Genomic DNA, 143,796 nt, shown 5'->3' on the forward strand with positions numbered 1-143,796 from the left:
ACTCAGATTGATTATATTCTTTGCAGCCAAAGATGGAGAAGCTCTATTCAGTCAGCATAAACAAGACCGGGAGCTGACTGTGGCTCAGATCATGAACTCCTTATTGCCAAATTCAGACTTAAATTGAAGAAAGTAGGGAAAACCACTAGACCATTCAGCTATGACCTAAATCAAATCCCTTACAAAGTGGGGAATAGTGAAAGAGAAAACCATAGGCTCAAAATGGTGTCACTTTTGCTAAAGCCCATGATAGCAAACCCAGGTTAACATCAGACCTAACAATAGCTTTGATCTTCCCCAGGAATGTAGGCTTAATCAGCCAGTCTAGAAATTCTGACCAGCACCCTGGAGGAAACCTGTATCCTGGGCCCTCTCCATATTCAGGAGGAAGAAGCAATCTGCCTGACCTTTTTTTCCCCTAGATGGTGGTGAAATGCACATGACATAAAACTGACCATCTAAGTATGTTTAACTGTGCAGTTTAATGGTACAGAGTCAACTCCCATAGCTGTGGAACCAACACCACCACCAGGCAGCTCCAGAACTCTTTCATCTTGCAAACTGCTCCTGACCTCCTGACCTTTTTGAATTGTAGATATTCAACAATTTGAAAACACTGGGAGGGTCAGATAGACTCAGGTGGGGCCCAGAGAGGCTATTCTGTGCCTCCTGACATGTATCACCTCACTGAACTCACACAAAGACCCATGGGACAGCAGAGACCATGCTCCTTCCACAGGTAAGGAAACTGAGGCTGGGAGAGGTGAAGTCACCTGTCTAAGATCCCCCGAGCTGGTAAGAATGGCAGAGCTGGGGATTTGAGCTGGATTCAGTTTGATTCCCAAGCCCAGGTTCTTTCTACAACCACACGGCCTCCTAAGCAGAGTGGGGATAGAAAGAGAGACGCGTGGTCAAGGAGTCCAGGAGACTGAGCGGGTGTCCCAGATAGAGATAGCGACACAAGGACAGGACAGGGGAGCTAGAGGCGTATACCCGAGTCACCTGGATAGGAGACTGGTTGACATCTCTGGGTTCATGCAGCAGACCCTGGGCACAAAGAATGGGACCCCAAACACAGCCCCAGGGACAGGTATCGGGTGGGCAGACTGACTGGAAAACTTCTGCAGACATGGCACCTGTGATGTAGATGGTGTTGACTTCATTGAAGGGCACGTGGTGTTTGTACTGGGTTAAGAGGTCCCCATACAGCATCACCTATCGAGATGTGAGCACATGCCAGGAAGGATCCCCAGCCAGGTGAGAGGACACCTGAGTCTCTGAGATAACTGCTACAAGAACTTTAAACCTGAGTCTAGTTTTCATGTTTATTCCCTGTAGGTTCAGGCATCAGCCTTCAGAGCTGTGCCAGTTACAGGAACATGCTTGGGACCCAAAGGGCATCCAAACACAATCTCTATGTGGATTTAGTTCTTGACTTTTTAATTCTTCTGGTTGTTGGTTTATCACAGTAGGTTTATCTTTCTAGTCCTGGCTAACTTGGGGTATTACTGAAATACACATACTGAAATATACCAAGAAACATTGGTGGGGAGCAGAGGAGAGGTGAGATCACATTGCATGATGAGGGGGTGGGGACATTCGTGTTCACACAGAGAAGCACAGACACAGATAGACACTCTCCCCTGCATCTCCCCAAGCCTAGAAACAGTGTTCTGCTTGCAAAAGCAATGTGCATTGTCCTGTAAGGCTAAGCCATTAATAACACCAGCATAAAGGCAGCAACAAGGTAACAAAAAGTAATGTTCCCAGGGACCTGGAGGGGAAGAAGGGCTACACAGAGGAATGGAAATAACTTGAGCTCTGAACACCCAGGAGGCCAAAAGGCACCACAGTGACTTATCTAGTGCTTATTTCTGGGGTAAAAGTAATAGGTGTGCCTGTAGATGCAGGTGAAGGTGTGTCAGGAGACTGCAGTCTTATAAGGAAACAGTTCTCTGTACAAAGATGTTTCTCACCTGACTAGTTAAAGGCTGCTCACTGGGTCTGATTGGACTGAGGAACAGGTAGTTGAAGCGATGAGAGGACAGTTCCAACTCACCTTGAACTCCAAGCTCTCAGACTGGAAGCAGAGCTCAAACTTACTCCCTCCTCTGGAAGGGCATCTCACAAATCCTCTCCTCATTACCCTATTTTCCTTCCTGCCTCGTGTTGCAGATCACATAGCTGCTGCTGTAATTTTCAAACCGAGGGTTGAAGTAGAAGGCAATGTCATCCCCAGAGTTGGTTTTAAGGTCCACAGCAAACTTATGGGAGAGGGAAGTCAGAGAGGACATCACCCAAGAGTGGCACTTCATAGACATTCTACCTGTAGATCCTGTTTTTTGTTTCTGTTTTTTTTGTGGATTGACTTGCCAGATTTTAGTTTCTCTACCAGAGATCGAATACTTGCACTCTGCAGTGCAAGTGTGGAATCCTGACCACTGGGCTTCAGGGAAGCTTCGAGAGCCTTTTGCTTTCTCGCCTAAGAGGGTGAGGCTTCCTTCATAGCTCAGCTGGTAAAGAATCTGTCTGCAATGCAGGACACCTGTATTTGATCCCTGAGTTGGGAAGATGCCCTGGAGAAGGGAAAGGCTACCCATTCCAGTATTCTGGCCTGGAGAATTCCATGGACTATACAGTTCACGGGGTCACAAAGAGTCGGACATGACTGAGCAACTTTCACTTTTCACTTTTTCACTCAGGGGGTGATTTATGGATGCATCCTGAACACCAGGGAGCTATGTGAGCTCTTGGCCAGCAGGGCCCTCAGGAACTGGTGTAAATTTGAGCCTAACTGCTCCCTCTGGGAATACAGAAAGGAAAGGACACTCCAAGTGACTCTAGAGTGAGAAAATCGAAGTCACTGTTCTTCTTAAAGTGAAGAATAGTGTTTCTGAAATATCTGAGAGTAATTTTCCCTTTGCCACCCTCCAGCTTCATGGCTGTGTTCCTTTGAAAATTCCACCCGCGGGAAGGAGAGAACAGCATCTCCCATCAGAAGGGGGACCCTCGGAGGTAGAGACAGGCTCTATTAGACAGAGTGGGAGTAGAAAGTGCTCCTGTGCTGGGAGGAAGGGTCAGCAGAAGGAGAGGGAGAGAGAGGGATGGAAGTTCAGAGTCAAGGAGCAGATTCCCCTGCTGGGAGGGTTTCTGGGGAACTGGGTGCCTCACTTCCCTCCGAGTCCCCTGGGGGCACTCAGGGCTCTCAGAATCCCATGGTCAGTGTGGCTGGGTCACCGGGCAGGGGAGGCAGTGACAGAGGAAGTCATCTAGAATGGACACGTGAAGGCAGGGTTGTGGGGCAAGGGGCCTGGAAAGATCCAGAAGGTCCCAGGCCACATGCAAAGTGATGAGAGGACCAGCGGGAAGAGAAGTCAGCTGGAATTGGACAGAGAGGCTTCAGGAGAGACTATGTGTCCAGAGGGGCCTCAGTGGACAGTGTGGACCTCAGGGTGCAGCCCACGTGGACCCCACTCATACGGGGCACAGGTCCCAGGTCTCCCCACCACCCAGAGCTCAGCAGAGTTCAGCCAGGGCTGCATGAACATATGAGTACCCTCCTGACTCTGAGAATATGTGCAAGCCTTCCTCTGTTCCCAGATAGGCCCCTCAGGAAGGTGGGGGATGGGAAACAGAGCTGAAATATTTATATTTTTGAATTGATTTTAAGGTCTTCCCAGCAAACACCTTAAAACTGAAAGAGATCAAATTACAACTTTGATGACAAGTTTAATTATGTCCAGGTCACCTCAAATGAGGTTTCTGAAGTAGATGAGGGTGGGTGTAGTAAACAGAACAAATTGATGTTTCTGTAACTCTGGGTCATCTTGTACGAAGTTCAGCCCCAGAACTCCGCCTCTGGGCTGGCCTGCTTCCCTCCCTAACCGTGAGCCTCCATCCAACCGTGAGCTGTCTCTGGAGAGTCTGGTTAATGGTGCCCTGGATGCTGTTGCAGGTCGCAGGGGTCTTGTTGGCATGGCCAGCCCTTCCCATCCCGTGAGCCATGTGCGGGTACTCAGAGGATGCTGGGTGGACCATCCTGAGCTGACAGCATTGTGGTTCACTCAGGGGTGAGGCTGAGAGACAACAATTTCCAGTGCCTATTTCTGCCTGAGGGAAGAACAGTCCTAGCGATGATGACCCTGTGTCCATCCTGGAGAACCTCTACTATCATCCCTGTGAAGGACAGAGGCTGCGGGGAGAAGACGGTGGTCTGTGGGTGTTTTGCTGAACGTTTTCAGTTTCATCTCAGGTTCAAAGGATTTGTTCACAAAATAAGCCACTCATTATATACAAATAAATAATACCAATATTTTTAGAGAAGTATCTAGCTTAGTTTCAATTTACTAACATTAAAAGAAAAGAGAAATAGAAACAGCAGAAGATATATCACCCAATTAGGTTTTGACATCCAGACTCAAAGAGCGCTGGCAAGTCCTGTGATACAACACATCTGGTGTCCCAGTTGGGAAAAGGTCCAGGCAGCGTGTCTGTACCATGGGTGAGAGTTCAAAGGTTGCAGTTTGGCGTTCTCACTTACAATCCCAGGACACAAACTGATATCATCATCAATCTGTGAGCAAACTGCAGCTCTGGTTTCATGTTAATACCATTGCTTTATCTTATGAAACTTAGAATATTGTTAATTAAGCCTGGGGCTTGGTTGACCTGGGCTCCTGTCCAAGGGCTCAACAGTTTCAAGACTTGCCCACTGTCTTATCTATGGTGCCACAGGTCTTGCCCTCAGAGCAAGCAGTCAGGGCTCTCACGGTCAGGGCAGTGTCCAGACAGCTTAGCAGCAAGGTCAGAGGCCTGTTCTGCTTTGTCTCTGAAGCCTGAACAAGACTACTTATATAATTTGCCTAATTGTGGGCCTGCCTCCTTCTCTCCATCCCCTTCAGCGTGGGCCTGGGTATGGGGTACCAGGGGGGCCAAGTGCAGCTGTGACAGAAGGAGGCTCAGCTCCACGGACCTTCCAGGCCTGGGGTGAGGAAGTTACACAGATATGCTGAGGTTGAGAGAAGGAGCCCCTCAGGCTCTGAGAGGATGTGACAGGGTCAGATTGGTGTGGGGAATAGGCTATGCACAGGCCTGTACTGTAATTAACAAACAGGGCTTCTTTGAAAAATAAGAATGACTTTCTCATGGCCCATAGGTGAAGGGCTGGGAGCAGTAAAAGTACAGCGTGGAAAGGCATCTGGAAAACAAGGTGTTGAAGTACTGATGTGACTGATGGGACACCATTAATGACTGTTCCCTTAACCAGAGCCTTGAGGGAGTTGCTGAGAAAGGGCGTCATTAGCCAAAGGGCTAAACAAAGTCATGAAAGGCCTGAAGGTTTGACATTGAGGACTGTGCATTGTGTATCTTTATCCCCGATCTGAGATTGTAAAGAACAGATATCTCTAGAGCACAAACAAGGAAGTAGATGTTAACAATAAAAGGCATGCTAGGAGTAGGATCTGGGCTTTTGCCTGCAAATGGCACCAGCCCCCTGACCCCCACTTTATTTCTGAGTCTTTTTCCTTATTCTTCTGTGACTCTGCTCCCTCAGGTCAGTTCATTGTTGGGCTGGTCCTGACTTTTGGCTCCTGAACAGGGTCCCGAGGGAGCAAGTAGCTTTTGAGGCTTTTTTTTGACAGTGCCAGAAGACGCGGGGAATTCCAGCCTAGAGATCAGAGGACAGTGGAAGCACTTGGTGAGTACACTCCCATGGATTTGTCAATCAGGGACACAATGGGGCAATCACCTTCTAAGCATGCTGACTATATTGTGCTTCTAAAAACCTTTACTACCGTAGCTCTGGAGTGAAAGTGAAAGAAGAGAACTTCTCGGAAATTATTTCAGGCAATTCATAAGCACTGTTACTGGTTGGATCCAGAAAAAGGGACTCTGTGTCTTAATGAGTGGAAAGAAGTAATGCGTTGTTTGCGTAGAGCCTATCAGTCTGAGGAACGCATTCCTATAAGTGTGTGGTCTCTGTGTAACCTTATTTATATTCCTTTGGCTCCTTTACAGTCTGAACGGACTGACTCTTCTGATTCAGAATCTGACACTCCTGCTCCTCCTGTATCTCAGGAGTCACCTGTCTGGCTGCCTCATATTTATGAAAATCTGGATAAAGGGAAATATAATCCTTTGGAAGGGGAGAGAGGCTCCATTTTTGAGTCCTAAATCTCATGTTAAACTGGACACCATCCTGAAGCTTTCCCTTTATCAACAGTCTCACAGCCTCAGCTCCTTGGTCAGAGCCCCTATAGTTCAGGAACCTCCTTCACTAGATCCCAATACACCATTGGGTGATGGGACATTTAGAGCTGTGGTCACAACACCAAAGACATCTGCACCTACTCTCTCATTTTTTCAGCAAGCTGTACAAGCAGTGAGGCGGGAAGGTGACCTTGATGCTTTTGCCTGTCATTGTGACTGAGGTGTCCCTTAATGCTCAACTTCCACAAGGCGGAGTACAATTTGAACATACTCCTCTCTCTCTTTCAAAACTATTAAGGAGATTAAACAGGCATGCACACAATATGGAACTACATCTCCTTACACCACAGGTCTTATTCAGGAGTTGGCTCGGTCTGAATGACTCATTCCATATGATTGGAAAATGATTGCTAGAACCTGCATATCCACTTCAGAATTTTTACAATTCTGAACATGGTGGCAGGATGAAGCCTCTCAACAGGCTCAAAGAAATGCAGCTGCTAATCCTCCCCTTAATATTACTGTGGAGCAATTAATGGGGTCAGGGGCGTATCAAGGGAGTCAGAGACAACTACAGTTTGATGACCAATTTATAAGTCAAATTAGATTTATTTGTCTTAGGGCATGGGAAAAGGTTAGCTACCAGGGACAGTCTCATCCTTCTTTTGTTAATGTAAAACAATCTAATGGAGAAATTTATACTGATTTTATCACCCGATTAAAACAAAATCTGGTGAGAACTATTGCTCAAACTGAATTAAGGGATATGTTATTACTGATGCTTGCCTATGATAATGCGAATTCAGAATGTCAAAAGTTTATACAGCCTCTCAAAGCACAAGGAAAGCCTCTAGAAGATTATATTAAGGTTTGTCATGATATTGGATCAGAACCACATAAGATGCAATTGTTGGCTCAAGCCATTATGGACTTGAAACAACAAGTGAATCAGCAGGTTATATGTTTCAGTTGTGGTAATAGAGGACATGTGCAGAAAAATTGCAAGACTAATAAAAATACACCTAATAAGCCTACTCCCTTGGAAAGAAAATTATGACCAACCTAGACAGCATATTAAAAAGCAGAGACATTACTTCGTCAACAAAGGTCTGTCCAGTCAAGGCTTTGGTTTTTCCAGTGGTCGTGTGTGGATGTGAGAGTTGGACTATAAAGAAAGCTGAGTGCTGAAGAATTGATGCTTTTGAAATGTGGTATTGGAGAAGACTCTTGAGAGTCCCTTGGACTGCAAGGAGATCCGACCGGTCCATCCTAAAGGAAATCAGTCCTGGGGGTTCATTGGAAGGACTGATGCTGTAGCTGAAACTCCAGTACTTTGGCCACCTGATGCGAAGAGCTGACTCATTTGAAAAGACCCTGATGCTGAAGATTGAAGGTGGGAGGAGAAGGGGATGACAGAGGATGAGATGGTTGGTGGCATCACCAACTCAATGCACATGGGTTTGAGTAAACTCCGGGAGTTGGTGATGGACAGGGAGGCCTGGTGTGCTGTGGGTCATGGGGTCACAAAGAGTCGGACATGACTGAGTGGCTGAACTGAACTGAACTGAACTGAACTGAAGCCTACTCCAACAAATGAAAAGACACCTGGATTATGCCCTCGCTGTAATAAAGGCAATCATTGGGTTAATCGGTGTAGATCTAAATTTCATAAAAATGGATCCCCTTTGTCGGGAAACTGGAAGAAGGGCCCCACTCAGGGCCCGTCAGACAATATGAGCTCTCAACAAACCTGGAATGCTACTCCTTTTGTGTACCCAGCCAGCAAACAGCAACCACATCCAGCCCTTCCAAACCATAAACCTGGGTTGCCAACCTCCTTCCTGCAACATCCGGGAGTGCAGCATTAGATATCCCCACCATTGATAATTTACTTCTTATGCCAGCTATGGGAATTTATAAAATCCCTACTGAAATTAAAGGTCCAATACCTAAAGGAAGTGTGGGATTATTATTAGGATGCAGTAGTTTAACAAGTAAGAGAGTTCTAGTCTTAATGGGGATTATAGACGAAGATTATGAGGGCAAAATTTCTATTATCATGAAAACAGAGTATCCTTATCAAATAATAAAAGGAGATCGTACTGCTCAATTGTTATTATTAACTTATATCACTACTAGTAAATCTCATGTTAAAAGAACTGGAGAATTTGGAAGTACAGGAAAACAGATATATTGGCAAACTTTTGTATCTGATTCTAGACCCACATTGTCTGTATATATTAATAATAAGCAATTTTCAGGACTTGTAGATACTGGAGCTGATGTTTCTAAAATATCTAAAAAGCATTGGCCGATTTCTTGGCCTTTAACAGATGTTCCTATTATGTTAACTGGAATTGTAACTATGCAAAATATTCAAAAAAGTACTAATATTTTGACCTGTTCAGGTCCTGAACAACAACCTGCAACTTTACAACCTTTAATTGCAGATATCCTATTAATTTATGGGGACAAGACCTACTGATGCAATAGGGAGCTTATATAACAATTCCTACTATATCTTCTCAAGCTAAACAAATTAAGACAAATATGGGATACAATCCTGTTCAAAATACACAGGCTTGAGGGAGGGAACTAAGATGGTGGAGGAATAGGACGGGGAGACCACTTTCTCCCCCACAAATTCATCGAAAGATCATTTGAACGCTGAGCAAACTACACAAAACAACTTCTGATCACTAGCAGAGGACATCAGACACCCAGAAAAGCAGCCCATTGTCTTCGAAAGGAGGTAGGACAAAATATAAAAGGTAAAAACAGAGACAATAGAGTTAGGGACAGAGATCCGTCCCGGGAAGGGAGTCTTAATAGAGGAAGTTTCCAAACACCAGGAAACCCTCTCACTGGCGGGTCTGGGGGAAGTTTTCGAATCTTGGAGGGCAACCTAACTGGGAGGGCAAATAAATAAAACCCACAGATCACATGCCTAAAAACAACTCCCAGCAGAAAAGTACCCCAGATGCTCGCATCCGCCACCAGCAAGTGGGGCTGAACAGAGAGGAGCGGGCGGCATTGCTTAGGGTAAGGACAGAGCCTGAAAGCCCTGAGGGCAATCGGAGGGAGCTAACGTGAGATAGCAACTTAAACTGTGGGATAGCAAGAAAGAGAGAATTAACCTGGGAAAAGCCCTAAACTTAGGCACTACCTGCCTGTTCCCAGAACGAAGGACTGAGTGAATACCAGAGAAGAGCTAGCTGGCGGCGGACTGGCCCAGCCGCCCCCGGGGGCAGGAGGCAGGCAGGAGGAGAAAGGGGCAAACTCGGCCCCAGAGACGGCATCCCCTACCAAACAGCAAATAGGCTTCCAGTCTCTAACCAAAGACTTCCTGAGATTCTGGATGGTCGACATCTGCCGAGAGGGTCGCAGCCAGAAATCAGCTTTCCAGAAGGGACACAAGGTGCACCCGGCCGGGCGCTCCCGGAAACTGAGGCTGGAACTGAGGAGGGGATAAGGTGCACTGCACCCAGGGACAGTGCACTCCTCAAGCTCCTGGCTTCCTGAGCTGCTCGGGAGGGGAAGGCACAAAACGCAGGCCCAACCGAGGCTGCGTCTTTGTGGAGTACCCAAAAACCTGAATCTGAGGGGCTTAGGCCTGGAAAGTGCACGCAACTCAGGGCCTGCTCCCCGGAGAGCAGCCTGGAGCCTGAGCAGTGTAGACGGGGAAAGCACACACACCCGCCCAGAGCGGGGGCAAACCCAGTGTGGCCAGAACACCGTGAGTGCTCCCCACACACGCCAGGGACATTTGTCTGCAGCGCCCCTCCCTCCCCGCAGCAGGACTGAACAAGCGAACCTAAACAAGAGACCACCTCCGCCCGCCTGTGTCAGGGTGGAAATTAGACACTGTAGAGACCTGCAAACAGAAGCCAAATAAACAAAAGGGAACCGCTTTAGAAGTGACAGGTGCAACAGATTAAAATCCCTGTAGTTAACACCGAGTACACCAGAAGGGGCCTATAGATATCAAGAAGTGTAAGCTGGAACAAGGAGCTATCTGAAACTGAACTGAACCCACACTGCCCACAACAGCTACAGCTCCAGAGAAATTCCTAGATATATTTTTACAGTTATTATTTTTTTAATTAAAAATTTTTTTTCTCTTTCTTTTTTTTGAAAGTCCTCTATTACTCCTCTATTACTCCTTAATTTTCATTTTTATAACCCACTATAACCTGGCAAAAAAAAAAAAAAAAGGACCTTATTTTTAAAGCAAACTTCATATATATTTCTTAAATTTCTTGTGTTTTTGTGGTTTTTTTAATATTGTATTTTTAAGAGTCTAACCTCTACTCTAGATTTTTAATCTTTGTTTTTCAGTATTTGATATCAATTTTGGACATTTAAGAATCCAACCTTCAGTACCCATTTTTACTCAGGAGTGTGATTACTGGTTTGATCACTCTCTCCCCCTTTTGATTCTCCTTTTTCTTCCCCAGATCACCTCTATTTCCTCCCGCCCCCTTCTCTTCTCAACACAATTCTGTGAATCTCTGTGGGTGTTCTGGGCTGCGGAGAACACTTAGAGAACAGAGTACAACCTAGATCTGTCTCTTCTCTCTTGTATCCCCCTTTTTCTCCTCATGCTCACCTCTATCTCCTTCCTCCCTCTACTCTTCTTCATGTAACTCTGTGAACCTCTCTGGGTGTCCCTCACTGTGGAGAATCCTTTCACCATTAACCTAGAAGTTTTATTATCAGTGCTGTATGGATGGAGAAGTCTTGAGGCTACTGGAAGAATAAAACTGAAATCCAGAGGCAAGAGGCTTAAGCCCAAAACCTGAGAACACCAGAGAACTCCTGACTACAGGGAACATTAATTAATAAGAGATCATCCAAAAGCCTCCATACCTACACTGAAACCAATCACCACCCAAGAGCCAATAAGTTCCAGAGCACGACATACCACGCAAATTCTCTAGCAACGCAGGGACATAGCCCTGAGCGTCAATATACAGGCTGCCCAAGTCACACCAAACCCACAGACCCATCTCAAAACTCACTACTGGACATTCCATTGCACTCCAGAGAGAAGAAATCCAGCTTCACCCACCAGAACACCGACACAAGCTTCCCTAACCAGCAAACCTCGACAAGCCAAACACCCAGCCCCACCCACTGGGAGAAACCTCCACAATAAAAAGGAACCACAGACTACCAGAATACAGAAAGGCCACCCCAAACACAGCAATCTAAATAAGATGAAAAGGCAGAGAAATACCCAGCAAGTAAAGGAACATGAAAAATGCCCACCAAGCCAAACAAAAGAGGAGAAGATAGGGAATCTACCTGAAAAAGAATTTAGAATAATGATAATAAAAATGATCCAAAATCTTGAAAACAAAATAGAGTTACAGATAAATAACCTGGAGACAAGGATTGAGGGGATGCAAGAGATGTTTAACAAGGACTTAGAAGAAATAAAAAAGAATCAATTAAAAATTAATAATGTAATAAATGAGATAAAAAAACACTCTGGAGGGAACCAACAGTAGAATAACAGAGGCAGAAGATAGGATAAGTGAGGTAGAAGATAAAATGTTGGAAATAAATGAAGCAGAGAGGAAAAAAGAAAAAAGAATTAAAAGAAATGAGGACAACCTCAGGGACCTCTGGGACAATGGGAAACACCCCAACATTCAAATCATAGGAGTCCCAGAAGAAGAAGACAAAAAGAAAGGCCATGAGAAGATACTCGAGGAGATAATAGCTGAAAACTTCCCTAAAATGGGGAAGGAAATAGCCACCCAAGTCCAAGAAACCCAGAGAGTCCCAAACAGGATAAACCCAAGGCAAAACACCCCAAGACACATATTAGTCAAATTAAAAAGATCAAACACAAAGAACAAATATTAAAAGCAGCAAGGGAGAAAAAACAAATAACACACAAGGGGATTCCCATAAGGATAACAGCTGATCTTTCAATAGAAACTCTTCAGGCCAGAAGGGAATGGCAGGACATACTTAAAGTAATGAAAGAGAATAACCTACAACCTAGATTACTGTACCCAGCAAGGATCTCATTCAGATATGAAGGAGAATTCAAAAGCTTTACAGACAAGCAAAAGCTGAGAGAATTCAGCACCACCAAACCAGCTCTTCAACAAATGCTAAAGGATCTTCTCTAGACAGGAAACACAGAAAGCTTGTATGAACGTGAACCCAAAACAACAAAGCAAATGGCAACGGGACCATTCTTATCAATAATTAACTTAAATGTAAATGAATTGAATGCCCCAACCAAAAAACAAAGACTGGCTGAATGGATACAAAAGCAAGAGCACTATATATGCTGTCTACAAGAGACCCACCTCAAAGCAAGGGACACGTACAGACTGAAAGTGAAGGGCTGGAAAAAAATATTTCACACAAACGGAGACCAAAAGAAAGCAGGAGTCACAATACTTATATCAGATAAAATAGACTTCAAAATAAAGGCTGTGAAAAGAGACAAAGAAGGACACTACATAATGATCAAAGGACCAATCCAAGAAGAAGATATAACAATTATAAATATATGTGCACCCAACATAGGAGCACCGCAATATGTAAGGCAAATGTTAACAAGAATGAAGAGGGAAATTAACAATAACACAATAATAGTGGGAGACTTTAATACCCCACTCACACCTATGAACAGGTCAACTAAACAGAAAATTAACAAGGAAACACAAACTTTAAATGACACAATGGTCCAGCTAGGCCTAATTGATATCTATAGGACATTTCACCCCAAAACAATCAACTTCACCTTTTTCTCAAGTGCACACGGAACCTTCTCCAGAATAGATCACATCCTAGACCATAAATCTAGCCTTGATAAATTCAAAAAAATTGAAATCACTGCAGTCATCTTTTCTGACCACAATGCAGTAAGATTAGATCTCAATTACAGGAAAAAAAACTATTAAAAATTCCAACATATGAAGGCTAAATAACACGCTTCTGAATAACCAACAAATCATAGAAGAAATCAAAAAAGGAATCAAAATATGCATAGAAATGAATGAAAATGAAAACACAACAACTCAAAACTTATGGGACACTGTAAAAGCAGTGCTAAGGGGAAGGTTCATAGCAAGGTTTGAAGGTTCATAGAAGGTTTCTTGAGGCTTACCTCAAGAAACAATAAAAAAGTCAAATAAATAACCTAATTCTACACCTAAAGCAACTAGAGAAGGAAGAAATGAAGAACCCCAGGGTTAGTAGAAGGAAAGAAATCTTAAAAATTAGGGCAGAAATAAATGCAACAGAAACAAAAGGGACCATAGCAAAAATCAACAAAGCTAAAAGCTGGTTTTTTGAAAAGGTAAATAAAACTGACAAACCGTTAGCCAGACTCATCAAGAAACAAAGGGAGAAGAACCAAATCAACAAATTTAGAAATGAAAATGGAGAGATCACAACAGACAACTCTGAAATACAAAGGATCATAAAAGACTACTACCAGCAGCTATATGCCAATAAAATGGACAACTTGGAAGAAATGGACAAATTCCTAGAAAAGTATAACTTTCCAAAACTGAACCAGGAAGAAATAGAAGATCTTAACAGACCCATCACAGCATGGAAATTGAAACTGTAATCAGAAATCTTCCAGCAAACAAAAGCCCAGGACCAGATGGCTTCACAGCTGAATTCTACCAAAAATTTAGAGAAGAGCTAACACTTATCTTACTCAAACTCTTCCAGAAAATTGCAGAAGGCAAACTTCCAAACTCATTCTATGAGGCCACCATCACCCTAATACCAAAACCAGACAAAGATGCCACAAAAAAAGAAAACTACAGGCCAATATCACTGATGAACATAGATGCAAAAATCCTTAACAAAATTCTAGCAAACAGAATCCAACAACATATTAAAAAGATCATACATCATGACCAAGTGGGCTTTACCCAGGAATGCAAGGATTCTTTAATATCCGCAAATCAATCAATGTAATACACCACATTAACAAATTGAAAGATAAAAACCATATGATTATCTCAATAGATGCAGGAAAAGCCTTTGACAAAATTCAACACTCATTTATGATAAAAACTCTCCAGAAAGCAGGCATAGAAGGAACATACCTGAACATAATAAAAGCTATATATGACAAACCCACAGCAAGCATCACCCTCAATGGTGAACAATTGAAAGCATTTCCCTTAAACTCAGGAACAAGACAAGGGTGCCTACTCTCACCACTACTATTCAACATAGTTTTGGACGTGTTGGCTACAGCAATCAGAGTAGAAAAAGAAATAAAAGGAATCCAGATAGGAAAAGAAGAAGTAAAACTCTCACTGTTTGCAGACGACATGATCCTCTACATAGGAAACCCTAAAGACTCTACCAGAAAATTACTAGAGCTAATCAATGAATACAGTAATGTTGCAGGATATAAAATTAACACACAGAAATCCCTTGCATTCCTATACACTAACAATGAGAAAGCAGAAAGAGAAATTAAGGAAACAATACCATTCACCATTGCAACAAAAAGAATAAAATACTTAGGAGTATATCCACCTAAACAAACGAAAGACCTATATATAGAAAACTATACACCACAATAAGCTGTGGAAAATTCTGTAGGAGATGGGAATACCAGACCACCTGACCTGCCTCTTGAGAAACCTGTATGCAGGTCAGGAAGCAACAGTTAGAACTGGACATGGAACAACAGACTGGTTCCAAATAGGAAAGGAGTACGTCAAGGCTGTATATTGTCACCCCACTTATTTAACTTATATGCAGAGTACATCATGAGAAATGCTGGGCTGGAAGAAGCACAAGCTGGAATTAAGATTGCCGGGAGAAATATCAATAACCTCAGTTATGGCAGAAAGTGAAGAGGAACTAAAAAGTCTCTTGATGAAAGTGAAAGAAGAGAGTGAAAAGTTGGCTTAAAGCTCAACATTCAGAAAACTAAGATCATGGCACCTGGTCCCATCACTTCATGGGAAATAGATGAGGAGACAGTGGAAATGGTGTCAGACTTTATTTTTTTGGGCTCCAAGATCACTGCAGATGGTGACTGCAGCCATGAAATTAAAAGACGCTTACTCCTTGGAAGGAAAGTTATGACCAACCTAGATAGCATATTAAAAAGCAGAGAGATTACTTTGCCAACAAAGGTCTGTCTGGTCAAGGCTATGGTTTTTCCAGTGGTCATGTATGGATGTGAGAGTTGGACTGTGAAGAAAGCTGAGCACCGAAAAATTGATGCTTTTGAACTGTGGGGTTGGAGAAGACTCTTGAGAGTCCCTTGGACTGCAAGGAGATCCAACCAGTCCGTCCTGAAGGAGATAAGTCCTGGGTGTTCATGGGAAGGACTGATGCTGAAGCTGAAACTCCAATACTTTGGCTACCTGATGCGAAGAGTTGACTCATTGGAAAAGACTCTGATGCTGGGAGGAATTGGGGGCAGGAGGAGAAGGGGACGACAGAGGATGAGATGGCTGGATGGCATTACTGACTTGATGGGCATGAGTTTGAGTGGACTCCAGGAGTTTGTGATGGACAAGGAGGCCTGGCGTGCTGCGATTCATGGGGTCGCAGAGTCGGACACGACTGAGCGATTGAATTGAACTGATAAAACACTGATGAGAGAAATCAAAGAGGACACAAATAGATGGAAAAATATACCGTGTTCATGGATTGGAAGAATCAATATTGTGAAAATGACTATACTACCCAAAGCAATCTATAGATTCAACGCAATCCCTATTAAGCTACCAACAGTATTTTTCACAGAACTAGAACAAATGATTTCACAATTTGTATGGAAATACAAAAAAACCTCGAATAGCCAAAGCAATCTTGAGAAAGAAGAATGGAACTGGAGGAATCAACCTGCCTGACTTCAGACTCTACTACAAAGCCACACTCATCAAGACAGTATGGTACTGGCACAAAGACAGAAATATAGATCAATGGAACAGAATAGAAAGCCCAGAGATAAATCCACGAACCTATGGACACCTTATCTTTGACAAAGGAGGCAAGGATATACAATGGAAAAAAAACAACCTCTTTAACAAGTGGTGCTGGGAAAACTGGTCAACCACTTGTAAAAGAATGAAACTAGAACACTTTCTAACACCATACACAAAAATAAACTCAAAATGGATTAAAGATCTAAATGTAAGACCAGAAACTATAAAACTCCTAGGGGAGAACATAGGCAAAACACTCTCCGACATAAATCACAGCAGGATCCTCTATGACCCACCTCCCAAAATATTGGAAATAAAAGCAAAAATAAACAAATGGGACCTAATGAAACTTAAAAGCTTTTGCACTACAAAGGAAACTATAAGCAAGGTGAAAAGACAGCCCTCAGATTGGGAGAAAATAATAGCAAATGAAGAAACAGACAAAGGATTAATCTCAAAAATATACAACAACTCCTGCAGCTCAATTCCAGAAAAATAAAAAAAAAAAAAAAAAAATGGGCCAAAGAACTAAACAGACATTTCTCCAAAGAAGACATACAGATGGCTAACAAACACATGAAAAGATGCTCAACATCATTCATTATCAGAGAAATGCAAATCAAAACCACAATGAGGTACCATTACACGCCAGTCAGGATGGCTGCTATCCAAAATCTACAAGCAATAAATGCTGGAGAGGGTGTGGAGAAAAGGGAACCCTCTTACACTGTTGGTGGGAATGCAAACTAGTACAGCCACTATGGAGAACAGTGTGGAGATTCCTTAAAAACCTGGAAATAGAACTGCCATATGACCCAGCAATCCCACTCCTGGGCATACACACCAAGGAAACTAGATCTGAAAGAGACACGTGCACCCCAATGTTCATCACAGCACTGTTTCCAATTGCCAGGACATAGAAGCAACCTAGATGCCCATCAGCAGATGAATGGATAAGGAAGCTATGGTACATATACACAATGGAATATTACTCAGCCATTAAAAAGAATTCATTTGAATCAGTTCTAATGAGGTGGATGAAACTGGAGCCCATTATACAGAGTGAATTAAGCCAGAAAGATAAAGACCAATACAGTACACTAACATGTATATATGGAATTTTAAAAGATGGTAACGATAACCCTATATGCAAAACAGAAAAAGAGACACAGATGTACAGAACAGACTTTTAGACTCTGTGGGAGAAGGCGAGGGTGGGATGTTCTGAGAGAACAGTATTGAAACAAGTATACTATCAAGGGTGAAACAGATCACCAGCCCAGGTTGGATGCATGAGACAAGTGCTCAGGGCTGGTGCATTGGGAAGACCCAGAGGGATGGGATGGGGAGGGCGGTGGGAGGGGGGTTCGGAATGGGGAACACATGTAAATCCATGGCTGATTCATGTCAATGTATGGCAAAAACCACTACAATATTGTAAAGTAATTAGCCTCCAACTAATAAAAATAAATGAAAAATAATACACAGGCTTTTTAGTGGGGGCCACTGCCGAACAACAAAAAACAGCACTTAAATTGACATGGAAATCTGATGAGCCTATTTGGACAGAGCAGTGGCCCCTATCACATGAAAAGTTACAGGCTTTTGAACAGCCAGTAGAGGAACAATTATCTCTTAATCATATTGCCTCAACTACTAGTCCTTGGAATTCTCCCATCTCTGTTATTAAGAAGTCTGGGAAATGGAGAATGTTAACTGATTTAAGAAAATTAATGCTATAATCAAACCTATGGTTGCTTTACAACCAGGCATTCCATCACCTTCTATGATACCACAAAACTGGAAAATAAAAATCATTGATCTTAGAATTGTTTTTATACTATTCCTCTACAAGAATCTGATGCTCTCCATTTTGCTTTTACTGTACCATCAATTAATAATAAACAACCAATGTCTCGATATTGCTGGAAGTTACTGCCACATACTTACATTAGTCCTACATTAGCCACATACCTACAATAGTCCTATATTATGTCAGTTATATGTCTCCCATCCACTTGAATTTATTAGAAAACAATTCCCTCATGCTTATATTATCCGTTATATGGATGACATTCTTTTAGCTTCTCCTTCTGCTGAGGAATTTCAACATATTTTCTTAAATACAGAGATTAAATTAAAAGAATATAAGTTACATATTGCTGTTGATAAATTACAAGAGCAGGAACCATATACCTATTTAGGATATATATTGCAAAGAACTATTATTAAATCACAAAAAATACAAATTCGAACTGATTCCTTAAAAACTTTAAATGATGCTCAGAACTTATTAGGAGATATAAATTGGTTGTGACCATCTTTAGGAATTCCTAATCGTTCCTTGACCCACCTATTTCAAATCCTATAAGGAGACTCTGATTTAAATAGCCCCCAGTTACTAACAGAACAGGCTAAACAGGAATTGGATCTTGTAAATCAAGCTATATAGCAAAGACACATTAAATAAGTAGATTTGACTGTACCAATTTCTTTACTTATTCTTCCTACTCTAGATTCCCCTATAGGAATATTATGGCAACCACGGGGTATCCTTGAATGGAGATTTTTATTCCACACTCCTAAGAAAATAATGACTACTTACATAATGCTTATTTCCTTTCTTGTTTCAAAAATGAGATCCAGATGTATACAACTTTCTGGTTATGATCTGTATGAAGTTGTTCTTCCTTTCACTAGTGATCAAATCCATAGGTTATTTGTTACCAGAATGGATTGGCAAATTGCCAGTGCTGATTTCATAGGTGAGGTTCATAACCATTTTCCAAAATCACCTTTGATTACTATTATTGCTAAACACAAATGGATAATTCCTATTGTTACTAAAAAAATTTCCCTTGCTAATGCTCCTGTGTATTTTACTGACACAAATAAAACTCTCAAACCCGGTTATACTGGACCCACAACAAAGATTTGGCAATCTACCCTAGCCTCTGTTCAACAGAGGATATTGCTACCTTATTACAGAGTGTTTCTATAGCATTAAATATTGTATCAGATTCTCAATATGCTGTATGGATAACACAAATTATTGAAACCATATCCCTACCAAAGGCTTCTTCTAAATCATCTATTATTACACAATATTATCTTAATTACAAAATATAGCAAGGCTTCGTTCTGCCCCTTTTAACATCACATGTATCAGATCTCATTCTAATTTGCCTGGACCATTGGCAAAGGGCAATGATTCCATTGATTCTTTGTTAACTGCTTTTCTTACTCCTTATGCATTTCATCAACTCACACATACAAATACACATGGTTTGATGAATAAATTTCAGTTATCCAGGCAAGAAGCCCGAGATATTGTTTCTGCTTGCCCCACATGTACTCTTACTCACCACGTTCCTATAGCTACAGGGGTTAATCCCAGAGGCCTTTATCCCAGTGATATTTGGCAGACTGATGTTACTCATGTCCCTTCTTTTGGACGTCTGGGAGCTGTTCATGTTTCTGTGGATATTTATTCGTGCATGATTTATGCTTCTGCTCATTCTGGAGAAACATCTGCTCATGTTATCTCACATTTTTTGCAAGCCTTTTCTTACATGGGCATACAAAAACATGTTAAAACTGATAATGGCCCTGCATATGTGAGTCATGGTTTTGCAAAATTTTTATCTGATTGGAATATTTCTCATTCTACAGGTATTTCATATAATTTTCAAGGCCAGGCTATTACACACTCATTGTACTCTAAAGAATATGCTATTTAAACAGAAAGCGGGGAGAAAAGTATGGCATATTGATGACACCAAAAGAGAAATTAGCCCAAGCTTTATTTATTTTAAATTTTTTATATTTAAGATTGGCTCATACAACACCAGAGGGATGTAGACCCAGAGGGATGGGATGGAGAGGGAGGCAGGAGGGGGGATCGGGATGGGGAACACATGTAAATCCATGGCTGATTCATGTCAATGTATGGCAAAAACCACTACAATAAAAAAAAAAAAAAAAGATTGGCCCATACAACACCAGCAGCAACATTGCATTTTCGGAACACTCTTCTTAGTGAAAATTATACTCTTGGTCAAATGATTGCAGATAATGCTCCCGTATGGTGGGAAAAGGCTATGAACAATTGGTGTAAGGGACATAGACTTAAGAGGTTATGCTCTTGTCACTTCAGATGATGGACAACACCACCGGGTACCAGGAAGGCATGTCAAAGAAAGGAAAGAAGAGGACATGGTTTGACATCGACCCTCAGAGAGCCGCCAGTGATAGGGAAAACAGCAACTGCCCCAAACCGGTTCCCAGGACCAACAAAGCCAAACTGCCCACGTGGGGTCAATTGAAGAAATTGACCATTGAAGGGGAAAAACTGGTCAAAGAACAGGGACAGCCTTTGACCTCGGCTACCTTGTTCCTGGCTATGTTATCTGTGGTAACTACCACGTCTGGCGTCCAATCACCAAGAAAGTCGAGGGACAGGACATGGAAGCAACCTAGATGTCCATCGGCAGATGAATGGATAAGAAAGCTGTGGTACATATACACAATGCAATATTACTCAACTATTAAAAAGAATGCATTTGAATCAGTTCTAATGAGGTGGATGAAACTGGCGCCTATTAAACAGAGCGAAGTAAGTCAGAAAGAAAAACACCAAAATAGTATATTAATGCATACATATGGAATTTAGAAAGATGGTAATGATGACCCTATATGCCAGACAGCAAAAGAGACACAGATGTAAAGAACAGACTTTTAGACTCTGTGGGAGAAGGCGAGGGTGGGATGATTTGAGATAATAGTGTTGAAACATATATATTATCATATGTGGATTAGATCGCCAGTCCAGGTTGGATGCATGAGACAGGGTGCTCAGGGCTGGTGCACCGGGACGACCCTGAGGGATGGGATGGGGAGGGATGTGGGAGGAGGGTCAGGATGGGGAACACACGTACACCCATGGCTGATTCATGTGAATGTATAGCAAAAACCACCACAATATTGTAAAGAAATTAGCCTCCAATTAAAATTTTTTTAAAAAGTCGAGGGACAACAACAGCAATTAGCAGTTATCGCTTTGGCTTCTATGATCACCAATAATTGTCAGGAAGCATTTAACAGGAGGCTTCCTGTGTGCTGTTTTGGATCTGTCAGGAATCCTCTGGCCCTTATTAATTCCTGAATATTCAGGAATTAAGAAGAGAGGCACGCCTTTCCCGGGGCTGAGGAATCCAGTCATGTCCTTCATTAGTTTTTCAATACGGTGATAAGTACCCTCTTCCTTTTTATGAACCATCCAGTAAAAGTGATTGTTTACGACTTTCTCTGTTTGATAAGGATCGCCTTATGTTTTGTAAGTCTGGAATTTTAATCTTTATCTTTGTAAGACAGTATATATGCCCACACCATGTTGATTAAAACACCTTTGCTCCATCAGAGCTTGGGTCCCTGTGTCTTTCTCTCTCTCTCTCTCTCTCTATTTCTGGCTGATTCCCTCGAGCGTGAAAGCCAGCTGCATAACCCAGGGAATATTAGCCTCTTTCCTTTTTTCACTCTCTCATTGTCGAATCCAGACCACCAGGTTCCGGTCCAATAAAGAACCAACATGTGGCACCCAGAAACAGGAACTCTGGTACACGTGGCAGATTTGGACGGAGTGACCCCAGAGGGCCTATTGTGGCTGGTAAGTACTAAGACATGGGTCAATCGGCTGGAAAGCCCCCTCACTTTTCTACTTTACTTTATCACTTATTTAAAGTTCAGGGATTTTTGGTTTCACGTCAGCGAATAGAGGCTTGCCTTCAAGCAGTGGCTGAATGTAACCCTTGGTTCCCTGATGAAGGTAGTTTTGATTTAGAAATTTGGAATCGGGTCAAAGAGAATGTTGAACGAGCTGTCAGGCAGGGAAAAAATATTCTGATAGATTTCTGGCCCTTATGCGCTCTCATGGAAGCCATGATTCTGCCATTACAAGGTAATTCTAGCCCTCCTGATATTCGGCAACAGGCAGAACACTCATTACATGAATATGAATTAGACGATGAAGACTTACAAAAGGCCCAATTAGAACAACATAAGATACTTCAGAATTTTCCTACTAATCCTGCCCTAGTTGCTCCAAGCGCTCTTTCCCTGCCAGCGGGCACAAATCCCAAAGTCTCTAGAAACTGCTATTCCCATACTGTATTTGAAAAAAAGAAAAAGAAAAAAGCTAAAAGACAACTAAAAAAAATTACTTGCTTATGAAAATGCAAATCAAGTATGTCAAAAGGCTATAGCTCCAATTCGTGAGACAGGGACTATTTTTGATTATTTGAAGGCTTGTCGCCATATAAGATCAGAAACTCAAAAGATGTAAAGGCTAGCTGAAACAATGGTTGCTGCCTTAAGAAAAGAAAATGAAGGATGCTTTACATGTGGAGATAAAAACCATTTTAAAAGGGACTGTCCTAAGAAAGCTAATAAAAAAACCTCCAAAAATCTGCTCTCGCTGCCATAGAGAAATGCATTGGGCCAAAGAGTGTAAATCTAAATTTGATATTGAAGGGAAATCTATTCTGGGAAACTCCAATAGGAGACCACCCCCCACCAGGTCCCCTTCAACAAAAACCAGGGGCAAATTCCATCTTTTCCCTCAAACCCTCAACATCCGGCAGTGCTGCCAATGATATACCAGCCCTAAATGACTTTCTCCTTTACCCTCAAACAGTCCCCTCTAGAATACCTACGGGACTTTTTGGGCCCCTGCCCCCACAAACCTTCGGTCTTTTACTTGGCAGATCTAGTGTGACGTAACAGGCAGGAAGCCCAGGGGTCTCCAAATGGAGAAAATAGGCTGCAAGTGTCAGACATTTTTATCTCTCTTAAGTGGCAGGAGGAAACAAACTAGAGATATTTCTTTTTTTTCTTTCTCTATACAAATTTAAAAGGAGGTTTCTCTTAAAATACTGTGTTGCCATAATGACACCTGGTTTCACTTGAAGTTAATTATTCTCAAACCCTGAGTTAACCAATGTATTTTTCTTACGGAAATGTTTGTCTTAAGCTATCTTAATGTGCTATACATTTACCCAAGACTCTGTCTTCAAGTTGGTTCTGCCTAAGACTCAGAACCGACTTGACAAACCGGTATGTTTTACTCATGCAAATGTTCTCTTAATCTATGTTAATGAAACTGTATTTGTTTGGAAACCTGCCTTTCTTCAAGATTCATGTCAATCATTTTGTGGCCCGGGACAACTCACCTGGTGCCAAGGTTATCTCAAAATGCATGTTGTGGGTGAGGGGCCTGGTGCTATTCTCTTCAGTTTTGAGACATTTCCTTTCTCTAATTAGCAGATTGCTAGTAGTTATATGACACCTGGTTAAAGACTAGCAGGGGGGCACTCTTTCTGCCCCCTTCTGATGCCTATGTCAGAAGCTTTCTCTATCTCCTTTATACTTTAATAAAACTTTATTACAAATAAATCTCAATTTGAGAACACATTACAAACTTCTACCAATTTCCAATTAGCTTTTCTAAAATATTTTGGAGAAATTTCATTTCATTATCCTTTTGGTAAGCTGTGGAATTTCCTCAAAAACACTTAATTTATCATTTCTCACATTTCTTTTATATAGATAGGACTAAAAACGCCAAAGCTTCATTCTGGTCTCTTAAAATATAGAAAGTCTTTTATACTAAATTCCATTCTGCTCAACAAAATGAATTATATGCTCTTATTCAAGTTATTTGCCTACATCCTTACCCCATTAATATAGTCTCTGACTCTGTATATTCAGTTTTTGTATTAAAAAATATAGAAACCTCCACCACAAACTCTTGTTCTATTAAAACAGACAATGGCCCTGCCTATATTTCTAGACACTTTAAACAATTTTTACAATCTTTTTCTATTAAACATATTACAGGTATTCCTTATAATACACAGACACAAGACATAGTTGAAGGAGCACATCACACACTAAAGTTACAAATAAAAAATTATTTATCTCTCTATTTCTGTTTCTATTTATATCTCTATTTCTCTATCTCTCTATTTTTGGCTGATTCCCTGGAGCGTGAAAGCCAGCTGCATAACCCAGGGAATATTAGCCTCTTTCCTTCTTTCACTCTCTCATCATCGACTCCGGACCACCAGGTTCCAGTCCAATAAAGGACCAACAAATAATCACCAAAAATAAGCTTCAAAAAGTAAAAAAGGGAGATATGTAAGGAATATGTTATACACAGACCTGCATTATAATTAACTGGGCTTCTTTGAAAAATAAGAATGACTTTCTCATCACCCCCAGGTGAAGGGCTGGGAGCAGTAAAATGTACAGCGTGGAAAAACATCTTGAAAAGAAGATGTTGAAGTGCTGATGTGACTGATGGAAAACTATTAGTGACTGTTCCCTTAACCAGAGCCTTGAGGGAGTTGCTGAGAAAGGGCGTCACTAGCCAAAGTGCTCAACAAAGTCATGAAAGGCCTGAAAGTTTGACATTGAGGACTGTGCATTGTGTATCTTTATCCCCGATCTGAGATTGTAGAGAACAGATATCTCTAGAGCATGAACAAGGAAGTAATTGTTAACAATAAAAGGCATGCTAGGATTAGGATCTGGGCTTTTGCCTGTGAATGGCATCAGCCCCCTGACCCCCACTTTATTTCTGAGTCTTCTTTTTCCTTATTCTTCTGTGGCACCGCTCCTTCAGGTGGGTTTGTTGTTGGGTTGGTCCTGACAATTGGCAGCTTCTAAGAGGAAGAAGTTACAGGAACAGATTGGCAGCTGCTAAGAGGAAGAAGTGGTATGTGCCCAGTCCTGAGATGGGAAAGAAACAGGAGAGTGAAGGAGGATGGCTGGACTGCAGCCCAAGCTCCTACACAGTCCCCAAACCCTGGCTGGGGATTCAGGGGGCCCCAGGGATCAAAGGGAATCCCACCTGTTCTCGAGGATAAACCTTCTGCTCACCTGAGCAGGCCAAGCAGAAGGCCTCCACCTCCTGCCCACCACACGCAGAAAACAATGGTAACCTTGACCTTTGCCTCCCACAGCCTCAGAAAGTACCTCTTCCCAGGTGCTCTCTGCAGCCTCAGGGCAGCCCCCTTTTCTACTCCTGCTCCTGGGTTCCCATCCTTCCTCGAGGCCCTTGACAGCCTCCAAAGTCCTCATGTGGCATCTCCACTCCTCCTCGGCCCCATCACTTTGTCATGTTCTCTTTCCTGAGGCTCTTTGAAGGACCTCGGCTTATGGTGAAGATGCTTCATTTTAGAGCCAGAAAACCTCCAGGTTTGAATTCTAATCCTGCTGCTTGTTACATGAGTGGCTTTCTGAAGCTTGTTTAACTTCTCTTTGCCTCAGTTTCCTCATCTGTGAAACAGGGATAAGTCCCACCTACTGGGTGAATTTGTGATTGAGAAAAAGTCTGTGGATAAGAATGGCGTGTAGTATGCTGTCTCTACTACCTGCTGCTTCCACCCTGGTCCCTCTAAACAAAATTTTCAAATTGATTATGTCTCTACTTGTCAGGCTTCCTTTCAGAATGCCTTTTATCTAATGTGGTTTTGAAGGAGGAAACAGAAAGAACAGGCTCTGTCTTGAAAGCAGGACTCCATCTTGGGCTGGACTGTGGGCTTTGAGCTATATGCCCAGTATCTATGGAAATGACATACCAACTGCAAAACCGGACCCTCCTCCAGATGGGAGAGCCCCAGGGCTCGTACCTAGACTCTCCTTCACCTAAAAGAATACCCTAATTATCTGTGTAACTGAAAAGAATCATAAATTCTATTACGCTTATCGGGGTATGACCACAGGCCTATTGATAATTGTCCACTGTTAACTATCTAGGCTTAAGGCATATGAGTCATGGGTTAACTTTGTATCTTTCTTTTTTGTTCAGACTAGTTTCAGGGAATTTGGGGAGGTGGGTTTGGGCACATACACTTAAGGTATATAAGGTTTTCACAGAAACTGGTTGGGGTCCTTGGCTAAGAGGAGACTCTGCCTTGGGCCCGCTGGTGTAATAAACTGCACTCCACTATCTGCATTGTCCTTCTGATTGAGTTTGTTTCTTGGAACCCGTGGCTACAACAGTTTTACAAACTGCCTTCAACACAGTTCTATCTCATAGTCGATTTTCACATTTTTCAAGTTGTTGACGTCTTTCCTGCTGTCTCCTTTAAGTCAGTTTCGTACAAAAAATAAATGCTTAGATGAGCCAGGCAGGTGATATGTATAGGTGAGCTGGCCAGGCAGGGTACAGTCGGGAGTGGTGGGGACTGCAGCAAAGTAGGCATCATCGCCCTTATCTAAAGAGCAGTGTCCACTCAGCTGTAACCCATGATTACCTTTCAGTCCAATGTGGACAGAGTTTCCAAGTCTTTAGGAGGAGACAGAAATCTGGAATACTTTTTTTCTGTAAAACTTTCTAATTTGGGGGGCATAAGCCTTTATATAGGATTGTAGAAGAGTTTCTTTGTGATAGAGATATATGACTATTTGCAATGAGATAATATATCTAGATTTGCTTCAAAGTAATCCAGGGGTGGACAAGGAAGCACCTCTGCTTCCAGAGGTGAAGCAGAGAGGTCAAGAGTTGAAACTGAGGAATGGATGTGTGTTGTTTATGATGCTATTCTCTCTGCATTATACATTTTCCTGGGCAACATGTTAAAAGAAACACTGTGCTGGCCAAACAAAAAACACTCACCAGCCCAATTCAGTCCTACCCTGTGTCCTTGAGTCGTACAACCACTCAGAATCCAGGGAAACCCCTCCGAGCCTGGTGTGCACAGCTGGCCCTGGGAGATAACCAGTGATGCCAGGATCCCGTTCAGACAGACTGTGCTTTCCATGGACCTTGGGCAGAGGTGTCTTTTGTGGCCCCCAGGTCAGGTCTGAACTCTGCCATTAAATACTTTGGTGACATTAAGCAAATCACAACCTCTCTGCATCTCTGAGTTCTTTCTGCTGTCCCTGTCTATGATTTTGGAGTAGAATCAGCCTGATTCAGTTAGGCTGACCAGCAAGGTGCTCTTCCCTGAAAAAGAATCCCCTCATTTGTTGGAGCTTGAAATTCTCTTAAGAGCGTTTCACATTGTCTAGAGAGACAAGGCTTGAAATGCATCCTCCTGGCAGCATGGGCCCCTCCCTCAAGCATATTCACACTAAGGTATGAAGAACCAAAAGCACAGTGTGATGGGATGAGGTCCTCAGGGAACAGAGGAAGGCAGGATGGAGGAAGCCCTGTGTGGGTCATGGGGGTGAGCTGTAGAGGCTAATAAGGAGAGATTCCCCCTAAAAAGTTTTATGAGATTTTAATGTCTTAAAAGGTGCCCTCCAATTCTGAAGCACAAAATGATTTCAAATTGAGTATAATCCTAAAGACAAGATTATTCATTGGTCATTGTAATTGCAAAGAATTGGAAACAAATCCAAAGCTCACCAGGAAGAAATAGTGAAATTAATTATGATACCCGATCCAGTCAAAAATAAATAATTTTTTAAAAAAAGAAAGACAAGGAGGGAGCCACAAACCAAGGCAAACGGGCAGCCTCTGGAAACTGAAAATGGCAAGGAAACATTCTCCCCTGAAGCCTTCAGAAGGAAACAGCCTTGCTAACACTTGATTTTAGATTTCTGACCTCAGAACTGTAGCAGAGTAAATTTATATTGTTTTAAGCCTGAGTGGCCCAGGACCCCTCCATACATGTGTGTGTGTGTGTGATCTTAGCAAGAAACAGTAGCACCTACAGGTGCTTGGACTCAGCAATGGCCGTCTGAGGCCCCGTCCCGGAGCATAAATTGTAGCTGGACTTAACTGCATCTTGAGCATCCCCATAATGGTAGGCATGGGCATTGCAGTCAATGGTCACAGGACATAATCATTATTTCATGAATCAACCCTAAGATCTTTATTCCCCCCCCTCCATCAATTTTCCCCCTTATATAGTTATCACCATTTTTAACACACTTTCCCCTAGATATTATCTTAAATTTATCACATTTCCAATACTCAAATTAGCACTCCAGAGGGAGGTAAGTATATAAATGCCAATTTTTCCCTAATTATGCACAGTTAATGTAGCTTAAACAGTAAAGCAAGGCACTGAAAATGCCTAGATGAGTATATTAACTCCATAAACACACAGGTTTGGTCCCAGCCTTCCTATTAACCCTTAATAGACTTACACATGCAAGCATCCGCACCCCAGTGAAAATGCCCTCCAAGTTAATAAGACTAAGAGGAGCTGGTATCAAGCACACATCCGTAGCTCACGACACCTTGCACAGCCACACCCCCACGGGAGACAGCAGTGATAAAAATTAAGCCATAAACGAAAGTTTGACTAAGCCATATTAATTAGGGTTGGTAAATTTCGTGCCAGCCACCGCGGTCATACGACTCAGGAGGACAGAATTTTTTTCCTTTCAAACTTTGTATTTTGTATCAGGGTAATGTCCATTAACAATATTGTGATAGTTTCAGATGTCAGCCATACATATACATGTATCCATTCTCCCCCAAACCCTCCAAGAGGATGGGTTTTTATGTTGGAATTATGGCCCCACAACATGGACTCGCCTCCTAGCTCCCCAAGCTGGCAACTCCGATGTTGACCAAGTCACGTGAACTGTCTGCACCCTTGTTCCCTGCTTGGGACAGTGAGACACTGTATGAGGCCAGCCTGGCAGTGTCCTTAAGAGGGTTAGGTGAAAGGCTAAGTGGAAAGCCTGTGGCTGGAAGAACGTGACAATGGCAACTGTCTGCATCAGGATGACTTAATCCTTCTGCTGGGTCTGAACTTGGTCTCAGCTCCTGGCCATGCCTGAAGGCTGAGGATCTTTCCCTCCTCTTCATATCCTTCCAGAAAGAGGAGCCAGGCCCTACAGGCCAGGGGTGGGCAGCCCCCTTCTGGAGACCCAGTGTCTCAGAGGCCACCTAGCCACAGCTGGCCCAGGGCATCACCCACAGGGGGCGGCACTGCTACCCTTTCGGTGGCCTCCCTTCCGTGTTTGAGTTATCTCATTATCCTCCTAACGCTGCTGGTCATTATTACTACCACGTTTACAGATGAGGAAACAGAAATAAGAAGGTTGCATAACTTTCCCAAAGTCACACAGCTGGGCAGTGATAGAGACAGGTTTAAATCACAGCACCACGTTATTAGCCTCCACCCGGGCTGCTCCTCACAGTGAAGCCCAGGACGTCCCAACTCCCCTGGACCCAACAGCAAGTCCTGTCCTGACCGTGAGGCCAGCTGCCCTCCTAACCCTCTGGAGGCTGGGCTTGATGGGGCTGGCGGGGGTGGTTGAGGAATCAGGGGGTGGGTGCGGGTGCTCCCGAGGCACGTCCTAGAGGCATTGACTCAGCCGATCAGCTGAGCGGGTGACCTTCCTGACACACTTTGGAGGAGTGGGGCCCCAGGCACTGGTGGTCACTGGGTTCCTCAGGAGAATGTGACCAGGTGGGGTGGACAGTGCTCTGGGCGCCTATGGGGGCAGCACCAGCCTCTCTCTCGTCTAGACTCCAAGGCCCTGTTTTGACTCTCCGCTGCCCATGGAAGGAGTTCCCCCTCTGATTTCAAATCTTTGACTTTTGAATCCAAGGATTAGAAAGTCATGTCATCAGAATAACAAAATGTCAGGGCCTGGAAGGGGCTCTGGGCTCCCCCATCTGATGGAAAATAGGACCCAGGTGATGCATCGGAAGCTGAGGACACTGTGGAGGCACCCAGTGGGCAGCCCAGCTTCCTCCAGCCCCACCCGGGTGCCCCCACAGGGAGGGCTGAGGAGCACTAGCAACTGCCCAGAGCAAAGAGGCCAAGCCAAGGCCACTGGGGAGGTGGGCTCGGGTGTGAGCCTCAGCAGACCCCCAACATCTGCTGCCCGCCACCCCCCTCCTACCCCAGGTAAGTTTCCATCAGCCCACCTGCTCAGCCTTTCAGGAAGCAGTGCTGGGCCCAGGACATCGTGACCATAGAAACCTCAGGGGGTCCCAGACTGTTGCCTGTCAGCCTCCTCCTCCCCTAGGGCTCTCTCTATGGGCTCCTCCTTCCTCCAGGGTGGGGGAAACTTTTTTTTTAAATTTATTTATTTTTAATTGGAGGATAATTGCTTTACAACATTGATTTCTGCCATACATCAACATGAATTAGCCACAGGGGTACATATGTGCCCTCCTTGAACCTCCCTCCCACACCCCACCCTTTCCCACCCCTCTAGGTTGTTACAGAGCCCTGGTTTGAGTTCCCTGAGTCATAGAGCACATTTCCATTGACTATCTATTTCACATATGGTAATGTATATGCTTTCATGCCACTCTCTCCATTCATCTCACAGGGTAGGGGGCTTTAAGGAACCTCCCTCCTCAGCCACTTACCCTCTGGGGACCTTGGACAAGTGGCCTCCGCCTCTCTGAGTCTCAGTTTTACATATATGACATGGGGACGATAAGGATTTAAATCAGCTGGCCCCAAGTTTTTGACACTAGGAACAGCTTTTTGTGGAAGAAAATTTTTCCAAGGACTGATGAGGGGATGGGAGTGACGGGGTGTGGCTGTAAATACAGATGAAGCTTCGCTAACTCGCTCACCACTCACCTCCTGCTGTGTAGCCCAGCTCCTAGCAGGCCTTGGATCAATACCAGTCCGTGGCCTGAGGATTGGGGAGCCTGGTTTAAAGAAGACCCCCTATGACAGGGCCTCCATACTGGAGGCAAAAAACCACAGAAGGCCACCGTTTGCACCCCACAGTTCTGGAGCACCCCGTTCCCCTTTAACTCCCGAGATGGTCCTTCTCAATTACCCTTGACCAGCCCTGCCTTGCTCTGTCAGCCTTCAGATGTTGGACCCCTGCTCGGGAGGCCTCCCCAGTTGCCCCCAGACTCCTAACCATTTTAAACACTTTCGGAGCCCCCACAGTGGGCCAGACCCCATTCAAGCTCTCTTGCTGTGCTACCTCATTTAATCCTTCCCTCAGCCCTGGGTGGTGACTTGAGGATTATCCCCATTACACAGATAGAGAAACCAAGGGGCACCCGGAGAGAGCTCCGTAAATGTGTGTCAGATGCACAAAACCTGGGGATACTCACCTGCTCCAGGCCTGAGTGGTACCAGAGAGACGGGCGTGGAGCAGAAGTTGTGTCTGCTCTTCTGTGCTCTCTTTGGAATACCGCCACCCTCCCCACCCTCTGGCCACCAGCAGGAGCTGTTTCCTCAGAGTCCCAGAGATGCTTCCCACCCACTGAAGCCACCCCCAGCCCTGGAACTCATTGGATTCAGGAAGGGAGCCTGGGGGTCGACAAAGGCCATCTCTCCACCACCTCTGTGCCTGCTGCCGCTTTGCCCTCTGGCTAATGAGGGCCTGCACTGGAGAGGACTTAACAAGATAAAGAATCCAAAATAACTTGGCGGTTATTCAATGGGGAGGAGCCAGGAGCAAGATAATGTGGGTTTAGAGAAGAGGAGAAAGGTAGGGAGGAGGGCAGAGGGTGGAAGTGTGTGCTCCTCACCCAGGACCCTTTCTCTCTGCTCTCCTCCTGCTCTCTGATCTGAGACCAGATAGTTCATAGAGGTTCATGTATGTTCAGAAATCCTTACCACATGCACACCACAGCAAGCTTCTAGAAGACACTGCCCCTGAGCGTGTGGCTGTGTCATGAACGTCCAGGCAGCAATAGGGCTGCTTAGGAAAGGCTGTGTGGCAGGGCACTGCCTGTGAGTGGGGTTGTGGTGGTGCTGGGAATGCCCGGTTATACCCATTTTGCAGACAGGGAAACTGAGGCTCAGAGACTCTATGGGTCATGCCCAAGGCCACACAGCTCACTAGTGGCAGCCTGAGCCATACGAGGCTACTTTGGTTCTTAAAATGGTATTCATCCCCTTTAAAATTCCATTCCTCACATACAAACATAATCACGTAGAAAGAAATGTCTTGTAAATAGAAAACCTTGTAATGGAGGTTCCCTTATCCTTGTGTACAATGATGCCCTGGGAACTTCTGATCCCTCCTCTCTGTGAATTTCTCTCTCTCTCCTCTCTCTTGAATCTGGGTTATAGAATGGGGAGCAGAGTAGTCCCAAACATAATACAAAATTCCAAGTGACATGAAGGTGGGTGCAAGATACTGAATAAGCTGTTTTAACTGGCACCAGCACCTTGTTAAAGAAAATGATTGACTGAAAAGGAGATTAAGGATTGGCTGTGTGGGGAAGTGGGTTAGGGAGGAAAGATACAGTGACAGTAGAATTCCATGATGTCAAGCTGTTCCCACTGTGTGTTACTGACAGGACCCCTTCGGTCCAATCTGGCCAAAAAGCTGGGGGTTGTACAGACACTGAATGGGGAGCAGGTGCTCCAGGGCTGCACATGGGTCCACACCTCTCTCTCTTCTTGCACTTACCTGGATGCCCCAGAATTTGCAAAGACTGACTTCTTTGAGATGTTCCTGTAGACTGAGCCCATTTGCCTCCTTTGTCCATACTTCATCCCCACCAGATTCCTGGATCAACCAAAACTTGACTGGATTTAAGAGGCATAAGGCACAGCTATAGCAAAAAGGATGGTAATTCTTTGCAGTCCTCTTTGACACCAGGGACACAGGGACCATCTCCTCATTGGCTGGGATTCAGAGCAATAGGAACGCTCATTCACTGCAGGTTGGAGTGTAAAATACAACAGCATTGAAAACATGTTGGTGGATCCTAATAAAATCAAACCTCTACCACTCCTGTGTCCTGGCTCTTCGGCTCCTAGATATTTACCCAAGAGAGATGAGAACATATGCACATGTGCATAACAGCTTCACTCATCTAAATCCACACTGGAATTACACATCTATTCATGAGCAGAAGAAAGGAAAAGTGAATGGAATGATGATATGCCTACAGTGGACGAGCCCTCAGCAATAAAAAGGGACCAAAGATATAGACAAAGTCATCAGTGAACCTCACAGTTGAGCAGACACAGGCTGGGAGCATTCTGATAACATAAAATCCAACAATGGATCAGAAAGGTGAATACCTATGGGGAAGCCAACTAGGAGAGACCCTAAGGAGTCAGCTGGGTGCTGGAAATGTCCTGGAGCTTTATCTGGAAGTGGTCACACAATTGTTTACAACGTAAAAACTCATCCAGCAGACCAGGCTCTGTGTGTTTATGTGAACTGTATCTCAGCCAAGTACTGTTTTGTTTTTTTTTTTTTAAAAAAACCCAAATCTCCCAGAAGTCAAGGAGACACAAGCACAGCTAGAGTTCCAGCAAACATGCACTCTGGTATCGCCGGCCTCCTTGGGGCTGAGTCCCAGGGAGTTCAGTCCAAAAGGAGAGCACAGTGCCCCTTCCTCCCACCCTGCAGGGAGGGGCAACAGCCAAACCCAAAGGCCAATGGGCTTTGAGATGAATAGAGACAGTAGGGAGGCGTCTCCAAGACCCAGTGCCTGGCACAGTTGACCTCAGCAGCCTGGCATCACTGTGCAGTCACTGAGACCTGTTTCCAGGCCTGGCTTTGGTCTTAAGGAGGGTTCCCTACCACACCTCATCCCACCACACCTTGTCCGTGTTCTTCTGTAGATTTCACAGGTCATGGCTCTATTTCTGGAACAGGCCCTTTATCTACATTCTTTGCAGCACTTGAGGGGAAGTAACAAGAAAAACTTCAAGCCTTAAGTTTCTTAGAAAGAATCAGCCTAAATGAATCTAATGAATCAGCCTAACTGTGCCAAACTGACACATTTTGGGGTGGCAAACTTTGCTCTCCTACACTCTCTAAGTCTTTCCTCAACTGTGAGCATAGCTAATCATGGGCTTTATTTTATCTGGTTGTCAGGAACATTAAATGATTTAAGGCTTGTGTGTGTGTTAGTCACTCAGTCGTGTCCAACTCTTTGTGACCCCATGGTCTGTCCATGGAATTCTCTAGGCAAGAATACTGGAGTGGGTTGCCATTCCCTTCTCCAGATTTTAGGCTTAGAAGGCACTTAATCTGGTTACTACTCTCCAAACTGAGTTCTGATTGGAATCTCCACCGTCTGATTTGAAATCTCTAACAGCAAAGACTGCCCTTTAATCTCCTTAGAAGGGACTGTACCAAGTCATCCCAACTACCCAGATGTCAGCAAGTTCTAGGACTTGAACCTTGGATACACATCTCAGTACTGAAGAAGATCCCACCTGATACCTGGTCCTGATAAGTACTAGTGACCTTGAATCAAACTGAAGAGAAAGAACAGTAGCTGACAGTCAGGTAGACTGTTTTTGCCTGAGAAGATGGATCAAGACTTCATACTTTAAGTGAACATGAAGCCCCTCTCCTTTTCCTTTCCTTTCCTCCAGCATTGATCTGGAAAGATAAAGTTCTCATCAGTATTCCCCAAGCCATTGCTAAGAAAGGTGATCTCTCAATTGAATTTATTGTCAAAGTTTCCAACCCATCCACAACTATTTAAATCAGATTTGCCTCCACCCACTAAGAGCTCATCCACATCCAGTAAAGCCAAACTATTGCTAGTGTGTGGGAGGGAAGGAAAGTACAGAATTTGTGGCAGGCATCAAGCAAGGAGTCCAGGCAGCTAGTGCTTAAAAAACCCAACTCCCCAATGGCTTCCAGAAAAAGGGTTTTAAAGACAGGGTGAGGGAGAGAGTTTCAGAGTGTGTGATCAGCTCATGGATGTCTTCTGATTGGTTGGTGGTGAAGTAATCAGGAGTCAACATCATCAAGCTTCCAGGATCTATGTGGCCTGAAGGTAGGGGACCCCTGGTTTAAACAAGGCATCCTGTGATGGGGCCTCCACACAGGAGGTAAAAAGTCACGGAAGAGAGCCCCACAGTGCAGGGGAAACCAGCTCCCCCTTAACTCCTGAGATGGTCCTTCTCAGGCCCCTTGACCTGATCTGCCTTGCTCTCTCCACCCCTCAGCAGGCAGACACCTGCTCAGGAGGCCTTCCCTGCTGCCTCCTACTCCTAACAATTCTAAACACTTTCTGGTCCCTACAGTGGGCCAGGGGCTTCCCAGGTGGCAGAGTTGTAAAGAATCCGCCTGCCAATGCAAGAGACCCAAACGATGTGGGCTCAAGCCCTGGAATGAGAAGATCCCCTGGAGGAGAAAATGGCAACCCGCTCAAGTATTCTTGCCTGGGAAACCCCATGGACAGAGGAGCCTGGTGGATTGCAGTCCATGTGTTCGCAAAGAGTCAGACACGACTGAGCACACACACGTGCATAGTGGGCCAGATACCAGTCAAGCTCTTCTGATGTGCTACCTTGCTTAATCCTTCCTCCAGCCCTGGATAGTGACTCAAGGATTATACCCAATATACAGATTCAGAAACTGAGGGCCAGAGAGGTAAAGTCACTTGCTGGAGGTCACTCAGCTACTAAATGGCTGAGCACAGAGAGGCTATCTTCAAAGTAAATGGCCTTTGCTGCTATACTGGGTTGTTATCCTTCCCAGAAGCCCTGTTTACCTCTCCCTTCATGCAAAATAACTCATCACTTGTCTATTTATTACTTATGTGCTTCTTTCTCCCCATTGAGCATCTAGACCAGTATTTCAAGACTGACTTCTTTGAGATGTTCTCATAGATGGAGCCCACTTGCCTCCTCCATCCACCCTCCAGCCCCACTAGATTCCTGGGTCAATTAGAATTTGACTGGATTTAAGGGGCAGATGGTGCACTTGGAAAAGAAAGGAGGAAAAGAGGGGGAGATTCTTTGCAATCTTCTTGGACACTGGGGACATGGGGACCATTTCCTCATTGACTGGGATAGAGACAACTGGAATTCTCTTTCACTGCAGGTTGGAGTGTAAAATACAACAGTGCTGGAAACTTGTTGGTGGATTATAGTAAAGTTAATCCTATACATTTCCTATGTCCTGGCTCTTCTACTCCTAGATATTTACCCAAAAGAGATGACATCATATGCACATGTGCATAACAGCTTCACTCATCATAACCTCTCACTGGAAACAACACAACCGTTCACCAGCAGAAGAAAGGGAAAAGTGAATGCTCTTTACAAACCCTTGGACTATAGCCCACCAGGCTCCTCTGTCCATGGATTTATCCAGGAAAGGCAAGAATACTGGAGTGGGTTAACATTTCCTCCTCCAGTGGATCTTTCTAACTCAGAAATCCAACCCATGTCTACTGGGTCTCCTGCACAGGCAGATTTTTTTTTTTTTTTTTTTTTTGCCATTTTATTTATTTTTTTACTGAAGGATAATTGCTTTACAGAATTTTGTTGTTTTCTCTCAAACATCAACAAGAATCAGCCCTAGGTACACCCATGTCCCCTCCCTCCCATCTCCGTCCCCATCCCTCCCTTCTAGGTTGTCACAGAGCCCCTGTTTGAGTTCCCTGAGGCATACAGCAAATTCCCATTGGCTATCTATTTTACATATGGTATTGTAAGTTTCCATGCTACTCTCTCCACTCTATCCCTCCTCCCGTCCCCCCATGTCCATAGGTATGTTCTCTATGTCTGTTTCTCCACTGCTACCCTGCAAATAAATTCATCAATACCACCTTTCTAGGCTCCATATATATGTGTCAGTGTTTGATACTTATATTTCTCTTTCTGACTTACTTCACATTGTATAATAGGCTCTAGGTTCATCCACCTCACTAGAACTGACTCAAATGCATCCCTTTTTGTGGCTTAGTAATATTCCACTGTATATATATACCACAACTTCTTTATTCATTCATCTGTCGATGGACATCTGGTTGCTTCCATGTTCTAGCTATTGTAAATAATGCTGCAGTGAACATTGGGGTACATGTGTCTTTTTCAGTTTTGGTTTCCTCAGGGTATATGCCTAGGCGTGGGATTGCTGGGTCATACGGTGGTTTTATTTCTAGTTTTTTAAGGAATCTCCATACTCTCTTCCATAGTGACTGTACCAATTTACACTCCCACCAGCAATGCAAGAGGGTTCCCTTTTCTCCATGCCCTCTCCAGCATTTATTGTTTGTAGGCTTTTTGAGGATGGCCATTCTGACCGGTGTGAGGCAGTATCTCATTGTAGTTTTGATTTGCATTTCTCTAATAATGAGCAATATTGAGCATCTTTTCATGTGTTTGTTAGCCATCTGTATGTCTTCTTTGGAGAAATGTCTGTTTAGGTCTTTCCCCCACTTTTTGATTGGGAAATACCACTTTCTGGTATTGAGTAGTATGAGCTGCTTGTTTATTTTGCAAATTCTTTGTCAGTTGTTTCCTTTGCTATTATTTTCTCCCATTCTGAGGGCTGTCTTTTCACCTTGTTTGTAGTTTCCTTTGCTGTGTAAAAGCTTTTAAGTTTAATTAGGTCCCACTTATTTGTTTTTGTTTTTATTTCCATTACTCTAGGAGGTGGGTTGTAGAAGATCTTGCTTTGATTTATGTCATCAAGTGTTCTGCCTATGTTTTCCTCTAACAGTTCTGTAGTTTCTGGTCTTACATTTAGGTTTTTAATCCATTTTGAGTTTGTCTTTGTGTATGGTGTTAGGAAGTGTTGTAATTTCATTCTTTTGCACGTAGCTGTCCAGTTTTCCTGTAACCACTTAGTGAAGAGGCTGCCTTCCCCCACTGTATATTCTTGCCTCCTTTGTCAAAAATTAGGTACCCATGGGTGCATGGGTTTATTTCTAGTCTTTGTATCTTATTCCATTGGTCTATATTTCTGTTTTTCTGCCAGTACCATACTATCTTGATGACCGTAGCTTTGTAGTATAATCTGAAGTCAGGAAGGTTGATTCCTCCAGCTCCATTCTTCTTTCTCAAGACTGCTTTGGCTACTCAGGGTCTTTCATGTTTCCATATGAATTGTGAAATTTTTTGTTCTATTTCTGTGGAAGATGCCATTGGTAATTTGATAGCGATCATATTGAATCTTTAGATTGCATTTGGTGATATAGTCATTTTCACAATATTGATTCTTCTTACCCAGAAACATGGACTATCTCTCCATCTGTTTATGTTGTCTTTGATTTCTTTCATCAGTATCTTATAACTTTCCATATACTGTTCTTTTGTCTCCTTAGGTAGATTTATTCCTTGATATTTTATTCTTTTTGTTGCAATGGTGAATGGAATTGATTCCTTAATTTCGCTTTCTTATATTTCATTGTTAGTATATAGGAATGCAAGTGATTTCTATGTATTGACCTTGTATCCTGCAACTTTGCTGAATTCACTGATTAACCATAGTAATTTTCTGATAGTTTCTTTGGAGTGCAGGCAGATTCTTTACCAGTGAACCACAAGGGAAGCCCTGCAATGGACTAGCCCTTGGCAATAAAGAGAGACCGAAGATACAAGCAAGGTCTTCAATGAACCTCACAGTTGAGCACAGGAGCCAGACAAGTGAGCACAGGCTGGGAGCACTCTATTAGATAAAATCCAATAATAAGTCTGAAAAGCAATAACCCATGGCAGACACCAACTAGGAGGGACCCAAAGGAGTCATCTGGGTGCTAGAAATGTCCTGGAGCTTGACCTGGATGGTGGTCATGCAGCTGTTTACAACACACAAACTTGAACAGCCTACTAACATCTGTGTGTTTACATGAACATAAATAATATGTTCTCAATAAGCATATTGAGATATGTACCATATCTCAAGAAAGCACTGTTTAGAAAACACCACAAAACGTCCATGGTGGCACAGAGTATAAGAATCCCCCTGAGAATGTAGAGAACACAGGTTTGATCCTTGGTTCTGGAAGACTCCACATGTGATGGAGCAATTAAGCCCATGAGCCACAACTATTGAGCCCATGGTCTAGAGCTCCTGTGCTATAAACACTGAAGCCCACACCCCTAAAGCCTATGCTCAGCAACAAGAGAAGTCACAGCAATGAGAAGCCTGCACACTGCAATGAAGAGTAGCCCCACCCCCTTGCTGCAACTAGAGAAAGTCAGTGCAAAGCAATGAAGAACCAGTACAGCCAAATAAAATAAATAAATTAGTAAATTTTTTTTAAAAAAAAATTGAAAACCACCCCTAAACTCCCAGGGTCCAGGGAGACACTGGGAAAGCTAGAGTTCTAGCAAACATACCCCTTGGCATCACCAAGCTCCTTGGAGGTGAGTCACAGACAGTCCAGTCCAACAAGGAGAGCCCATGGTCTCTCCCCACCTGCCAGGTGGGACAACAGCTAAATCCAAAGGCCAATGGGTTTCTAGATGAATGGAGACAGTAGGGAGGCATCTTCAAGACCCAGTACCTGGCACAGTTGACCTCAGCAGCCTGGCATCACTGTGCAGTCACTGTGATCTGTTTCTAGGGCCTGACTCTGGTCTTAAACAGGTGAGAGGCAGCCCTCAAGTTTCATTATTCTATGTCCAGACACTTGTCTGAGGGTACCTATTCTCTGCACCATAGATCATAGGATCTGTTCTAAAAGTGCTGGCCACCTCACACTCTCAAAAAACCATTAACCAACAAGTGTTGATGAGGACATGGCAAAAGGAGGTCTTTTGTTTTGTTGATAGGAATGCTAATTGGTGAGGCTGCAGTGGGAAATGCAGTGTATGTGCCTGATCCTAAGGGCCTGGCATTAAGCTTCTAATTGCCAAGGCATCAATTTCAAACATCCATCTTGAATAAACACAACACCAACTGGACCACAGCTTATAGGAAAGCTCCCAGCTGGCCCTGCCCATGAAGTTTCCCTTTCTAGAAAGCCTTGGGGAACCTAGATAACCATGTGAATGACCTCACATGTCTCTTCCTACCTGTCTCACATGTCTCACATTCCTCACATGTCTCCTCCCTGATTCCTGCCTAACTACCCTTGAAGAGATATTTACTCAACAAGCGTTTAGTAACACATATACATGAGAGAGATCCAGGAGAACTAACTCACCAAAATGGTCAAAACCCTCACCTTAAATACTACCTTCAGTCAAAGACAGGAGAGGATGTTGAGGGTAACAGTTTGCAACTTCAAAGAGGAGGAAGGCAATTCACAGAAAAGCCAATATTTGGTAAATAAGAGCTTGATGCACAGAATGGATTCTGAGATCTAGGCTCTTTTGGGTTTCCCCACCACATCTCCCCAGGTTCTTCTGTAGAAGGCTCTATTTCTATAGGTCAAGGCTCTATTTCTATAAAGATGCTTTATCTATATTCCTTGCTGCAGTTGAGGAGGAGGTAACAAGAAAAACTTCCAGTCTTCAGTTTCTTAAAAAGAATCAGCCTAATTGAATCCTCATGCCAAAGCAACACATTGTGGGGTGGCAAATTTTGCTCCCCTACACTCTGTAAGTTTCAGTCTTTCCTCATCTGTGAGATGTAGCTAATCACAGGCCTTGTTTGATATGATTGTCATGAGCATTGAATGAGCTGAGGCTTGGAAGGCACTTAGTCTAGCTATGACTGAGCAAACTGAGTCCCAGTCGTCTTCTACCATATTTGAAATCATAAGAGCAAAGACTCCCATGTTATCTCCTTATAAGGAGATTACCACGTCCTCCCAATTACCCAAAAGGGAGTCGAGCTCCAGAGACTTGAACCTTGGATGCACATCTCATGACTGAAGAAGAACCCAACTGACACCTGGTCCTGTACAAGTGCTGGAGACCTTGAATCAAACAGATGAGGAACGGCAGGAGCTGACAGCCAGGTAGACTGCTTCTGCCTGAAAGGTGGCAGATGAAGTCTTCAACTTTAACTAAACATTAAACCCTTCTTCCTTCTTTTCCTTTCCTTTCCTCTGGCATTGACTTGGGAAGATATTGCCCCAATTGTGTCCCCCATTTCCTTGCTAAGCAAGACAATCAATCTTTTAACCATATTTATTATCGGAATTTCCAATCTATCCATAACTATCTAGATCAGATTTTTCTTCACTCATTAAGATTCATCCATGCACAGTAAAGCCAATCTACACAACTCACAGGTTGTGATGAAGGAAAGTGCAGTGTTTATTACATGTATTAAGCAAGGGTGACTCAGCCATAAAGAATCCACCTGCAATGCAGGAGATGCAGGTTTGATCCCTCGGGCAGGAAGATCCCCTGGAGAAGGAAATGGTAACCCACTCCAGTAATCTTGCCTGGGACGTTCCCATGGACTGAGGAACCTGGCAGGCTACAGTCCATGGGGTTGAAAAGAGTTGGACATGACTTAGCAACTGAAAATGAAACAAGCAAGGAGTTCAGACAGCTCATGCTTAATAAAACCCAAACTCTCTGATGGCTTTTAGGGAAAGGTTTTTAAAGACAGGGTGAGGGAGAGAATTGTGGGGTGGGTGATCAGCTCAAGGATATCTTCTGATTGGTTGGTGGTAAGGTAATCAGGAGTCAGCATCAGCAAGTTTCTGGGTTCTATGTCCTTGTGGGCAGCATACAGTTAACTTCTTCCACCTGGTGGGGGTTTTTGTTTCTGTAAAACAAGACCAAAGATTTGGCTTAGAATATTATCTGAGTCAGACACGGCTGAGTTGAGAGCATGTTTTCATTATCTATAGCTCTTCAGGAGGAGCTAAAGGTCTTTGCGTTTAATGGCTAACTATTATTATGTTGTGTTACTTGACCATTTTCCTTTGTTTCTGCATTTTCTCACTTTTCTGATTAAAGTTTTTCCTTGGAACTCGGGGAAGGCCTAGGAGGCTAAAGGTTTATTATAGATGTGGGGGTTAGGGCTCTCCCAGGAAGCTGCTATAGGGTGCCACTTGGTTATAAATGTGTCACAGGATTAACAAAAATGTAATGACTCTTAAAGGGCTTCCCAGGTGGCTCAGCAGTAAAGAATCCGCTTGCAATACAGGATACATGGGTTCAAACCCTGGGTTAGGAAGGTCTCCTGGAGAAGGAAATGGCAACCCACTCCAGTATTCTTGCCTGGGAAATCCCATGAACAGACGACCCTGGTGGGCTATAGTCCATGGGGTCACAAGAGTTGGACACGACTTAGCAACTAAACCACCATCAAGGACTTCTAAATAACACACCAAGGGTCAAAAAGCTGTGGGGACTAGAGATTGGTAGCACAGAATAATATCAAAGCCTTAAATCCTGATTGCATCTCTTGGTTAGGCTGACAGTGTGCTCAAGAGTAGCTGTGCTGTGCATATCTCTCAGTTGTGTCCGACTCCTTGCCACCCCAGGGACTGTAGCCCGCTAGGATCCTCTGTCCACGAGATTCTCCAGGCAAGAATACTGAAGTTTGTTACCATGCTCTCCTCCAGGGTATCTTCCCAACCCAGGGATCGAACCCAGGTCTCCTGCATTACAGGCAGATCTTTACCATCTGAGCCACCAGGGAAGCCCAAGAATACTGGAGTGGATAGCCTATCCTTCTCCAGCAGATCTTCCCAACCCAGGAATCAAACCGAGGTCTCCTGCATTGCAGGGGGATTCTTTACCAGCTGAGCTATCAGAGAAGCCCTCTCAAGAGTAGAGAGTAGTTAAAAGATAAAACCACAGGCTCAAAACGGCTTCCGTTTTGAGGAAGTCCATGAAACCAAACCTACATGTAACACCTGACTTAACTGTATCTCTGACCTTCCCCAGGAATGTAGTTTTAATCAGTCAGTCTAGAATTTTCTGGTCAGAACCATGGAGGTAATCTGTCTCCTAGGTCCTCTCCATCCTCAGGAGGAAGAAGCAATCTGCTTGACCTCTTCCTAAACAGTGATGAAAAACACATCATATAAAATTTACCGTCTTAAGTGTACATATAGTTCAGTGGCATTAAGTCCACTCTCATAATTGTGCCAACATCAGCACCATCCAGCCCCAGAAATTTTTTATCTTGCAAAACTACTCCTGACCTTTTAGATGCTGATTACACATTCAAAAAATTTAAAACACAAAGAGGGTCAAATAGACCCAGGATTGGCCCCAGCAGGCTATTTTGTGCCCTCTGACGTGTATGGCCTCACTGAACTCATACACAAAGACCTATGGAGCTGCAAGCTGTTCTCATTTCACTGCTGAGGAAACCAAGGCTGGGAGAGGTGAAGTCACTTGTCTAAGATCCCCCAGCCGGTGAGAATGGCAGAGCTGGGGATTTGAGCTGGATTCAGTTTGATTTCCAAGCCTGGGTTCTTTCTAGAACCACATGGCCTCCTAAGCAGAGTGGGGATAGGAAGTAACAGAGACGAGTGGCATAGGAATGAGGAGACTGAGCGGGGGTTCCAGGCAGAGACAGTGGCACAAGAAGGACAGGACGGGGGAGCCAGAGGTGTGTCCCCAGAGCCATCTGGAAAGGAGACTGGCTGACACCTTTGGGTCCACACAGCAGGTCCCACACAGAGGCTGGGGCCCTGAACCAGGGGCTGGGTTCGCTGGGGACAGTACGACCTGGAAGCTGATCGTAGACACATTCACAATGCCAGCGATTGTGATGGTGTCGACATTGTGGAAGGGCGTGCAGTAGGCATACTGCATGAAGAGGTTCCCGTTCACCATCACCTGTCAAGATGAATATACATGTCAAGAGAGTATGTGGGAGCACAGGTGGGAGCACCCCCAAGCTCCTGTGCCCCTGCCTCTGGACTTTAGACCTATGTCTAGTTTTCACATCAGTATTCTGTAGGTCTGGGCATCAGCCTTCAGAGCTGCGACAGTTATAGGAACATGCTTGGAACCCAAAATGCATGCAATCTCTAGATGGCTCTAGTTGCTGGATTTTTAGTTTTTCTCATCATTTGTTTATTGCAATAGGTTTGTCTTTCTAATCTTAACTCATGTGAGTATTACTGAAATATGCATATTGAAATATACATACAAATGTTGGTGGGGAGCAGAAGAGAGGTGACCTCAGGTTGCATGATGAGGGGGTAGGGACATCCATGTTCACACACAGAAGCACTGACACAGGTGGACTCATCCTCCTCCCCTCTCCCCAAGCTCAGAGACACTGCTCTGCTCACAAAAGCAATGTGCAATGTGCAGTAAAACTAAGCCATTAGTAACACCTGGATAAAGGCAGCAAGAAGATAACAGAACCAAAAATGTTCCCAGGGGCCTGGAGTGGAAGAAGGGCTACACCAGAGGAATGGAGATAACTTGGACTTTAAAGACCCAGGAGACCAAAAAGCACCATGGTGACTTATCTGGTGCTTATTTCCAGGAAAAGAAGCAACAGGTACACCTGTAGATGCAGATGAAGGTGTGAAAGGAGAATCCAGCCTTACAAGGAAATGGTCCTCTTCTCTGCACAAAGGTGTTGCTCATCTGACTAGTTAAAGGCTATTCAGGGCGCCTAACTGAGGTGAGGGACAGGCAGCTGAAGCAAACAGAGGAGAGCTCCTGCTCACCTTGAACCAGCTCTCTACCTGGAAGCAGAGCTCAAAGCGAATCCCCCTCTGGAAGGGCATCTGCATCTTCCTCTCCTCCGGCCCCCAGCTTCTGTTCTGCCTTGTGTTGCAAACCACATAGCCATTGTCCTCAAACCGAGGGCTGAAGTGGAAGGCAATGTTGTTGGTGTCACTGAAGCCCAATCTGAAAGTTCACTGCAAACCTAGGTCAAGGAAATTCAGACAGTATCCTGGCTTACTGCCAAGGGTGGCAACAGGAGGTGCTCACTCTGTGACTGACATCCGTATGGGAACCTGAATACAGCCTGAGTGGCTGGTCGGTACCCATCCCTAGTCTCTTCCCATCCCTTTGGTTCACCTCATTCACCTTAGTGTGGTTTTTTTTGCAGTTACCACATTTTGCCCTTACAGTGTGGTTTTCTAAAAATAAGGAGGAAACAGGTAAAGAAATTTGTGTCCAAGATGGAAGTGGAGAAACATGCCTAGAAGTGAGAGTCTTTGGGACCAAGTGGTGGCTCATTGGAGGTCAGCCCATGTCTACTCAGTTGGGAAAGAAGAGGACAAATGGAAAGAACAGGTGATACTGATGGGACACCTACAGAGATGGTGTCTAAAGGGGAGACAGAATAAGCACTAAGTCTCCAGGAGCGGGGACCTCACTGTGAGCCTCTGTCCCTCAGTGGAGGTTGGTGTGTATCTGTCTGTGGGGTCAGCAGGCCTGGATCCCAACCCCAGCTCTGAGGTTTTTGTCATTTGCAATGATCCAGGACTATGCTATCTTCAAGCTGCCCCACCCAGAAATAAGGTGACTGCCTTCCTAGGAAACCCCTAAGTAAGTAACTTTTTTGGAAGGACTATGAATGGATAGCTGGAATTAACTCTTTTAAAATTTTTTAAATTTATTGTTAATTGGAGGATAATTGTTTTACAATATTGTGTTGGTTTCTCCTGTGTATCAACATGAGTCAGCCATAGGTATACATATATCCCCTCCCTCTTGAACTTTCCTCCTGACTCCTCACCCCACCCCAGCCCTCTAGGTGTTCCAGACACCAGACTTGAGTTCCCTGTGTCACACAGTAAATTTCTGCTAGCTATCTAATTTTGCATATGGTAATGTGTATGTTACCCACTCAATTTGTCCCACCCTTTTCTTCCCCACTGTTTCCACAAGTCTGTTCTCTATCTCTGCATCTCCATTACTACCCTGCAAAGCGTTTCATCAGAACCATTGTTCTAGATTCCATATATATATGCGTTAATATATTAAATTTGTTTTCCTCTCTGTGACTTCATTCATCTACCTCATTTAACTGACTCAAATGTGTTTCTTTTTTTTCTTTTTTGAATGTGTTCCTTTTTAAAGTGAGTAATATTCTGTTCTATGTATGTACCACAACTTCTTTATCCAATCATCTGCTGACATCTAGGTTGCTTCCATGTCCTAGCTATTGAAAATAGTGCTGTGATGAACACTGTGGTACATGTGTCTTTTTCAATTATGGTTCTTCAGGGTATATGCCCAGGAGCCCTCTTATTCCCAGAGTTCATTTGCTTTCTCGGTGAAGGAGGCGACTTTTGGATGCTGTCCTCAACACTAGGGTGCTCTGTGAGGTTTAATCCAGCAGGGCCATGAGGAAATGGCATGGCCCTGAACCCAGCCGTCCTCCACCCAAGGGAAAGGAAACTCCAAGTGACTGAAATGGCAACATCTAAGTCCCTAATTCCTAAAGTGGAGAAACGTGTTTCTGAAACATCTCTGGAAGTAGTTTTCCTTTGGGGGTCCTCCAGATTCATTGCTGTGTTCCTTTGAAAATCTGCCCCAGGGAAGGAGAGAACAGCAGCTCCCATCGAAAAGGGACCCTTGGAGGTAGAGACAGGTCTATTAGACAGAGTGGAGTAGAAAGCCCTGCTGTGCTGGGAGGGTCAGCAGAGGGAGAGGGAGAGAGAGGGATGGGAGTTCAGAGTCAAGGTGCTGGATTCCCCTGCTGGCTGGGTTTCTGGGGAACTGGGTACCCCACTTCCCTCCGAGTCCCCTGGGTGCACTCAGGGCTCTCAGGGTCCCATGGTCAGTGTGGCCGGGTCACCTGGCAGGGGAGGCAGTGGCAGAGGAAGTCATCCAGAATCCAGATTCAGAGGTAGGGCTGTGGGGGAGGGGCCTGGAGGGATCCAGAATGTCTCGGACCCCATGCAAAGTGATGAGAGGACCAGCGAGGGCAGAAGCCAGCTGAGATTGGACAGAGAGGCTTCAGAGAGAGACCACGTGTCCTGAGGGGCCTCGGCGGACAGTGTGGACCTCAGGGTGCAGTCCACGGGGACCCTACCGTCACGGGCAGAGGTCCCAGGCCTCTGTACCACCTGGAGCTCCGGAGAGTTCCACCCAGGATTTGTGAACACCTGAGGACCCCTACTGCCTCTGAGAACACATGCAAGTTCTTCTCTGTTTCCCGATAGGCCCCCTTGAGAAGGAAGGGGATGGGAAACAGAACTGAGATATTTATATTTTGAACTGATTTGCATTTTCCAGAAAAGATCTTGAAACTGAAAGAGACCAAATTGCAACGTTAAAGGTGACTTTAAATATTTCCACATCCCCTCAAATGAGGGTTCTGAAGTAGATGGGGATGGCTATTAGAAATGGAGAAGGTTGACGCATCTGCAGCTCTGGGTCACTGTGCACGAAGTTCAGTCCTAGAACTTCTTCATCTGGGCTGGGCTGCTTCCCTCCCTAGACCGTGAGCCTCCATTCCCCCCTGTCTCTGGGGAGTCTGGTCAATGGTGCCCTGTCTGCTATAGGTAGGTGGCAGGGGGGCTGTGCATTGTTGGTAGGGGCGTGGGGCCCTTCCCATCCCCTGAGCCGGGTATGGGCTCTCAGAAGGTGCTCTGTGGACAATCCTGAGCTGACAGCACCGTGGTTTGCTCAGGGATGAGGCTGAGAGAGATGACCATTCCTAATACCTGTTCCCAACTAAGGAATGAACACTTCCCATGACGGTGATCTTGTGTCTGAATGGAGACCCCCTTCTATCCTCCTGGTGAAAGGGATGTGCTGCGGGAGGAAACAGTGGGTCACTGGGTCTGCCTCCTTCTCTCTGTCCTCTTCAGCACTGGGCAGGGGGCTGGCCTGGGTGTGGGGCAGCAGGCTAGGGGCCAAGTGCAGCCGTGAACAGGATAGAAGGAGGCTCAGCTCCACGGACCTTCCAGGCCTGGAGTGAGGAAGTTACACAGACAATCTGAGGCTGAGAGAAGGAGCCCCTCCCGCTCTGAGAGGATGTGATAGGGACAGATTGGCAGCCTGGCATCACCGTGTGTCACTGCATCCTGTCCCAGGGCCTGGCTCTGGTCTTGAGGAGGCAAGAGATGCCCCCAGAGCTCCGTTACTCAAAGACCCAGACACTCGTCTTAGACTCTCAGTTCTCTGCACCCTACACCATGGCATGTGTTCCAAATGTGTCAACCCCCTCACACTCTCAAAAACCAAAACCTGACAAATGTTGATGATGACATGGAGGAAGGAGGCCTTTTGCACCCTTGGTGGGAATGTTAAAAGGTGAGGCTGTGATGGGAAATGGAGTGAACATGTCTGATGCTAAGTACCTGGCATTAAGTTTCTGATCACTAAAGCATCCCTTTCAAACACCCATCTTGAATAAACACTTTGCCAGCTGTATGACAGCGTCTAGGTAAGCACCCAGGCCAGCCCCACCCCTGATGTTCTCCTTTCTAGAAAGCCTTGGGGAACCTAGATAAATGAGTGAGGGACCCCACATGTCTCTTCCTGCCCTCTGGTTCCTGCCTAACCACCCCAACTTGGACCTCAATAAATGTGGAACCCAGGTCTGCACTTTGAACCCCTCTTCCCAGCTGGATGATCTGGCTGTGTGGCATTCAGGACTTGAGAGGAATAATCCTTGTCTTTTCAAAGCTCTCTGATGGTCGTTGCTAAGCTGTGTCTTGAAGTCATAATAAGAACCACAAGGGCCGCACCAGCCACCTCATTGGTTCCAGCTGGGGAAATGTCTTTGGGGACTTCCACGAGTAACAAGGGCTCACGTGTGTCCCCAGGTGTTCCTAAACTGATAGCATCACCATACATAGGCTGAGAAGGACACCACAAAACAGTCTGGAGTTTCCTCTTCGAAGTAAATACAGAATTATCATATGATCCAGCAACTGCACTTCTCGGTATATACCCTAAAGAACTGAAAACAGGGTCTTTAGGAGCTATTTGTACTATGTATTCATGGTATTATTTATGATAGCCAAGAGATAGAAGCAACCCAAGTGTCCATCAGTGGATGACTAGATAAACAAGATGAGGTCTATACATACAAAGCAGTATCATTAGTCTTAAAAAGGATGGGAATTCTGACTCAGGCTACAACATGGATGAACTATGATGATGTTGACGAAGGAAGAAATTTTCCTACCCCTCTAGATTCTTCTGGCCAGTCCAATAATTAAATTGACAGGAGACAGTTTAACAGGAGAAAAACCTAACAAAATTTAATAGCATGTATACATGGGAGAGACACAGGAGAACTAACTCACCACAATGGTCAAAGCCCTCAGCTTAAATACCACCTTCAGCTAAGACAGAAGAGGATGTTGAGGGTAGCAGTTTGGGACTTCAGAGAGGAGGAAGGCGACTCACATGGGACCGAAAAGCAAACGTTTGGTAAATAAGTGCTTGCTGAGTACAGAGTAAACTCTGATCTCTGGGCCCTGCTGGGTCTTCCCACCACACCTCGCCCAGATTCCTCTGTACATATCACTGGTCATGGTTCTATTCCTGGAACAGGCCCCTTATCTACAGTCTTTGTAGCAGCTGATGGGGAGGTAACAAGAAAAATTGAAGTCTTTTTTTTTTCTTGAAAAGAGTCAGCCTAGAGCTTCCCTGGTGGTCTGGGGCTTAAGAATCTGCCTTTCAGTGCAGAGGACTCAGGTTTGATTCCTGATCTGGGAAGATCCCACATGCTGTGGAGCAACTAAGCCAACGTGCCACAGCTACTGGACCCATGCTCTAGAGCCTGCAAGGCGCACCTACTGAAGCTCACGTTCCTAGGGCCCATGGTCTGCAACAAGAGAAGCCACCACAATGAGAAGCCCGAGTGCTGCAACTAGAGAGCTGCCCCGGCTCACTGCAACCAGAGAAAGTACGTGTGCAGTAACAAAGACCCACCACAGCCAAAACAAACAGATTTAAAAAAAAAAATCAGTTTAAATAAATCCTCATGCCAGAGTGACACATTTTGGGGTGGCTAGTTTTGCTCCTCTGTATTCTCTAAGCCTCAGTCTTTCCTCATCTATGAGATGTATTAAATAGCTAATCATAGACCTTATTTTGCAAGTTTGTTGTGAGCACTGAATAAGCTAAGGCTTGTAAGACATTTAGTGGATGCCAGTCACGGAAAGACGTTTAGTGAATGCCAGGCACAGAGCGAGGACCCTGTAGATTCCATCTGTGTCCCTGTGTATCTGACCTGTGTATGCTGAGGCCCTGAGAGAGTTCAGAGAGGAGGTGCCTTGGGCTGCATCTTAAAGTGTCAGTGGTATCCCTTCCATGTATGGCAGGGGTAAGGATCAAGAAGTATTGGGTTGGCCAAAAGGTTCGTTCGGTTTTCTCTGTAAGATGGCTATAGCAGCGCTTTGTGGTCTTTAACTTTATTATAAGCAATTTTATTAGATTATATTGTGACAGCTAGCATATCAGCATGCATTAAAAAATACTTATCAAAATAGGTGAATTTTTCTGTAGCCATTTAATATTGAAGTAAAAAAAGCAACATTTTCAGCATATTATGCCTTATTATTAATATTTCAAGAACGGTAAAAACACAACTGAAATGCAAAAAAAGATTTGTGCAGTGTATGGAGAAGGTGCTGTGACTAATCAAGCATGTCAAGAGTGGTTTGCAAAGTTTTGTGCTGGGGATTTCTCTCTGGACAACGCTCCACTGTCAACTAGACCAGTTAAAGTTGATAGCAATCAAATCAGAACATTAATTGAGAAAAATCAACATTACACCACATGAGAGATAGCAGACATACTCAAAAAATCCATATCACTCATTGAAAATCATTAGCACCAGTTTGGTTATGTTAATTGCTTTGACGTTTGGGTTCCACATAAGTTCAGCAGGGAAAAAAAACCTTCTTGGCCATATTTTCACATGTGACTCTCTACTTAAAAGTAATGAAAATATTCCACTTTTAAAACAAATTGTGACAGTGATGACAAGTGGATATTGTAAAATCATGTAGAATGGAAAGGATTGTGGTCCAAGTGAAATGAACCACCACCACACATACCAAACACTGGTCTTCATTCAAAGAAGGTGATGTTGTGTATATGGTGGGATTGGAAGGGAACCCTCTATTATGAGCACCTTCCTGAAAACCAAGTGATTAATTCCAACAAGTACTGCTTCCAATTATCCCAACTGAACGCAGTACTTGAGAAGAAGCATCCAGAGTTAGTCAACAGAAAACACACAATCTTCCATTAGGATGACACAAGATCACATGTTTCTTTGATGACCAGGTAAAAAGCTTTTACAGCTTGGCTGTGAAGTTCTGATTCATCTGCCATTTTCACTAGACACTGTAACTTCGGATTTCCATTCATTTCAGTCTTTACAAAATTATCTTAATGGAAAAAAATTTGATTCCCTGGAAGACTGTAAAAGGCATCTGTAACAGTTCTTTGCTCCAAAAGATAAAAACTTTGGGGAAGATGGAATTATGAAGTTGCCTGAAACATGGCGGAGGGTAGTGGAACAAAATGGTGACTATGTTGTTCAATAAAGTTCTTGGGGAAAACGAAAACTGTGTCTCTCATTTTTACTTAAAAACTGAAGGATCTTTTGGGCAACCCAACACTTGTAGACACAGGATGCAGCACGCTCAGTCGCTGGTCACACTTCCTCGTTGGGGAAGCCACATGAGCAAACATTTAGTACTAGACATGCAAAGGATCAGTGTTGTATCAGCTGATAAATCAGACACACAGATGCTTCTGCCTTCAGTCTTTGTGTGACTTGCCTGGGACCAGCCTTACTTCCCAATTGTCTATAAACAAACTTATATGCATTTATTTAAAAAGTAAATGCTATGTCATGACCATAAATGAAAACCATTACCACATCCATATATAAAAACTGCTGATGGGGCTTCCCTAGGGATCCAGGGTTCAAGAATCCTCCTTGCAATGCAGGGGACACAGGTTCAATTCCTGGTCAGGAAACTAAGATTCCACATGCTGTGGAGCAAGTAAGCTCAAGGGCCACAACTACTGAGGCCTCATGCCACAGCTAGACTCCTATATGTGACAACAAAGATCTCATGTGACAGAACTAAGACCCCAGGCAGTCAAATAAATAATTAAATATTTTTTAAAATGAAGGACTTCCGTGGTAACTCAGCTTGTAAAGAATCCACTTGCAATGCAAGAGACCCCAATTTGATCCCTTGGAAAAGGGATAGGCTACCCACTCCAGTATTCTCAGGCTTCCCTGGTGGCTCAGCTGATAAAGAATCCACCTACAATGAGGGAGACCTGGGTTCGATCTTTGGGTCAGGATCCCTGGTTCAATCCCCCTGGAGAAGGGAATGGCTACCTACTCCAGAATTCCATAGACTATATAATCCATGGGGTCACAAAGATTTGGACACAACTGAGTGACTTTCACTCAAGGGCCACAACTACTGAGCCCTCACGCCACAATTAGACTCCTATATGCCACAACAAACATCCCACGTGCCAGAACTAAGACCCCAGGCAGCCAAATAAACAAATTTTTTTTTAAACGGAAATGAAAAATCACTGGTGGCTAAAATGGGTGACAGTGGTCATGTAAATTTGTGGGGGGATATACCACACTTGAACCATAGCAGTTAACAAATATCCCAAACATCACAAAACTAAGGAAAATAATACTTTTCTGCATCAATATCCTATAAATTTAATACTTTCCTGACTTTTGGCTGCTTGTTGGTCCTTTATTGGACCAGAAGCTGGTGGTCCAGAGTCGACGATGAGAAAGTGAAAGAAGGAAAGAGGCTAATACACAGCCAGGTTTCGTGCTCCAGGGAATCAGCCAGAAAGAGATAAAGAGAAAGAGAGGACGAGAAAGAAGGAAAGAAAGAAATGGGGACCCAAGCTCTGGTGGAGCAAAGGTGTTTTAATCAACATGGTGTGGGCATATATACTGTCTTACAAGGTAGTTATTCTCAGCAAAGATAAAGATTAAAATTCCAGACTTACAAAACATAAGGCGATCCATATTAAAGAGAGAGAGTTGTAAACAATCACTTTTTACCATATGGTTCATAAGAAGGAAGAGGGTACTTATCACCATTTTGAAAAATTAATGAGGACGTGCCTGGATTCCTCAGCCCTGGGAAAGGCGTGCCTCTCCTCTTAATTCCTGAATATTCAGGAATTAGTAAGGACCAGAGGATTCCTGACAGATCCAAAACAGCACACAGGAAGCCTCCTGTTAAATGCTTCCTGACAGCTGCTCTTTGATTCTTCATGCACTGAAGATTTGATATGTTCTCTACAGAGAAATTAGAAAGATCATCTGTCTTCTCTTCTGCACTGCTCACATACTTTGGGACCCAGGCATGGGACACATTCCTTCTTGACACACCTCATCAAGTTTCCAATCGATCCATAACTATCTAGATCAGATTTACCTCTACTCCTAAGACCTGGTTCACACTCAGTGAAGCCAATCTACTGACACCAGGTTGTGGTCAAGGAAAGTGCAGCATTTATTGTATGTACCAAGCAAGGAGTCCATACAGTTAGTGCTTAAAGCACAGAAACTCCCAATGGCTTTCAGGGAAAGGTTTTTAAACACAGGGTGAGGGAGAGGGTTGCAGGGTATGTGATCAGCTCATGGATATCTTCTGATTTGTGGGTTGTGAGGAATCAGGAATCAATATCATCAAGCTTCCAGGTTCTATGTCCTTGTGGGTAACACACAGTTAACTTCTTCTACCTGGTGGGGTTTTCTATTTCTGCAAAACAGCAGAAAGGATTTGGCTCAAAATATTTTCAATAGCTCTTGAGGAGGAAGTAAATGTCCTTGATTATGTTTAATGGTTATCGCTTTGTCTTGTTTGACTATTTTCCTTTGTTTCTGCATTTTCTCATTTCTCTAATTAATTTTTTTCCTTGGAATTTGGGGACGGCCTAGGAGGTTAAAGGTTTATTACAGACATGGAGGGTAGGGCTGTTCCAGGAAGCCCCCCATAGGGTCCTGCTTGGTTACAAAGGTCACAGGGATTAAGCCAAAAGTCATGACATCTGGATATCACATCAAGGGTCAACAAAGCTGTGGGTTCTATATTTTGGTAGCTGACAGTGATGCTAATGCCTTAAATTCTTATTGCATTTCTTGGTTAGGCTGAGAGTTTGCTCAAAAGTGGGGAATAGTTAAAGAGAAAACCACAGGCATCACTTTTGATGCCTCAAAATGGCATCACTTTTGCTGAAGCCCATGACACCAGACCTAGGTGTAACACCCAACCTAACTGTAGCTTCCACCTTCTCCAGGAAAGTAGTTTTAATTAGCCAGTTTAAAATTTTCTAGTCAGCACCTTGGAGGTAATGAATCTCCTGGGCCCTCTCCATCCCAGGAAGGAAGAAGCAATCTGCCTGACCTCTTTTCCTAAACAGTGGTGAAATATAGATCAGGTTAAATTGACCATATTAAGTATACATATAGTTCAGTGGTGTTAAGTTCACTCTCATAATTGTCCAACTGTCACCACCACCCAAGTCCAGAAATTTTTCACTTTCTAAAACTGCTCCTGACCTTTAGATGCTGTAGATTCAAGTGATTAGATCTGATAGACAAAGTGCTTGAAGAACTATGGATGGATGTTTGTGATATTGTACAGGAGGCAGGGACCAAGACCATTCCAAGAAAAAGAAATGCAAAAAGGCAAAATGGTTGTCTGAGGAGGCCTTACAAATAGCGGTGAAAAGAAGTGAAGTGAAAGGCAAAGGAGAAAAGGAAAGGTATACCCATTTGAACTCAGTGATCAGTGCAAAGAAATAGAGGAAAACAATAGAATGGGAAAGACTAGAGATCTCTTCAAGAAAATTAGAGATACCAAGGGAACATTTCATGCAAAGACAGGCACAATAAAGGACAGAATGGTATGGACCTAACAGAAGCAGAAGATATTAAGAAGAGGTGGCACGAATACGTAGAAGAACTAAATGTTTGACTGAAACAGAGACCCAGGATCAGGTTTTGTAGAGAAGAGGGGTGGGGAGTAAACACAGCAACAATAGGCTTAGCTGAAGTCATGTGGGTTCGTGCCATGTGCTAGAGACAGGGAGCCGAAGAAAATAAAGTCAGGAGCCCAAGAAAATAAAGTCTGTCACTGTTTCCATTGTTTCCCCATCTATTTGCCATGACGTGATGGGACCAGATGCCATGATCTTTGTTTTTTTAATGTTGAGTTTTAAGCCAACTTTTTCACTCTCCTCTTTCACTCTCATCAAGAGGCTCTTTAGTTTCTCTTCACTTTCTGCCATTAGAGTGGTGTCAAGTTCTAAGGTTATTGATATTTTTCCCAGCAATCTTGATTTCATTTTGTGCTTCATCCAGCCCTGAATTTCTCACAATGTACTTTGCATAGAAATTAAACAAGCAGGGTGGCAATATACAGCCTTGTATTACTCCTTTCCCAATTTTAGTGCTTTTGAGCTGTGGTGTCGGAGAAGACTCTTGAGAGTCTTTTGGACAGCAAAGAGGTCAAACCAGTCAGTCCTAAAGGAAATCAATCCTGAATATTCATGGAAGGACTGATGCTGAAGCTGAAGCTCCAGTACTTTGGCCATCTGATGTGAAGAGCCGACTCATTAGAAAAGACCCTGATACTGGGAAAGATGGAAACCAGGAGGAGAAGCAGATGACAGAAGACAAGATTGTTGGATGGCATCACCAAACAATGGACATGAGTTTTGCCAGCTCCGAGAGATGGTGAAGGACAGGGAAGCCTGGTGTGCTGTAGTCCATGGGGTCGAAACGAGTTGGACGCGACTGAGTGACTGAATAACAGCAACAACAATGTACAGCCCTGTCTTATTCCTTCCCAATTTTAGCCAGTCAGCTGTTTCATGTCCAGTTCTAACTGCTGCTTCTTGACTCTCATACAGGTTTCTCAGGAGACCAGTAAAGTGGGCTGGTAATCCCATCTCTTTAAGAATTTTCCAGTTTGTAGTGATCCACATAGTTAAAGGCCATAGTGTTGTCAATGAAGCAGAAGATATTTTTCTGGAATTTCTTTGTCTATGATCAACAAATGTTGGAAATTTGATCTCTGGTTCCTCTGCCTTTTCTAAACCTGCTTGTACATCTGGAAGTTGTCAGTTCACACACTGGTGAGGCCTAGCTTGAAGGATTTTGCTCATAGCCTTGCTAGCATGTGAAATGAGCACAGTTGAGTCACAGTGAATCCAACCCAAAAAGTAGAACCCACGGCCCTCTGCTCCCACCCTGCAGGGAGGAGCAACAGCCAAATATGAAGGCAAATGCATTTTCAGATGAATGGAGATAGCAGGGAGTCATCTTCAAGACCCAGGGCCTGGTACAGTTGACCTCAGCAGCCTGGCATCTCCATGCCGTCACCATGACCGTTTCCCAGGCCCCGGCTCTGGTATTAAAGAGGTGAGAGGTGGCCCTCAGAGCTGTGCTATTCAAATTCCAGACATTCGTCTGAGGGTCTCTGTTCTCTGCCCCGTAGACTATAGCATCTGTTCTAAATGTGTCGGCCTCCTAACACTCTACAAAAAATGGCAAGTGTTGATGAGGACGTGGAGAAAAGAGGCCTTTTGCACTTTGGTGGGAATATTAAATGGTGAGGCATGATGGGAAATGCCTGCTCCTAAGGGCCTGGCATTAAGCTTCTGATTGCCAAAGTATCCATTTTAAACACCCGTCTTGCATAAATACATCGCCATCTGTATGACAGCTTCTAGGGAAGCTCTTAGACCAGCCCTCCCCTGTGCCCTCTGCTGTTGGTCCTTTATTGGACCAGAACCTGGTTGTCTGGAGTCGTCAATGAGAGAGTGAAAGAAGGAAAGAGGCTAATATTCCCTGGGTTATGCAGCTGGCTTTCGCGCTCCAGGGAATCAGCCAGAAATAGAGAGACAGAAAGAAAGAAAGAGAGACAGACAGAGAGACACGAGGACCCAAGCTCTGATGGAGCAAAGGTGTTTTAATCAACATGGTGTGGGCATATATACTGTCTTACAAGGTAGTTATTCTCAGCAAAGATAAAGATTAAAATTCCAGACTTACAAAACATAAGGCGATCCCTTTTAAAAAGAGAGTTGTGAACAATCACTTTTTCCCATATGGTTCATAAGAAGGAAGAGGGTACTTATCACCGTATTGAAAAACTAACAAAGGAAATGCCTGGATTCCTCAGCCCTGGGAAAGGCGTGCCTCTCCTCTTAATTCCTGAATATTCAGGAGTTAAATAAGGACAAGAGGATTCCTGACAGATCCAAAACAGCACACAGGAAGCCTTCTGTTAAATGCTTCCAGACAATTCCCCCTACTTTATTATATTTGTATAAAAGGTCCTGACCAAATGAGTTTGGTTAGTATTAACCAACCATATAGAAAGGCGATGATAAACAACAAATACAATTATCAAGACAATCACCAAAATTACAGGTTCAGACCCGATGCTGTGGGTAATACTTTGAAACCATCCTCGTGGGTCTAGCCCAGATAATTTGTTCAGCTAAAGTTTCCAAATTAGTGGAAGAGAGCAGATGTTTAGAAAGTTTCAAAGATTTCCCTTTGAAGTAATTGTACATTCAATGTAGGGTATAGTTCGGGCCGAGGCAGAAAAGGAAAGACGACCTCAGCAGAAGTAGGTTACCTTTCTTCAGGCAAGGAGGGGTGACAGTCAGCCTAATGACCAGGCTGAGCGCCGAGAGGGATCAGGGGGCTCCATATTTATAGGGAGGTTTGTGGAAGCGATAAGGGAAACGTTAATCAGGAGGGATGTTTTGGGTATTCTTTAGTTGAGATGGCATTTGTAGTTGGGCAGGGGGTGATGAGTCTTCTGGGCAGGGGTAGGGGGTGGACGGTTTCTGGACAGGGGGTGGTAAGTCCCAGATAGATGCAACCAGCCTGGAGCATCAGGGTGGAACTAAAGTTCTGTTTTGTTTTCTCCAAAGTTAGATGATTCAGCAAGGGCCTTTGAGACTGTTGCTTTCTTTTCGAGGCCCAAAAGACTCCTTCATTCAGAGAGGCATTATCATGTAAATGAAATTTGATTTGGTCCCAGTTGTACGTACTATGAGTGAATTGAACAAGAGTAACACAAAATTGGCAATTAATACAAGTTACAGGACGTAAAGTCTTAATAAATTGTAAATTTCCTATGGCCATAACAAAAGGAAGTGGGACACAGGCCTGTATAAAATATGACTGATTATAGCGAATGAAATAGTTACTATGACCACAACTGGTCCCTGTGAAATGTCTAGTCCAGGTTTCAAGTTCTTCGGTGCTGGCAGCAAGTTTCCCTATGTCCCATTCTTTAGGCCCACTCTGTTTATCGAGGACAATTCCTGGAGGAGGGGATGCCATTCCACCATCAACTCAGCCAAGAAGTCCTTTGTCATGGTAATGATTCAACATAGTGTTAGTAACCTTTAAAGCCACTTAAGCAGCATAATATATAATTTTTTTTGTCCTATCCCTAACTCTTTCCCTAAAGTTTCAATAGTATAAACATGGTTCACAGACAGAGAAAGGGCAGCAATGTCCGAAAGTCTTCTTTTGGAGGCAGGACGAAAACCCAAGTTTGTCGGCCAATGTTTATGCATAATTTTCCTGGGCCCAGGCAATGGGAGGACCTCATAGCCTAAAGAAATGTTAATTCATTTTCCCTCTTCCCCAGGGTGTGAGGGTTCCAGGGAGGGGGCATATGGATGGAGTCATTGGTTGATACAGTCAGTCTTTTCTCCGTCCATTTTATGACCTGTAATAAAGGGGGGTTGGGTAAGTAAGCCCAGTTAAATCTGATTTGTTAATACAGCTCGAGTAGGGGTCCCGCAGGTCAGCACAGTGATAGGAAGGTTTTCAGGACTCTGAGGCATTTCCTGTTGAGAAACCAGATTTTTCAATCTTGATTAGTGAGGGTTTTTATTTGTCCCCAAGTGGGGAGATCATAGGGTTGGCGTTGCCAAGGGCAGTCCTTTCTGGAGATCTTTAGAGCTGCCATGGCCCGTATTGGAATTTCTTCCTCCTGGGGTTCTTGTTTCGTCTGCATTTTGAATACTGGAGGCCCCCTAGGGTTGAATTTTCCGAGGAAAAAGTTTGTTGGATCCATCTGAGGAATTAACAAGCATATCCCTTTCCCCACAAGAGTAAGCTCCCACATTTTTATTGTTTATTGCACTCGTCTTGGTACCAAATGGGCAGAGGAAGAGAAGTGTCCTTCAGTTCCTCAAAATGTCTTTCTGCTCTTGTCAAGACATCTCCTTGTGGCAAGTTTTAAAAATTTAAAACAAATAAAGCTGTATTAACAATAGTTATAGGTTTAGAAAATATCTTATGTTGGAATCTAGTAAAGTCTGCTTTAGATAAGGAAGACAGTAGTGTACCTGTGTATTCCCCCTTCTTTAATTGTTTTCTTTGTAACTTTAGTGTGTGATATATTTGTTTGACTATGTCATCTCTGTGGATGATAAGAAATACCTGTAATATGTTTAATAGAAAAAGATTATAAAAATTATTCAAAGTGTCTAGAAATATAGGCAGGGCCATTGTCTGTTTTAATAGAACTAGGAGTTTATGGTGGAGGTTTGTGTTATGCCCAATGTCCGAATCCCCGAGCGGGAAGAGAGAAGGCCTCCAAGACAATGCAACTCGCAAAAAGGGAAGTTTATTGCTGACTCGAGTCAGGGCTCCTGCCGCATCCAGCGCAGTGGTGTGGGGTCAGAGAGCCCCGAGCCCGAGCTGTTACACAAATTTATAGGGTGGGCATAAGCAGTTGGTAGCTGGCTTAAGCGGATTGGTTACATGTTTGCAAAGCAACTTTATTGGTCCAAACTTTCACGGGCCTTTTCTCAAACTTGGCCGTTCGCAGGCTTTTCAGCTTTTCAGCTTTCCCCTGATAGATTCCCTTTTTCTTACTGGGCGCATGTTGATTGGCTGGCTCCAGGCAGCCTCACATTTGTATATTTTTTAATACAAAAACTGAATATATAGAATCAGAGACTGTATTAATGGGGTAAGGATGTAGGCAGATAACTTGAATAAGAGCATATAATTCACTTTGTTGAGCAGAATGGAATTTAGTGTAAAGGACTTTATATTTTTTAAGAGACCAGAATGAAGCTTTGGCGTTTTTAGTCCCATCTATATAAAAGAAATGTGAGAAATGATAAATTAAGTGTTTTTGAAGAAAATCACAGCTTACCAGAAAGATAATGAAATGAAATTTCTCCAAAATATTTTAGAAAAGCTAATTGGAAATCAGTAGAAGTTTGTAATGTGTTCTCAAATTGATATTTACTTGTAATAAAGTTTTATTAAAGTATAAAGGAGATAGAGAAAGCTTCTGACATAGGCATCAGAAGGGGGCAGAAAGAGTGGCCCCCGGCTAGTCTTTAGCCAGATGTCATATAACTACCAGCAGTCTGCTTAATTAGAGAAAGGAAATGTCTCAAAACTGAAGAGAATAGCACCAGGCCCCTCACCCACAACATGCATTTTGAGATAACCTTGGCACCAGGTGAGTTGTCCCGGGCCACAAAATGATTGACATGAATCTTGAGGAAAGGCAGGTTTCCAAGCAAATACAGTTCATTAACATAGTTTAAGAGAACATTTGCATGAGTAAAACATACCGGTTTGTCAAGTTGGTTCTGAACAAATCTAGGGTAAATACATAGTTCATTAACATAGCTTAAGACAAACATTTCCATAAGAAAAATACAATGGTTAACTCAGGGTTTGAGAATAGTTAACTTCAAGTGAAACCAGGTGTCATTATGGCAATACAGTATTTTAAGAGAAACCTCCTTTTAAATTTGTATAGAGAAGGAAAAAAAAAAAAAGAAAGAAAGAAATATCGCTAGTTTCTTTCCTCCTCCCGCTTAAGAGAGATAAAAATGTCTGACACTTGCAGCTTATTTTCTCCATTTGGAGACCCCTGGCCTTCCTGCCTGTTAAGTCAAACTAGATTGGCCAAGTAAAAGACCAAAGGTTTGTGGGGGCAGGGGCCCAAAAATTCCAGTAGGTAACGTCATTTAGGGCTGGTATATCGACAGCAGCATTGCCGGATGTTGAGGGTTTGAGGGAAAAGGTGATATTTGCCCCTGGTTTTTGTTGAAGGGGACCTGGGGGTCTCCTGCTTGGAGTTTCCTGGAATAGGTTTCCCTTCAATATCAAATTTAGATTTACACTCTTTAGCCTAATGCATTTCTCTACGGCAGCGAAGGCAGATTTTGTTGTTGTTGTTGTTGGTTTGTTTGTTTTTTTAATTAGCTTTCTTAGGGCAGTCCCTTTTTAAATGGTACTAATCTCCACAGGTAAAACATCCTTTATTTTTCTCTTCTTAAGGCAGCAACCATTGTTTCAGCTAGCATTTGCATCTTTTGAGTTTCTGATCCTATACTGCGACAAGCCTTCAAATAATCAAAAATAGTCCCTGTCTCACGATTTGGGGCTATAGCCCTTTGATATTCCTGATTTGCATTATCATAAGCAAGTAATTTCTCTAGTTGCCTTTTAGCCTCTTTTCCAATTACTGTACAGGAAATAGCAGTTTCTAATCTAGCTAAGAAGTCAGCATACGTTTCATTCAGTTCAGTTCAGTTGCTCAGTCGTGTCCGACTCTTTGCGACCTCATGAATTGCAGCATGCCAGGCCTCCCTGTCCATCACCAACTCCCAGAGTTTACTCAAACTCATGTCCATCGAGTCAGGGATGCCATTCAGCCATCTCATCCTCTGTCGCCCCCTTCTCCTCCTGCCCCCAATCCCTCCGAGGCTCAGGGACATTTCCAATGAGTCAACTCTTTGCATCAGGTGGCCAAAGTATTGGAGTTTCAGCTTCAGCATCAGTCCTTCCCATGAACACCCAGGACTGACCTCCATTAGGATGGACTGGTTGGATCTTGCAGTCCAAGGGACTCTCAAGAGTCTTCTCCAACACCACATTTCAAAAGCATCAATTTTTCGGTGCTCAGCTTTCTTCACAGTCCAACTCTCACATCCATACATGACCACTGGAAAAACCATAGCCTTGACTAGACAGGCCTTTGTTGGCAAAGTAATGTCTCTGCTTTTTAATATGCTATCTAGTTTGGTCATAACTTTCCTTCCAAGGAGTAAGCGTCTTTTAATTTCATGGCTGCAATCACCATCTGCAGTGATTTTGGAGACCCCCAAAATAAAGTTTGACACTGTTTCCACTGTTTCCCCATCTATTTGCCATGAAGTGATGGGACCAGATGCCATGATCTTAGTTTTCTGAATGTTGACCTTTAAGCCAACTTTTTCACTCTCCTCTTTCACTTTCATCAAGAGGCATTTTAGTTCCTCTTCACTTTCTGCCATAAGGGTGGTGTCATCTGCATATCTGATGTTATTGATATTTCTCCTGGCAATCTTGATTTGAGCTTCTGCTTCTTCCAGCCCAGCATTTCTCTCTCTCTCTCTCTTTTTTTTTTTTTGGTATATATTTTTTTAATTTTTTAAAATTTTCATTTATTTTTATTAGTTGGAGGCTAATTATTTTACAATATTGTAGTGGTTTTTGCCATACATTGACATGAATCAGCCATGGATTTACATGTGTTCCCCATCCTGAACCCCCCTCCCATCTGCCTCCCCATCCTATCCCTCTGGGTCATCCCAGTGCACCAGCCCCGAGCACTTGTCTCATGCATCGAACCTGTACTGGCGATCTGTTTCAAACTTAATAATATACATGTTTCGATGCTGTTCTCTCAGATCATCCCACCCTCACCTTCTCCCATAGAGTTCAAATGTCTGTTCTATACATCTGTGTCTCTTTTTCTGTCTTGTATATAGGGTTATCTTTACCATCTTTTTAAATTCCATATATATGTGTTAGTATACTGTATTGGTGTTTATCTTTCTGGCTAACTTCACTCTGTATGATGGGCTCCAGTTTCATCCATCTCATTAGAACTGATTCAAATGTATTCTTTTTAATGGCTGAGTAATAGTCCATTGTGTATATGTACCCCAGCTTTCTTATCCATTCATCTGCTAATGGGCATCTAGGTTGCTTCCATGTCCTGGCGATTATAAACAGTGCTGCGATGAACATTGGGGTGCACGTGTCTCTTTCAGATCTAGTTTCCTCGGTGTGTATGCCCAGGAGTGGGATTGCTGGGTCATATGACAGTTCTATTTCCAGGTTTTTAAGGAATCTCCACACTGTTCTCCATAGTGACTGTACTAGTTTGCATTCCCACCAACAGTGTAAGAGGGCTCCCTTTTCTCCACACCCTCTCCAGCATTTATTGCTTGTAGACTTTTGGATAGCAGCCATCCTGACTGGCGTGTAATGGTACCTCATTGTGGTTTTGATTTGCATTTCTCTGATAATGAGTGATGTTGAGCATCTTTTCATGTGTTTGTTAGCCATCTGTATGTCTTCTTTGGAGAAATGTCTGTTTAGATCTTTGGCCCATTTTTTGATTGGGTCATTTACTTTTCTGGAATTGAGCTGTAGGAGTTGCTTGTATATTTTTGAGATTAATCCTTTGTTTCTTCATTTGCTATTATTTTCTCCCATTTTGAAGGCTGTCTTTTCACCTTGCCTATAGTTTGCTTTCTTGTGCAAAAGCTTGTAAGTTTCATTAGGTCCCATTTGTTTAGTTTTGCTTTTATTTCCAATATTCTGGGAGGTGGGTCATAGAGGATCTTGCTGTGATTTATGTCAGAGAGTGTTTTGCCTATGTTCTCCCCTAGGAGTTTTATAGTTTCTGGTCTTACATTTAGATCTTTAATCCATTTTGAGTTCATTTTTCTGTATGGTGTTAGAAAGTGTTCTAGTTTCATTCTTTTACAAGTGGTTGACCAGTTTTCCCAGCACCACTTGTTAAAGAGGTTGACTTCTTTCCATTGTATATTCTTGCCTCCTTTGTTGAAGATAAGGTGTCCATAGGTATGTGGATTTATCTCAGCCCAACGTTTCTCATGATGTGCTCTGCATATAAGTTAAATAAGCAGGTGACAATATACAGCCTTGATGTACATCTTTTCCTATTTGGAACCAGTCTCTTGGTCCATGTCCAGTTCTAACTGTTGCTTCCTGACCTGCATACAGGTTTCTCAAGAGGCAGGTCAGGTGGTCTGGTATTCCCATCTCTTTCAGAATTTTCCAGTTTATTGTGGTCAACACAGTCAAAGGCTTTGGCATAGTCAATAAAGCAGAAACAGATGTTCTTCTGGAACTCTCTTGCTTTTTCAATGATCCAGTGGATGTTGGCAATTTGATCTCTGGTTCCTCTGTCTTTTCTAAAACCAGCTTGAACATCTGGAAGTTCACGGTTTAAGTATTGCTGAAGCCTGGCTTAGAGAATTTTGAGCATTAATTTACTAGCATGTGAGATGAGTGCAATTGTGCGGTAGTTCGAGCATTCTTTGCAATTGCCTTTCTTAGGGATTAGAATGAAAACTGCCCTTTTCCAGTCCTGTGGCCGCTGCTGAGTTTTCCAAATTTGCTGGCATATTGAGTGGAGCACTTTCACAGCATCATCTTTCAGGATTTGAAATAGCTCAACTGGAATTCCATCACCTCCACTAGCTTTGTTTGTAGTGATGCTTTCTTTTTTTTTTTTTTCATAGTTTGCAGAAATTTATTTAATCCTCAATAGAGTTTAGTTATAGTGGCTGAAGTTTTCTCTTTTTATAATTGGAACAAGAGTCATAAAATCTATCTCAGAACCTGAGAAACATATCCTACCCTTCTTGCTAAAACCTTTTGAAAAATATTCTCTCTAGTCTTTCCAGTGTTCTTCAACAATTTGTTTTTTCCCCTAGAGAGGGAGTTTCATCTCTCTTTTTCCTTTGTTGATTCAGGAGTAAAATAACTTCTTTCTTGCTGAAAGAAGATACTTGTTTCTGTATGATAAAGTGATTAAGTTGGTTTATGTCATTTTAGCTCTTCTGATCCTTTTTTTTTTTTTTTTTTTTTGTTGAAGGCTAATTACTTTACAATATTGTAGTGGTTTTTGTCATACATTGATATGAATCAGTCATGGATTTACAAGTATTCCCCATCCAGATCCCCCCTCCCACCTCCCTCTCCACCCAATTCCTCTGGGTCTTCCCAGTGCACCAGGCCTGAGCACTTGTCTCATGCATCCAGCCTGGGCTGCTGATCTGTTTCAACCTAGATAATATACATGTAGTGTTGCTTTCTAAGGCCCACCTGACTTAATATCTTCTTAATATCTTCTGCTTCTGTTAGGTCCATACCATTTCTATCCTTTATCGAACCCATCTTTGCATGAGATGTTCCCTTGGTATCTCTAATTTACTTGAAGAGATCTCTAGTCTTTCCCATTCTGTTGTTTTCCTCCATTTCTTTGCATTGATTGCTGAGGAAGACTTTCTTATCTCTCCTTGCTATTCCTTGCAGCTCTGCATTCAAATGGTCATTAGGTCCCTGCAATATTTTAGTGTAGCTACCTGTAGGCTCCCCTTGAGGAGTAATTCAATCCCAAGCTTCAAGGGCCACTGTTTTTCATTGTTCATGCAACGAAGAGGGCACTGCATTTTAGCTTCTATAGCGTCAATTGTCCGGTGCCAGTTAGCATCTCAAAAGTAATTTGATTTCAGGGAGCGCCTGCTCAAGCATTTCTGTTAGCATGATCTCTAGCTATATCTTGAAACCACATTGTCCATTGAGGATACTCTCCTGGTTTAAGGAGGGCTTTTATTAAAATCCTCCAATCATAGGGCATAAAGGTTCCAACAGAAGACAGCATAGCATTTAGAATCTCTCTAGTAAAAGGCGAATGTGGGCCATACGTTGTTACAGCCTTTTTCATTTCTTGCATGTGAAAAAAGTTAGTACCTTCATATTGAGGTATTATCTGCTCTTGAGCGTCAGCATTTCTTAAAACTGGAAAGGTGGGAAAACCATCGGCTTTAGATACTTATGACTGCAAAGCCAGCAATTCGGAGAGCCTCTGTCGTGAAGAGGGTAGATTATTGTTATTCAGAAAGGTGTTGTCGCTTTTAATGTTAAAAGGTGTCTTAAGGGAGTCGTTGTCAGAATCATTAGGTTCTATCAAGGGAGAGACTTTGGGATATGTGTCCTCTGGCAGGGGAGGTGCGCTTGGAGCAACTGGGGCAGGGTTAGTAGGAAAATTCTGAAATATCTTATGTTGTTCTAATTGGCCTTTTGTAAGGCTTCATCGTCTAATTCATATTCATGTAATGAGTGTTCTGCCTGTTGCCGAATATCAGGAGGGCTAGAATTACCTTGTAATGGCAGAATCACAGCTTCAATGAGAGCCCATAGGGGCCAGAAATCTATCAGAATATTTTTTCCCTGCCTGACAGCTCATTCAACATTCTCTTTGACCTGATGCCAAATTTCTAAATCAAAACTCCGTTCATCAGGGAACCAAGGGTTACATTCAACCTCTGTCTGAAGGCAAGCCTCTATTTGCTGGCGTGAAACCGAAAATCCCTGGACTTTAAATAAGTGATAAAGTAAAGTAGAAAAGTGATGGGGCTTTCCAGACATTTCACCCATGTCTTAATACTTACTGGCCTCAATAGGCCCTCTGGGGTCACTCCGTCTGAATCTTGCCACGTGTACCAGAGTCCCTGTTTCTGGGCACCACTTGTTGGTCCTTTATTGGACTGGAACCTGGTGGTCCGGAGTCGATGATGAGAGAGTGAAAGAAGGAAAGAGGCTAACATTCCCTGGGTTACGCAGCCGGCTTTTGTGCTCCAGGGAATCAGCCAGAAATTGAGAGAGAGAGAGAGAAACAAAGAAAGAGAGAAAGAAAGAAAGACACGGGGACCCAAGCTCTGATGGAGCAAAGGTGTTTTAATCAACATGGTGTGGACATATATGCTGTCTTACAAGGTAGTTATTCTCAGCAAAGATAAAGATTAAGATTCCAGACTTACAAAACATAAGGCAACCCCTATTAAAGAGAGAGTTGTGAACAATCACTTTTTACCGGATGGTTCATAAGAAGGAAGAGGGTACTTATCACTGTATTGAAAAACTAACAAAGGAAATGCCTGGATTCCTCAGCCCTGGGAAAGGCATACCTCTCCTCTTAATTCTTGAATATTTAGGAATTAATAAGGACCAGAGGATTCCTGACAGATCCAAACCAGCACACAGGAAGCCTCCTGTTAAATGCTTCCTGACAGTGTGCCATGAAGTTCTCCTTTCTAGAAAGACTTAGGGAATCTAGATAACTACATTTCTCTTCCTGCCTCCTGATTCCTGCCTACCACAGCACCCTGGGACTCTAATAAAGGCAGAAACTCCAGGTCTGTGCACCCTCTCTCTCCTCGCCACTGGCCATTGTCGTGTTAGGCCACAGGATGTGAGTAATAATCCTTATTGTTTCAAAGCTCCCAGATGGTTTCTGCTTAGGTGCATTCTATAACAGTAATAAGAACCACAAGGGCCCATCCAACATTTGCACCAGCTGAGGAAATATTGGCAGGAGGGGTTGGTGGGGTGAGGGTCTCCCACGTGTAGTAATGTTTAAATTGTTATTACTTTGTCTTCCTTGAATGTTTTTCATTGTTTCTGCATTTTTTTTCACATCTCAGATTAAATTTATTCCTTGGAACTTTGGGAAGGCCTAGAAGGCTATGAGCTTCTTTGGTGGCTCAGATGGTAAAGAATTTGCCTACAGTGTAGGAGACTTGGGCTCAATCCTTGGGTCGGGAAGATCCCCTACAGAAGGAAATGGCAACACACTCCAGTATTCTTGCTTAGATAATCCATGGTCAGAGGAGCCTGGCAGACTACAGTCCATGAGGTCTCAAAGAGTCAAACATGACTGAGCAACTAACTCTTCACTTCGCTTAGGAGGTTCAAGTTTTACTACAGTCATGGAGATGGGGGTATGGATGTCCCAGGAAGCCCCTATACAGCCCTGCTTTCTTACAAATGTCACAGGGATTAAGCAAAAACACTATGATATTACCACGAGTCCATGCTCACTCTGCTCACCACATGACAGCCCAGTAAATCTGAGAGATGAGGTACTGAGGCAAGGAATATGACTATTCAGAAAGCCAGCCAACCAAGAAGATGGCAGACTAATGTCTCAAAATGACCATCTTGTTGGGTCTGGATGCCAGGTTCTTTTATAGAACCAAAGAGAGAAGCAAGGAGGAACCAAAGTCAAAAGGCAGAATAGAGAGAGAGAGGCAACGAGGAAGTAAAGTAAAAAAGGCCATAAGTCTTGCAAAATATCTCTGGGAAGGGCCAACCTTTGGAAGGAGTGTGTTAATCTCTTCTTTTCTTTGCAGACATTCACAGATGGGCAGGGACAGATTATCTCTCTATAAGCTGAACAAAGTCACTCTAGTTTAACAATTAGGCAGAGGGGCAGGGTCCTTTGAGGCAGGCCATTATGTATGATTATAATAACAACAGCGATGAAAAGCAGGTCAAAGAAACAGTTCCAACACAGTCAGAATTGGTTCTTCTCTGCAACAATTCCCCAATGTCAAAAAGTTCATTCCACAATCTTGCGGAAAAGGGGAGTAGTGAGCATTCTGTTTAATCAGATGGATCTTTCTGGGAGTGTCTGCCATTAGTGCCTCTGTTCCAAATGTTGATATTTATCTTCTTTTTGTTCCTCTTTGGAAAGTGCCTACTTGACACCTGTAGACTTAGAAATGCTGAACTTCAAACCCAGGAGGCAGCATTTCAAGTTAAGGAGTTTGGTGCTTTTCTATATGTGGGAAGATTTAAGAGTCAGGGCTCATTAAAATTTTGTCCTTGGTATGTGCCTCAGCTCTCTGTAATGCTATATTCTCAGAATGTCCTCAAGGTTCACCATAGGGAGTGGCTGCAGTCTGATGACTGCTAGATGGCAGGTATTCCCCTTCCTTGGGGCTCACTGTCTCACATTGAAGGGCTACACTCACTGATTCCATTTCTCAGGTCTTCTTCTCTTGGCCAGGAAGTTGACCAATATTTGGAACACATTTCATGATCACCTTTGTCCCATGGCAGTGGGAGGCTCATCCCAGATCTGGCAAAAATTCTTCATATTCACTCCAGATGCTAGATTTTTGAACAGGCCCCATCAATAGTTTCATTTTTCCTTGTTGCTTCTCCCCATATCTAGAGTCACACTATTGCAATTATTTTATGTTATAAATGAGATTTTCTCAAAATGTTTAGCCATAGAAGTTTAGTTGGAAGCCTGATTACACATTAGCTACTGTAATGTTATAAATTAGACAGGATATAAGCAATGCTGCTAGTAACATTGATAATGACATAGTGCAGCAGGGAGACAAAAAGCATGATTTGAAACTAAGAATAAATTTAAGCAATGGTTATTATAACTAACTATAACCCAGTTGCAATAATCAAGCAACCAAAGGAGCCATAACTGATTTTATGAGCTCTCTGTAGTTTCATTGTACCAGCCACTCACACTTTATGCACGGCTTAACCTTTGAAACAAGCATATATATTAGTGGCAGGATCAACCAGGTAGAATAAGACAAATTTATCCATAACTATCTATATTAGATTAGCCTCTACTTAATAATAGCTCATCCATGTGCAATAAAGCCAACCTAATACAGGAGTGGCAGTGAAGGAAAGTATGGGATTTATTGCAAGAGTCATACAGGATTTATTATGCCAAGCAAGGAGTCCAGGTAGCTAGTGCTTAAAAAACCCAAACTCCCTGATGGCTTTCAGGGAAAGGTTTTTAAAGACAGTGAAGGAGAGGGTTGCAGTGTGTGTGATCAGCTCATGGATGTCTTCTGATTGGTTGGTGGTGAGGTAATCAGGAGTCAACATCATCAAGCTTCCAGGTTCTATGTCCTTGTGGGGAGCATACAGTTAACTCCTTCTACCTGGAGGGGGCTTCTGTACCTGCAAACAGCACAAAGGATTTGGCTCAGAATATTTTCTATAGTCCTTGAGTATTGAATGGATAAGCTAGTATTATTTTCTCTTGCTTGACTGTTTTCCTTTGTTTCTGCATTTTCTCAATTTGCTGATTAAATTTTTTCCTTGGAACAGGGGAGAGCCTAGGAGGCTAAAGGTTTATTACAGACATGGGGTGTAAGGATGTCTTAGGAAGCCCCCAAGGGTCCTAATCAGTTACAAACATCACAGGGATTAAGGTAAAAAGTCATGACCTCTGGATACTACACATAGTGTCAACAAAGCTACAGTGACTATAGATTGGTAGCTGACAATGATGATAAGACCTCAGATTCTTGTTTTTTTAAATTAATTTAATTGGAGGCTAATTACTTTACAATATTGTAGTGGTTTTTGCCATACCTTGACACGAATCAGCCATGGGTGTCCATGTGTTCCCCATCCTGAACCCCCCTCCCACCCTCCTCCCCATTCCATCCCTCAGGGTCATCCCAGGCTACTGGCCCTGAGTGCCCTGTCTCATGCATCGAACCTGGACTGATCATCTATTTCACATATGGTAATATACATGTTTCAATGCTATTCTCTCAAATCATCCCACCCTTGCCTTCTCTCACAGAGTCCAAGAGTCTGTTCTTTACATCTGTGTCTCTTTTGCTGTCTTGCATATAGGGTCATCATTACCATCTTTCTGAATTCCATATTTATGTGTTAATATACTGTATTAGTGTTTTTCTTTCTGACTTACTTCACTCTGTATAACAGGCTTCAGTTTCATCCACCTCATTAGAACTGATTCAAATGCATTCTTTTTAATAGCTGCATAATATTCCATTGTGTATATGTACCACAGCTTTCTTATCCATTTGTCTGCCTATGGACATCTAGGTTGCTTCCATGTCCTAGCTATTGTCAACAGTGCTGTGATGAACATTGGGGTACACGTGTCTCTTTCAATTCTGAAGACCTCAAATTCTGATTGATCTCTTGGTTAGGCTGAGAGTTTTCTCAATAAATGGGGAATAGTTAAAGAGAAAACCACAGGCTCAGAATGGTATCGCTTTCGCTGAAGCTCATGATACCAAACCTAGGTTTAACATCTGACCTAGCTGGTAGCTTCCACCTTCCGCAGGAATGAAGACTTAGTCAGCCAGTCTGGAAATTTCTGGTGAGCACCCTGGAGGTAATCTGTCTCCTAGGTCCTTTCCATCCTTAGGAGGAAGAAGCAATCTGCCTGACCTCTTTTCCTAAACAGTGCTGAAATGCATATCACTGAAAATTGACCATGCTAAGAGTAAATACATTTCAACTGTGTTAAATTCACTCCCATCACCACTGTCCAGCTCCAGAAAATTTTCATCTTGCAAAATTACAAGTGACCTTTTAGATGTTGGTGAAACGTTCAAAAATTGTAAAACACAGAGATGATCAAATAGACCTGGAGTGTGCCCAGCCTACCACTTTGTGCTCTTCGACCTGGGTCACTTCACTGAACTCACACAACGAGCTGTGGGGCTGCAGACTGCTCATTCCACAGGTGAGAAAACCAAGGCTTCGAAAGGTGAAGTCACATGTCTAAGATCCCCCTGCCGATGAGAATGGCAGAGCTGGGATTTGAGCAGGATTCAGTTTGATTTCCAAGCCCGGGTTCTTTTAAGTACGCCACGGCCTCCTAAGCAGGGTGGGGACAGAGAGTGACAGAGACAAATGCCTACTAGTCCAGCAGACTGTGCAGATATCCCAAACAGAGACGGGACACAAGCAGGACAAGACAAGGGAGCCAGAGGTGTCCCCAGAGCCCCTGGATAGAAGACTGGCTGGCGACTTTGCGTCCACGCAGCAGGGTCCAGACACAGAGGACAGGGCCCCACACCCAGCCCCGGGTAGGGGACAGTCTGACTTGGAAGCTGATGGAGGACAGCTTCACAGACTCTGTGACTCAGATGGCATTGACTTCACCAAAGGGCACGTGGCGTTCATATTGCCTGAGGCTCTTCCCATTGACCATCACTTGCCAAGATGAGAGCACACGCCAGTACTGGTCCCTGGCCAGGTGGGAGCACACCCAAGCCTCTGGGACTCCTGCCTCTAGAAGTTTTGACCCATGTCTATAGCTTTCACATCAATCCTCTGTAGGTCTGGGCATCAGTCTTCAGATCTGTATCAGTTACAAGAACATGCTTGGGACCTGAAACACATCCAAACACAACCTCTACCTTTATGTCAGGTAGCAGGATGAGGGGGTGGGGACATCCACATTCACACAGAGAAGCACAGACATGGATGTACTCACTCCCCCTCCCATCTCCCCAAGCTCAGAGATACTGCTCTACTTCCAGAAGCAATGTGCAACGCCCTGCAAAGCAAAGCCATTAATAACATCTGGATAAAGGCAGCAACAAGTAACAGAAACGCAGATGTTCCCAGGGACCTACAGTGGAAAAAGAGCCACAACAGAGGATTGGATTTAAAGACCCAGGAGGCCAAAAAAGCACCATGGTGACTTATCTAGTGCTTATTTCCAGAGTTAAAGAAGCAAGAGGTGCACCTGGAGTTGCAGGTGAAGGTGTGGAAGGAGACTGAAGCCTTAGCCTTACAAGGAAATGGTCGTCTTCTCTATACAAAGGTGTTGCTCACGTGACTGTTTAAAGACTGTCCACAGCAACCAATGGGGCTGGGGGACAGGCAGCTAAAGGGAAGGGAGGAGAGTTCCTGTTCACCTTGAACTCTGAGCTCTCTATCTGGAAGCAGAGCTCAAATTGACTCACCCTCTGGGAGGGCATTTTCATCTTCCTCTCCTCTGGCTCCAGCTTCTTTTCTGCTTCCTGTCGCAGACCACATACCCACTGTTTTCAAACCAAGGGTTGAAGTGGAAGGCAATGTCATTGTCACTGCACCTGGTCTGAAAGTTCCCAGCAAACCTCTGTGGAGGGAAGTCAGACAGGGCTGGGTATGCTGGCTTACTGCCAAGGGTGGGACCAGGAGGTGCTCACACTTTGACTGACATCCATCCAGGAATCTGCATACAGCCTGTGTGACTGGCTGGTACCCGTCTCTAGTTTGTTGCCATCACTTTTGCTCACCTAATTTGCACTTAGTGTGTTTTTATGCAATTACCGCATTTTGCCCTTAGAGTATCATTTTCTAAAAATAAGGAGAAAATGGGTAAAGAAATTTGTGTCCAAAATGGAAGCAGAGAAATGTGCCTAGAAGTGAGAGACTTTGGGGTCAAGTAGTGTGGCTCATTAGAGGCCAGCTTGTGTCTGCTCAGTTGGGAAAGGGGACAAATGGAAAGGACGGGGACACTGATGGCGCATGCACAGATTTGGTATCTAAGAGGGAGACAGAGAATAAACAGTAGCTCTCCAAGGGTAGGGACGTCAGTGTGCGTGACTTTCCCTCAGTGGAGGCTGGTGTGTGTCTAGGAAGCCCTCTTCTTCCCCACTCCCAGGAGGCCCTCAGTCAGCCCACTTGCCCAGCCCCTTGGGACGCTGAGGCAGGGAGAGGCTCCTACTGCAGGGCCGGGCCCAGCACACGGTGAGCACAGAGGCCGCCTGACTGGGGCTGTGCCCTCTTTGCCTGTCTCCTCCCGCAAGGCTCTCTCTGTGGGCACCTCCTTTCTCCAGGTTCGGGGAATTAAGGCACCTCCCTCCTTGGCCACTTTCCATCTAGGAGCCTTCAACAAGTGGCCTCCACCTCTACGAGGCTCAATTTTACATGTATGACACGGGGTGATAAGGGTTTAAACCAGCTGGCCCCAACCTTTGTGGCAAAGGGACCGGTTTTGTGGAAGATTATTCTTCCAAGGACAAGGGGATACAAGTGATGGGGAGTGGCTGTAAACACAGATGAATCTTCACTAACTTGCCTGCCACTCACTGCCTGCCGTGTGGCCCAATTCCTAAGGAGCCCTAGACCAACACTAGTATATGACCTGGAGGTGGGGGACCCCTGGTTTAAACAAGACATCCTGTGATGGGGCCTCCACACAGGAAGTCAAAAGGCACAGAAGGGAGCCCTTTGCACCCCACATTGCAGGAGCACCCAGCTCCCCCTTAACTCCTGAGACGGTCCTTCTCACACACCCTCGACCTGCCCTGCCTTGCTCTCTTGCCCCTCAGAGAGCAGACACCTCCTCAGGAGGCCTTCCCTGCTGCTCCCAGTCTCCTAACAACTCTAAACACTTTCAGAGCTCCTGCAGTGGGCCAGACACCATTCAAACTCTCTCAATGTGCTACCTTACTTAATCTTTCCCCCAGATCTGGGCAGTGACTCCAGGATTAACCCCATTATATTGATGCAGAAACTGAGGCCCAGAGAGGTAAAGTAACTTGCTTGAGGTCATCCAGCTAGTAAAAGGTTCAACACAGAGAGGCCATCTTTAAAGTACGTCCCCTTTGCTGCTATGCTGGGTCGTTACCCCCCCCCAGAAGCCCTGCTCCCTCCCTGCAAGACAACCATCATCTTTCCAGTTATTACTTAGAGCAGTAGAGGCACCCACAGTGAGCTCAGTAAACATTTGTCAGATGCAGGAATCCTGGGGATACTCTCCCGCTGCAGTCCTGAGCAGCACCCAAGAGATGGTCGTGGAGAAGTTGTGTCTGCCCTTCTGTGTTCTTTTTAGGTTGCTGCTCCCCTCCTGTCACCTGCAGGAGCTGTTTTCTTAGAACCCCAGAGCTGCTTCCTGTCCGCTGAGGCACAATCCACCCCCAGCCCTGGAATTCACTGGGTTTCTGTAAGGAGACTGGGTCTCCACAAGGCCACCTCTCCACCACCTCTGTGGCCTCTATTGCTTTACACACTGGCCAGGAAGACCACTGCACCCAGAGAACTTAAAAATATATAGAAACCAAAGCAACTGGACTGTTACTCAATGGCGAGGATCCAGGAGATGATGTAGGTTTAGAGAAAGGGAGAAAAGTAGGGAGGAGAGGAGAGGGTGGAAGTGGGTGCTCCTCACCCAGGTTCCTTTCCCCTCTGCTCACCTCCTGTGATCTGCACCGAGACCCAATAGTGCATAGTGGTTCATGTTGGCTCAGAGATCCTGACCACACTCATACTGCAGTGAGCTTCTAGACGTCACTGGTCCTGAGAATGTGGCTGTCTCTTGCGGGTCCAGACAAAAACAGAGCTGCTTGGTGGGGTCCGGGCAGCTGGGTGCTACTGGTGCACAGGGTGGAGGTTGTGCTGGGAAGGCCTGGTTATACCCATTTTCCAGATAGGGAAACTGAGGCTCATAGTGTTTAAAGGTCGTTCCTAAAGTCACACAGCTCATTAGTGATACCCTGAGCCATATGAGGCTTCTTTGGGCCTCAAAAAGGAATTTCTTCCCTCTAAAATTCTATTCCTCACATAAAAACCTAGTCATGGAGGGATTTCCCTGATAGTTTAGTGGTGAGGACTCTGAGCTTCCACTGCAGGGGGGATGGGTTCAATCCTTGGTCAGGGAGCTAAGAACATGCATATAGCATGGTGCAGTCAAAAAAAAAAAAAGAGAGAAAGAGAAAGAAAAGAAAAAACAATACATTAGCAGATGGAAAGAAATGTTTTATAAATATTAATAGAAAACCTTATCATGAAGGTTATGTTATCTTTGTGTTTAATGATGCCCCAGGAGCTTTGATCCCTCCTCTCTAAGAATTTCTCTCTCTCTTCCTTCCTCTTCTCTCCCTTTATTCTGGGCTGTAGACTGGGGAGCAGAGAAGATTCAGACATACTAAAACTTTCTGAATGACATGGAGGTGGGTCACTATGTTGAACAAATGTCTTTAATTGGCTCCAGCGCCTTGTTAAAGGAAATGACTGACTAAAACAGAGACTAGGATCAGCTGGGTAGCAAAGTGGGGAAGGGAGGAAATGCACAGCAACATAGACTTACCTGAAGTCAAGCGCGTCCCCGCCATGTGTTCGAGACAGGGTCCTGTGGTCCAGCCAGGACGAGCAGCTGAGGGTCCTACAGGCACCAGGTGGGGAGCAGGGGAGCGGGTGCCCAGGGCCACACACAGGTCTGCACCTCTCTCCCTTCTGGCACTTCCCTGGGTTCTCAGAATTTGCAAAGACTGACTTCTTTGAGACATTCTCATAGACGGAGCCCACTTGCCTCCTCCATCCACCCTCCGTCCCCACTAGATTCCCGAATCAACTAGAATATGACTGGATTTAAGGGGAAGATGACACACTTGGAACAGAAAGGAGGAAAAGGAGAGATTCTTTGCAATCCTCTTCAACACCAGGAATACGGGAAATGTTTCCTCATTGACTGGAATAGGAAGCAACTGGAACTCTCATTCACCGCAGGTTGGAGTGTAAAATACAACAGCGTTGGAAACTTGTTGGTGGATTATAATAAAGTTAATCCTCTCCTATGTCCTGGCTCTTCTGCTCCTAGATATTCTCCAAAGAGGGATAAGAACAGATGTACAAGTACTTAACAGCTTCACTCATCACAGCCCCTCGCTGTAAACACAACTGTTCACCAGCAGGAGAAGGGGAACAGTGAATGCTCTTTGCAAACCCTTGGACTATAGCCCACCAGGCTCCTCTGTCTTTGGATTTAACCAGGCAAGAATATTGGTACAGGTTGCCATTCTCTCCTCCGGGAGATCTTCCCAACTCAGAGATCCAACCCATGTCTCCTGGGTCTCCTGCATTGGCAGGCACATGCTTTACTACTGAGCCACCTGGGAATTGCCTGCTATGGACTAGCCCTCAGCAAGAAAATGGGACTGAAGATTAAGGCAAGGTCTTCAGTGAACCTCACCGTTGAGCACATAGAGCCAGACACAAGCGAGCACACGCTGGGAGCATTCTGATAACATAATATCCAGTAATAAGTCAGAAAAGCAATGGCTTATGAGGGGCACCAAAAGGGAGGGACCCGAAGGAGTCATCTGGGTGCTGGAAATGTCCTGGAGCTTGACCTGGATGGTGGTCATGCAGCTGTTTACAGCATAAAAACTCATCCAGCAGACTAGGGTCTGTGTGTTTACATGGACCGTACCTCAATAAAGTCTGTTTAAAAAACACTGCAGGCCATGTACGGTGGCACAGTACGTGAGAATCCACCTTGACATGCAGAAAACGTGGGTTTGATCCTCGGTCCTGGAAGACCCCACATGAGGTGGAGCAACGAAGTCCATGTGCCACAATTATTGAGCCCAGGTTCTAGAGGCCGCTTGCTGTAAATACTGAATCCCACACCCCTATGGCCTGTGCTCAGCAACAAGGAAAGGTCAGCATGAGAAGCCCGTGCACGGCACTGAAGAAGCCTCCCATCTGCTGCAACTAGAGAAAGCCAGTGCAAAGCAACAAAGAACAAGCACAGCCAAAGGAAAAGAAAGTAAATAAGTGAATTTTTAAAAATTTAGAGACCACCCCCAAACTCACAGAGCCCAGGGAGAAACAGGGACAGCTAGAGATCAAGCGGACATGCACTTTGACATGTCCAGGTGATTTGGAAGTGAGTCACAGTGAGTCCAGCCCAAAAAGGAGAGCCCAGGTTCCTCTGCTCCAGCCCTGTAGGGAGGGCCTACTGCCACACCCGAAGGCCAATGGGTTTTTGGATGAATCAAGACCATAAGGAGGCGTCTCCAAGACCTAGGGCCTGGCACAGCTGACCTCAGCAACCTGGCGTCACCGTGTGTGCGGTCACTGAGACCCTTTCCCAGGACCTGGCTTGAGGTGAGAGGCAGCCCTTGAGCTCCGCTATTTAAAGTCCAGACACTTGTCTGAGGTTCTCTGTTCTCTGCACTGTAGGCCATAGGATCTGTTCTAAATGTGTTGACCACTTCACCCTCTCAAAAAGCCAGAAACTGACAAGTGTTGATGAGGACATGGAGAAAGGCCTTTTGTGCTGTTGGTGGGAATGTTAAATGGTGAGGATGTGATGGGAAACACAGTGTACGTGCTTGACCCTAAGAGACTGGCCTTAAGCTTCTGATTGCTAAAGCGTCCATCTCGAAGAAACCCATCTTTCGTAAACATGGTGCTGGGTGTGTGACAGCTTCTAGGTAAGCCACCACGCTTGCCCCACCCATAAACTTCTCCTTTCTAGGAAACCTTGGGCAACCGAGATAACTGTTTGAGTGACCCCACATGTCTCTTCCTGCCCCCTGGTTCCTGTGTACCCACCCTACCTTTGGACCCAAATAAAAGCAGAACCCCAATCTGTGCTCTCACCCCCTCCTTCCTACTGGCCATTGTCCTATGTGGCCCTCGGGACTTGAGAGTAATAATCCTCATTTTTTTTCAAGGCTACCTGATGGGTGTTGCTGAGCTGTGTCTTGAAGTCATGATAAGAACCACAGGGGCCCATCTGGCCACAGTACTGGCTCCAGCTGGGCTAATGAGGGGGGCTCCCATGAGTAGTAAAGACCCAGGCAAGTGCCCCCAGTGTTCCTGAACAGACAGCATCACTATCAATAGTCTGAGACAGACCCTACAAAACAGTACGGATGTTCCCTTAACAATTAAACACAGAATTACTATATGATACAGCAACTTCACGTCTGGCTCAGATGGTAAAGAATCTGCCTGTAATGCAGGACACCTGGGTTTGATCCATGGGTCAGAAAGATCCCTTAGAGAAGATCATGGGAACCACTCCAGTACTCTTGCCAGGAGAATCCCATGGGCAGAAGAGCCTGGCAGGCTACAGGTCATAAGATCTCAAAAAGTCAGACACAGCTGAAACAATTTACCACTGCCAGCAATTCCATGTCTGGCTATATACCCTAAAGAACTGAAAGCAGAGACTTGAAGAGATATGTGTACACCCATGCTCCTGGTATTATTTACAACAGCCAAGAGATAGAAGCAACACGGGTGTCCATTAATGGATGACTAGATAAACAAAATGAGGTCTATATATACAATGCAATATCGTTCAGCCCTAAAAAGGAACTGAATTCTGCCATAAGTTACAACATGAATGTTGGGAAATGAAGAAATTTTCCTCTACCCTTCTAGGTTTTCTGGCCTGTCTAAGGTTAAATTGACATGAGACATATTAAAAGGAAAAAAAATCTAACAAAGGTATAGTAACACTTGCATACATAGGAGAGACCAAGGAGAACTACCCACCAAAACAGTCAAAACCATCACTTTAAATACCACCTTCAGCTAAAATCACAGGCAGATGTTGAGGGCAATGGTTTGGGACTTCAAAGATGAGGAAGGCTATTCACAGGAAAGTCAATGTTTGGTATATAAGTGCTTGCTGGGTGCAGAGTGGACTTTGATCTCTAGGATGTGCAAGGTTTCCCCTACCACACCTCGCTTGTGTTTTTCTGTAAATATCACTGCTCAAGGCTCTATTTCTACAACAGGTCCTTTATCTGCACTCTTTGCTGCAGTTCCTCAGTTCAGTCGCTCAGTCACATCCAACTCTTTGCAACCCCGTGTTGAGGAGGAGGCAAAAGAAAAACTTTGAGCCTTCAGTTTCTTAAGAAGAATCAGCCTAAATGAATACTCATGCCAAAGCGATACATTGAGGAGTGGCAAATTTTGCTCCCCTACACTCTCTAAGTTTCAGTCTTTCCTCATCTATGAGATGTAGCTAATCACAGGCCATGTTTGATATGATTGTCATGAGCACTGAATGAGCTGAGGCTTGGAGGGCACTTAGTCTGGCTACAACTCACCAAACTGAGGCCCAGTTGTCTTCTACCATCTGATTTGGAATCACTAAGAGCAAAGACTTCCCTTTAATCTCCTCGGAAGGGACTGTACCAGATCATCCCAACTACATGGATGGCAGTCAAGCTCTTGAATCTTGGATATACGTCTCAGGACTGAAGAAGACCCCACATGACACCTGGTCCTGTCCAGGTGATGGAGACTTCAGAATCAAAGTGTGGAGGAAGAGCAGTAGGTGACGTTCAGGTAGGCTGCTTTGGCCCAAGACAATGGATCAAGTCTTCACACTTTAACTAAACATGACACCCTTTCTCCTTTTTTTCCTTTCTTTTTCTCTGCCACTGACTAGGAAAGATAAAGCCCCAATCTGTAACCCCCAACACATTGCTAAAGAAAGTAATCTTTCAACTGAATTTACCATCAGAATTTCCAATCCATCCATCACTATCTAGATCAGATTTACCTCCACTCAGTACGATTCATCCACGCACAGTAAAACCAATCTACTGACACAGGGTTATGATGAAGGGAAGTGCAGCATTTATTGCAGGTACCAAGCAAGGGGTCCAGGCAAGCTTAAAAAACCCAAATTTCATGATGACTTTCAGGGAAGTGGTCTTAAACACAGGGTGACGGAGAGGGTGAGGGGTGTGTGATCAGCTCATAGATGTCTTCTGATTGGTTGGTGATGAGGTAATCAGGAGTCAATATCATCAAGCTTCTGGGTTCTATGACCATGTGAGCACCATACAGTGAGCATCTTCCACATGGTAGGGATTTCTATATCTGTAAAGCAGCACAAAGAATTTGGTTCAGAATACTGTCTATAGCTCTTGAGGAGGAACTAAAGGTCCTTGATGGTGTTTAACAGCTAACCTATTATCACTTTGTTTTGCTTGACTGTTACCTTTGCTTCTGCATCTTCTCACTTAAATTTTATCCTTGGAACTTGGGGAAGGCCTAGGAGGCTAAAGGTTTATAACACTCGTGGGGCATAGGGCTGTCCCAGGATGCCCCCGATAGGGTCCTGCTGGGTTACAAATGACAGAGGGATGAAGCAAAACAATCACGGCCATGGATACCACACCAAGGGTGAACAAAGCTGTGGGGACTATATATCGGTAGCTGAGAGTGATGCTAATGCCTAATTCTGATTGTATCTTTTGGTTAGGCTGAGAGTTTGCTACAAAGTGGGGCATAGTTGAAGAGAAAACCACAGGTTCAAAATGGCCTACTTTTGCTGAAGCCCATGATACCAAACCTAGGTTTAATACCTAACCTAACTGTAGCTTTGACCTTCCCCAGGAATGTAGTCTTAATCAGCCAGTCTGGAATTTTTTAGTCAGCATCCTTGAGGTAATCAGTCTTCTGGGACCTCTCCATCTTCAGGAGGAAGAAGAAATCTACCTGACCTCTTTTCCTAAACAGTGGTGACATGCACATCACGTAAAATGGACCATCTTAAGTGTACTGGCTCAGACTGTAAAGAATCCACCTGCAATGCGGGAGACCTGGGTTTGATCCCTGGGTTGGGAAGATCCCCTGGAGGAGGGCCTGGCAACCCACTCCAGTATTTTTGCCTGGAGAAGTGCCATGGACAGAGGAGCCTGGTGGGCTCCAGTCCATGGGGTCTCAAAGAGTCGGACACGACTGAGCAACCAAGCATACACACAAGTGTACCTACAGTTCAGTGGTGTTAAGTCCACTCCTGTGGTTGTGCAAAAATCACCACCATCCAATTCCAGAACGTTTTCATCTTGCAAAATTGGTCGTGACCTTTTACATGTTGCTAACACATTCAAAAATTATAATACACAGAGAGGGTCAAATAAACCCGGGAATGGCCACAGAAAGGATATACTGTGCCCTTTGATGTGTATTGTCTCATTGAACTCACACGACGACCTGTGGGGAGGCCGATCATGCTCATTCCACAGGTGAGGAAACTAAGTCTGGGAGAGGTGAAGTCGCTCGTCTAAGATTCCCCAGCCGATGAAAATGGCAGAGCCGGGGATCTGAGCTGGATTCAGTTTGATTCCAGGTTCTTTCGAGAAGCACAGGGCCTCCTCACCAGGGGGATGGTAGAGAGTGACAGAGGCAAGAAACCTCCTAGTCCAGGAGCCTGAGCGGGTGTCCCAGACAGACACAGCGACACAAGAAGGACAGACTGGGGCAGCCAGAGTGTGTGCCCAGAACCACCTGGAGACGAGACTGGCCAGCACCTTTGGGCTCATGCAGCAGGACCCACACAGGGGACGGGGCCCCACACCCAGCCCCTGGGGACGAGTGCTGGGTGCACAGTCTGACCTGGATGCTGACGTAGGACAGATGCACGCCGCCCTTGACGGAGATGCTGTTGAATTGGTCGAAGGGCAGCCGGTGTGCATACTCCATGAAGATGTTCTTGTTCACCATCACCTGTTGAGATGGGTGCACATGGCAGGAGACAGTCCAGGACCAAGTGGGAGCACACCCATGCCTCTGGGACCCCTGCTTCTAGGCGTTTAGACCTGTATCTAGTTTTTACATCAATCCCCTGTAGGTCAGGGCAACAGCCTTCAGAGCTGTGCCAGTTATAGGAACATGCTTGGGACACTAAGTGCATCAAAAGGCAATCTCTACCTGACTCTAGTCCTTGGCTTCTTCATTCTTCTGGTGTTTGTTTATCGCAGTAGGTTTGTCTTTCTAGTCTTAGCTCTCCTGTGGTGTTATTGAAATATACATGCAAATGTCCGTGGGGGAGCATCAAGTTGTATGATGACACGGTGGGGACATTCATGTTCACACAGAGAAAAAAGACAACAGATGTTCTCAGCTCCCCTCCCATCTCCCCAAGGCCAGAGACACCGCTCTGCTTGCAAAACCAATGTGCAATGCCAGGCAGAACTAAGTCTTTAATAACACCTGGATAAATCCAACAACAAGGTAACAGAAAAACAAATGTTCCCAGGGACCTGGAGTGGAAGAAGGGCTACAACAGAGAAATGGAAATAACTTGGACTGAAAGACCCAGGAGGCCAAAAAGCATCATGGTGACTTCTCTAGTGCTTACTTCCAGAGTAAAAGAAGCAACAGGTGTACCTGTAGATGCAGGTGAAGGTGTGTAAGGAGACTGCAGCCTTACAAGGAAATAGTCCTCTTCTCTGTACAAAGTGTTGCTCACATGACTATTTAAAGGCTGCTCACAGCACCTCATGGGACTGGGGAACAGACAACTAAAGAGAGGAGAGTTCCCACTCACCTTGAATGTGGAGCTCTCTACCTCGAAGCAGATCTCAAATGGACTCCCCTTCTGGAAGGGCATCTGCAGCTTCCTCTCCTCTGGCCCCCAGTTTCCCAGCTGCTTCGTGTTGCAGACCACATACCCGCTTCCTTCAAACCGAGGGTTGAAGTGGAAGGCAATTTCATTGTCGTTGTAGCCCATCTGAAAGTTCACTTCAAACCTAGGTCAAGGAAAATCAGACAGTATCCTGGCTTACTGCCAAGGGTGGGAACAGCAGGTGCTCACTCGTGACTGACATCTGTCTGGGAACCTGCATACAGCCTGCGTGGCTGGTTGGTACCCACCTCCAGTCTTCCCATCCCTTTGGCTCACTTCATTCACCTCAGTGTGTTTTGGGCAGTTACCACATTTTGCCCTTACAGTGTGGTTTTCTAAAAATGAGGATATGGGTAAAGAAATTTGTGTCCAAGATGGAAATAGAGAAATGTGCCTAGAAGTGAGAGTCTTTGGGGCGAAGTGGTGGCTCCCTGGAGGTCAGCCTGTGTCTGCTCAGCTGGGAAACAGGACAAATGGAAAGAACAAGTGCATTGATGGGACATCTACAGAGATGGTGTCTAAAGGGGAGGCACAGAAAAAACCCTAGGTCTCTGGGCATGGGGACCTCAGAGTGTGCATCTGTCCCTCTTCAGAGGTTGTCGTGTGTCCACCTGCCCTGAGTGAGGTCATCAGGCCTGGACCCTGACCCCAGCTCTGCCCTGTTTGTCATTTGCAATGACTTGGGACCATGCTATCCTCCAGCTGCCCCACCCAGAAAAGAGGTGACTTCCTTCCTTCGGGGATGACGACTGAAATGGCCCGAGGGCACCCCTAAATAAGTATCTGTTGTTCCCATCTCACCTCGGAGGAAACCCCTCACCATCTCCACCTCTTCTGGATATAGCTGAAACTATAGGGTGAGGAGTGAAGACAAAAGGAGCTTCCAAGGGGCCTAGCTCACAAAAGGGGTGCAATAAATCCTTGTTGTGCTTTTTCCCAGATGGAGCTCATGCATGTCCCCTAACCAAGGTCCAGCCTGAATTACCCAATGAGGCATCTCTCTCCCAACACCTTTCCTGAACTCAGTGCCAATGTGGTTCCCAGTCTGCTTCCTGGGGTCACTCAGGCTCCCAACTAACACACAACAGTCAGACAGCCTGTCTCAGTCCCATGGCGTCACCGCAGAACCGGCACTGCCCCACGCCCACGGGTGGCCCTCAGTGGACATTCTACCTGCAGAGTGCTCTGTTTTGCTTGTTTATCTGGGGTTTCTTTTGGCTTCACGCCTCGAGGATCTTAGTTCTCTGATCAGGGACCAAATCCATGACCTCTGCATTGGAAGATTGGAGTCCTGACCACTGGCCCACCAGGGAAACCCCCCAGAGCCCATTTGCTTTCTTGGTTAAGGGTGTGAGTTCTGAATGCCTTCCTAAATACCAGGATGCTCTGTGAGCCCTCAGCCATCAGGGCCCAAGAGGATCTGGTGTGTTACTGAACCCAGCAGCCCTCCCTCCCTCCAATGAAAACGAAGCTCCAAGTGACTCTGAAATAAGAAATTTTAAGTTCTCATTTCTCTTAAAGTGGAGAATAGTGTTTCTGACATGTCTCTGGGTGTCGTTTTTGCTTTTGCAGTCCCCCAGCTTCATTGCTGTGTTCCTTTGAAGATTCCGCCCGAGGGAAGGAGAGAATAGCAGCTCCCATCAGAAGGGGGACCCTCGGAGGTAGGGACAGGCTCTATTAGACAGAGTGGAGTAGAAAGCCCTCCTGTGCTGGGAGGAAGGGTTGGAACAGGGAGGGGAGAGAGAGGGGTGGGAGTTCAGAGTCAAGGTCTCGGATTCCCCTGCTGACCGGGTTTCAGAACTGGGTGCCTCACTTCCCTCAGAGGCCCCTGCAGGCACTCAGGGCTCTCAGAGTCCCTCAATCACTGTGGCCGGGTCACCTGGCAGGGGAGGCAGTGGCAGAGGAAGTCATCTAGAAGCCAGATGTAGAAGTAGGGCTGCGAGGGGAGGGGCCTGGCGGGATCCAGAAGGTCCCCAGGCCCCAGGAAAAGTAATGAAAGGAACAGTGGGGGTAGAAGTCAGCTGGGATTGGACAGAGAGGCTTCTGAGAGAGGCCACGTGTCCAGAGGGGCCCCTGTGGGCACTGCAGACCTCAGGGTGCACAGGTCCCAGGCCTCCATGCCCCGGAGCTCAATAGAGTTCAGGGCTGTGTGAACTCCTGAGGACCTCCCACCTTTGGAATCTGTGCAAGCTCTTCTCTGTTCCCAGACAGTCCCCCTCGGGAGAAAGGGGATGGGAAACAGAGCTGAGTTGTCTATATTTTGAATTGACTTTAGTGGCAAAAACCTTGAGACTGAAAGAGACCAAATAGAACTTTGATGGAAAGTTTAAATATTTCCCAATCACCTCAAATGAAGTTTCCAAAGTAAATGAGACTGGCTAGAGGAAATGAAGGGCGTTGACGGATCTGCAGCTCTGGGTCACTGTATACGAAGTTCAGTCCCAGAACTCCGCCTCTGGGCTGGCCTGCTTCCCTCTCTAGACCGTGAGCCTCCATTCCCCCTGTCTCTGGGGAGTCTGCTTATGGTGCCCCGGATGCTACAGGTAGGGGGTAGGGGCCTGAGCATTGTTGGCAGGGCCGGGCTCTTCCCATCCCCTGAGCTGGCTGTGGGCAGCTTGGAGGATGCTAGGTGGACTATCCTGAGCTGACAGCACCCTGGTCCACTCAGGGGTGAGGCCGAGAGAGACAACAATTCCCGGTACCTGTTTTCGCCTGTGGAAAGAACACTCCCCATGACGGTGATCTTGTGTCCTTCCTGGAGACCCCCTTTGATCAACCCGGTAAAGGGAACAGGCTGTGGAGAGGAGACAGTGGTCAGTTGGCCTGCCTCCTTCTCTCCGTCCTCTTCAGCCCTGGCCGGGGGCTGGCCTGGGTGTGGGGCAGCAGCCTAGGGGCCAAGGGCGGCCACGAACAGGACAGAAGGAGCCTCAGCTCCATGGACCTTCCAGCCCTGGAGTGAGGAAGTTACACAGATATTCTGAGGTTGCGAGAAGGAGCCCCTCAGGCTCTGAGAGGATGTGACAGGGTCAGATCGGCAGCTGCCAAAGAAAGAAGCAGCGAGTACACAGCCCTGAGACAGGAAGGAACCAGGGGAGAGAGGGCAGTGGCTGAATCCCAAGCCAAGCTGCTAGTAAAGACCTCAAGTCCTGGCTGGGGACTCAGGTTCCACCATGGACCAAAGAGACCCACTCCCTGTTCTCGAGGATAAACCTTCTGCTCACCTGAGCAGGCCAAGAAGTCATCTTCCCCCTCCTGCCCACCCCACCCAGAGAACAATGGTGACCTTGACATTTGTCCCCCCACAGCCTCAGAAAGTGCCTCTTCCCAGATGCTCTCTGCAGCCATGGGGCAGCCCCCCCTTCTACTTCCGTTCCTGGGCTCCCATCCTTCCTCCAGGCAGCCTCCAATGTCCTCATGTGGCATCTCCACCCCTTCTGGGCCCCATTTCTTTGTCTCTTTCCTGAGCCTCTTTAAAGGACCCAGGGTTATAGTGAAGATGCTCCATTTTAGAGTCAGGCATCCTTCAGGTTTGAATCCTAATTCTGCTACTCATTACCTGAGTGGCCTTGGGAAGCTTATTTAACTTCTCTTTGCCTCAGTTTCTTCATCCATGAAATGAGAACAAGTCCCAGCTTCTGGGTGACATTGATGATTCAGTAAGAAAATGTCTATGGGGAGAGACTGGTGCATCCTTCCAGAATGCTTTTTATCTAACATGGTTCTACAACTGCCTTCAACACAGCTCTGTCTCCAAGTCAGTTTTCACATTTTCACACTGTTGAAGTATTTTCTACCTTCTCCTCTAAGTAATATTTTACAAAGATTAAATTCTTACAGGAACCAGGCAGGTGATTTGCATAGTTGAACTGGCCAGGTAGGGGACAGTCGGGAGTGGTGGAGATTGAATCAAAGTAGGCATCATCTTCCTTATCTAAAGAGCAGTGTCCACTCAGCTGTAACCTGAGTACCTTTCAGGCCCAGTGTTGTCAGAGCTTCCATGTCTTTAGGAGAAGACAGAAATCTGAAATTTTTCTTCTACAAAACTTTTTAATTTGGGGGGGGCAAAATGCTTTGGAAAGGATTGTAGTAGGTTTCCTTAGCTATAAGAGACATATAATGAAATATTTGCATTGAATTGATATATCTAAATTTGCTTCAAAACAATCCAGGGGTGGAAAGGAAAGTAGAGCTGGGCAGAGATAAAGCAGATAGTTCATGAGTCGAAACTGAGTGACTGGTATGTGTTGTTTATGATACTAATATCTCTTTGGCAATGAGTTGAAACAGTCTCTAGCCCAAACAAAAAAAAAAATACCCACCAGCTCAATTCAGTCCTAGTCTATGTCCTTGAGCTGCGGGACCACTCAGAATCCAGGGAAGCCCCTCCAAGCCCGGTGTACACTGCTGGCCCTGGGAGAAAACCAGTGATTCCAGGATCCCCTCAGACAGACTGTGCTCTCCTTGGACCTTGGCAGAGGTGTCTTTTGTGGCCCCAGGTCAAGTCTGAACTCTGCCATTAAATACTTTGGTGACATTAAGCAAATCACAATGTCTCTGCATCTCTGAGTTCTTTCTGTCAAAATCCATGTCAGTGATTTTGGAGAAGTAGAATCAGCCTGACACAGGCTGACCAGCATGGTGCTCTTCCCTGAAAAAGAACCTCCTCATTTGTTGGAGTTTGAAATCCTCCTAAGAGCCCTTCTCATCATCAGGAGAGACAAGGCTTAAAATCTATCTGCCTGGCAGCATGAGCTCCTCCCATACGCATATTCACACTAAGGTATAGTGTGATGGGGGGTGGGGGGGTCCTCAGGGCACAGAAGGAAGGCAGGATGGAGGAAGCCCTGTGTGGATCATGGGGACAGGCAGTACAGGTTAATCTTAAGGAATGATTCACCCCAAAAAAACTTCATGAGATTTTAATGTCTTAAATGGTGCCCTCACATTCTGAAACACAAGATAATTTCAAATTGAGTATAATCCAAAGACAAGATTACTCATTACTGTGTTATAATAGCAAAGAATTGGAGATGAATCCAGAAGTTCACTAGGAAGGAAATGGTGAAATTAATTATAGTATTTCCATACAATAGATTCTAGGGAGACTTAACAAGAAAAGAGGAAGAAGGGACCACTTTGAGAACTGATAAGTAATATTGCCCTCTGTATTATTTTTTAAATGGGTAGGAGTGGCTATATACATATATTTACTTATTATAAATAAAACTTTTCTGGAAAGATTCAAAGAAACTGCTAATATTTATTGATTCCAAGAAGGTTATGGTAGACTGAGTAATTACACAGTCCCCCTTCTCCCTGTAAGGTACAGTTTGGGCCAAGGCAGAAAAGGAAAGATGACCTCAACAGAAGTAGGTTACCTTTATTCAGGCAAGGAGGGGTGACAGTCAGCTAACGACCAGGCTGAGCGCCGAGAGGGATCAGGGAGGCTCCATATTTATAGGGAGGTTTGTGGAAGCAATAAGGGAAACGTTAATCAGGTGGGATGTTTAGGGTATTCTTTAGTTGAGATGGCATTTGTAGTTGGGCAGGGGCTGATAAGTCTTCTGGGCAGGTGTAGGGGGTGGGTGGTTTCTAGACAGGGAGTGATAGATAGATGCAACTGGCCTGGAGCATCAGGGTGGAACTAGAGTTCTGTTTTGTTTTCTCCGAAGTTAGATGATTCAGCAAGGGCCTTTGAGAATGTTGTTTTCTTTTCTAGGCCCCAAAGACTCCTTCATTCCAGACCCTGAAATCATTTAAAAAAAAAAAAAGATGGGAAAAAGGGTGCTGTATCTCTCTGGCTACTTCCTGCTGGATAGGGGCAACGGTTTTGGGTCTGGAATGGAGGATCATCCTAGGGCTCAGGGTCTCCTTTTTCTGAGCTTGGGGTGAGGCTCTCGAGAAGAGTGGTCTTGACCTGATCTTGAGAGATGGCCCAAATCTGTTCTTGGAGAAATCTTTGAAAGAGATTGAAGAGACAAGGTCCAAATAAGAGCAATAGAATGATAAATACCAATGGCCCCAGGAAAGGGAGCAACCAAGGGAGGATCTGTTGGAACAGGTTTTCGGAAGGGTAAAGGTTTTGTAACTCTTTTCTGCAGCGTTCAATTCTGTCTCTAAGTTCTTTGACTCGGCCCTGGACTATGCCCATTTCATTAACAAAATAGCAGCAGTCCTCTCCCAGGAAAAGGCAGGTCCCTCCCTTTTCTGCGGTGAGAAGGTCTAGGGCTCGCCTATTTTGTAGGGGCACAGAAGCTAATGAGTTAATTTGTCTTTGGATTGAAAAGAAGGACGCCACTACCTGCTCCATGTCCTCTTTAAGTTCTTGGGACAGCTTGTAGTAGAAATGGGCAGAGGTCGAGATGCCTCCAATCCTGGTGCCTAGGGCTGCTGCTATGCCAGTCCCATTCAGGAGGGGGGCTATGACAGCTCGTCTTTTCCTGTGGGAAAGTTCCCCTTGGGGGTAGACTATTTGTCCTACCTCTTCTTCTTTGAGGAATGTTAGGCCTGGGGTCAGGAAGACCAAGATGCAGGGTCCAGGAGTGTCCAAGGGGAGACATGAATATGCACAGGCCCCGCAGAGAAAGAAGATTCCCGGATTGGTGCAGTTATTTGTGCTGTTCCAGAGAACCCAAGTGGAACAGAAGGAGGGAGCAGAGTTTGTAAGACCAGTGTAGCTGGGACTAGAGTAGTTAATACAGGTTAGGTTTGAAGAGGCTGAGAGTAGGACATTGTTAGAGACTGGCCCAATGAGTTGTGTAGTTTTTTGTTGGGAAGGGGAGGTATAGTTGCCCTGTGACAGCCAGGTTGAGGGTAAGGGAATTGCTATGTGTGGTGAGGGAGACAGTGACATGCATATCCAGCACTGGGATGTGTGTTGTGTGTACTGGAAGAATTGGAAGGAAGAGTTGAGAAGGCGGGTAAGGTGTTGGTTGCCAGAGGGAGGTTTTAGGAGAGGCTGTAATTGGAAAGGAGGTCTAGGCATTTATAAGGCTCAGGGGTCACCTGTAACTGGGAAATTATGTTTTTTATGACTTGTTCTTGTTTCTTTTCCCGATTTTGATCTAGTACCCCGCCCCCGTCTGAGTACCCCCAGTGGGTAATGGGATAGAAACATATGTTTCTTCCATTTGGCTTATGGCAGGTACTCACGAAACTCCCTCTCTTTTGTACTTTAACAGTGAGTAGGGATTTGGACTTCCCGCCCCCGAGGTTCATGGTGCATGGTTTTGGAGCTGTATTATAACATGAGGAATGTACATAGGAATAAATGTCTGAGCAGGGGCAGGGAGTGGCCAGAAGGCTGGGGAGTGCAGCAAGGATGAGGAACAGAGGGGCCATGGGGCTGTTAGTTAGGCAGTGCAGAGGAAATAGCGCCCTAGGAGCAGAACACAGCCAGCAACATAGGCGATACCCACGGAAAGACGAAGGATAGGTGGCCAGTCTTGAGGGGAGACAGTTACTAGTCCTACAGCAAGGATTAAGATTCAGAGTGCAGTTATAGTTAGACAGGGAGAGGCCAGTCAGGGCGAGGGGCAGAAGGCCCCAAGTTGGTGGTTGTTTGAATCTGAGGAGGAACAGTGCTCATTAGGATGTAGAATGATGTAGAGAATGAGAGTAAAGAAATCAATTTCATCTGGAGTCAGGTTGTAGAAGGTTTCCTGGAGCCACAGTTGAGACACCAGCGTAGTAAGGTCTTTGAAAGAGGTTCCTGTCAGGGCGCTGGTCCAGAGGTCTTGTAGTAGTTGGGTCAGGAACAGTTGTAGGTTGAAGAGAGTCCAGGTCATTCAGTGTCCTCTCGGATGGTTGACAGGGGTTGTTGCCGGGTGAATTTTAAGGAGGTGGGTCCTGTGAGGGAAACCTGATAGGTGTCATTTAAGGAGGGCAGTGCAGGATTGGAGGTGACCCACTTTAGGTGAGAGAGGTGTACCCAGGGGGTGACCTTCTCGAGTTTAGCTACAGTTGGGGTAAGGAGGATGATTTTGAATGGTCCCTGCCACTTTGGGGTTAGGTCACTCTGGGGACTATCAGGCAGATAGACCATTGTCTCCAATTTGTAAAGGGGGCAGGGAGGCTTGGGGGTCGAGGGCAGGCAAGTTGTAGTTGACGTATTTCCAGAGGGCATTGAGAAGTTCTGCCAGCAGAGGGGAGTGTAGGAAGCTTGGTATGGGAGGAGGTTCGGGGGGAGTCCAGGAGGGAGCATGGGCCTTTCATACATCACCTCAAAGGGGTTTAGCCCCAGGGGCTTTCTGGGCAAAGCCCATATTCTGAGGAGACCAATTGGCAAAAGTTTAGTCCAATCCAGATGTACCTTGAGGGTTAGTTTGGTAAGGGTTTCTTTGAATATTCTATTCATCCTTTCTACCTTTCCTGAAGACTGGGGATGGTATGGAATGTGAAATTTCCAGGGTATCTGTAAGAATCGGACAAGTTGTTGGGTGACCTTGGATGTAAATTTTGGGCCGTTATCAGACTGTAGGGATGAAGGCAGGCCAAACCTGGGGATAATTTCTGTGAGGAGTTGGGCCACAGTGTGGGCTCTTTTGTTTGTAGTGGGAAATGCTTCTAGCCATCCCAAAAAGGTGTCCACAAGGACCAGGAGGTATCTGACTCTCCTGACCAGGGGCATATCAGTAAAGTCTATCTGCCAATCCTGTGCTGGGAGGCTGCCTCGCATTTGATGGGTTGGAAAGGATGTCGGTTTAAGGTTGGAATTGGGGTTAGTATGTTGACATGTTTGATAGGAGTGGGTAAGGTTATCTAAATATTGTTGGTCAGTATTGGATATGGGGAACTGGTTACGAAGGAACTGTTCGAGTATCTTGGATGAAGGATGAAAATGTGAGTGTAGACAAGAGAGGATTTCTCTGGTGGTGGGAGGGTCGAGTGGAGTCAGAGCTAAGATGACGGGACTGGAGGGAAGGACGGGACAGAGCTGTCTCCTTTGCCTTCTGGTCTGCAGCATTGTTGTAGGCTGATATGAGACTTCCCTTTTGACGTCACCTACAGTGGAGAATGGTGGCTTTGTTTGGTAAGAGTGCTGCCTCTAGAAGTTTGTGGATCAGGTCTTAATTAATAATGGGGGATCCCTTTTGGGTTAGGAAACCTCTTTCTCTCCATATTAGGATGTTTGAGTGAAGAATGTTATAGGCATATTTGGAGTTGGTGTGGATGTTAACCCTTAGATTTTTAGTCAGAGTTAAAGCTCTGGTGGGAGCTATCAGTTCTGCCTGTTGGGAGGTGGTGTTAGGTGGCAGAGGTGAAGCTTCAATTGTCTGGGTTCCGTGATTGTGACGAAGACTCCCCTGGATGATGGCATATCCTGCTGCAAAGGGTGGGGATTTTTGAGAGCTGCCATCAATGAACCAGTGTGGGGTGTCTGGGTCTAGGATAGGCTGATTTGTTAAATGTTGGAAGGGGTTTTGGGTAAGATCTACTGTTAGGCTGCAGCTATGTAGGAGGGAGTCTGTTGTAGAGGACATGAGTAATAAACTGGCGGGGTTAAGGGGAGAGCAGGGGGAGAATGAGAGCTGAGGGTCGAGGAGAAAGGCATGTAGGACCTGTACCCTACAGGAAGGGGGAAGGGAGAGGAAAGCCCGATGTGATAGTAAGTCTTGGAAGGTGTGTGGAGAACAGACTGTTAAAAGGACATGTCTAGAGAGTGTATTTGCTTCGGGTACGAGGGCTGCAATAGCAGCCATGGCCTGTATGCAAGGAGGCCACCCCTTGGTCACCATGTCCAGCTGTTTTGATAGATAGGCTATGGGAGCCCAGGTGTCTCTGGCTTGCTGACATAGAAGCCCCAGGGCCTGTCCTTGGTTGGAATGTGCAAAGAGAAAGAATGGTCTGGTGTGATCTGGCAGGTGGAGAGTTGGCACTCAGAGGAGGCTCTGGGTGAGCTGGCGAAGAGGATCAGCCAGCGAGGAGGGATTAAAGAGGGGCTCATCCAGACATCCTTTAGTTGCCTCATAGAGCGACTTTGCAATAAGGGAGAAATTGGGGATCCAGATATGGAAAAAATTTAGGAAGCTGAGATAGACAGGAGTTCCCTTTTCGTTTTTGGAAGTGGGCAGTTAATTAAGGCTTGGATTCTATCTGGGGGAATAGTTCCTTGTTGATGGGATATGAAGAACCCCAGGTAGGTGACGTTTGTCTGGGCTATTGGGGCCTTAGATTGGGATACCCAATAACCCCAGGATCCCAGGGCCCCAAGGAGTTTGGCAGTATGTTGGAGGCAGAGTTTTCGGGTTGGGCTACAAAGGAGGAGGTCATCTACGTATTGGAGGAGATGACTTGGGGCTAGGTCGAGTGTCTGTAGGTCCTTTTGTAAAGCCTGTCTAAAAAAGTGGGAACTGTCTCTGAACCCCTGGGGGAGAACTGTCCATGTTAGTTGTTGGGAAACGTGAGTCTTGAGGTCTTGCCAGGTGAAGACAAAAAGGAGTTGGGAGAGGGGGTGGAAGGGGATGGTGAAAAAAGCATCTTTGAGATCTAATACTGTGAAGTGGGCTGCAGTCGGGGGTATGGTAGACAGAAGGGGGTAAGTGTTAGGGACGACTGGGAATGTCGGTGTGATGGCCTCATTGACTTTTCGCAGATCCTGGACAAGTCTCCAAGAGTTTGGTCCCTTCCTTACTGCCAGAATAGGGGTGTTGTGTGGTGAATGGGTAGGAATTAGGATAGAGTATTGAAGAAGACGGTCTATGATATGCTTAAGTCCCTTGTGGGCCTCCAGGGTGAGGGAGTACTGTTGTTGGGTGATTATAGTCGAGGGGTCTTTTAGGGTAATGTGGACTAGGGGGATGATGTTTGGCTATGGATGGGTGATCAGTGTCCCAGACTTGGGGGTCTAAGGCAGGTAAACCCAAGGGAAGATCAGGGGTGAGGGATAGGGACTGTCCAGGTGCCATCTGCATGTAGAATATAAAGACTGTATTGAGGGGGGTTATGGTAATAAAGACCCCCAATCTGGATAACAAATCTCTCCATAGGAGTGCCGTTGGGCACTGAGGCATTATGAGGAATGAGTGTATAAGGGTCGATTTTCCAAATTGACAGAATAATGGAGGGCTGATTTTTGACCTTAGGGGAATTCCAGAGACCCCCTTAATTGTGAGTTCTGAGTCTTGAGTTGGGCCAGAGTAGGAAGTTAAGAGAGAGAAAATGGCTCCAGTGTCTACTATAAAAGAGGTATTTTTTCTGGCCGCTACCCCGTCTATCTACCCTAAGTTCCGAGCTCGTATTTGGGACACAGGCCGGGGGGCTGGAACCCAGGCCCTGTCATTGAAACTACTCTCGTAGGGTTGGGCTGGGGTTCTGGGGAGAAGTGGGGATTCCCCAGATGCACCAGGGTGTCCCTGTGGACATTCCACTCTCCAGGTCTGGGAGGTGGGGACCTCCCCAAGGGTGTCAGCGCATCCCTGGGAGACAGTCCATCTTCCAGTGTACCCATTGGCCACAGGTTGGGCATGCTTTTGTTGGGGGCCGCGGGTTTGGGCATGCCTTTGCCAAGTGTCCTGACTGGTTGCACTGGAAGCAGGGTCGGGGGGGTGGAGGGGGGCGTCTTAAGCCCCGTTCTGGGATGACTTGGGACAGGCTGATCTCTTCTCTTAATTGCTGCTGCCAAAAAGGCATATTTAGCTTTTCTCTCACATTCTTTTTCTCTCTTAGCCTCCTCCTATTATTGAACACCTTGAAGGCTACTTCTAGAAGGTCTCTTTGGGGGTCTCAGGGCCCTTTTTGAGTTGTCGAAGCTTGCGTCTGATGTCAGGGGTGGACTAGCTGATGAATTGAATGTGAAGGTAGAGTAACCCAGCAGGGGTAGTGATATCTAGGTTGGTATACTTCTGGACTGCCTCTGTGAGGCGTGCCAAGAATAAGGCTGGATTTTCGTCTGCCGCTTGGGTGATTTCTCTGACTTTATCATAATTGACATGGATATGAGTATTTTTCTGCATTGCTTCTAGAATGCCAGTAATCATATGATTGAGTCTCCTGATACCTGGGTCACCAGGCTGGTAAGTCCAGTGGGCATCAAACTGAGGCACCACCTCATCAGCAACTGGGCTATCCTGGTCTTGGTTATGTAAATGATCAGCATGGGCTTTTGCCACTTGCCAAAAATAGTCTTTTTCATCTGGGGTGAGAGTGGCATTTAGGATATAATATACATCACTCCATGTGGGGTTATAGGCCTAGGAGAGGCTCAGGAATTCTTTTCTGTATCTGGTAGGATTTTCAGAAAATGATCCTAACTTTTCTTCTATCTGGCTCATATCTGACAATGAAAATGGCACGTGGACTAGGGTGGGGCCCTCTGGTCCTGCCACCTCTCTCAGGGGAAACATGTGCTGGGTACGTGACCGTGTGGCAGGTCACACATGGTCCCCCCTTCCCTGGGGAAGGAAGGGGGGAGGGGGAGTCAGGGAGATGGGGCAGCAGGGCCAAGGGGGAGTCAGGAGAGGTTTCAGTGCCAGTAGGTGAGTTGGATGAAGGGGAAGGAGAGGGGTGGCGGGGTGGCGGGTAGGGAGGGGGCTCATCCACGGGGTCGAACTCCAGGGGTGTGGAAGGTTGTGGTCTGCAGTTAGTTGAGAAAGAAGAGCCCTTTTGCTTAGGAGGCAAGGTGCATAGAAGGACCTCGTGGGTGGAGCAGGCCTGGCATAGGGAGGGCCTGCTCCGAAGGGCCCAAAAGGCTTGGGCATATGGGCTCTCCGACCACTTGCCATTCTGTTTAAGGAAGTCGGTGAGATTTTGAAGAATGTTAAAGTCAAATGTGCTGACTTCATGCCAGCAGTCTTGATTGTCTAATTGGTATTGAGGCCAAATCTGTGTACAGAGTTGTTTTAAGCGGTTAGCTTTGAGTTCAGAGAGTGAAAGTGGTTTGAGATTTTTGAGAACACGGGCCAGAGGGGAATCTTTTGGGACAGATTGGCCAGACCCCATAATTGAAAGGCAAGCAGAGGCTCCTATTGGGAACTTGAGTCGTCACCCGTAGTCGCAATAGGAGTTATGAGAAGAGAGCTCTGTGTCGAGGTGGAGCGTCCCCCACCATCGCCTACGGAGTGGCCCTGGGCCGGGGGTCCCTGGGACCTGGAGAGGACTGAGCTCTAGGGCGCCTCTAGAACTCCGTCCGGATCGGATCTTACCCTAATCTAGGGGCTGGCTTAACTGGAGTGTTGCATGTAGAGCGGTCGAATGGCAAGAGGTCTCTATTCTGGAGGTCATCAGAGAGAGAGAGAAAAGGGGGTAAAGCTGAGGCCTGGGGGTACGCAAATCATCAATAAAGCCTTAGCACAAGACTTGCACCGCTCACGAAGGCACTAGGCGTCCCCGAGGGGAACTAAAGACAGGAAGGCACTAGGCGTCCCCAAGGGGAACTTAAGAGCCCTGGCAGAAAAATGAGCTGGGCGGATGTTCCTGCTCCCTGACTCCTGGAAAAGGGAAAACAATGAGAGGGAAGGAGAGTGAGAGAGTGAGAGAGAGTGAGAGAGAGTGAGACGAGTGCCTCGCCCCCTCCCAGGTTTCGGCACCAAGAATGTAAGGTATAGTTCCGGCTGAGGCAGAAATGGAAAGACGACCTCAACAGAAGTAGGTTACCTTTACTCAGGCAAGGAGGGTGACAGTCGGCCTAACGACCAGGCTGAACGCCGAGAGGGATCAGGGAGGCTCCATATTTATAGGGAGGTTTGTGGAAGCAATAAGGCAGGATGTTTTAGGTATTCTTTACTTGAGATGGCATTTGTAGTTGGGCAGGGGGTGATTAGTCTTCTGGGCAGGTGTAGGGGGTGGAAGGTTTCCGGGCAGGGGTGATAAGTCTTCTGGGCAGGTGTAGGGGGTGGATGGTTTCTGGACAGGGGGTGATAAGTCCCAGATAGATGCAACCGGCCTGGAGCATCAGGGCGGAACTAAAGTTCTGTTTTGTTTTCTCCGAAGTGAGATGATTCAGCAAGGGCCTTTGAGAATGTTGTTTTCTTTTCTAGGCCCAAAAGACTCCTTCACTCCCCACCAAAAATGTCCACATTATAATCCCTAGAAGTTGTAAATATGTTACTTTACCCAGCAAAAGGAACTTTGCAGGTATGATTAAGAATCTTGAGATTGTGGGGGTAGGGGTTATCTGGAATATTTGGGTGGGCCCGATAGTCACAGGGTCTGCAAGGAGGGAGGCAGAAGAGGAGAGTCGGTTGTAGGAGATGTGACAACAGAAGCAAGAAGCTGCTGGCTTTAGAGAAGGAGAAAGTGAAGAATTCCCTGGTGGTCCAGCAGTGGTTAAGTATCTGCCTTCCAATGCAGCAATTGAGGGTTAGATCCCTGGTTGGGGAACTAAGATCCCACTTGGGCCATAGCTAGAGAGCCCACGGGCCACAGTGAAGATCCTTTGTGCCACAATTGAGACCTGACACAGTAAGAAAAAAAAAAAATCACAGGAGGAGGAAGGGGCCACAAGACAAGGCAAGTGGGCAGCCTCTGGAAGTTGGAAAAAACAAGGACACATTCTCCCCTGAAGGTTCCAGAAGGAAATGGCTTAGCTGACATTTGATTTTAGATTTCTAACCTCAGAACTGTAAGGAAATAAATTTGTATGGTTTAAGCCTGGCATTGCCGAAGACCCCTCTGTGCGTGTGTGTGTATGTGTGTGTGTATCTGATCTTAGCAGGAAAGAGCAGCACAGGCCTTTGCTTCCTCTGACCCAGGAGGATGGGTTTTTATGTTGGATTTATAGCCTCACAGATTAGGCTGGCCTCCCAGCTCCCTGTGCTGGCAGCTCTGATGTCACCAAGTCATGTGACCTGTCTACAGTTGGGCTTTTGAATCCAAGGATTAGAGAGTAAAAACATGTCATCAAAATAATAAAATGGCTGAACCCGGAAGCGGCTCCAGGTCCCCCATCTGATGGAGAACAAGACCCAGGTGACACATCCTGACTCAGGCCACTGTGGAGGCACCCACCAGGCAGCCCCGCTTCCTCCAGCCCCACCCGGGAGCCCTCACTAGGTGGGCTGAAGGGCATTGGCCATTGCATGGAGCACGCAGGCCACACCAGGGCCCCTGGGGAGGTGAGCCTGAGTGCGGATCAAGCAGCATCCCAGCACCTGATGCCCCATGCACCCCCTACCCATGAAGGGCTCCGTCAGCCCACCTGCCCAGCCTCTCAGGAAGCTGAGCCTGGGAGAAACTCCTACTGCAGGGCTGGGCCAGGATACAGTGAGCTCAGAAAGTTCCTGGGACCCAGGCTGCCGCCTGCCTGCCTCCTCCTCCCCAAGGGCGCTCTCTGTGGAAACCTCCTTCCTCCAGGATGAGGGAAATCAAGACACCTCCCTCCTCAGCCCTTACCACCTGGGAACCTTACAAGTGGCCTCCACCTTTGTGAGCCTCAGTAATACATATATGATGTGGAGATGATAAGGGTTTAGGCTGTCCCAGTCTTTCTGGCACCAGGGACTGGTTTCACTGGAGACAATTTTTCCAAGGATGGGAAGATGTGAGTGGTGGGGAGTGGCTATAAATACAGATGGAGCTTCATTAGCTCTGCAACCGAGTTCCTCCTGGGCCATGCACAAACATCAGTCCATGCCTAGAGGTGGGGGACCGCTGGTTTAAACAAGGCCACCTATGACAAGACCTCCACACAGGAGGTAAAAATGCCCAGAAGAGAGCCCTTTGCACCCCACAGTGCAGGGGCAGCCCGCTCCACCCTCTTGGGACAATCTCTCTCAGACACCCTTGACCTGCCCTGCCTTGCTCTCTCAACCCTCAGATGCCAGACACCTGTTTGGGAGGACTTTCCTCCTGCCCCCAGACTCCTAACAATTCTAAACACTTTCAGAGCCCCGCACAGTGGGCCAGATACTTTTCAAACTCTCTCAACGTACTACCTTGCTTAATCCTCACCCGAGCTCTGGGTGGTGACTTGATTATTCCCATCATACCCAAGCAGAAACTGAGGCCCAGAGAGGTAAAGTAACTTGCTTGAGGTCATCCAGCTAGTAAATGGCTGAACCCAGGGAGGTCATCTTCCAAGTAAGTGCCCTTAAGTGCCATGCTCCATTGTTATCCTCCCCAGAAGGCGTTTACCTTCCTTTCATGTTAAAAAAAAAAAAAAGAAATTCACTTTTCTATTTATTACTTAGACTCTTCTACCCGCTCTGAGCACCTAGAACAGGAGAAAGACCAGGAGAGAGCACAGTAAACATTTGTCACATGCACAAATCCTGGTGACCCTCAGCCCTGAGCGGCACCAGGGAGACGGGCACAGGCAGAAGTTGTGGCAGGGCCACCCTGGTTGGTGTGTCTGCTCTTCATCTGTTCTCTTTGGAATGAGGCCTCCCCCGGCCTCCTGTCACCCCATCAGGAGCTGTTTCCTCAGAGCCCCAGAGCTGCGTCCCCCTGGTCGAGGCCTCCCCCAGCCCTGGAACTTACTGGGTTTATGTAGGGAGGCTGGGTGTCCCTGAAGGCCAGCTCTTCATCGCCTACGTGAACACTGCTGCTTTGCATGCTCTCCAGGCAGACCTCTGCAACAGGAAGGATTTACCAAGATACAGAATTCAGTGCAGTTGTTATTCAATGGGGAGGAGCCAGGAGCAGGAGGAAGTCAGTTTAGAGGAAGGAAGGAAGGTAGGGAGGAAGATGGAGGACAGAAGTGGGTGCTCCTCTCCCAGGGCCTTCCCCCCTCTGCTCTCCTGCTACCCTCCACCCTAAGTCAGAATAGTTCATGTAGGCTCACACATTCTTACCATATGCACAGCTTCTAGAAGACACTGCCCCTGAGCATGTGGCTGTGTCACGTCCAGACAACAGTGAGGCTGCTCGGCAAGACCTGTGTGATGGGGTGCTGCCTGGGCACGGGGTGGCAGTGCTGCTGGAAGGCCTAGTTATACCCATTTTGCAGACAGGGGAACTAAGGCTCAGAGAATCTACGGGTCATATCCAAGGTCACACAGCTAGCTAGCGGCAGCTTGAGCCATATAAGGCTACTCCACTTCTTAAAAAGGTATTCCTCCCCTTTAAAATTCTACTCCTCACATAAAAGCATAATCATGTAAAGAGAAATGTTTTGAAAATAGAAAACCTGGTGATGGAGGTTCTCTTATCCTTGTGTATAATGATGCCCCGGGAGCTTCTGACCCCTCCTCTCTGTGAATTTCTCTCTCTCTTCTCTCTCTTGATTCTGGGCTTTAGAATAGGGAGCAGAGACATCTCAGACATAATAAAATATTCCAAATGACATTGATTTGGAGGCAATATGTTGAATAACTGTCTTTAATTGCTTCCAGTACCTTGTTAATGGAAATGTTTGACTGAAACAGACTCAGGATCAGCTTTGGTCAGAAAGGGGTTTGGGGAGGAAACACACAGCCACAACAGACTTACTGGAGATTAAGTAGGCCCCCACCATGAGCTAGAGACGGGACCCCATGTCCAACCAGGACAAGCAGCTGAGGGTCCTATAGGTACTGAGTGTGGAGCAGGTGCCCTGGGGCTGAGAACCTGTCTGCACCTCTCTCTATTCTTGGGCTTGCCTCAGTGCCCCAGAATTTGCAAAGATTGACTTATTTGAGATGTTCCCATAGATTGAGCACACATGCCTCCTCTGTCCACACTCCCTCCCCACTATATTTCTAGATCAACCACAAATTTGACTGGATTTAAGGGGCAGATGGCACAGCTGAAGCAGAAAGGAGGAAAAGAATGGAAAATGCTTTGCAATACTGTCTGACACCAGGAACACGGAGACCATTTCCTCATCTACTGGGATAAAGATCACTGGAGCTCTCATTCACTGCAGGTTGGAGTGTAAAATACAAGAGTGTTGGAAACTTGTTGGTGGATCTTCTTCCTCTACTGTGCCCAGGCTCTCCTAGATGTTTACCCAAGAGAGATGAAAACATATGCATGTGTGGAAAACAGCTTCACTCACTGTAGCCCCACACTGGAATCACACTGTTCATGAGCAGGAGAAAGGAAAAATGAGTGATGATGTGACCACAATGGACTAGCCCTTGGCATAAAAAGGGACCAAAGATACAGGCAAGATCATCAGTGACACTCACAGTTGTGTATAGGAGCCAGGCATGAGTGAGCACAGGCTGGGAGTCTTTTATTAGACAAAATCCAACAATCGGTCAGAAAAGTGATGACCCCAGGTGGGCATCAACTGGGAGGAACCCGAAGTAATCATCTGGGTGCTGGAAAGCTCCATGTCCTGGAGTCTGACCTGGATGGTGGTCACACAGCTGTTTACAACATAAAGACTCATCCAGCAGGCTGGGGTCTATGTGTTTACCTGAACCGTATCTCAATAAAATACTGTTTAAAAAAGAAAAATTCTCAGAGCCCAGGGAGACACAGAGACAGCTAGAGTTACAGCAAACACACTTTGGCATCACCAGACAACTTGGAGGCTATTGTTCAGTCGTTAAGTCATGTCTGACTCTTTGCAGCCCCATGGACCGCAGTGTGCCAGGCTCCTCTGTCCTGCACTATCTCCTGGAGTTTGCTCAAATTCATGTCCATCGGCTCAGTGGTGCAATCTAACCTTCTCATCCTCTGTTGTCCCTTTCTCCTCCTGCCTCCAGTCTTTCCCAGCATCAGGGCCTTTTCCAATGAATGGGCTCTTCGCATCAGGTGGCCAAAGTACTGGAGCTTCAGCCTCAGCAAAAGTTCTTTCAATGAATATTCTGGGTCAATTTCCTCTAGGTTTGACTGGTTTGATCTCTCTGCTGTCCAAGGGACTTTCAAAGAGTCTGCTCCAGCACCACAATTCAAAAGCACCAATTCTCTGGCATTAACCTTCTTTATGGTCCAACATTCACAACTGTACCTAACTACTGGAAAGACCATAGTTTTGACTATGAATATTTGTTGGCAAAGTGATGTCTCTGCTTTTTAAAATGCTGTCTGGGTTTTTCATAGCTTTCCTTCTAGGGAGCAACCATCTTTTAACTTCATAGCTGCAGTTACTACCTGCAGTGATTTTGGAACCCAAGAAAATGAAATCTGTCACTGTTTCCACATTTTCACCTTCTATTTGCCATGGGACAAAGTGCCATGATCTTAAGTTTTTTTGATGCTGGATTTTAAGCCATCTTTTTCACCCTCTTCTTTCACCCTTATCAAGAGGCTCTTTGGTTCCTCTTCACTTTCTGCCATTAGAATGGTACCATCTGCCTATCTGAGGTTGTTGATATTTCTCCCAGCAATCTTGATTCCAGATTATGATTCATCCAGCCTGGCATTTCTCATAATATACTTTGCATAAAATTAAATAAGGAGGGTGACAACATACAGCCTTGTCATACTCCTTTCGCAATTTTGAGCAGGTCAGTATTTCCATGTCCAGTTCTAACTGTTGCATCTTGACCCTCACACAGGTTTTTCAGGAGACAGGTAAGGTGGTCTGGTGAGTAAGTAAATAAGTGAAAGTTGGTCAGTCGTGTCAGACTCTTTGCCACCCCATGGATTATACAGTCCATGGAATTCTCCAGGCCAGAATACTGGAGTGGGTAGCCTTTCCCTTCTCCAGGGGATCTTCCCAACCCAGGTCTCTTGCATTGCAGGTGGATTCTTTACCAGCTGAGCCACAAGGGAAGCCCGAGAATACTGGAGTGGGTAGCCTATTCCTTCTCCAGCAGATCTTCCCGACCTAGGAATAGATCCCAGGTCTCCTGCATTGCCAGCAGATTCTTTACCAACTGAGCTATCAGGGAAGCCCAGGGTGATCTGGTACTCTTTAAGAATTTTCCAGTTTGGTTTGATCCACACAGTCAAAGGCTTTAGTGTAGTCAATGAAGCAGAAGTAGGTGTTTTTTCTGGAATTTCCTTGCTTTCTCTAGGATTCAACAAATGTTGGCAATTTGATCTCTGGTTCCTCAGCCTTTTCTAAACCCAGCTTGTACATCTGGAAGTTCTCAGTTCATGTACTGTCAGGAAGCATTTAACAGGAGGCTTCCTGTGTGCTGTTTTGGATTTGTCAGGAATCCTCTGGTCCTTACTAATTCCTGAATATTCGGGAATTAAGAGGAGAGGCATTAAGAGGAGAGGCACGCCTTCCCCAGGGCTGAGGAATCCAGGCGTTTCCTTTGTTAGTTTCTCAAGACAGTGATAAGTACCCTCTTCCTTCTTGTGAATCATATGGGAAAAAGTGATTGTTTACAACTCTGTCTTTAATAGGGATTGCCTTATGTTTTGTAAGTTTGGAAATTTAATCTTTATCTTTGCTGAGAATAACTACCTTGTAAGACAGTATATATGCCCACACCATGTTGATTAAAACACCTCTGCTCCATCAGAGCTTGGATCCCCGTGTCTCTCTCTCTCTCTCTCTTTCTGGCTGATTCCCTGGAGCGTGAAAGCCAGCTGCGTAACCCAGGGAATATTAGCCTCTTTCCTTCTTTCACTCTCTCGTCATCGACTCCAGACCACCAGGTTCTGGTCCAATGAAGGACCAACAACGTACCACTAAAGCCTAGTTTGAAGGATTTTAAGCATACCCTTGCTAGCATGTGAAATGAGCACAACTGAGTCACAGTGAGTCCAACCCAAAAAGAAGAGTCCTCGGCCCTGCTCCCATTCCACAGAGAGGGGCAACAGCCAAATCTGAGAGCCAGTGCATTTTCAGATGAATGGAGACAGTAGGGAGGCACCTCCAAGACCCAGTGCCTGGCACAGTTGACCTCAGCAGCCTGGCATCACCGTGCAGTCACTGAGATCCTCTCCCGGGGCCTGGTTCTTGTCTTAAAGAGGTGAGAGGCAGCCCTCAGAGCTCTGTTACTCAAAGTCGCGGACACTTGTCTGAGGCTATCTGTTCTCCGCACTGTAGACCATAGGATCTGTTCTAAATGTGTTGGCCACCTCACACTCTCAAAAAACTGACAAGTATTAATGAGGTCTTGGAGAAAGGAGGCCTTTAGCACTGTTGGAAACACGGTGAACTTCCCTTTTCCTAAGGGACTGGCATTAAGCTTCTGATTGCTAAAGCATCTATTTTCAAACACCCATTTTACATGAACATATCATCAGCTGTATACCAGCTTCTAGGTAAGCCCCCATGCCTGCCTCACCCATCAAGTTCTCCTTTCTAGAAAACCTTGGGCAACCTAGATAACCATGAGAGTGACCCCGCGTCTCTTCCTGCCCCCTGGTTCTTGCTTAACCACCCCACCCTTGCACTCCAATAAAGGCAGAAGCCCAGTTCTGTGCTCCCTCCCCCTCTCCACACTGGCCATTGTCCTGTGTGGCCCTCAAGGTATGAGAGTAATAATCTTTGTTTTATCAAAGCTCCCTCTTGGTTGTTGCTGAGCAGTATCTTGCAATCATAGTAAGAACCACAAGATTTGCACCAGCTGAGGAAATGCCTGTGGGGACTCCTGCGAGTAGTAAAGGCCCACGTGAGGCCCCCAGGTATTCCTGAACTGACAGCATCTCCATGCACAGTCAGAGACAAACGCCACCAAACATCCAGTATGGAGGTTCCTCCAAAAACTAAACATAGAAATTACCATATGATCCATCAACTCCATTTCTGGGTATTTACCCTTAGCGAACTGAGAGCAGGGACTTGAAGAGATATTTATACACTTGTGTTCATGGTATTATTTACAAGAGCCAAGAAGGAGAAGCAACCCAAGTGTCCATCTATGGATTACTAAACAAAGAAAATGTGATCTATCCATGTGCATGCTTGCTAAGTCACTTCAGTCATATCCAGTTCTTTTCAACCCTATGAACTGTGTAGCCCGCCACGCTCCTCTGCTCTCCAGGCAAGAATACTGGAGTGGGTTGCCATGCCCTCCTCCAGGGGGTCTTCCAACCCAGGGACTGAACTCACCTCTTCTGTTTCTCTTGCTCTGCAGGTGGATTCTTCACTGCTGATCTACAGGGGAAGCTTGGTCTATACATACAATATGATTATTCGGCTTTAAAAAGGAGAGGAATTTCCTGGTGTTCCAGTGGCTAGGACTCTGTGTTCTTACTGCCAAAGGCCTGGGTTGGATCCTTGGTCAGGAAACTAAGACCCTGTGCTCCGCTTGGTGCTCCCAGAAAAAAAGAAAAAAAAAAAAGGAAGGAAATTCAAATTCTGACACACATTACAACACAGATGTTGGGAAATGAAGAAACTGTCCTGTATCCTTCTATGTTCTTCTGGCTAGTTTAAGAACTAAATTGACATGAGACAGATTAACAGGAGATAAATCTAACAAGAGTTTATTAACACATATATATGGGAGACACCCAGGAGAATTAACCCACCAAAATGGTCAAAGCCCTCAGCTTAAAAACTACCTGCAACTAAAGACAGAAGAGAAGGTTGAGGGTAATGGTTTGGGACTTCATGGAGGAAGAAGATGATTCACAGAAAAGCAAATGTTTGGTGGATAAGTGCTTGCTGGGCTCAGAGTGGACTCTGATCTCTAGGTCCTGCCGGGTTTCCCCACCACACCTCTGTCAGGGTCTTTCGGAGATATCACTGGTCAAGGCTCTATTTCTGGAACAGACCGGTTTCTTAAAAAAGAATCAGTCTAGGAACTTCCCTGACAGTCCAGTGGTTAAGACTGCAGACTTCCATTAGAGGGAGTGTGGCTTTAATCCCTGGTAGGAGAACTAAGATCCCTCAAACTGTTAGGGGAAGCGTGCTGATTGAAACCGCCCACCCTGGCCAGGCACCATAGTAACCATTTGCAAGAGTTGTTTTATGACAGGAGGTCCTGATAAGAAATATGGAACTGCCAAAGCAGCCACCACCAACCGGAAGAGTTCGGGAAAGGTTGAAAGAAGACACTGCGTGTCCGTCCACTTCCCAGAACCCCTCTCGCTAGCATCCATCTTGGCTGAGCGATGCGTGCGCCACCAGGAAAGACTCTGAATTAGAATGATTGGTCAAAGACCACCCGGAAACTAATCCCATCACCATAAAACCCCAGACTGCGAGCCACGCGGCAGAGCAGTTCTCCTGGGTTCCCTTACCCTCCTGCTCTCCACCCAGGCACCCTTCCCAAAAAAATCTCTTGCTTTGTCAGCAAGTGTGTCTCCTCAGACAATTCATTTCCAAGTGTTAGACAAGAGCCCAGTTTCAGGCCCTGGAAGGGGTCCCCTTCCTGCAACAAAACCACATACCCCCTCCTCACCCCCAAAAAGGAATCAGCCTAAATGAATCCTCCTGGCAAAACTGTTAAGTCACATTAATGTGACTTCCTAGTCCCATTAGACTTGTGACCTTTCTCCAAAAGGCCGGAGTTTTCCTTCACAGGGGGAGCTCCCCAAACTGGAGCTGAAGCTTCTGACTGTCAAAGTTACCTGGGGCTTCTGTAGGGAAATTAGAATCAGACACCTCAAGCTCAAAGGAGACTCTGGGCCTCTTCATTTATTATCATTGTGTCCCTCTCCTTTGCAAAGCATCTCTAACTTCAAGATTGTATAAATGTGAGCCATTAAGGGGCCATTGCTCTCCTTATCTTAACATATCTAATATACACCTCAAAGAGCTTTCCTTCAGGACAGATGAAATACTTTCCATTTTTATAAGTTTGATAACACCAAAAGACAGGAAAATTCCAACAAAGATGGCATAAATTCCATCATTGGTGCACAGATCAGCCGTTTCCCAAACCAGGTAAATAAATTTACCCTACAAAACAAATTGTTGTAGCCACGCGTTCCAGGAAACAAACTTACTCAGAAGGACAATGCAGATAGTGGAGTGCAGTTTACTACACCGGCGGGCTCAAGGCAGAGTCTCTCCTCTTAGCCAAGGACCCTGACCAGTTTTTGTGAAAACCTTATATACCCTAAGTGTATAAGTTTCCCTAAAACTAATCTGAACAAAGGAAAAAGAAAGATACAATCAAAGTTAACCGTGATCATATACCTTAAGCCTAGGTAGTTAACAGTGGACAATTATCAATAGGCCTGTGGTCATACCCCAATAAGCATAATAGAATGTATGATTCTATTCGGTTACACAGATAATTAGGATATTAATTAGGGTGTTCTTTTAGGCAACGGAGAGCCCTGGGGCTCTTCCTTCCGGGCCTGGTTTTCCAGTTGATTTGTCGTTTCCATAGATACTGGGCATATAGCTCAAAGTCCACAATTCGGCCCAAGATGGAGTCCTGCTTTCAAGATAGAGCCTGTTCTGTTTCCTCCTTCAAAAGGAGCTAGTTCCTACTAGGCTGTTCCTACCCCCACAAGAACGAGTTCCCCCGTTAACTGGTTCCAACTCAGAAACAGTCCAACCACAATTCCCCTTCTTCAAGGTTACCCCAGTCAAATTGGCTTGTCTTATAAAGGAAAGGCCTAAATTGATGGGGGAATATGTTTCCAGGGTACACACTGAAGCGACTTACCCTACGAAATCTAGTCCTTCAATCAGTAAAACAAAACGACACAGCACAGATGAACCAGTTCCCAACTCGGGCAAATAAATTTACCCTACAAGCAAATGAACCAGTTTCAACAAGGGTAGGATTATCCCCACAAGAACTAGTTCCCCAATGAACTGGTTCCAATTCAAGTAGAGTCCAACAATTCCTCTCTCCACAAGTTGAGGGGGGAATACATTGACTCGCAACACAAAAGGACACACAGACTCACCAACAAAATTGAGTCCGTCGACTCTGTTTTTTGGTCCATTGCTTCAGCTGCCAAGTGTTGGGGCAGCTAGTACCACTTCAGGGAATCTTGAGTGAAAGATCTTCAGGAAAAATTGTCCCAGCAGCTGCTAAGAGCCTTGCTCCACTATTCCCTGACTGGGGCCAGCTAACCATGAGCAGCAAGACTCCTGGCTGGCTAAGCCAAATTTCTTACCAAGTCTAAGCTTGCTGTGCCTGCTGCACAACTGGCCAATGAATGTGAGAGACAAGGTGTTGAGGCAAGGAACACTGTTGCAGGGAAAAGTCAATTCTGACTCCATGTTGGAACTGTTTCTTTAATTTGTTTTACATAGCTTTTGTCACAATATTACAGCCTGCCTTGGAGAATCCTGCCCCTCTGCCTGACTGTTAAACTAAAGAGCCTTTGTTCAGAACCCTGTCTACCAGTAGAAGATGGCAGGAAGGAAGAAATTAACACATTCCCTGCCCGAGGCTTGCCATCCTAGGAGATAGTTGCAAGATTAATGGTCTTTTTACTTTGTTTCCTCACCTCCCCCCACCCCGATCGATAAAAGAACCTAGCATCCAGACCCCAGTAAGATGGTTATTTTGACACATTAATCTGCCATCTTCTTCAGTCAGCCAGCTCTCCAAAGTTGTATTCCTTGAGTCAATACCTCATCTCCAATTCATTGTTAAGTGCAAACAGAACAAACTTGGACTTGGTAACAAAAGGAAGGAAGCTAGCTGACTGGGAAGATGGTTGAATAATGTCTCAAAATGACCATCTTGTAGGGGTCTGGATGCCAGTTTCTTTTAAGAAAGCGGAGAGAAAAGTGGTGAGGATCTAAAGTCAAAAGGCAGAATAGAAAGGGAGAGGCACTGAGGAAGTAAATAAAAAGGGCCATTAGCCTTGCAAAATATCTCTGAGAAGGGCCAGCCTTTGGAAAAGGTGTTTAAATCTCTTCTTTCCCTTGCAGCTATTCACAGGTGGGCAGGGTCAGATTATCTCTCTAAGAGTTGAACAAAGGCACTTAAGTTTAACAGTCAGGCAGAGGGGCAGGGTCCTTTGAGGAGGGCTATTCAGTTCAGTTCAGTTGCTCAGTCAGGTCAATTCTTTGCGACCCCATGGACTGCAGCACACCAGGCCTCCCTGTCCATCACCAACTCGCGGAGCTTGCTCAAACTCATGTCTAGAGAGTCGGTGATGCCATCCAACCATCTCATCCTCTGTCGTCCCCTTCTCCCCCTGCCCTCAATCTTTCCCATAATCAGGGTCTTATCAAAGGAGTCAGCTTTTCACATCAGGTGACTAAGTATTGGAGTTTCAGTTTCAACATCAGTCCTTCCAATGAACACCCAGGACTGATCTCCTCTAGGATGGACTGGTTGGATCTCCTTGCAGTCCAAGGGACTCTCAAGAGTCTTCTCCAACACCACAGTTCAAAAGCATCAATTCTTCGGTGCTCAGCTTTCTTTATAGTCCAACTCTCACATCCATACATGACCACTGGAAAAACCATAGCCCTGACTAGATGGACGTTTGTTGACAAAGTAATGTCTCTTCTTTTTAATATGCTGTCTAGGTTGGTCATAACTTTTCTTCCAAGGAGTAAGCGTCTTTTAATTTCATTGCTGCAATCACCATCCGCAGTGATTTTGGAGCCCAGAAAAATAAAATCAGCCACTGTTTCCACTGTTTCCCCATCTATTTGCCATGAAGTGATGGGACCAGATGCCATGATCTTAGTTTTCTGAATGTTGAGCTTTAAGCCAACTTTTTCACTCTCCCCTTTCACTTTCATCAAGAGGCTCTTTAGTTCTTCACTTTCTGCCGTAAGGGTGGTGTAATTTGCATATCTGAGGTTATTGATATTGAAGGGGGAAACAGAACAGGCTCGATCTTGAAAGCAGGACTCCATCTTGAGCTGGACTGTGGACTTTGAGCTATTTGCCCAGTATCTATGGAAACGACATACCAACTGGAAAACCAGGCCCCCGGAAGGAAGAGCCCCGGGGCTCTCCATCACCTAAAAGAATACCCTAATTATCTGTGTAACCGAATAGAATCATACATTCTATTATGCTTATTGGGGAATGACCACAAGCCTATTGATAATTGTCCACTGTTAACTACCTAGGTTTAAGGCATATGAATCACGGGTTCATATGAATCATAGTATCTTTCTTTTTCCTTTGTTCAGACTAGTTTCAGGGAATTTGGGGAGGTGGGTTTAGACACATATGCTTAGGGTATATAAGGTTTTCACAAAAACTGGTTGGGGTCCTTGGCTAAGAAGAGACTCTGCCTTGGGCCCACTGGTATAATAAACTGCACTCCACTATCTGGATTGTCCTTCTGAGTGAGTTTGTTTCCCAGAACATGTGGCTACAACAATATTTCTCCTGGCAATCCTGATTCCAGCTTATGCCTCATCCAGCTCAGCCTTTCTCATGATGTACTCTGCATATTATAAGTTAAATAATCAGGGTGACAATATACAGCCTTGACGTACTCCTTTTCCTATTTGGAACCAGTCTGTTGGTCCATGTCCAGTTCTAACTGTTGCTTCCTGACCTGCATACAGATTTCTCAAGAGGCAGGTCAGGTGGTCTGGTATGCCATCTCTTGAAGAATTTTCCAGTTTATTGTGATCCACACAGTCAAAGGTTTTGGCATAGTCAATAAAGCAGAAATAAATGTTTTTCTGGAACTCTCTTGCTTTTTTGATGATCCAGCAGATATTGGCACTTTGATCTCTGGTTCCTCTGCCTTTTCTAAAACCAGCTTGAACATCTGGAAGTTCACAGTTCACGTATTGCTGAAGCCTGGCTTGGAGAATTTGAGCATTACTTTGCTAGCGTGTGAGGTGAGAGCAATTATGTGGTAGTTTGAGCATTCTTTGGCATTGGGATTGGAATGAAAACTGCCCTTTTCCAGTCCTGTGGCTGCTGCTGAGTTTTCCAAATTTGCTGACATATTGAGTGGAGCACTTTCACAGCATCATCTTTTAGGATTTGAAATAGCTCAACTGGAATTCCATTACCTCCATTAGTTTTGTTCGTAGTGAGGCTTCTTAAGGCCCACTTGACTTCACATTCCAGGAAGTCTGGTTCTAGGTGAGTGATCACACCATTGTGATTATCTGGGTCATGAAGATCTTTTTTGTACAGTTTTTCTGTGTATTCTTGCCACCTCTTCTTAATATCTTCTGCTTCTGCCAGGTTCATACAATTTCTGTCCTTCATTGAGCCCATCTTTACATGAAATATTCCCTTGGTATCTCTAATTTTCTTGAAGAGATCTCTAGTCTTTCCCATTCTATTGTTTTCCTCTATTTCTTTGCATTGATCACTAAGGAAGGTTTTCTTATCTCTCCTTGCTATTCTTTGGAACTCTGCATTCAAATGGGTATATCTTTCCTTTTCTCCTTTTCTTTTCACTTCTCTTCTTGTCACAGCTATTTGTAAGGCCTCCTCAGACAGCCATTTTGCTTTTTTGCATTTCTTTTTCTTGGGGATGGTCTTGATTCCTGTCTCCTGTACAGTGTCATGAACCTCCATCCATAGTTCATCAGGCACTCTGTCTATCAGATCTAGTCCCTTAAATCTATTTCTCACTTCCACTGTATAATCATAAGGGATTTGATTTAGGTCATACCTGAATGGTCTAGTGGTTTTCCCCACTTTCTTCAATTTAAGTCTGAATTTGGCAATAAGGAGTTCATGATCTGAGCCACATTCAGCTCCCAGTCTTGTTTTTGCTGACTGTATAGAGCTTCTCCATATTTGGCCACGAAGAATATAATCAATCTGATTTTGGTGTTGGCCATCTGGTGATGTCCATGTGTAGAGTCTTCTCTTGTGCATGGGGGATCTTAATTCCAAAATCAAGGACTGAACCCATGCCCCTTGCAGTGGAAGCTGGGACCCCTGGACCACCAGGGAACTCCCCTTAGGAATGTAGTCTTAATCAGCCAGGCTGGAATTTTCTGGTCTGCACCCTGGTGGTAATCCGTCTCCTGGGACGTCTCCATCCTTGGGAGGAAGAAGCAATCTACAAGAGTGACACTTGCCCTGCTTCCAAAAGAAGGTGATTGGGTGTAAAACAGTCCTTTGTTAGCTTTTGTTAATAGCTCCTACTCCCCACCCTCCTTCTACCTCTAAAAACCTTTCTTTTTTCTTTTCTTTTCTTTTTTTTACAACCTTTCAGTTTCAATTTACAACATCAGATGCTGCCTGATTCATGAATCACTGAATAATAAAGCCAATTAGATCTTCAGATTTACTCAGTGGAATTTTGTTTTTATCAGCTGTCATCTTCATCTTGGCAGCTGGTGGTTCTATGTCTCCCTTCTTCTCCATGGACCAGCCAAAGCACCTGCCAGCACCACACCCACTCACCAATATACTCCAGGGAAGTCGTCTCTCCAGTGCCCAAATCTGGAACCATCTACTCCTGCAGAGGACATGCACTTGTGATGCCAAAAGCTCAGCTTCTCTGTACACTGGTGAAATCAAATCTCAGAGACAAGAGTTTTGAGTAAAGTAGAAAACAGTAGTTTTATTTCTGTGCCAGACAAAGGGGGCCACAGTGGGCTACACGCCCTCAAAACCATGTGTCCCAACTTGAGGAAAATAGTGAGGAATAAAAAACATCTTTTTTATTACTATAAAAAATGTTTTATAGTAATAGTTCAAAGAGGGTGTGTTCAGTCCATGGACATTCTTCTGATGGGTTGGTGGTGAGGTGAGCAGACTTCAGGTCCAACTGGTCTGGGGTCTACATGCTTGTGGTCAGCATACCATTATTAATTGTTAACCTCTCATACCTGGAAGGGGTTTCAGTATCTGCAAAACAACTCAAAGATATTGTGGTATGTATCCATTGATGGGGAAACAGGACTTTGTCCCAAATCTGCTCTTGACTGTTTCTCCTTGGTCTCCAGTCCTCTCCCTTCCCTAATTAACAACTGCTAGAATCTGCCCCTTGTGTGGGAAATAAAGCCCACCAGTCCCAACCCAAGGAATAGACTTGGAGACACAAGTAAGGCTTTAATGACGGTCTTACAAGATCAGGTGTCTGGTGGGACGGCTGTAGACCCAAAGTCAATGGGGTTTTTATCCTCTCAGCACGCAAGTCCCTCCCCTGGTTCCTCATGGGCTAAGTACTACAGGGTTAACAATCTTCCCGAGAAAGCCACTTGGATTTACTACTCTCTCTTTGTCTGGATTTTCCTATTCAAGTATCCTAAGGGCTCTTACATCTGCAGGCTGTCACTCTAGGCTGGTTGTCCTTGAAAATGGGCGATTTTAAGTTTTTATTTCTTACATTTGGAACTCAGGGAAGGCCATGGAGGCCAAATGAAGCCTGTTTCCTATAATCAAAGAAATAGGAGACATAGGAAGGCCTTGTGCCTGGGAGCCCCATCATCAGGCCCTACACGTATCACCTGCTTGAATAGAAGAGCATTTAAAGATGGGTTTCAGGGCATAGAGGCAGCCAGGAGATTTTAGATGTAAAACAGTGAGCTGAAGACAGAGCCTTGTTTGCCAAAATCTCCTTCCCCCTACTGCTTTCGAGTCAGTCTGGAAGCTTCGATGAGCAGAAGGACAGAGGGACTCCCACTAGGACCTCAATTTGCCCTGGTTAATCGTCAACCTCCCCCACCTATACTCAGGCCCTGGGTAGAGATATCCATTGCCACTGATTAGCGCTTCCTCAAAAGATAAAAATAACCTATTGAGAAAGGAAAAAAGTCCAAAGGCCAGTCGGTTGGTTTAGTCACTAACTTATGTCTGACTCTTTGCAGCCCCATGGACTGTAGCCCTCCAGGCTCCTCTGCCCATGGAATTTTCCAGGCAAGAACACTCAGGTTGGGTGCCATTTCCTCCTCCAGGGGATCTTCTCGACCCAGGGATTGAACCTGCATCTCTTGTGTCTCCTGCAGGGGCAGGTGGATTCTTTACCACTAGCGCCAGTGGGGAAGCCCACCCTCCACTGCAGCTTAAGGGAAAACATATAAATCTTTGCAAACACCTCCTCTGTCCACAGTAACCCCTAAACATTTTAAGTCTCACAAAATGGTTAGATTCAGCAATACATTTTCTTCTTCTCTGAGAATCATTCAAATCACCCTTCATCCAAGTGGAGGAATGTGTCCTGTGAAAGCAGAATCGATGCTCGATGTGCATTTCCAGTGTTGATGACTCAATATCTTAGTTCCCACCCTTGCTCATTCATTTCTACAGCCAACACATCTTGAAGGTTTGCAGCCAGCCAGTGCTTACAAACTCATTAGCCTCTAACACGCAGATAATCCTGGCATGTGCACACAGAGCCCCACTTCACCCCCAACTTCACAGCTGAACAATCCAGCTCTGTTTGTGGGCAGGGACACACCCTCTCTTCCACGTGTTTGATCCTCATGGTCAGTTTCTTCTCCACCTGCTTGGGTGGTGACGGCTGCCTCCCCGGCCTGAGTTTCCCCTCCTACCTGGCAAGCGAGAAATGAGGCCGACACACCCACACAGATAAGCCTCCCGCCCCCTGTGAGATGCTCTAAATCTTATAGGGGGAAACCATGAGAAAATTCAAAAGATAAATTGATAACTGGAGTTTTTCATCTTTGTTACAGGTGAAAACTTTGGAAGCCTGCCTTCTCGCTTGACCTGGGGGCGCCTTCTCATGGCAGGTGTCACCTGAGCCTGCTGCATCTCTGCTGAAACCGAGCAAGACCCTGCGGGGCCCTCCCGGGCACAAAAGTCCCTCTGTGTCCCCCATTTCTTTTCTTTTTTTCCTGAACAACCACTTGATTTTATTTCCATCATAGAAGAATGATCACTTTGGGGGAAACTATGAATTAAGTTTTTGTTCGTTTTAATTTTCTTAACAACCACTTGATTTTATTTATATCATAAAAAGTGATCCCCCATTTCTTGTTTGTGAAAAAAGACTTTAGTCTCCCAGGACTCCCTTTAGTTCCAAAAGCAGAATCAAGCAGTTCCTAACTAGGGAAGTGAAGGAATGCAGAAACAAAGGAGAAGCAGTCAAGAAACAGTAGTTCAGGGACTTTCCTAGTGGTCCAGTGGTTAGGGACATATGTTTCCACTGCAGGAGGCCCAGGTTCAATCCATGGCTCCCCAGGGGTGTCATGTTAAAGCCTAAACTCCTAGCTTGGCACCTACAGAATCCTCTCCACGTTCCTTCTACTCCCCGGGTCCCATTTCACGATGAAAAGCTGAAAGACTTCTGATATCCCAAGCACACACTGTATTCCCAGACCTCTAAACCTTTGCTCAAAGTAAAATGGTCTCCTCTGATTTCCATGTTGTTGTTTAGTCGATAAGCTATGTCTGACTCTTCATGATCCCACAGACTGTAGCCCACCAGGCTCCTCGGTCCATGGAATTCTCCAGGCAAGAATACTGGAGTGGGTTGCCATCTCCTTCTCCAAGTTTGACCCAGGGATCAAATTCACATCTCCTGCACTGGCAGATGGATTCTTTACCACTGAACCACCTGGGAAGCCCTCTCACTTACATGCAACAGGCATTTTACTCACCCTTCAAGTCAGCTCCAAGGCCACCTCCTCCATGAAGCCTGCTAGACAGACTGAGGGACTCCTTCTTTGGGTCAGCCACCAGCTGAAACCAAGAGTTCTACCTCTTTCCTGTGTCCCAGCACTTTGTACCATCTTTTGAACACAGAGGTGCTCAATAAATGTCTGGCCAATAAATCCCCCAGTTTCTGATGACAGGGAGGTTCTGAAGTCAAGCTGTGGCCCAAGGCTTGGACTAGCCACTGACCAGTGGTGTTATCTTGGGTAGGTATTTTAACTTCTCTGTTCCTCAGCTGAAACATCGCAACAGTTCCTACCTGGGGGTGCTGCTGTGAGGACTAGATTAAGGTAAGATGATGCGCAGAAAGCACTTCCTTGGCTCAGGGATGTTTGTTCCCCTTGGCCCCCATCTGTTTTGCTTACCCCAACCTCCTGCTTACCTCTCTCTTTTTTCTCTAAAAAAATTTTTTTTTAATTTTTTTAAGACTTTTTTTTTTAATGTGGACCATTTTTAGTCTTTTTTAAAATTTATTTTTAATTGCAGGATAATTGCTTTACAATATTGTGTTGGTTTCTACCATACATCAACATGAATCAGCCATAGGTATATGTATGTCTGCCTGGAAAATCCCATGGACAGAGGAGCCTGGCAGGCTACAGTCCATAGAGTTTCAAAGAGTTGGACACAGCTGAGAACGCTCACATACATATGTTCCCTCCCTCCCACCTCCCCAGGTTGTCAAAGAGCACTGGGCTTGAACTCCCTGCATCATACGGCGAATTCCCACTGGCTGTCTGTTTTACATACGGTTAAGGTATATGTTTCCTTGCTACTCTCTCAATTCGTCCACCCTCTCCCTCCCTCACTGTGTCCACAAGTCCATTCTCTACATCTGCATCTCCATTGCTGCCCTGAAAGTAGGTTCATTGGTACCATCTTTCTAGATTTCATATATATGCGTTAGTATACAATAATTACTTTTCTCTTTCTGACTTACTTCACTCTGTATAATAGGCTCTAGGTTCATCCACCTCTTTAGAACTGACTCAAATGTGTTCCTTTTTATGGCTGAGTAATATCCCTTTGTATATATGATTCTATACATAGAAAACCCTGAAGATGCCACCAGAAAATTTATAGAACTACTCAATGAATATAGTAACGTCTTTACAATATTGTCTCTGCTTTAAGTCTTGTTTTTTGGCTGCGAGGCACATGGAATCTTAGCTCCCTGACCCACACCCCTTACATTGGAAGGTGTAGTCCTAACCACTGAACCACCAGGGAAGTCCCACATTTCTCTCTTTATAACTGGCAAGGAGAGGCTCCTAAAAATATTTAGATGAATCTTATTTAGACTCCCTCCCCTCAAGGCTTTCATAAGTCAAAGACCCCTCCAGCAGAGGAGACAGTGACGGGTCTGAGTATGTCACCAGGCTGTCCCTGCTGGGGGTAGGATGACCTTCTGTGCATCATGGGCTTTGATGCTCTTTTCTCCATTCCTTCATCTGTTTAGAAACATCTACCTCCAAGGTCCTGGCAAAATTTCTTTCCCTGGAGGGAGCTCCCAGATGGGGGCCAAACACCCTGCTCCCTCCCTTCCTGTTCTCCTACGCCACCCATCCGAGAGCCCCCCACCTCTGCCCCACTCATCTGGAATGGACCCAAGCAGACACAAGCCCCAGACAACTTGGTACAATTTTATTCACAGACTCTAGACACCCAGGCTGGGCCTGGCACAGTGTTCTTGCCAATGGCAAAAAAAAAAAAAAAAAAAAAACCCACAAAAACTGATAGCGCACGTCCATTAATACTAACCATTTTAATTTAAATTAATAGCATTTCTGGAAGACAAATGCAGTTGATAGAAAATATAAAAACTTTTAATATACAAATTTTACATCACATTCAAAAAAGCAAGTGTGTGCCTCGTGGCCACAGATGTTGGGTTTGCACACAGATGAAATCCTGGCTGACACTGCAGCATCGCACAAGCTCCCTAACCAGCTTCACATTTATGTCTCCACCCGGCCCCGAAAGCAACACAGACAACCCCCACCACCCCCACCAGGGGCTTACAGGGCACGCCACGCCCCTCAGTGATCACAGGAAGAAATTCCGTGAGAGGGCAGAGGGATTCCAGGCCCTGTACGCATCTTTGATTTGGTGGTTGGTATGGAGATGTCATCTTGGCTACACGCCACTCACAACTGGTGGGGAACTCAGGATTCAAGACCTCGGGTTGGATGGGGACCAAGGGTTGTGGCTCTGGTGTTTAAAGGTATCAGGAACAGATCCCAGGGGTTTGGAGGTGAGGCTGGGAAGTGGAGGGAGGTGGTGGGGGGGCGGGCTGAAGGTTGAAACTTGGGCTCCATTCTCAGACCCCAGGGGACCTCTGCAGCCCCTGAGATCTTGTCCAGGAGGCCTCCCAGCTTCTCCATCCCTTTCACAGTTGGCTGTGAGGGCTGAATTCACAGTATCTGCCGTCCTTCATGTGTTTCCAAGGCAGATGGGGGGAGCACACGGAAGGGCAGGCGTGTCTTCCTAACCTCAATTCACAGTCACTTCAATAGAGACAGGGTGATGGGGACCACCTGGGGAGCTCCTCAGCTGCTTCTCTTCAATGACAGGCAGGGCAGAGGCTCAGGCTGAGAGCAAGAAGGCATCCCAGGGCCCGGGAGAGGAAGGGGGATGGCCCCCAGGCCCACCCTCCGGGTTCCTGGCAGATCATGTTTCCTAAACGCGGGCACTGAGACTGCTCCCCTCCTGGGCCCCCGGAACTTGCACACAGTAGACACTCAAAGAAAGCTTCCTGAACTGACCCAAGAGTGTGACACCCTCCAAGGTAAAAAAAAAACCCAGGCTGACTGTCTGTGGGCCGTGAGGTGAGTCCCATTTACTCAGCTGCCGTCCCACCTCTCAGGCCACCTGCTCGTCCAAGGGTTCAGAGGGGAAACATGAGAGGCATGAACTGTGACCTCTGGGAAGGAGCCGGTGTGGAGGAGCCTGATGACCAGAGGAGGTGGAGTCACATACCACGTGGAGTCAGGAGATCAGGGGAGAGGCTGACCTGGAGGTCAAAGGGATGATGGGGAGAAGCCAAGCGTCCCACAGGGGAAAAAAGACCCCCAGAGCAGAGTCTAGCTGGTTTACAGCTTCTCCATCTTCCTCCCCACACCCCCAGCAGGTAGGGTTAAGGTGCTGTTGGCCCGGAGGCCCGGGTACCCAGCACAGCTGTTCGGCTGTGTCCTCCCAGCAGGGCCGCCAAGGGATGCTCAGCCCAGAGCCAGGAAGGTCACCCCGCAGTCTCCAGGCCAAGAAGCCCGTTTCACAGGACGATTTGGCCAGACTCCAGGTTCGGAGCCTGGTTAGACAGGTGTACATGAACCCGGTAGGAGGGCCACGTGCCTTCTTGTCTTGGCTCCAAATGTGGACATGGGTTGGGGGTCTGAAGACAATCTCCTCTCCACTTTCGTCACCCTGGGTTATTTCCAGCTTTGGAGCCAGATACACCCTAACCTTCACTGAAGGGCTTCTCTGCCATTTGGAACTTTCCTCTTTAGGAGTCAGCTTCTAATGAGGACAGGCAGGACCCTCTCATATTCTGGACTTTCCCAAACCTGGTTCAAACAGACACAAGTAGGAGGCCTGCCTTGGTGCTTGGGAAGACTCTGAAGGTGAGGGGCTTGTTAGCTGGGTCTAAATGAAAGGCAGGGCACACACCTGCCACCTTATCTAAGAGCTCCGAACATGGGCAGCAGAGGAGTCAGGAGCAGGCTAAGGGGTTTCAACAGGACTCAGGGGTGGGCAGTTACAGAACTGTGGCAAGATGGATGATGGGCCTCTAAAGGGCCAGGGCACCCTGTGACTGGGAGAGTGGGCTCAGAGACCCTGCCTGCCTCTTCCCCTGTCTTCTACCTTCCCCGTTCTCATGGATCAAGTTTTCACAGTGTACGAAACTGCTGGGCTGGGCCTGAGCACTGGGATCAAATGTTAGTTAAGGACTGGGATGTATCTAAACAGCTAAAGCCTTTCATCCCATCTCCCAGGTGCCCCTCTGGGGGATTCATGAAAGAAACACCTCCATAGGCAGTGGAGACCCTGGCTAGGAACCACTGGATCCATCCAGATGTTATCTGGATTCGATCTGTCTATACTTTTCCAGCAGATATGGACTGGATTACAGGAGTCAAAGATGAACCCAAGCTCTCTGCAAACCTCTGACCCTCTTAATCCAGCTCAGCTCCCAATCAGGGTCTCACCTGCAAGAGGAGGAAGAAACCACACCTCTTTGACAGGATGAGGGGTGATGGGATTTAGGGCCAAAGTAGAAGCCTGGTCAAACCCTGTGGTTGCCACCCCCCCAACCCCCGCCTGTCCTGCCAGGAGACCAGCCACAATTACCATGCTTTTCTTCCTCTGGCCCAGTGTGGGCACCTCACTCCTACAGTCTCCTCCAGAAGGGAGGACCACTTCTGCCATCCCTGCCCACGGTGCCAGTAACCTCTGCACAGACCAGTTTTTTTATTATTACCTATTGTACAACCTCGAGTCCAACTCCGCAGGAACATACATGTAAACATTTGCCGCCTGTCAGGACAGGGCTGGTTGTTGGTGATGTCATTTTAAGAAACAGCAGGTGTGGCTCCATCTCCAGGACCCAAGTGTTTTTGCAGATGAACAGTCTAAACCAAGGCCTTGTGCTCTTGGCTTGCGGCACTTAGGAGGGTGGCTGGCATTTTGAAGAGCATTGTTTTTTTTTGTTTTTGTTTTTGTCGTGGTGGTGGTTTGGATGTTTTAGAGACACATTTAAGAAAGAAATACGTTGTCAGAAAAACTGCACGGCTGGCTACATCTTTGGATTACTGGACTCCAGGATGCCCAAGCCAAACCTTTCAAACCGGGGTACAACTTTGCTGCTGTTAATGCTGAAAAGAGGAACAAAAACAAGAGTTATAGCCCTGAAGGTTTTGATCAGAATTTGGGCAACATTAGCTAATGAGCGGGGCCAGTTCCAGAAGCTCAGTAGAGGACCTGGCCGCACCAAGAAGTGGGAGTGATGATAAGGCCACTGGCCTTGGCAGAGCTGCTCCCGGTCACACCTGGCCAGGGGTGGGGGTTGGGAGTAGAGGTGCTAAGCCTCAGCTCCCCTCCTGGAGGGCGGTGGCCTGTTTGTCTCCAAAGCCCCAGTGCCCCGCGTGCTCAGTAACTGCTGTGGGCTCGTTCTCACTGGCAGCTCATTCTCAAAGCTCTTGCTCTGAGTGGAACTGGGAGGGAAGAGAAACTCAGCCCCAGCCCTGAGAGTGATATTTGTATGCTCCTTCTAGAAATGGTCCTCAAACGTGGGGGTGCATCGAGGCCATCTGGGAAGCGGGTTGAAATACAGGTTCTCAGCTTCTGCCTCCAGACACCCAGATTCAGGTCTTGGTGGGTCAGGAACACGCGTTTGGTAAGCCATGGAGGACCTGTGTGTGACCTGTCAGCCACACTCTTGCCAAATGCTGGCTTGGGGTCTGGTACTTTCTGTTTGCAGAGGACAGGTGGAAGGGGAGTGATGCTGTGGGGGTGGGGGGGTGGACCGGAAGCTTTTTCACAGTTGTTTGGAGACAGGCCCCACCCCCTAGCTTTAGGAAGACTTTCCCAGGTGTCTGTGCGGCCGAGGACACACCCGTTCCAGCTGGGGTCTTTCACGGCAATAGAACTTGTGATGTCACACCAGCAGCCCGCCAGAGGGGACCGCGGGCAGCTCTGAAATCATTCCACTCCTTGTTGGACAAGATCCTCGTGGGTTAAGAGCCAAGCAAACCCCGCCCCCTGTCCCAGGGACACACCCTGCGAAGGGCCGGTATGTTGTGGGGTGCAGGAGAGGGGGGATCTCTCTCATTGAGCTGTTAGTTGGGAGACGGACCGCCCCACAGAAGTGCTAGAGAGAAATGAAGTCGCGTCCAGGGAGGCGGTTCCGGGTAGCAGGGCTGCTGTTAGGGAGACCCTCCGTGGGAAGCTGTTACTCAGGCACACACGGGGCCGCAGGGCGGGGCGAGGGCCAGTTTTAACAAACAAAGCAGAAAAGTCTCAGCAGAGAGGCTGGGGCGGCAGGATCGCATCCCCTGGGTTAGTGCCTGCAGCGCTGTTTGAGCTGGCGGAGAAGTCGCAGTGCCCAGCGTGGATTAGGAGGAAGAAAGCCCCGAACATGCAAGGCAGCCAGGCCTACAACCTACAGGAGGAGAGACAAGAGGGGAGAGAGCAGAGTCAGAGCCCGAGACCTTGGGGAGAGGGCAGGGGGAGTGGCTGAGGCCTGGCCAGGGCACAGGGCAGGGGCCCCTCTTTCACTGTGGACAGAGGAAAGCACATCCCCACTCCAGTCCAGGCTTGGCAGCAGAGCAAGCTTGGAAGGGAGCCTGGCATAGAGAACCTCCCCCAAGCTCTCGCCTGGGACATGGCCACAGAATGCTGAACAGAGGTCGACCAGGAGGCCCATGGCTCCTCATCGAAACTGACATCTTGGAGTTTACTATGTCTGCTCCCTGCATTCTTTTCTTTAAGATCCAGTCAGAGGGGATCCTGGGGACCCAGGCCAGCAATCTGAGTTCTCACCCACCCTAGAACAAGCCATCATCTGCCATGGTGTGTGGACAGAGGCCCTGCCACACTGTGGGTCTGCTCTCAGCCCGGGGAGAGAAACAGCCCGCAAGGCCCTCGCCAGTGGCCATGTGAGCCGCCAGAGCATCACTGTTGTTTATGGGAATAACACACGCCAAGAAGGGGAAGCTGGATGCAGAGACAGTAGGAAGCAGGATGTGCAAAGTATTAAACGCAAACAGGCAGAGGGATCAGGGAAACGGCAGAAGACACACTATTCCTCCAGGACTGGACAGTTGTTCCTAAAGTCAGGGTGACCGGAACGTCCTTTCCCGTAGTAGCGGCTCCGCCAGCGCCTGGGAGCGCCCGCAACCATTTTGCCAGATGTGGGAGGAGCGCAGTCCAGCAGGTGATGGAGATGGACACCCAGCGTGGGTGGGTGGAGGGGGGCCCGCAGGAATCAGGATGGCAGGAAAGGGGGAAGATGACAGGACGGGCCAGCACATCCACCACCCCCCAAAAATAAAAATAAGCAACAAAATCGATGGAAAAGAAAAGAGAAAATGAGAATTAGAAGCTTGAGTGTGTGGAAGTAAAAATCATGAACAGAAAGCTTTGATACAGATTTGTTGAGGTATGCTGGCATCCTTTCCCTGCAGAGGCTAAAACTGATCACTTTGTGCAGGGAACATCCCCATTTGTGACTCTCTGTCCCACATGTGGAAAGAGAAGGCAGGGCTCCCTGGCCTTTTGGGAATCTGTAATCATCTCCTGAATGTCAGCACCTGCTCAGTGCAGCCTTCGCTTTTGTGGAGGAGAAAACCAGGGCCTGGTTTGCTAAACGAGTCGCCCAAGGTCTGACAAATCAGATCCTTGAACTTCTTGTGAGTCCAGGAGAGCCTCAGGCTCCCACCCAAACCCAGCTCCCATGATCCCTCTCTTCTGGAGGCCCTTCCTCAAGCTCCCTGGGGGCAGCGTGCCCACATTGGCTGGGTTTTTGCCTGGCACTCAGCATGTTGTCCTCATTCCCTCCTTCATCCCCCTCATCCACCAAATATTCACTGAGTGATTACTACACCCCCGGGACTGTGCTAGGAGCTGAGGATACAGAGGTGACAAGACAGCGTCCTGCTTGGAGGGCTTACAGCGCATGTCTGCTTGTCTTTATCCTAATTAGACCATCAGCTCTGTGCTGGTGGAGGCCTGGCCCTGGCATGTGACCTCAGGGGTGGTGCAGCCACCAGCAGTCGCTGGGAAAATCCCATGCCTCTGACAGCAACATCATGTCACCCGCTGTTTGTATTGGACTCTGATCCATCTTAAGTGCAAAATACTGAATCGAATCTTCATTATAAGGTACAGTATTCCCTCAACACATATCATCATTCCTCAGACTGTCCCTACGACAGGCTTCAGTTGCCACATTTCTTCAACAAGTTCTCACAGCTACTGCTGGGCTGACCCAGCCTAGGCCTCTCCTCACCTGTAGCTCAAAGCTCGGTTTGGTTTATCTTCAAAACAACCTGGCAAACTAAGATCTGTCAAATCAGGCCACAAAAAGTGATCATTTTAGAGTCGTGAAAAAAAAAAAAAAAAATGTGACAGAGACCATACCTGGTTCATTCTGGAAGAAGGAGGTACTGACACTACCAGACACGTAGGCAGGTATGAGAACTGGGTACAGCTTCTCCGGAGGCTATGCTCTTGCCCTCTCCCCCAACTCCCATCAAGAGAAGCACCACTTGGGACTTCCCTGGTGGTCCAGTGGCTAAGACACCCAGCTCCCAGTGAAGGGGGTCTGGGTTTGATCCCTGGTCAGGGAACTAGATCCCACATGGCACAGCTAAGACCCACTGTTGTTCAGCGGCATAGTTGTGTCCGACACTCTATGACACGCCAGGCTTCCCTGTCCTTCACCATCTCCCAGAGTTTGCTCAAACTCATGTCCATTGAGTCAGTGATGCTGGTGCAGCCAAATAAATAAATATTTTAAACAGAGAGAGAGAGAGAAGCCACTGTATCTATTCTGTCTCCATGTTCTGGGGCTGTGGGAGATTTCACTTCTAGAAAGCACCTTTCACCTTAAGTGAAAGTTCAAAGCCATGAATCGTGTCCAAGAGTCCAGCCATATGTGACCTGCCACTTGTTTCTGTACAATCCACAAATAAAGAATGTTTGTTTGGTTTTTTTTTTCCACCTTTCGAAATGGTTGGGGGGACAGAAATCAAAAGACTATTTCATGGCCTAAAATAATAGGAAATTCAAGTTTCCGCATTCATAAGTAATGTTTTACTAGAACCAGTCAGCCCGTGAGCTTGCAGGTCTGTGACTGCCCCCACACAAACAGCAGAGCTGAGCTGCTAGGACACAGATTGTATGCAGTTGTGTCACTGCTTTTCACACTGCTGGGGGCACCGCAAACCCCACTGGCAGGAGCCGTCACTCGAGTTTCCCTCTCGGCCTGCAAAGCTGAACTATTTCCCATGTTTAGGCCATGTCTGCCCACCCCTCCACTCTGTCCAGCTGTGGAGCTGAGGCCGAAACAAGGAAGGACTTCCCCAGATTCTCCCAGGGGCAGGGAAGACGTCTGTTTTTTGAGGAATCTGGCAGAGAGAGCCAGAGGGACAAAGAAAAAAGGGAAGGAGGCAGAACTCAGAAGAGAGGAGTGGAGACCACCCTGGCACTGAAGCTGCCGAGGACCATGATTACACAGAAGGAGGATGGGCCTCCAGTGTCTAAGTGGCACTTAAACCCTGGAGATGCAGCCCCAGTAACAGGGGGCTGAAAGCTCTGTTGGGAGACTGTCATTTTAAGCAACAGCCGCTCTGCTGGTTTTAGTGACACTCTGTTTGGCCCTTTCTCAGGCAGAAACTTCTTGTTGGGGCCTTAGCCTGGGCCCAGCTTTAGCACTGAGCTGGTAACAGTGATGTGGAGGTTTTCATAGAGGAGGACAGGAGACACTAGCCTGTGCAAGAGTCTCCAAAATAAATGTGGTGAACAGCAGACTTAGAGAACGAACTTATGGTTGCCTGGGGGAAGGATGATGGAGGGGGATTTAGGGAGTTTGGGAGGGACATGTATACACTGCTATATTTAAAATGGATAACTGATAAGGACCTATTGTATAGCACAGGGAATTCAGCTCAATGTTATGTGGCAGCCTGGATGGGAGGCGAGTCTGGGGGGAGAATGGATACATGTATATGCATGGCTGAGTCCCTCTGCTCTGCACCTGAAACTATCACAACATTGTTAACTGGCTGTACTCCAACATAAAAAGTTCTTAAAAATGTGGTGAACACAATCCCAGTACCCCTTGGGTGAGGGAATGAGTCCCCTCTGGCTAACCAACTCTAGGGGTTCCCTAGGTGGAAGTCTCAGGCAGACAGAGCAGATGGTTGCCCCCCTCCCCCAGACAGCTGGCTGCAGGTCTGGCTCTGAGGGGTACTTACTCAGCAGACTTCCAAAAGTGCCCAGGGTGCGAGAGCCGCCGGTTCAGTTTGGGCAGCTTCTCCAGCATGTCCATCAGCAGGGGGAAGCTGGGCCGCTCCTGCAGGTCGAAGGCCCAGCAGGCAGACAGGATCTCCTGCAAGGCGAGACACCACGGGAAGGCATGAGAGAGGCGCAGCTGAGGCCCTCTGCCCAGGGTCTCTTTGATGCTCCTGGGCACCAACCCCCTCCCAAGCTGGTGGTCCCCTGACCCTCCTGCCGACACTGAGGTGACCAGCCATGGCTGGACTATGAGAAATAACTGAATTTCAGGAGCACTCTCGCTTCCAGTTAAAATGACAAGCATGGGCCTGCCTCTCCTTCCTTCCTTCCTTGACCTCCCTGGAATAACAGTCACAAAGCCAAAAGACAGGTCAGAGGAAAGAGATCACAGACATTTAGAATGGAAAGTAGAAGGCAGCGTGTTGACAGGTGAGACACAAGATATTCAGAAGGCGGGGCTGCAACAGAGGCGGGAGCCTGGGCATTGCAGGAATGGAGGCTGGGAGTGACGAGACGGACTGGACATAGGGCAGCAGTGAGTCAGCAGAACAGCTGTCTTGACCATCCCAAGTGAAGGCAAAGCCCTTCTCCGGCCACCTACTCTCCAGATCCACTCAGCCACACTGCACCCCCACTGGCCTTTCAATTCAGGAGAACTTCCTGTGAGAAGACAGGCCTGCACACACGACCAGGCAGAAGGTGCTCAGGTGACCGGGCAGGTGGGGACCCAGCAGGGACACTCCAACAGCCTAGGTAGCACTTCACCTGGACAAGTGCCAGGTGGTCCCCCCAGAGGCTTCCATTGCCGTGCTGCCCAGGAACCCCCTGGAGCTCCTTATCAACACCCCGCTGGCATCTGTCTGCTCCAGGCCCACCTGACTCACGAGCACATGGCTAACACTGAAAACACCACCCCTGGACTCCTTCACGTACCACAGTGCCAGGCGGGGTAAACTCACACACAGCGACACAGAGAAACCACTATTGGCATTCAGTCACGCGAGGGCAGCAAACCTATGATGATTTGGCCTCTTGAAAACAAATATGCTGTGGAAATCTTGACTAGTTCTTGAACAGTCGAGAAAGACATGAAGGAGAAAGATCTGATATTGCCAAAATCCCACTGTTTGTCCTTTAGGTAGTGAAATTTGTTATTATCTTCTTTCTAGTAAGTAACATACAGGCTTTATTATCTTTCTCATAATTCAAGAAAACCATGAGCTTTATTTCCTTTCTATTTTTTTTTAAAGACAATTGTTTTTTAAAAGTTAGCAGTGGGGTAGTGAAGGATATAGGCTTCGTGTGTGCGTGTGTGTGTGTACTCAGTCACGTGTGATTCTTTGCAGCCCTGTGGACTGTAGCCCGCCAGGCTCCTCTGTCCATGGGACAGAGGATACTTGTCCCAGGCAAGAATACTCCACTGGGTTGCCATTTCCTACTCCAGGGGATCTTCCCAACCTAGAGATTGTACCCATACCTCCTGCGTCTCATGCATTGGCAAGTGGATTCTTTACCACCGCGCCACCTGGGAAGCTCACAGGCCTCCTAGCCAGCAGCACGGAGGCCAGCCTGACATGCATCCGGCTCGCGTTTCTGCATCTCAGGTGGATGAAGGAAGGACAGCTGGGCACCAGCCCTCCAGCCCCACCGCCCTCTCCCAGCGCAGGGCGGCTACTCACGGTGACTTCCTTCCCCAGGCTGACAGAGGCCAGGACGCGCTTCATGCCCTCTCCGCTTCCAATCTGCCAGATCAGGGCCTCTGCAGCTTGGTTCTTCAAGGGCCAGTCTCTGGCTTGCAGCTCATACCAAACAGTCCTGTGGAGACCACCCCCCAACACGGCGTGAGCTCCTGGACAGCTCCACTCAGCTCACACTAGTGGGGCGTGGGGGTGGGGGTGGGGGCCGCCTGCTGCCATGATGCCCAGAGCCCAGCCTGAGGACCCGGGACTCTCGGCCCACCTTCTGCACCCACCAGGCTTCTGGGACCACCCTGAGTGCACCCAGGGCCCTGTGCTCCCAGTGTGGTGAGAAGTCTGAGACACCGCCGCTCTGGACAGAGATCCTGGTACAACCATTCAACCTCAGTGGGGTGGGTGCCCACGCCGAAGGTCCTCTGAGGAGTGACAGGAATGCCCAGCCCTGGGCCTGGCACACGCAGGTGCTCAGGAAATGACTGACAGGTCAGGGCAGGGAGAGACCACCCAGGAGGAAAGGACCCCCCAAGAGATTATGGCATGGGGCCCTCATTCTGACCCTCCAAGTCCCCTAGCCTTTCTCGACTTATCTGCACGGGACCATCTCCATTAGACCCACCCTGACCAATGCGGGGGGTGGGGTGGGGGTGCGTGAGGATACTGAGTAACTCAAATGTGGGGAGGGGAACTGAGGTGTAAAACACACCAAATTTTTGAAAGCTCTGTGGCATAAAATATCTCCTGAATTTATTTTGATTACATGCTGAAATGATTATATTTTGGCCACACTGAATTAAACATGTATTGAAACTGATTTCACCAGTTCCTTCCTTAATGTGGCTAAGGGAAGGTTTTATGCATCTGGCCCATGTTTTATTTCTACATTTCTGTGTGTCTATCTGCCAGCTCTTCTTGGGGCACAGCTGGAAGCTGCCCCCTTCTCCCAGAGGGACAGCTCTTGGTTAGCTCTGGAAGCTGCCCCCTTCTCCCAGAAGGACAGCTCTTGGTTAGCTCTGGAGACTGTCCTTGGGGAGCAACAGGTGAGAAGGACACCCCGAGTTAAGCATTTTATGCGTGTGTGCTCAGTCGCTTCAGTTGTGTTTGACGCTTTGCAACCCCATGGACTGTAGCCCGACAGGCTCCTCTGTCCATAGGCATTCTCCAGGCAAGGATACTGGAGGGGGTTGCCATTTCCTCCTCCAGGGGATCTTCCTGACCCAGGGATCAAACTCGCATCTTATTAGGTTTCCTCCATTGGCAGACAGGTTCTTTTCCACTAGAACCACCTGGGAGGCCCCTTAAGTATTTTATACAATTACCTAATTCAGTCCTCATGAAACAGCTCTACCAGGGTGGAGCTCTATTCACCCCATTTTACAGGTGGGGAAAACGGAAGGTCAAGGACATGGTCACTGGCCCAAACAAGCAGCTGAACCAGCCTCAAATCACACCCCCCCTGACCCCCAATAGCCAGCAGGACCCTCTGTTTCAGCCACAATTGGCCTCAGAGCCCCAGGAAGAGGGACGCCAGGCGCCTCCTCACCCGAATGCATAGACGTCAGCAGCTTTGGAGAAGGGCAGCTGGTCCTCATCCTTCCCGGGGGTCATCTCCCGCACGATCTCGGGGGCCAGGTAGCACAGCCAGTCATGTGACAGCTTCAGCTGGTTCTCACGCCTGGTGGCAAGAAGTCAGGGCAAGGAGACGGCCTTGAGTGGGCAGCAAAGAGGCCCGCAGGGCACGCATCTGCCCCAGGGCTGATCTATGTATGTGCTCAGTCATGTCTGACTCTTTGCAACCCCATGCATGGCCCAGAACAGCAGCACTTGCCAAGGTACCTGTGCTTTGGGGGAATGTTACAGAGGAGTGATAAGCAGGTTCTTCAAGAATAGCAGGCCAAGGACAGTATTGGCCGGGAGCTGCTCCTGAGGGCGCCGATTCTCTACCCTGGGAGAGCAGAGGGCATCTCTGTGCAGGAGACGGGAACGGCCTGTGGGGCTCACAACCTGGCCTGGGGCTGGCTCTCCCTCCTGGGGTCCTGAAGCTGGGGGAGTGGCCTTTCTCCTTCAGGATTCGTGGAACTAGAACCTGATGCTCTTCCGCACGGTGGGGATGGGAACCATGGTCCCTTGCCCAAGGCAGTGAGCGTACATGGAAAATGGGGGTGAAGGGACCCAGCCTCCTCGGCGGTCAGTCAATTAAGCGCTATGAGGGACCTCAAGGTCACCCAAATCTGATTCTGAACCGGAACCACAAGGGCAGGAGCAGAGCAGACCTGGCCTTTCCTATAGGGTGGGCTGCCCCTCGGCCACCGTCGGCAAGTGTGCCCAGGCCTCAGGCCCACCAGCGCTGCCCCAGTCTCTCTGGACGCCCAAGGCCAACTCACCGTCCCTCTCGCACGACGCCCGAGATCCCGAACAGCCCGAAGTCTGTGATGACCACTTTGCCATTGTCGTAGAAGACGTTCTTGGATTTCAGATCTTTGTGCACGATGCCCTTGGCATGGAGGTACCCCATGCCCTGGAAGACAGAGAGCCTCACGTCAGGGGCAGAGGGAAGACGGACGATGATGGCTTAGCTTTTACCCTGGGCCAGGCCCTGAGCCAGAGACCTTACCCCATGCTCCTCATTTAACCTTCGCAGCCCTATGCAGTGTGACTGTCTCCTTTTACAGAGGAGGAAACCCAGCCTCAGAGACAGGAAGTCCCTTGCCCCGGGTCACACAGCGGTTAGGCAGGACTGCTGAGATCTGGTCCCAGGCCAGTCAGCGCTGCAGCCGCGTCACCACACTGCCCAACATCCACCTTATACTCAGATGAAGTGTAGAAAGGGGGAATGGGGCCTCTGGGGGAGGGGTGGTCAGGAAGTATATAAAGGTTCACTGTGATGCTACCCTCCATTTTTGTTTTGTTTTCTTTCTTTTTTAAAGTTTTGGCCATGTTGTGAGGCACGTGGCATCTTAGTTCCCCAACGAGGGATCGAACCTGTGCCCTCTGCATTGGAAGCATGGAGTTTTAACCACTGGACCTCCAGGGAAGTCTCTACCCTCTGGGTTAAATCATAGAAGACCCAAGGATCTAAGGTCTCATCAGGCTTTGCACAGCTAGCCTCACCTCTCAGGCTGAGCAAAGGCTTGGGATGGGCGTGGGGAACAGAGCGGAATTCCCACAGAGGGAGTCCCCAAGCTCAGGTGGTCCTGCTGCCTGCGCTGCCTTAGAAGTCCTGGACTAAGACTGAAATCCAGCCCAGATGATTCTAATTCACTGTGTGGCCTTGGACTTGACTTCTGAGCCTCAGTTTCCTCATCTGCCAAGTGCCAGGTCAGGGCTGGGGGATTTCAAACCAATGCCCTATTTGCACCAAACGCTGACTGGCCAGGCACAGGGGACGTGGGTGACCTTATGCAGGCATGCTCTCATCCAAGGACAAACCGAGGACTTCCGGGTACCCTGATACACTTGGGAACAGCGAGAGGGGTACACGATGCCACAACTGAAGTGGGCATCCTTGCCAGGTCAGAAAGAGGCACATGCAAACCCACCTCCCTACCGCCCACATCAAGGGTGCCTCACACGAGAAAAATCTCCCTGCCTTCAAAGATATCTCGGGGTGAGGAGGGGGGAGGTCAACAATAAGCCCCATTGAGGAAGAGAAGGAACGGGCTGTGAGGCAGAAGCAGACAGAAGTCATCCGACCCCAGAGCTTGGACCAAGTGGGGCCAGAGCTCATCAGAGAAGAATGTACACAGGCAGATGCTCTTCTGTAAGAGACGGGAGGGCGTGGGGTTCACCGTGGCCACTTCCCTCAGGCCTACTGAGAGCTGTCATCCCACCATGGAAGCGGGGAGTTTTCAAAAAGGGTGACTTACTCTCTCCCAAAACTCCATCCTGAATGTAAGACGATCCCTCTTAAAATATCTGCCCACTTCCCAAACCAAACCAAGAGCCAAAGACCACACCTTGGGCTGAACAGGGACCAGCTGTGTGACCGGGGATAAGTGGCTGAACCTCTCTGAGCCTTGTTAATAAATCAGGTGCCACAGCCTCCAACAGCCAGAGACAAGATAGAAAGTGCCCAGGTCGGGAACACAAACTCTCCTCCCTTCCTATAATTTCACAACACTTCAGGGGTGGCCCCCTAAACCCTCTAACCAAAGGTCTGCTGCTGCTGCTAAGTCACTTCAGTCGTGTCCGACTCTGTGCGACCCCATAGACAGCAGCCCACCAGGCTCCCCCGTCCCTGGGATTCTCTAGGCAGGAACACTGGAGTGGGTTGCCATTTCCTTCTCCAGTGCATGAAAGTGAAAAGTGAAAGTGAAGTTGCTCAGTTGTGTCCAACTCTTCGCGACCCCATGGACTGCAGCCTACCAGGCTCCTCCGTCCATGGGATTTTCCAGGCAAGAGTACTGGAGTGGGTTGTTGCCAAGGCCTTCTCTGAACCAAAGGTCAAGACCCCATTATTATATTTTGAGCCTCAAAGTATCAGAGATGCATACAAAAGGAAGTGGCTTAGAAGTTCCCAGAAGAAGGGGGATGGGGGAAATAAATGAGCCAGCAGAGAGCTTGCTTCTGGCTCTGCAGCTCCAAAATCTTTGAGCAGCTTCTACCCTGGAATCTTCCAGATGACTCATTCAGCCGAATTCAGCCAAACTCAGCACCCAGACTCCCCCAGTGTCCCGACAATAAGGAGACACAACAGTTTGGGGGAGCAGGGCCCAGCAGGTTTGAGGATATCACAGAGTAGGTATAACACTGCAGCTCCCCTAAACTTCTCTGTGATGAGACAGACTAAAGATGAAGGCATACTTGTGATATTTTGGTTTGGGGGGGGCTGCAAAAGTTTAATGCATTCATCTGTGGTTGTGTAGTCACTAAGCTGTGTCTCTCTTTTTTTGTGTGACTCTTTTTCTGATCCCATGGACTGTAGCCCACCAGGCTCCTCTGTCCATGGGATGTCCCAGGCAAGAATACTGGAGGGGGCTGCCATTTCCTTCTCCAGGGGATCTTCCCGATCCAGGGATTGAACCTGCGTTTCCTGCATTGGCAGGTGGATTCTTTACCACTGAACCATCAGGGTAAGCCCATGCGTTCGTTTTGCTATGTGGAGATGTCATGGAGAAATCTCGGTGTTCCTAAATGTCACTGAGATTTTTATCTTTTCCTTTCCAATGAAGCACACACATGATGGATGGAAGGAGGGAGGGAGAAAAAAAGAAAAGAAGCAAAACTGAAGACAGGACAGGGACAAAAACTTGGTGGGAGCTGGGAAGAGAAAGCTTTTCTGCAAAAACAAGAACCAGGAAGAGGAAGCCCATCCAGCCCTGATGGAGTTTTTCTCAGACCCTATCTGCTGCTAAATAAAGAAACAAACAAGCGTTTCTTTCACTTTTGTTTAATTACTTGGAAAAGATGGAAGCAAAAAAAGAAACAGGCTGCCTGAGTTGAGCCTGAGGGCTTGTCTGCATGAAACTTAGATTCAGAAACCTTAAGGCAGCAAGCCTCAATCAATTCTAACAGACTCTCACCAAGCGCTAGTGGCCCAGGGCTCAATGCTCTCTCCACGGATTATCCCAGTTTATCTTTGTACAAATCCAGTGAGGGAGGTGACACAGGCAACCCCATTTTACAGGGGAGGAGGCAAAGGCTCAGAGAGGCTAATCGACCTGCCCGAAGTCACACAGCTGTATCTGTATCACCAAGTCAAACTCAGGCCATCTGTCTTTAAAGCCCACTGCATTTCTCCAGTGTGTTCAGCTCCCAGCAGACAAGACAAAGAAAGAGGGAAGGAGATGGGGGTCCCACCCATGAGGCACCCCAGCCAAAGGGGGAGACAGAATAGCCACCACCGCCAGCCTGACACCGGCAGATGGATCGGGGGACAGCTAGGACCTCTGGAACCTTTACCTTAATGATCTCCTGGGCGATCTGCCTGGTCTTGTTGATGTCCAGAGATGTCTTGGGGTCCCTCACGAACGAGTGCAACGTCCGTCCCTTGCAGAAGCTGTGAAGATTGGAGAGTCAGGCAGAGATCTGGGGCCCCGTGCAGCCTGACCTCAGCCCTTGTGGAACCAGGGAGAGCTGTGCCCACCAGCTCCATCCCTTGGACCCTGGGTGCCAGAATCCTTCTTGACCAGCCTGACGCCATTCCTTCTTTGTTTTATTTTGGTTGCACTTCATGGCACATGGGGACCAGGGATCAAACCCTGCCCTGTCATGGAAGCACTGTGTCTTAACCACTGGACCACCAGGGAAGTCCCCTTGATGCTCATTGCTACAGGGGCCCAGCCTGAATGGGCAAGAACACACATCCCCTGAGACCTCTAGCCCACCCACCATAGAACAGGAAATAGTTCACTAAGTTAAGTTTAAGGATTGCTCAGTCGTGTCCAACTCTTTAAGATATACAGTCCATGGAATTCTCCAGGCCAGAATACTGGAGTGGGTAGCCTTTCCCTTCTCCAGGGGATCTTCCCAACCCAGGGATTGAACCCAGGTCTCCCACATTGTGGGCAGATTCTTTACCAGCTGAGCCAGACATTCAGAGCAGTCTACCTGTTCTCGTGGTTCGAGGCAGGAACTTGCCCACTCAAAGTCACCCAGGGAAGAACCTGGCCTTTTCAGGCTATGACCGGGCAGCATCCGGGCTCTGGGAGCTCCGTAATGACTTTCATGATCGTGCTGTTTTCTGATCACGGGGTTTTTTATGACAAGGCAGAATGTGCCCTGGAGCAGGGGCAGGGGTGGGGGCGGCTATCGGGGTGTCAGAGTGATTATACTAGATAAGGGGCTTGTATGTTGGAGTCCCTACCTGTACTGACTCCTAAAACCTGGGGTGAGACTTCAGTGGTTAAGAATCCACCTTGCAATGCAGGGGACTCAGGTTCGATCCCTGATCAGGGAACTAATATCCCACAGGCCATGAAGCAACTAAGCCGGCACACCATAATGAAAGATCCCGTGAACTGCAACTAAGACCGGACACAGCCAAATAAATACATAAGTATTTAAAGCAAAACTTGGAGTGAGGAAGGACTTAGAGAGAATGGGTCGTTTCATTGCTGCTCCAGGGAGAAGTTGACTTAAGCCATCTGAGGAAGGGGCTAGTTTTTAGGAACCATCGCCAATGAGATAAGATTCCTTGACCTTCAGGGTCTGGAGTATCAGTTGATGGTTACTTTTCCATGTTCCAGTCATTTAACATAAAACACGTTAAATTTTTGTTAATGTTCTTTTATTCTTTTACTGTATGTGCTAAGTAGCTTCAGTCATGTATGACTCTTTGTGACCCTACGGACTGTAGTCCACCAGGCTCCTCTGTCCATGGGATTCTCCGGGCAAGAATACTGGAGTGGGCTGCCATTTCCTCCTCCAGGGGATCTTCCTGACCCAGGAACTGAACCCACGTCTCATGTCTCCTGAATTGGCAGGCAGGATCTTCACCACTAGTGCCACATTCCCTTTAAGCAGACTCAGATCTCTCACGGGACTGGGTGGATGAGAGAGAGACGGAAGGCTGAATGATGGACAGCGCTGAGGCTGGGGTCTGAGAGATGCTGAGCGTCTCCTGCATTTGCGGGTGGACTCTTTACAACCAGTGCCACCTGAGAAGCCCTTAAAAACATGAGTGTATACAAATTCCTTGATTCGAATGGAAGGCATGATAAGGAACTGTTTACAGTACCCACCTTTTTACAGAAGCATCTGTTTACAGAAGCACCCAGGTAGGGTGGGAGGAGACTGGTTTTCACTTTGTACTTTTCCGGACCATTTGAATTTTCTCTGTCTTTAGGTATCCTTTTGTTTATTTATTTATTTAATGTCAATGGGGTTATATGATGGGGAAGTTATACTCCATTTTTGGGGTTTCTTCTTTTTTTTAAGATTTTTTAAAAACGTGGACCATTTTTAAAGCCTTTATTGAATTTGTTACCATATTGCTTCAGTATTTGAAAATTTGTTTTTAACGGGAGGGTCACTGCTTTACAATGCTGTGTTGGTTTCTGCCATAAAGCACTGTGCATTGGCCATAAGCATACATATGCGCCCTCCTTCTTGAGCCTCTCTCCTACCCACACTCCGTCTCACCCCCTGGGTTGTCACAGAGCACCCGGCTGAGCTCCCGTATTGTGCAGCAACTTCCCATCAGCCATCTATTTCACACATGGTCGTGTACATATGTCAGTGCTGTCCTCTCAATTCGTCCCACCCGCTCCTTCCCCCGCTGCGCCCACAAGTCTGTGTTCTATGTGTCTCCATGCCTGCCCTGCAAAGGGGTTCATCAGGGCCGTTTTTCTCCAGCCCATATACACGCATTAATAGGCAATATTTGGTTTTCTCTTTCTGACTGACTTCCCTCTGTGTAACAGGCTTTGTCTTTTTGGCCCTGAGGCATGTGGGATCTTAGCTGCCTGACCAGGTATTGAACTCACACCTGCTGCACTGGAAGGCGAAGTGCTAACCCCCGGACAGCCGGCGAAGTCCCAGTTTTTTCCTTTGGATCGCTCTACATGAAAACGCCCTCCAGCGGCATGCAAATAATCAGGCCCCTGGGGAAGGGGCGGGGGCGGGGCCGGGTTACCTGGTGATGATGGCCAGGTGGGGCGGGTTCATGCAGGCCCCCATGAAGAGCACCACGTTCTCGTGCCGCGTCTGCCGGTAGTTCATCACCTCCTTCTTGAACAGCTTCAGGTGGTCCTGGTTGTGGCCGTCCATCTCCAGCAGGCGGATGGCCACCTCGCCGTGCCAGCGGCCGCGGTGCACCCGGCCCCAGCGGCCCTGCCCGATGGGCTCGCCCAGCTCCACCTGCTCGAAGGGGATGTCCCACTCCTGCAGGTACACGCTGGTCTGGCTGGCCTTGCGCGAGATGGGGCCCCGCCATGGCCGGCGGGAGGTTGGCAGGTCGTCCACCTCGTCCTCATCGTCTTCGGCCTCTGACTTGCCGGCTTCAGGCTCCTCGGCCTGGAAGGAGAGGAGGAGGGAATAGAAAGGGTGGAAGACCTGGGAGCAGGTGACTGCCCTCCCCCAGTACCCCAACCAGGTCGGGGAGCAGAGGGGTCTGGGGTCAGGAGGCCTGGGCTCTAGTCACAGCTCTGTGCAGATTTCATGTGCGAAGTGGATGGGTCACTCAGCACCACACGGTCTCAATGTCCTAATCCACAAACTACGGAGCGTGGCCCTTCTTCTCGCTAATGTTCCAAGACGCACCTAGGAGCAATTCCTAATCGCTGGGGAAGAACACTAACATTCACCCTTCTGGATATGCTTTTATTTTTTTTTTAAATATTTACTCATTTTATTTATTCGCCTGCACCAGGTCTTAGTTGCAGCATGTGGGATCTTTTTTTCTGTTCTGTTTTTAGTTACAGCATGCAGGAGTTTTAGTTGTAGCATGCGAACTCTTAGTTGCAGCAAGTGGGATCTAGTCCCTTGACCAGAGATCAAACCTGGGTCCCCTGAATTGGGAGTGCAGAGTCTTAGCCACTGGAAAACCAGGGAAGTCCTATGCTTTTGTTTAAACAGAGTTTGAGACTCTCCTCTGTGTGCTGTGTTGTGCTAAGTCACTCAGTCTTGTCCGACTCTTTGGGACCCAGCCCGCTAGGCTCCTCTGTCCATGGGATTTTCTAGGCATTTCCTACTCCATAGGATCTTCCTGACCCAGGATCAAACCCATGTTTCTTGCATCTCCTGCTTTGGCAGGTGGAGTCTTTACCCCTAGCACCACCTGGGAAGCCCATGACTCCTCTGGGCAGGAATAAATCAGTCTGCTGAGGCTCCATAAGCCACCACACTTGCCAGGCGCAGGTGATCCTGGTTCAGGGGTCAAGGCAGCAGTCCTTTGCCCCAGCTACAATCAGAATCACTCAGGAATCTTTGATAACATCCAACTGCCTGGCCCCACCCCTGACTGAGGGAAAGTCTTCTGGGCTCGGGCCCAGGCCTCTCGGCTGGAGGTGGAAACCACAGGAATGAAGCGCTTACTTCAGCCTCAAAACACAGAAAAGCAAAAGGAAGCTTGCTTCGCGGCACTCCTCACTGCCCTCACTGCCTTGCACACTGCCCGCGTCTGCTGCAGCAGGTGGGCACCAGGGACGGCACCCACCAGAGCCGGCAGCCCACACGCTCCCAGACGCCTCCACGCGCTGAGCCGGGGAGAGAGGAAAGAGATGCTCCGTCTACGGCTCGCGTGTCGCCATCACTTACCTCCACTTCGCGATCTTCCGATACATCTGCTTTTGGCTGGTCGTCAAACCTAAGAGTAAAACAGGGTTTATCAAGGAGGCCTCGAGGCTGGGCCACTCGGCTCCCAGCTGGGCAGGGGACGCCCCATGTGAGGTCTGACAAAGGGGTGCCAGGCCTGGACCCTTCCTTTGACCCACCTGGCCACGGGGGAAGGTGATCTGGATGCTGTGGAAACACACAGCAGGCCGAAGGCCAGACCCCACTTCCCTTCTCTGGCCTTGGCCTTCCCCAGGCTGAACTTGAGGGTGGTGTGGGCCGAGGGGTGGACAGTGACCATCAGGGGCCTTTCAAATCTGACAGCTAGTATGGGGTTCCGAGCATGGGCACAAGATTTGGAATTCTACTTGGGGACTGCGTCCATTACTCGCTAAGCTGTGTGACTTAAGGCGATTTCTTAACCTCTCTGAGCTGATTCCCTCATCTGGATGTCAAGGATGACACCTACGTTACACCTGGCTGAGAACTCTACACAACAAGGTGAGTCAACTGCTCGGTGTGGCCTGACCAAGAAGGGCTCCTTGATGCCCAAGGAGCATCATGAACAGGAGCTGTATTATCAGGCTTCTCTAAGGCTGAGTGCCCTTCGCCCAGCCCTCCTGGGTCACTAGACAGCTCCTGTTGCACAGGCAGCCCACCCAATGCTGACTGCGCTGATAGGAGGCAAATAAAACCCTGTGGCTGAGTTAACTGGATCACAGGGTGAATTAGCCCAGGGAGTGCTCCATCTGGCTGCCCAGGTCCATGGTAATTAGAGGGTCAGAGATTGAAACGTGGAGGTGGAACACGGCCCTGCTGTAGAGCGCAGGGAGCCCTGCCCAGGGTTATGTGGCAGCCCGGACGGGAGGGGCGTTTGGGGCTGGGGGTTGGAGAATGGATACACAGAATATGTATGGCTGAGTCCCATTGCTGGCCACCTGAAACTATCACAACACTATTCATCGCCCATACTCCAATATCAAATAAAATGTAAAAAAAAATTAATAAAGGTAGATGAAGGAGGTGGTCAGGGATGTGGGTCCAGCTTTAGCAAGTCCCCAAGGAGGAGAAAGTGCACGATGCCTACCGGGAACTGTCCGCTCCATCGGTGAATGGCGCTGCCTGTGGAAATGCCGAAATGTCTGGAGGAAACGGAAAAAAATACGAGGCATGAGACCCGTTCCCACTGCCCCCGGAGACACAGGGCAGGGGTGCTTCCCCAGCAGCCCCTCCCTGGGCCGCACGCGGGCTCTGGGGCCACTTGCACAAGCTTTTCCTTAAACAGAACGCAGACGAAGCCTCTGCGGCACTTGGTTTTTCCCACACGGCTCTGCCCTGGGCAGGGACTCCAGGCGGGGTGGAGGCTGAGACTTCTCAGTTGCTTGAGGCCCCTACAAGCAAGTGGTAAAAGCAACTGGGCTCCTACTGACTGGACATGTGGGCTGGACCCTCCTCCTCACCTCTGAGGCAGGGGCTGCTGGCTGCAACAACCCTTGAAGGTGGCAAGACCCTCGGGCCAGCAGAGGCCCAAGGCCAGACTCACAGGTGGCTCGTTAGCGAGCCTGGCAGGCACTTTGGGTGGGAGCCAGAGGCCCCATCCCTTCAGCTTCCAGCTTTGGTGGCTGGTGGAGCAGCCCTCTGGGGAGACAGAAATGCACCGTCCACACATCAGGGACCCCGGGATGGGGCAGCTGGCACTGACCCCTGAGCCGGTGGCTTTCCCAGTTTCAGCACCAAACGCCCCCCATCCGGGGAATACTGGACAGATGGTCACCCCAGCGTGGGGCCAGTGTGGCAGAACTCTCCCGCCTCCCCATGGCTGCTCCTGCTGCCGGCTTCTTTCTGTTCTCTCTGGTCACTTCTCATCGCACTCGGAGAGGCTGGCTGCCTCAGGGCTGGGTGGGCCCTTCACCCCCTTTTGTAGCAAAAGACGAGATTGGAGGTGGCAGTGGTTGGAGCTAATCAGGGCCTCTCCCTGTCTGCTGCAACAAAGAGAATTCCCATCAGCCAGCAAACCTCCCTCACCTCCCTCTGGACTCTCCGCAAGGCTATCCCTGGAGCTTTCTTGACATCTCTGCCTGAGCGTTCAGTCGTGTCTGACCCTTTGAGACCTCATGGACTGCAGCCCACCAGCTCTTCTGTCCATGGGATTTCCCAGGCAAGAATAGTGAAGTGGATTGTTATTTCCTCCTCCAGAGGATCTTCTCGACCCAGGGATCAAACCAGCATCTCCTGCATTAGCAGGCAGATTCTTTACCGCTAGTACCGCGTGGGAAGCCCTCTCAATATTTCTGGGACCTCACAGACTTGGGAGAGTCTGATAGAGGCCATGGATCTTCTAATCAGAGAAATGCACACATACACCCAACATCCTGTATGTGCAATTTCTGGGGAATCCTAGACCCCAGAAGTCTCTGCCAAGGTTCCCCCAGAGACCACTACACCTTGTGTCTGCAGACTGTCAAAGGCAGCCTGATGTTCCTACCCACCCAACGCTGCTCAAATGTTTCCACAGAAGGAAAACACATGGACAGAGACAGGGTGACATGGGGTAGATGGGAGTCTGGGGAGAAACAGCACCCCAAGTTGGGGGAGGCAAAATGCCTCTGAAGCTTCACACTTTTCCTTAAACATTAAGAGTATAATTTGTATTCTGCTCCAAATGTGTCCATGTTTGTTTTAATAGAACTGTATTTCCTTTCTTCCCCCGCCCCCAACATCTTCAGAGCAAGATGGACCCTTCTAGAAGAAAAGCCACGTTCTCCCAAAGCTTTCAAGGGTACTCCCCTGTATGTCAGCCTAGAGCAGTAACCAGGCAGGCTCTTGGAGGAGAACCACGGGAAAAAATGGGTGTGAAACCACAGAGGCAGCTCAGGGAGCCTGGCCCTACCCCCAGCCAGCCTGCACAGCCTGAGAAACCACCTATAAGAGCTAACAAATGCTCTCAGTCACTCCCCTAATGGAGCTGGGACGGGGAATAGGAAGGCCTGGAATTACCAAAATACCATGAGTTCAAGACAGGCCCGTTTAATCCAGGGGAAAAAAACTAACTACAGTCTTCATCTAAAACACACAACCTTCATATGACTAACCTCAGAATTAAAGCCACAGATTACTTATACTATTGCTTGTCACCTCCAATTAGAGAAATAAGTATTAAGGAGTATAAACTCCTTAGGGGCAGGAATATGGTCAAATGCAAAGGCTGGCACATAGTAGGTGTGCAAAACAATTTCTGTGGAAGGAAATGAATGAGAACCTCTGACTAAAAGTTTTCTTTCAACTTTCTGCACGGCAGGCATTTCCAACAATGGCCAGCAGATGGCGCTGTGCAGCAAGGCTCTAGAAGGAAAGACCTGCCAAATAAATGAAGTCTGCAGACCTTCCCAAGCTGGCATCCCCTTCTTTAAGAAAAGGTAGTAGTTTCCTTGCCATCATGTAGAAGATGATATCTTGTCAGATGCTCATAAGGCATCAGCAAAAGGTCCTCTCCCCTTATTCTGCAAACTGGGTTTCCACCTCTTCCTGGCTGTGACCCTGGACAAGTTGCCTGCATGCAGCCTCTGCAAAGAGGCGGGGGAGGGTGGATGCCAAGGGTCCTCGTGGTAAGGCACTGCCCCTGTGAAGGGCTGGCTTCAAGGCTACTGACTCTGCCTCCTTGCCCACCCTCAACAGACAGCTCTCAAAGCAGATGGGTGTGAGACACAGGTCCTCAGGGAGAGGGCTGGACAGAGAGGGTCACAGCAAGGGACAGTTAGTGGAACCATGCGACGGACTCACCTGGGAAGATAAACTGCTGTCTATGATGAATGAAGTAGGCAGCTTTAAACAGAAGAGGAGGTGAGTCACACACAGGATAGCAAACGCAGCGCAGGGAGCGGGAACAGAGGCAGGGGCCCGGGGGAGAGGGGCTGGTTATAAGGCTGGGGCACCTCTGCCCCACCTGCTCTGTCCCAGGTGGGCCTGGCCAGGACGGGGCGCTCCATGCAGGAAGGAGGAAACGAGCTGGGAGAAAGTGGGTGCCGGCAGGAGCCCCCAGGAGTAAGGGGACTTGCACTGGAGGACTGGGGTTTGGAGACCCAGTCTCGGGGGCCACCCTGCTGCAGAGCCCTGGCCGATTCAGTTCACCTCCCTGGCCGCCTTCTCCTCTGTGAACTGCACATAAGCCCAGGAGGGCAAAATTGAATGGGGAGAAAAAGCAAGATGCTGAAACACTGAACAGTGCTGTGTGCAGGAGAAGGGACAATCCACCAGCCCACATTCACACCTGGAGGTACTGAGGCTTCCGCCACTCAATATCATCATCCAAAAAACAACCTTTCTCCAGGGTTAGCCTCAGACATACACGGATGTGCTCCCGCACAGTATGGAGCGGGTGGACTATAGGAGGAGGTCCCATCCCACGTTAACTGCCAGCCCAGCCCAGCCCAGCCCATGACCAGAAAGAGAGGGCTCTGTGCAGGGTACAACGCGGGCCCAGCCCGGGACATCAGGGAAGCTAAGAAGCTCTGGCTGATGTCACACAAAGGACTTTTTCAGTGACTCTTGTTTTTCCAACAGGCCCCTCCTTTCAGAAAAAGCCTTTTCTTTCCTTTCAGACTAGGAGGTTCAGCAAAAGGCCTGGTTTCAGAGCAACACAATGACAGAGCAGAACAGAGGAGTGTAATCACGTGGCCATCGCTGGGCCGCAGGAGGGAGGGGTGGGCTTGGGACGATGCATTAGTGTCGGGAGATAGCCAGCCACATGCATGTTAAGGCAAAAAAGAAGAAAGATTCCTAAAAAATCTCACCATCACCCCCAAAAGAAGTCCCTGGGACCCTGGGGAGATGAGGCTAGAGGGGTCCCCTGGCACAGGAAAAGCCAAGCCTCTGTCCTCCTCGGCCTGGAACCCTGGGGACCGGTGACAGGTGGGGCCAGGCCTGGAGTCCACAAGCTGAAGCTGGCAGCCAGCCTGGCTGGGCCCGGAGCAAACTGGGGCAGCCCAGCTGCCCTCCTTCCCTGAGCTTGAAGCATGCTGAGGGCCAAGACCGGTTTCAAGGGGCTGCCTGGGAGGCCAGGGCTGGGGCTCAGTCCTGAAGGGGGCCAGTGGGCTTTGTTCTACTCCCTGGGGAGGTGGGACATGCCAGGCCTGGACGAGTGGCGGGATCCCTGTCCCTATAGACCCAGGGCAGCCAGGACCGTGGTCAGAGGTCAGCTCAGCTCTGGCACACACCCGTGGGTGGACTCCACGGCCTCACCCACACAGTGGGGATAACCTAACTCCAGCCTCACACAGTCTCTTGTTTTATAGAAAAGGGAACAGAAGTGCCCCCTTAAGCAGCTCATCCAGACACAGAGCAGGTAAGCCACAGAGCCCCGGATTCCTTCGCCCTGGCCTTCTGGGCTCGCCCCAGGTCTCAGTGCTGCCTGCCTTGTTTCTCAGGAGCCCAGAAGCCCTGAGGAAGTGAACAATACCCCCGAGAAGCCACCCCACACACAGGAGGGCAGCCTGGGGACTAGGTCAAGAACCCAGGCTTTGCATCAGGCAGACTTGGCTTTGAACCCGGCTCTGCTGCTTACAGCTTGGGGCCAGCCACTTACTCCCTCTGAACCTCAGTGTCCCCATCTGTAAAATGGGTACAATCACAGCAGGTTTAAATATGGTGATACACTCAGTGATCAGCTACTGCTCTTAGCAGTGGAGATGGTTTGGCCTTGAGTCAGCCAGGATGGGCAGAGAAGGGACATGCAACCCCATCCCTCAGGCCCAAGAAAGCCCCAAGGTGTGGTACCTGGGAAGTTGAACCTGCCATCCCGCTGGCCAGGCGAGGGGTTGGGGGGCGTGGTGGCACTGGATGGGTTGGACGACGCTGGGAAGGGTGCAGGCGAGGAGGGCGTGGAGGATGTAGTGGAGGACGGGTTGCTGCTGGAGTCCAGGTGGTTCACGGCTGGAGGGTGCTCCTGCAGGACCAGAGAGACGGGGAGTGGCAGGGACCACCCAGCCCAGCCTGCCCGCCCACCCCTCCCCACCTAAAAAGGAGGAGGTCAGCCAGGGTGTCCTGGCACCTTATGGGTGTAACGTTAGAGGGAAGGAGGGCACGGGGAGACCTGCACCTCAACGCCTGACCCCTGCAGGGCTCCTCTCATCTTTCTCATTTCAGTACAAACATCCTTTCCTCCAAGAAGTCCTCCTCCCTGGTGGGAGCCAGGCTCCCCCCCACCCCCCTTTTATCCTCCCAGGGCCCTGGGCACTTTTCATCAGGGCACTTGAACTATGGTTTGCCAGCTGCAGGGGTCTCAGGTGGTTTTCTGAAGACTCTCTCCACCACACTGTGTGTGTCCCAGGAAAGCAAGAGCCACATCTTGTCACATACCCAGGGCCTAGCTCTGGGCTGACCATAGAGTAGGGTCCTTTAGTGAATTAAATTCAGCCTCTGACAAATATTTATTTAGTGGATGGTTCACAGTGGGTGGCGCTTCCAGATGACTCAGTGGTAAAAAAATCTGCCTGCCAATGTAGGAGATACAGTTTAATCCCTGGGTCGGGAAGATCCCCTGGAGTAGGAAATGGCAACCCACTCCAGTATTCTTGCTTGGAAAATCCCATGGACAGAGGAGCCCGGTGAGCTACAGTCCATGGGGTTTGCAAAGAGTCAGACATGACTGAGTGACTGGGTGCACACACACAGTGGGTGCCTAATAAGTGCTCCTGCCACTCAGCAGGTGGATCTGCCAGCCAGGCCATGCAGTGATGTGGACCCTAGCAAGGCCAGAGGATCCCCTGAGGGAGGGTCACGGGGGAACCGAGTCCATGTCTGGGGGACCATGGGCCTGAACAGTGTCTCCTAGACCAAACACCGTTTCCTCAGGGGGTAGGGCAGGCAGTCCTGTTCAAAAAAAGTCGGGGTTAACCTAGGTTAAAAGCTAAGCTCAGCCGGTTTCTCTCTGGCAGGCCCTCAAGGCCCTGGGATGCGGGGGGGATTCTGGAAACCATCAAAGCCATGCAGTGGGTTTCACTGTCCAGCGACGGCCAATACCGCCTGCTGCCAAGCAAAAGGGGGGTGCACTGTACCCCCTGAGCCCTCACTCTGCCCCCTCACACACCACGTCCCAGACCGCCCATCCCGATCAGGCCAGGCCAGCCAGGGAAGGGGGTTTGTTTGAGGCAGGTTGAACCCCAGCCCAGGGTCAGCAGCTGTGT

The 143,796-nt window shown here is 46.8% G+C and overlaps 2 protein-coding genes and 1 pseudogene across 8 annotated transcripts in view; all 3 read right to left on the reverse strand.

Moving 5' to 3' along the window:
* Nucleotides 1-2,147: 2,147 nt before the first annotated feature.
* Nucleotides 2,148-49,448, reverse strand: LOC122431456 (annotated as a pseudogene).
* A 30,241-nt stretch (nucleotides 49,449-79,689) lies between these two features.
* LOC122448665 (galectin-9-like) lies at nucleotides 79,690-99,291 on the reverse strand. The gene is made up of 6 exons (XM_043480159.1): nucleotides 99,222-99,291; nucleotides 98,908-98,999; nucleotides 85,194-85,285; nucleotides 82,414-82,615; nucleotides 81,480-81,590; nucleotides 79,690-79,958 (listed from the first exon to the last, which is right to left on the reverse strand). Exons 2-6 carry the CDS (start codon nucleotides 98,980-98,982, stop codon nucleotides 79,953-79,955), a joined length of 486 nt encoding a protein of 161 aa, XP_043336094.1. The 5' UTR covers nucleotides 98,983-98,999; nucleotides 99,222-99,291; the 3' UTR covers nucleotides 79,690-79,952.
* A 17,026-nt stretch (nucleotides 99,292-116,317) lies between these two features.
* The window catches only part of KSR1 (kinase suppressor of ras 1), a 179,094-nt gene continuing 151,615 nt past the window's right edge, over nucleotides 116,318-143,796 (reverse strand). For 3 of the 7 annotated variants that reach the window (XM_043480170.1, XM_043480220.1, XM_043480214.1), the window contains 12 exons: nucleotides 142,388-142,556; nucleotides 140,396-140,437; nucleotides 137,703-137,757; nucleotides 136,601-136,649; nucleotides 134,979-135,358; nucleotides 132,305-132,401; nucleotides 128,788-128,921; nucleotides 127,947-128,078; nucleotides 126,389-126,524; nucleotides 124,670-124,803; nucleotides 121,493-121,573; nucleotides 116,318-119,566 (listed from right to left, as the gene is read on the reverse strand). In XM_043480170.1, the coding sequence (XP_043336105.1) occupies nucleotides 119,488-119,566; nucleotides 121,493-121,573; nucleotides 124,670-124,803; nucleotides 126,389-126,524; nucleotides 127,947-128,078; nucleotides 128,788-128,921; nucleotides 132,305-132,401; nucleotides 134,979-135,358; nucleotides 136,601-136,649; nucleotides 137,703-137,757; nucleotides 140,396-140,437; nucleotides 142,388-142,556 (1,488 nt within the window). In that variant the 3' untranslated portion in view covers nucleotides 116,318-119,487. Of the gene's footprint in view, nucleotides 119,567-120,196; nucleotides 120,853-121,492; nucleotides 121,574-124,669; nucleotides 124,804-126,388; nucleotides 126,525-127,946; nucleotides 128,079-128,787; nucleotides 128,922-132,304; nucleotides 132,402-134,978; nucleotides 135,359-136,600; nucleotides 136,650-137,702; nucleotides 137,758-140,395; nucleotides 140,438-142,387; nucleotides 142,557-143,796 lie in introns of those variants that run through there. The other 4 variants (XM_043480180.1, XM_043480188.1, XM_043480204.1 and 1 more) reach the window with 4 other exon arrangements.

Source organism: Cervus canadensis, chromosome 1 (genome assembly GCF_019320065.1).
Source record: "Cervus canadensis isolate Bull #8, Minnesota chromosome 1, ASM1932006v1, whole genome shotgun sequence".
Taxonomy (NCBI): domain Eukaryota; kingdom Metazoa; phylum Chordata; class Mammalia; order Artiodactyla; family Cervidae; genus Cervus; species Cervus canadensis.

Bases quoted from the DNA above. Each gene is read 5' to 3' on its own strand.
- LOC122448665 (XM_043480159.1), bottom strand. From the start codon at position 98,982: ATGCAAAGCAGCAGTGTTCACGTAGGCGATGAAGAGCTGGCCTTCAGG. The intron at 85,286-98,907 runs GTAAGTTCCAGG...TCCTCTCCACAG, and splicing joins AGCCTCCCTACATAAACCCA to CCTGTTCCCTTTACCGGGTT. The intron at 81,591-82,413 runs GTGAGTGGGAAC...CCATCTCAACAG, and splicing joins TAGAGAGCTCCACATTCAAG to GTGATGGTGAACAAGAACAT.